Source organism: Porcisia hertigi, chromosome 23 (genome assembly GCF_017918235.1).
Source record: "Porcisia hertigi strain C119 chromosome 23, whole genome shotgun sequence".
Lineage (NCBI taxonomy): Eukaryota > Euglenozoa > Kinetoplastea > Trypanosomatida > Trypanosomatidae > Porcisia > Porcisia hertigi.
In genome coordinates, this window is record NC_090582.1 from 429,779 (window position 1) to 552,143 (window position 122,365).

The 122,365-nt window shown below is 55.8% G+C and overlaps 33 protein-coding genes across 33 annotated transcripts; 14 read left to right on the plus strand and 19 right to left on the minus strand.

The window, feature by feature from the left end:
* Positions 1-1,698: 1,698 nt before the first annotated feature.
* JKF63_04875 (uncharacterized protein) lies at positions 1,699-3,951 on the minus strand (the record flags this gene model as incomplete). Its single annotated transcript, XM_067900846.1, has 1 exon — positions 1,699-3,951. One exon carries the CDS (start codon positions 3,949-3,951, stop codon positions 1,699-1,701), a length of 2,253 nt encoding a protein of 750 aa, XP_067757046.1.
* A 1,252-nt stretch (positions 3,952-5,203) lies between these two features.
* JKF63_04876 (uncharacterized protein) lies at positions 5,204-6,994 on the minus strand (the record flags this gene model as incomplete). The annotated part of the gene is made up of 1 exon (XM_067900847.1): positions 5,204-6,994. One exon carries the CDS (start codon positions 6,992-6,994, stop codon positions 5,204-5,206), a length of 1,791 nt encoding a protein of 596 aa, XP_067757047.1.
* A 6,064-nt stretch (positions 6,995-13,058) lies between these two features.
* On the minus strand, positions 13,059-13,232 carry JKF63_04877 (uncharacterized protein; the record flags this gene model as incomplete). The annotated part of the gene is made up of 1 exon (XM_067900848.1): positions 13,059-13,232. One exon carries the CDS (start codon positions 13,230-13,232, stop codon positions 13,059-13,061), a length of 174 nt encoding a protein of 57 aa, XP_067757048.1.
* Positions 13,233-14,894: 1,662 nt separating this feature from the next.
* JKF63_04878 (uncharacterized protein) lies at positions 14,895-15,068 on the minus strand (the record flags this gene model as incomplete). Its single annotated transcript, XM_067900849.1, has 1 exon — positions 14,895-15,068. One exon carries the CDS (start codon positions 15,066-15,068, stop codon positions 14,895-14,897), a length of 174 nt encoding a protein of 57 aa, XP_067757049.1.
* A 3,719-nt stretch (positions 15,069-18,787) lies between these two features.
* Positions 18,788-20,056, minus strand: JKF63_04879 (uncharacterized protein; the record flags this gene model as incomplete). Its single annotated transcript, XM_067900850.1, has 1 exon — positions 18,788-20,056. One exon carries the CDS (start codon positions 20,054-20,056, stop codon positions 18,788-18,790), a length of 1,269 nt encoding a protein of 422 aa, XP_067757050.1.
* Positions 20,057-20,845: 789 nt separating this feature from the next.
* Positions 20,846-22,219, minus strand: JKF63_04880 (uncharacterized protein; the record flags this gene model as incomplete). The annotated part of the gene is made up of 1 exon (XM_067900851.1): positions 20,846-22,219. The coding sequence occupies one exon, from the start codon at positions 22,217-22,219 to the stop codon at positions 20,846-20,848; it is 1,374 nt and encodes a 457-aa protein (XP_067757051.1).
* A 1,051-nt stretch (positions 22,220-23,270) lies between these two features.
* JKF63_04881 (uncharacterized protein) lies at positions 23,271-24,542 on the minus strand (the record flags this gene model as incomplete). Its single annotated transcript, XM_067900852.1, has 1 exon — positions 23,271-24,542. One exon carries the CDS (start codon positions 24,540-24,542, stop codon positions 23,271-23,273), a length of 1,272 nt encoding a protein of 423 aa, XP_067757052.1.
* Positions 24,543-25,032: 490 nt separating this feature from the next.
* JKF63_04882 (uncharacterized protein) lies at positions 25,033-26,421 on the minus strand (the record flags this gene model as incomplete). Its single annotated transcript, XM_067900853.1, has 1 exon — positions 25,033-26,421. The coding sequence occupies one exon, from the start codon at positions 26,419-26,421 to the stop codon at positions 25,033-25,035; it is 1,389 nt and encodes a 462-aa protein (XP_067757053.1).
* A 2,065-nt stretch (positions 26,422-28,486) lies between these two features.
* JKF63_04883 (uncharacterized protein) lies at positions 28,487-30,535 on the minus strand (the record flags this gene model as incomplete). Its single annotated transcript, XM_067900854.1, has 3 exons — positions 28,487-29,728; positions 29,759-30,015; positions 30,067-30,535. The coding sequence occupies 3 exons, from the start codon at positions 30,533-30,535 to the stop codon at positions 28,487-28,489; spliced, it is 1,968 nt and encodes a 655-aa protein (XP_067757054.1).
* Positions 30,536-31,851: 1,316 nt separating this feature from the next.
* JKF63_04884 (uncharacterized protein) lies at positions 31,852-33,315 on the minus strand (the record flags this gene model as incomplete). The annotated part of the gene is made up of 1 exon (XM_067900855.1): positions 31,852-33,315. The coding sequence occupies one exon, from the start codon at positions 33,313-33,315 to the stop codon at positions 31,852-31,854; it is 1,464 nt and encodes a 487-aa protein (XP_067757055.1).
* A 3,165-nt stretch (positions 33,316-36,480) lies between these two features.
* Positions 36,481-37,659, minus strand: JKF63_04885 (uncharacterized protein; the record flags this gene model as incomplete). The annotated part of the gene is made up of 1 exon (XM_067900856.1): positions 36,481-37,659. The coding sequence occupies one exon, from the start codon at positions 37,657-37,659 to the stop codon at positions 36,481-36,483; it is 1,179 nt and encodes a 392-aa protein (XP_067757056.1).
* A 1,270-nt stretch (positions 37,660-38,929) lies between these two features.
* On the minus strand, positions 38,930-41,182 carry JKF63_04886 (uncharacterized protein; the record flags this gene model as incomplete). Its single annotated transcript, XM_067900857.1, has 1 exon — positions 38,930-41,182. The coding sequence occupies one exon, from the start codon at positions 41,180-41,182 to the stop codon at positions 38,930-38,932; it is 2,253 nt and encodes a 750-aa protein (XP_067757057.1).
* Positions 41,183-42,454: 1,272 nt separating this feature from the next.
* JKF63_04887 (uncharacterized protein) lies at positions 42,455-44,707 on the minus strand (the record flags this gene model as incomplete). Its single annotated transcript, XM_067900858.1, has 1 exon — positions 42,455-44,707. The coding sequence occupies one exon, from the start codon at positions 44,705-44,707 to the stop codon at positions 42,455-42,457; it is 2,253 nt and encodes a 750-aa protein (XP_067757058.1).
* A 1,272-nt stretch (positions 44,708-45,979) lies between these two features.
* Positions 45,980-48,232, minus strand: JKF63_04888 (uncharacterized protein; the record flags this gene model as incomplete). Its single annotated transcript, XM_067900859.1, has 1 exon — positions 45,980-48,232. The coding sequence occupies one exon, from the start codon at positions 48,230-48,232 to the stop codon at positions 45,980-45,982; it is 2,253 nt and encodes a 750-aa protein (XP_067757059.1).
* Positions 48,233-49,485: 1,253 nt separating this feature from the next.
* On the minus strand, positions 49,486-51,489 carry JKF63_04889 (uncharacterized protein; the record flags this gene model as incomplete). Its single annotated transcript, XM_067900860.1, has 1 exon — positions 49,486-51,489. One exon carries the CDS (start codon positions 51,487-51,489, stop codon positions 49,486-49,488), a length of 2,004 nt encoding a protein of 667 aa, XP_067757060.1.
* Positions 51,490-57,060: 5,571 nt separating this feature from the next.
* Positions 57,061-58,392, minus strand: JKF63_04890 (uncharacterized protein; the record flags this gene model as incomplete). The annotated part of the gene is made up of 1 exon (XM_067900861.1): positions 57,061-58,392. The coding sequence occupies one exon, from the start codon at positions 58,390-58,392 to the stop codon at positions 57,061-57,063; it is 1,332 nt and encodes a 443-aa protein (XP_067757061.1).
* A 1,277-nt stretch (positions 58,393-59,669) lies between these two features.
* JKF63_04891 (uncharacterized protein) lies at positions 59,670-63,857 on the minus strand (the record flags this gene model as incomplete). The annotated part of the gene is made up of 1 exon (XM_067900862.1): positions 59,670-63,857. One exon carries the CDS (start codon positions 63,855-63,857, stop codon positions 59,670-59,672), a length of 4,188 nt encoding a protein of 1,395 aa, XP_067757062.1.
* Positions 63,858-66,347: 2,490 nt separating this feature from the next.
* On the minus strand, positions 66,348-68,198 carry JKF63_04892 (uncharacterized protein; the record flags this gene model as incomplete). Its single annotated transcript, XM_067900863.1, has 1 exon — positions 66,348-68,198. The coding sequence occupies one exon, from the start codon at positions 68,196-68,198 to the stop codon at positions 66,348-66,350; it is 1,851 nt and encodes a 616-aa protein (XP_067757063.1).
* Positions 68,199-68,653: 455 nt separating this feature from the next.
* On the minus strand, positions 68,654-70,051 carry JKF63_04893 (uncharacterized protein; the record flags this gene model as incomplete). The annotated part of the gene is made up of 1 exon (XM_067900864.1): positions 68,654-70,051. One exon carries the CDS (start codon positions 70,049-70,051, stop codon positions 68,654-68,656), a length of 1,398 nt encoding a protein of 465 aa, XP_067757064.1.
* A 5,671-nt stretch (positions 70,052-75,722) lies between these two features.
* JKF63_04894 (uncharacterized protein) lies at positions 75,723-76,094 on the plus strand (the record flags this gene model as incomplete). Its single annotated transcript, XM_067900865.1, has 1 exon — positions 75,723-76,094. One exon carries the CDS (start codon positions 75,723-75,725, stop codon positions 76,092-76,094), a length of 372 nt encoding a protein of 123 aa, XP_067757065.1.
* Positions 76,095-76,142: 48 nt separating this feature from the next.
* JKF63_04895 (uncharacterized protein) lies at positions 76,143-77,903 on the plus strand (the record flags this gene model as incomplete). The annotated part of the gene is made up of 1 exon (XM_067900866.1): positions 76,143-77,903. The coding sequence occupies one exon, from the start codon at positions 76,143-76,145 to the stop codon at positions 77,901-77,903; it is 1,761 nt and encodes a 586-aa protein (XP_067757066.1).
* A 924-nt stretch (positions 77,904-78,827) lies between these two features.
* Positions 78,828-80,153, plus strand: JKF63_04896 (uncharacterized protein; the record flags this gene model as incomplete). Its single annotated transcript, XM_067900867.1, has 1 exon — positions 78,828-80,153. The coding sequence occupies one exon, from the start codon at positions 78,828-78,830 to the stop codon at positions 80,151-80,153; it is 1,326 nt and encodes a 441-aa protein (XP_067757067.1).
* A 429-nt stretch (positions 80,154-80,582) lies between these two features.
* JKF63_04897 (uncharacterized protein) lies at positions 80,583-80,948 on the plus strand (the record flags this gene model as incomplete). The annotated part of the gene is made up of 1 exon (XM_067900868.1): positions 80,583-80,948. The coding sequence occupies one exon, from the start codon at positions 80,583-80,585 to the stop codon at positions 80,946-80,948; it is 366 nt and encodes a 121-aa protein (XP_067757068.1).
* A 1,463-nt stretch (positions 80,949-82,411) lies between these two features.
* JKF63_04898 (uncharacterized protein) lies at positions 82,412-82,576 on the plus strand (the record flags this gene model as incomplete). The annotated part of the gene is made up of 1 exon (XM_067900869.1): positions 82,412-82,576. One exon carries the CDS (start codon positions 82,412-82,414, stop codon positions 82,574-82,576), a length of 165 nt encoding a protein of 54 aa, XP_067757069.1.
* A 2,219-nt stretch (positions 82,577-84,795) lies between these two features.
* Positions 84,796-86,271, plus strand: JKF63_04899 (uncharacterized protein; the record flags this gene model as incomplete). Its single annotated transcript, XM_067900870.1, has 1 exon — positions 84,796-86,271. The coding sequence occupies one exon, from the start codon at positions 84,796-84,798 to the stop codon at positions 86,269-86,271; it is 1,476 nt and encodes a 491-aa protein (XP_067757070.1).
* A 1,078-nt stretch (positions 86,272-87,349) lies between these two features.
* JKF63_04900 (uncharacterized protein) lies at positions 87,350-88,330 on the plus strand (the record flags this gene model as incomplete). The annotated part of the gene is made up of 1 exon (XM_067900871.1): positions 87,350-88,330. One exon carries the CDS (start codon positions 87,350-87,352, stop codon positions 88,328-88,330), a length of 981 nt encoding a protein of 326 aa, XP_067757071.1.
* A 1,109-nt stretch (positions 88,331-89,439) lies between these two features.
* JKF63_04901 (uncharacterized protein) lies at positions 89,440-91,095 on the plus strand (the record flags this gene model as incomplete). The annotated part of the gene is made up of 1 exon (XM_067900872.1): positions 89,440-91,095. One exon carries the CDS (start codon positions 89,440-89,442, stop codon positions 91,093-91,095), a length of 1,656 nt encoding a protein of 551 aa, XP_067757072.1.
* Positions 91,096-93,388: 2,293 nt separating this feature from the next.
* On the plus strand, positions 93,389-93,967 carry JKF63_04902 (uncharacterized protein; the record flags this gene model as incomplete). The annotated part of the gene is made up of 1 exon (XM_067900873.1): positions 93,389-93,967. The coding sequence occupies one exon, from the start codon at positions 93,389-93,391 to the stop codon at positions 93,965-93,967; it is 579 nt and encodes a 192-aa protein (XP_067757073.1).
* Positions 93,968-94,869: 902 nt separating this feature from the next.
* On the plus strand, positions 94,870-97,293 carry JKF63_04903 (uncharacterized protein; the record flags this gene model as incomplete). Its single annotated transcript, XM_067900874.1, has 1 exon — positions 94,870-97,293. One exon carries the CDS (start codon positions 94,870-94,872, stop codon positions 97,291-97,293), a length of 2,424 nt encoding a protein of 807 aa, XP_067757074.1.
* Positions 97,294-98,601: 1,308 nt separating this feature from the next.
* On the plus strand, positions 98,602-102,654 carry JKF63_04904 (uncharacterized protein; the record flags this gene model as incomplete). Its single annotated transcript, XM_067900875.1, has 1 exon — positions 98,602-102,654. The coding sequence occupies one exon, from the start codon at positions 98,602-98,604 to the stop codon at positions 102,652-102,654; it is 4,053 nt and encodes a 1,350-aa protein (XP_067757075.1).
* Positions 102,655-103,729: 1,075 nt separating this feature from the next.
* On the plus strand, positions 103,730-104,779 carry JKF63_04905 (uncharacterized protein; the record flags this gene model as incomplete). Its single annotated transcript, XM_067900876.1, has 1 exon — positions 103,730-104,779. One exon carries the CDS (start codon positions 103,730-103,732, stop codon positions 104,777-104,779), a length of 1,050 nt encoding a protein of 349 aa, XP_067757076.1.
* Positions 104,780-105,902: 1,123 nt separating this feature from the next.
* JKF63_04906 (uncharacterized protein) lies at positions 105,903-110,522 on the plus strand (the record flags this gene model as incomplete). Its single annotated transcript, XM_067900877.1, has 1 exon — positions 105,903-110,522. The coding sequence occupies one exon, from the start codon at positions 105,903-105,905 to the stop codon at positions 110,520-110,522; it is 4,620 nt and encodes a 1,539-aa protein (XP_067757077.1).
* A 977-nt stretch (positions 110,523-111,499) lies between these two features.
* Positions 111,500-112,297, plus strand: JKF63_04907 (uncharacterized protein; the record flags this gene model as incomplete). The annotated part of the gene is made up of 1 exon (XM_067900878.1): positions 111,500-112,297. The coding sequence occupies one exon, from the start codon at positions 111,500-111,502 to the stop codon at positions 112,295-112,297; it is 798 nt and encodes a 265-aa protein (XP_067757078.1).
* Positions 112,298-122,365: the final 10,068 nt, after the last annotated feature.

Here is a 122,365-nt window from a genome sequence, read left to right on the forward strand (position 1 = left end):
ATAGTAGCAACAGAGGGGAAAGAAAGAGGGAAGGAGGGAAATAGAAAACGCACTGAGTACTATGCTACAGGTAATCCCGTGTATGTGCTATTTCCATCCGGGGGGGGAAGGGAGGGAGGGAGGTGGCACGAGGTGGGGAGGGAGGGGGAGGGGGGGAGCATCAGCACCGTGCTGTCCACCGGCGTCTGAGCAAAGCCGCTGTTCACGCTGCCGGGGGCGGTCTGAAGAGCGCATATCCTATCCGGTATAGATGGAAGCTCCTGAGTAAGGAGGTCGGGTGAGATATACACGAGGAAGAAGGTGAGGCTCGCTAGCACAATGAGTAAACATATTCGCCGCAGCCACGATCCACAACGTTTGTGTGAAAAAGAAGACTGGAGAAACCCTCTCCGCTCCTCACCACTCTTCTTTGTTAGACGAACAGTCATCACGGTGTCCTGTTATTGCCGTGCCGGCCGTAATCTCATCGTAGCCTATACGGCAAATGTTCGCCCCCTTCTCTCTTCGTTTCTCTCCCCACCACACTTCCAGTATGTATATGTGGCACTGCTCGTGAGAATGAATGCTCCAGAACCGTTACTCTGCAAGTACTCTCATGTGCTTTTATTCCGGGAGATGATGATGAGACACGTCGATGGCAAAAGGAGGCCCAAAAAGAGAGGGAAGTGGAAAGACTATCGAAGTGACACTGAAATACATCTTTGGTACAGGAGTCGGGTACGCGCGAGATAAAAAATAGCGCACAGAATAAATTGTCAAACTGTTGCGGACGGCCATGCAAGGAGAGCTCTGCGACTGGTCAGCATCAACCATCCGCCCCTTTACCTGCTCGTTCGCGTCTCGGACTCGACATGTACCCGGCACAACGATGAAGTTCAAACAAGCCGAATATCCCGTCCCGCCCCCGAAAGGTACGAGATCTCCCCTTCAGCATGTGCATCTCACCCCATACACCACAGCAGTTCAGCTCCACACACACACTTAAGCCCACGAGCCGTCACAAGCCCACAGCGCGGCGCGCCAAAAATCAGCAAACAAGCAGCACAGCAATCACAACCCCCTCGTCAGACAACGGCCTCTGCCCCCTAGCCCTGCCTGCACGCCTCGTGAGTCGCCCCAGCCCTCCCAACCACCACCAGCCGAGCAGGACACACCCGCGTCATGCCGACACCCTCTCCCCACCCCGTCTGGGTGGTACAGACGCCCTCGGTATGCCCCCACGTCGCTCCGACGCAGCGCCGTCCAGGACGTGGCCGCTGACACCAGTAGCGATACAGTGCATCGACACACACACACACCTTCCGTCGTGGGCGCGCGAGCCTGCCACCATAAGAAGTGGTTTGGCGTTGGCTGGGAGAAAGGGGCGACGCGGCCTCACCACAGAGTGGGGTAGTGGAGACCCCGACTCCATGCTGAAGCAAGCCATCTCCCTCCGTCATCGGGGAGAGAAATGCGGACGAAGGGTAATTAGGAGAGAAAGATGTAGCAGTCACAGACGAAACCGGAAACACCGGGACGGTGATGATTATCACCACCACCGCGAAATACATACATGAGAAGAGTCCTCGTTCGTCGTTACCATTTGTCTGGGACTGCAGCTCACAGGTAGTGTTGATGTGTTATCCCCTCCCCTCCGCCCGCCACGCTCACCAGACCCGCGCTCGCATCAGATCCCTGCCCCTCACAGCACCCGCCACCTCAAGTCTCGTATCTTTCCCATGGGGCTGACGGTGCCTCTTGGATCGCTATGTTCATAAGCCTGTGAAACAGCACTTGGTACTCTGTATAATTTCCATTTATTGGAAGATTGTCGTTGAACCCCATGAAGAGCGGTCGCTTCAGCCACTCGTGCTGCAAGCGTGACGAAACCAGAACCGCCTTCATGTCGCTGTCGATCATCTCGAACAAGAAGGTATTGTCGGGCCGCGTGTGATGGAACATGTCGTGTAGCAGGCTGTAGTAGTGTTCGTCGCTCCTCGCTGTCCACACCGGCGAGTTGCTGCTGCACGTGTCGCCAGCCCCAACCTCGGGGATCGCATACAGCGACTTTAGAGCTTCCAGCTCCCGGGCCGGCCGCGCCGGCTCCACAGCACCGCGCACCCACCAGTACCCAAGCTCCAGAGAGAGGTCTGGCCGCTGGAGCTGCGCCCCCCAGGTATTGCCGTACAACGCGCCAAACATCGATATGTCCGCGTGGAAGCCAGACAGTCGTGACGACAGGCGCCGCGCCACGCCCGTTGGGTCTCTCAGGACGTTCGTAGCCCACCACGACTTGAGCGTCCCGCGCACGTCCGCGAACGTGTCGGCCGGCGCGGCGGGCCACATAGAACCCCACAGGTGGCGTTCCATCCCGCGCATCATTGCCACCGCGAATACCGCATACTCGTCGATGGAGGAGTACGGGTACATCTCGCGCTCGTACGCGGAGCGGGTGGTGTTGGTGAAGTCGAAGAACTCCACCTCATTCAGCCGCCGGTACACCTCACGGTCCACCAGCTGCGGGGTGTGGGCATACCCAAATGGGGGTGCGATGCCATGGAGGCGCATCGACGACAAATAGTAGTAGTAGTCGCGACTCACGCCTGCTCCACGCGGCGTCAGGCCATATCGCGGGTTGTGCAACCTAAACGCCGTCGTCGTCGCCCATGAGGCAAAGATGACCGTCTCTTGTGACCACCCGTCGCTGCGCCCCTTCGCCTCCAGAGTGGTGCGCGCCTTCTGAAACAGGCAGCTGCCGACCTCCTTGCGAGCACGCATAGCCTGCACTCGCTCCGACTGTTCCATATACTCGCTAAAATTCGCTTTTGTGGAGCTGTGAAGAACTGGCTCAAACAGCAAGGCGGCACGCCCGGTCTCACTCGACGTGTGGAGAGTATTCGCCGAGCCCTCGCTGCCCCGACTTAGACTGTACAGGTGCAAGCGCTGGCGAAGCGGCGACAGAGGTCGAAACAGGTCAAAGAACGACAGCTGACGACCCAGCATCATGTCGTTTGCCGAGTAGAGAAAGAAACGCGAGATGCCCGGGATGTGATGCAGCCCCGACTCGATCACGTTCGAGTTCAGCGTCGGCAGCACCCACGCCGCATCCTCAGGGCTGAACATATCTGCGTGCGTCACCACACGAAGCTCCGGGAACTTCTCTGTGTCCAGCCACGCAGGCACGTGGTCCACGTCAGACAGCACAAGGTACACGCGCTGCACCAGCGACACAACGCCATCCACAGTGCCAGCGCCGCTCATGTTCACCTGGTACCCAAGCTCACCCAGCCGCTGCACGTCGGCAGCGTGGCGCCGGTGGTACTGCGCAAGCGCACCACTCGAAAGCACGAACTCGCGCAGCGACCGCAGTGCGTACCGCAGCTCTTCCCAGTCGCGGTACCGCCACGGCTCGAACGACAGACCTCGCGCCTTAAGGTTGCGCTCGAACGACGGCGCCTTCGGGTTCACGTATGTGTACACAACGTCCAGCCGCATCGGCGTTGCGACGCGCGTCGCGCTGTCCACAGTCCATAGCGTCGCATCATGCGCAGCGAAAAAGTCGTAGTACGGGCTCCTCGGCCCTTCGTGAGGCGACGCCACGTACGACGCCGCCACGCGCAGGAACGCCTCCTCCACGCTGCCGCCCTCGCTCGCCGAATCGCTGTAGCAGAACCGCGCAGTCGCACTGCTAGGCGAGTACAGCATCAGCACCGTGCTGTCCACCGGCGTCTGAGCAAAGCCGCTGTTCACGCTGCCGGGGGCGGTCTGAAGAGCGCATATCCTATCCGGTATAGATGGAAGCTCCTGAGTAAGGAGGTCGGGTGAGATATACACGAGGAAGAAGGTGAGGCTCGCTAGCACAATGAGTAAACATATTCGCCGCAGCCACGATCCACGACGTTTGTGTGAAAAAGAAGACTGGAGAAACCCTCTCCGCTCTTCACCACTCTTCTTTGTTAGACGAACAGTCATCACGGTGTCCTGTTATTGCCGTGCCGGCCGTAATCTCATCGTGCCTATACGGCAAATGTTCGCCCCCTTCTCTCTTCGTTTCTCTCCCCACCACACTTCCAGTATGTATATGTGGCACTGCTCGTGAGAATGAATGCTCCAGAACCGTTACTCTGCAAGTACTCTCATGTGCTTTTATTCCGGGAGATGATGATGAGACACGTCGATGGCAAAAGGAGGCCCAAAAAGAGAGGGAAGTGGAAAGACTATCGAAGTGACACTGAAATACATCTTTGGTACAGGAGTCGGGTACGCGCGAGATAAAAAATAGCGCACAGAATAAATTGTCAAACTGTTGCGGACGGCCATGCAAGGAGAGCTCTGCGACTGGTCAGCATCAACCATCCGCCCCTTTACCTGCTCGTTCGCGTCTCGGACTCGACATGTACCCGGCACAACGATGAAGTTCAAACAAGCCGAATATCCCGTCCCGCCCCCGAAAGGTACGAGATCTCCCCTTCAGCATGTGCATCTCACCCCATACACCACAGCAGTTCAGCTCCACACACACACTTAAGCCCACGAGCCGTCACAAGCCCACAGCGCGGCGCGCCAAAAATCAGCAAACAAGCAGCACAGCAATCACAACCCCCTCGTCAGACAACGGCCTCTGCCCCCTAGCCCTGCCTGCACGCCTCGTGAGTCGCCCCAGCCCTCCCAACCACCACCAGCCGAGCAGGACACACCCGCGTCATGCCGACACCCTCTCCCCACCCCGTCTGGGTGGTACAGACGCCCTCGGTATGCCCCCACGTCGCTCCGACGCAGCGCCGTCCAGGACGTGGCCGCTGACACCAGTAGCGATACAGTGCATCGACACACACACACACCTTCCGTCGTGGGCGCGCGAGCCTGCCACCATAAGAAGTGGTTTGGCGTTGGCTGGGAGAAAGGGGCGACGCGGCCTCACCACAGAGTGGGGTAGTGGAGACCCCGACTCCATGCTGAAGCAAGCCATCTCCCTCCGTCATCGGGGAGAGAAATGCGGACGAAGGGTAATTAGGAGAGAAAGATGTAGCAGTCACAGACGAAACCGGAAACACCGGGACGGTGATGATTATCACCACCACCGCGAAATACATACATGAGAAGAGTCCTCGTTCGTCGTTACCATTTGTCTGGGACTGCAGCTCACAGGTAGTGTTGATGTGTTATCCCCTCCCCTCCGCCCGCCACGCTCACCAGACCCGCGCTCGCATCAGATCCCTGCCCCTCACAGCACCCGCCACCTCAAGTCTCGTATCTTTCCCATGGGGCTGACGGTGCCTCTTGGATCGCTATGCTCATAAGCCTGTGAAACAGCACTTGGTACTCTGTATAATTTCCATTTATTGGAAGATTGTCGTTGAACCCCATGAAGAGCGGTCGCTTCAGCCACTCGTGCTGCAAGCGTGACGAAACCAGAACCGCCTTCATGTCGCTGTCGATCATCTCGAACAAGAAGGTATTGTCGCGCCGCGTGTGATGGAACATGTCGTGTAGCAGGCTGTAGTAGTGTTCGTCGCTCCTCGCTGTCCACACCGGCGAGTTGCTGCTGCACGTGTCGCCAGCCCCAACCTCGGGGATCGCATACAGCGACTTTAGAGCTTCCAGCTCCCGGGCCGGCCGCGCCGGCTCCACAGCACCGCGCACCCACCAGTACCCAAGCTCCAGAGAGGTCTGGCCGCTGGAGCTGCGCCCCCCAGGTATTGCCGTACAACGCGCCAAACATCGATATGTCCGCGTGGAAGCCAGACAGTCGTGACGACAGGCGCCGCGCCACGCCCGTTGGGTCTCTCAGGACGTTCGTAGCCCACCACGACTTGAGCGTCCCGCGCACGTCCGCGAACGTGTCGGCCGGCGCGGCGGGCCACATAGAACCCCACAGGTGGCGTTCCATCCCGCGCATCATTGCCACCGCGAATACCGCATACTCGTCGATGGAGGAGTACGGGTACATCTCGCGCTCGTACGCGGAGCGGGTGGTGTTGGTGAAGTCGAAGAACTCCACCTCATTCAGCCGCCGGTACACCTCACGGTCCACCAGCTGCGGGGTGTGGGCATACCCAAATGGGGGTGCGATGCCATGGAGGCGCATCGACGACAAATAGTAGTAGTAGTCGCGACTCACGCCTGCTCCACGCGGCGTCAGGCCATATCGCGGGTTGTGCAACCTAAACGCCGTCGTCGTCGCCCATGAGGCAAAGATGACCGTCTCTTGTGACCACCCGTCGCTGCGCCCCTTCGCCTCCAGAGTGGTGCGCGCCTTCTGAAACAGGCAGCTGCCGACCTCCTTGCGAGCACGCATAGCCTCCACACGCTCCGACCGTTCCATATACCCGCTAACCCTCTCCTGTGTGTCGCTGTGAAGAACTGGCTCAAACAGCAAGGCGGCACGCCCGGTCTCACTCGACGTGTGGAGAGTATTCGCCGAGCCCTCGCTGCCCCGACTTAGACTGTACAGGTGCAAGCGCTGGCGAAGCGGCGACAGAGGTCGAAACAGGTCAAAGAACGACAGCTGACGACCCAGCATCATGTCGTTTGCCGAGTAGAGAAAGAAACGCGAGATGCCCGGGATGTGATGCAGCCCCGACTCGATCACGTTCGAGTTCAGCGTCGGCAGCACCCACGCCGCATCCTCAGGGCTGAACATATCTGCGTGCGTCACCACACGAAGCTCCGGGAACTTCTCTGTGTCCAGCCACGCAGGCACGTGGTCCACGTCAGACAGCACAAGGTACACGCGCTGCACCAGCGACACAACGCCATCCACAGTGCCAGCGCCGCTCATGTTCACCTGGTACCCAAGCTCACCCAGCCGCTGCACGTCGGCAGCGTGGCGCCGGTGGTACTGCGCAAGCGCACCACTCGAAAGCACGAACTCGCGCAGCGACCGCAGTGCGTACCGCAGCTCTTCCCAGTCGCGGTACCGCCACGGCTCGAACGACAGACCTCGCGCCTTAAGGTTGCGCTCGAACGACGGCGCCTTCGGGTTCACGTATGTGTACACAACGTCCAGCCGCATCGGCGTTGCGACGCGCGTCGCGCTGTCCACAGTCCATAGCGTCGCATCATGCGCAGCGAAAAGTCGTAGTACGGGCTCCTCGGCCCTTCGTGAGGCGACGCCACGTACGACGCCGCCACGCGCAGGAACGCCTCCTCCACGCTGCCGCCCTCGCTCGCCGAATCGCTGTAGCAGAACCGCGCAGTCGCACTGCTAGGCGAGTAAAGGATAGAGAGAAGGGGGAAAACTTCGACAAAACACGAGCAGGAAAACAAATGTGTAGGTATCAGCAGAGGTGAATGGAGTAAGTAGTGAAGGGGAGAAAGAGACGGAGGAAAGGGTGTGAAGAATGATCGGGGGGGCGAGGCAAGAAGGAGCGGCGGGATACAGTGATGCTTTTGAAGGTCACCTCAATGCTGAAGGGGGGGGCCTTAAAGGTGGTAACACAGCATCTAGGCTGCGACTCTTGAGGATTGTGTGAGGCAGTGCCCACTGAGTCACGCATCATCATTGAAACCGGCTGGGAGGAAAAAAAACAGGTCGAGAAAGCAAGAAAGGAGGAGAGGAGCACGACAGCGAAAAAAGGAGCACACAAGATCGATGGCGTACACGCATACGCATGTAGAAAGACCCCTGGTCGTGTATCGAGGCGTTTGATAATACACCCAGAAGAGACTCTGCGCTCGATTCCCACTCTGGCAGGGGAACTCTTGCACCACTTCAAACGCCTCTTGCGAGCCCTCATCCACACACTCACCAGCCCTCTTTTTTTTTTTTTACTTCCCATGTTCCATTTCCATGAAGTGACACCTTTTTTTCTTTCTTTGTGTGCGTGTGTCTGTATTTCCCTTTTTTTAATTTTTTTCCGTCTAAATTTCCTCCCCTCTCTCGTCCTTCGGGGGTCAATGAAGAGAAGGAACTCGGAGAGGGTCTGTGTGTGCCATGTGTATGTGTGTGTGTGTGTGTGTCACCGCCGCGTGGGTTTTCTTCAAAACATTTTCTCACTTCATCTTTTCTTGTATACTGTTGTATCTTCGGCACTTGTCAAAGCATATCATGATGCTTCTCCGCTCCTCTCTCTGCGGGTCCTCCTCTTATTACAAGACGAGCACCCCTCCCACGAGATCCACCGCAGTGCGCGCACACACACACACGAAACCCTTCACTCCTCCCCCATAGCTCGGGGGAGCAGTGGAAGGGGAGAAAAACGCGCACGGGTTTGGTGTACCCCACAAAGGAACCCCATGTGGGGCAAGAAAATGAAGAGGTGTGCGCACAGACCCCGTCACTTCTTTGACATCGTGTGTTCATTCAGATATAAAAAACAGGAGTTCAGCTCCACACACACACACACACACACCTCCCGTCGTGGGCGCGCGAGCCTGCCACCATAAGAAGGGGTTTGGCGTTGGCTGGGAGAAAGGGGCGACGCGGCCTCACCACAGAGTGGGGTAGTGGAGACCCCGACTCCATGCTGAAGCAAGCCACACCTTCCCCGCCATTAGGGCAGACACAGGGGGAGAGATGGAACACGAAAAGGCAATTGTAGAGATGGAGATGCCCCCGCGTGTGTGTGTGTGTGTGTGTGTGGGGGGGGATGAGATCAGGAGGAGATCAGTGCGCATGGAGAATGGCTCGAGGATCTGCGGTCAGGGGTACGGGGAAATTTCAGGGCAGGCAACCAGACGCGAAACGGAAAAAAAAGGGGGCAAGTGGAGGCTTGATAACGGCGCGAGCAGCAAGAAACAGCAACAATACCACGAAAAATAGGGGGCGACTCTGCCATCTCCCACAAAGTGCTGTCGGAAAAAAAAGATTTCTCGAAGAACACACGTGGTTACACACACACACACACACAAGCACAGACTGACACGACGAACAGTGAAGAGAGGGCAGGGTCTACATGTGTCGAGCAAAGGAGGTACTTCATATGCAGAAAAGCATAAACGTGGGGCAACCTGCAAGTGAAACGACAAGCTCATTCTTCGCGTAAGTTCCTGATCGAACATACAAAAAAAAACTTAAAGAAAAAAAACATCAAGACTGGCAGGGGAGGGAGGAACCCCTCCAAAAATACACACGAAGACACAAAAAAAAAAGGAGCCAAACTGCTGGCACCTGTCCTCACCCATCACGAACATCATCTCCCGCACCACGGAAAAACCCATATTATAGGGGGTCTACTCCGAGTGTGTAAATAATGTGTAAAGAAAACTAAAGGAGTCCGGAAAAAAAAGGAAGCAAAGGGGGAAAAAAAAAAGAGGAGGCGGCTTTCTCTCGCCTCGCCGACTCGTGTCATCCTTTTATGCCACTCTAAACACCATGATCCACATCCACAGCGCATTGGGCGTGACGCCCCAGATTTTGAAAAAAAAGGGGGGGTAGGTGTGGTGCAGGGAGTGAAGTGATGAGGTGAGAGGAGGAGGAAGAGGAGAAAACCATCGAGAAGCCACAAAAATAAACATCGCATATTCGTGAAAGCATGCTACTGACCATGTCGATCTGTATGTGTATAGCTGCAAAAGAAAAAGACTAGGGTGATGAGTAAGAACACTTTCAGATATACCTACCGTAATATAATGCGCGCATGCTGATGGTTGGGGGAGGGAGAGGGGGGGGGGGGCCTGCAGGACTTTGCCCTTCATGTCTTTTGGCTTCGCCCCCCTTTTTTGCTCCCTCTCTCTTCTCCCACTTCATTGTTTGGGGTGTGACAGAGCTTCACGCAGAGATGTACGTGCAAAGATGCACGTCTAAGCACTTGAAAAAGATACTCCTGAGAAAAAAAAAACACCAAGAGGTGATTTAGTAAAACTAAATACAAGAAAGAGCGACATGAAATAATTGGAGATGGAGGAGGGAGAGGGGAGGGGGGAGGGGGGGGGCGTTCGAGAAATGGCAGTAGACGTTGGGTAGGAGGTATGTTTGGGGGGAAGTGGAGGAAGATACAATGGTGTTATGTTCTTCTGCCATTGTTCTCATGCTTCTACTCTCTCCCCCCCCTCCTCCCAAAAAAAAAATGACAATGCGTGTTTGCGTGTGTGTGTGTGTATATATAGGTAGATGGAGGGGGACGCTGTGCGATGTAGGCGTAGTCCGAGGATACGAGAATGGAGTCCGACGAGGTCAAGCAGATACCGTGTACTCTCCCCCGTCAAGGCACACACAGAAAGATGCATAGAGAGAGCCACACGTATTGGGTCAGAAATAGAGGAAAACAGAAGCGTTTATACACACACACACACACACACAATAGGAGATTCAAAAACAGACGCTCAAATATATACAAAAAGGAGGAGTGTAGTGGGGAGAGCGAAGTAGGAGGGAATGTCTTTCCGGCGTGCATACATTTGAAGAAAGGCATCCGGTGAACACCAAAAAAAAAAACAGAAAGAGGCCAGGAAAATGGAGAGATGAAAAGGGAAGAGAGGAAAGGGGTGGTGGTGGTGGTGGTGGTGGTGGTGGTAGTGGTGGTGAGGGGAAAAAACGCACGGGCGTAGCGCACCAAAATATAAAGAAGGAAGGAGACACAGACACACACACACACACACACACACACATCCGCTAACACTCGAAAAATGACAAAAACATTTGGCCGCTGGAAGAAGAAGAAGAGGGGGAGGAAACACCCTTGTAGGCAAGGAAGAAGGGGAGAAAAGTGTATTTGTGTGTTGGGGATGAACGGGGAAAAAGTGAAAATGACATCTCCTCAGCAAACAAGAAAAAAAAAATCGTGGTGCTCTGACAATGGATGAATGACACGCGTGCTCCACTGGGGGTGATGACTCGGGGGGGTGGAATACATGGGGAAGAAGACAAGCGCGTGCTTCAGCCGCTGCAAAGCCCACCTGAAAACAAAGACAAGAGTGAGCACAAGAAAAAAAAATGAATGCGCTGAGAATTCTGCACTCAAAACGATCAACACTCTTCTGTGTCACTAGTGAAAATTTAGATCAGAGCGCACATTGAGCAATCAAAAAACACCAGGACGGGGGAGAGGAGTGTGGCGTGTTTGGTGCTCAGCTGCTGACGTCGGTGGCGTCTTTGGCATCGCCCTCCTCGTGCGCCTCATCGGCATTCGCTGGGGCATCCTCCTTTTCGATTTCCTCCTCAGCTTCCGGTGAGGCGCCATCCTTTGCCATCTCCTCCTTGACCTCATCCGAGGAGTCGTGGTGGTGGTGGTGGTTCTCGGGCACCTGCTCGGCTTTCTCCAAATCGGCACCATTGCACTGGTCTTCCTGATTCTGGCACCTAGAATCTGCCTCTGCGCTCGACCCTTGGACCGCCTCAGCGACAGGCTTAGGGGTGTGCACCCGGTCTTCTTGCGTCACCGCCTTGGGGACGGTCTGTGCCTTGCCGCAAATGGTGCCCATTGTGGTGATAAGGGTGGTGGTGGTGGTGGTGGTGGTGAAGGGCAATCGGGTAACTTCACGTTTTCCTGCGTGTGTGCGCGTACAGCTGTGCGTAAAGGAGGGGGGGAGGGGAACTAAGAGAGAGAGGAAGCTAGAATCGACTCAGCTATGCAGTATGAATAGCATACACACACACACAATAGAATGACCAAGAAAAAAAAAGACATGGGAGAAAGGCAGGTGTACAAAACAGAAGCAACGGCGGTGTACTCAGGCTGTGAGAGAGTTGAGATGCCACATATTATCAGAGGGGGGGAACACGCAAAGCAGCGCGTGACAACGCACCACCAGGTGGTGGGCAGCGTCCCCCGAGAGCCCAGCGCAATGCACATCAGTCGCACGGCCCCCGCACACATCCCAGCACGCACGCGGGTGGGGAGAACACAATACACGTGAGCGAACACACCTGCTCCCCGTCGTTGTCTAGACGCGACAGCCGCCAAGTCGCACCATTCAGTGCGCTCGCGAATGTGTATTTGTGTGTGTGTGTGCGGGTGTGTGTGCGGGTGTGCGCGCACGCTCCTGCGTCGGCGCTCTTCGTGTGATTTCCTTGCTTCTTTAGATCTACGCATCAGCACAGCGCCGGTGCCCCGACAGACGCGTGCGCAGGGACGAGGGCCAGCAGTGGGGGTGGACCGCCACAGGGAGACAGACAGATGTGCGCGCAGAAGCACGCAGCACCTCAGCTCAGCGTACCGCAGCCGCTGCACGTCACCACCGTCACAGAGAGCGACGAAGGGTCTGGGGGGGGGAAGGCACAGGCGAGACTCAAGCACAAAGAAAAGACACACAGACAGATTAACGGGCAGGAGAATAAAGCGATCTCGCAGGAAAAGGGAACGCAGAAGGGGGGGAACAGAAAATGAGATCAGCACAACGGCGGCCAGGGCATGGCGACACATCACCACGCCGGTTGGCAGCACGGAACGGGGGGAGGGGGAAAGGGGGATATTCCCACGAACACACGCTCACGGAACCGCGCGCATATACAGGCAGACACAAAGACCGAGATATGCGCCCCACCGCTGCGCCTTAAAAGAGAGCAAAAAAAAAGGGCACCTGCAGCACTGCTCGACGAACGGATACGAGGCACCAACCGCGTGCGTCCAACGAGCGTGTGAAGGGAAAGGGGAGAATGGAGAGGGTGCCCAAGAATGTATAGTGAAACAACAGAAGAGAGTAGAAGCACGAAGAGAGAAGAGAGAAGAGAGAAGCCCGTCCATTCGAGAGAACAGTAAGGCAGCTGTTTTGAATGCCCCCCCTCTCCCCCGTCAACGCATACAGACACAGACATGCGCTTGAAGTAGCGGGTGGGGAGGGGGTGCGTATAGGCAGTGGCGCGGGGTGGACAACGTCAGTGCCGGCATCCATCACGCACCGCCCACCCCTCCTCTAGCCCTCCCCAGAGCGCGCGCCCAGGGGGTGCAAGGAAGGAGACATCCCACAAGGCATGCGGCATCGACAAACGCGCACACACACACAGAGGAGGGGGGAGACAGGCAGCGACCACTGCAGAAGGCACCGCAACAAATAAGCCCGCCACAGAGGCAGAGGAGGAGCTCACGGCGCGAGGGTGTATGCGCGCATGCAGTGGCGGCCCGCACACAGCCCCTGCAACATGAGCTACGAGAGAAATGCAGGAGGGAAATAAAAAAAGAGGCACACACGCAGATGGGTTACCCGCCGCCGTTGATTTTGTCCTTGATGCTTTGCATCGCGTCGCTCACTGCGCCACCCATCTCCGCAGCCTTGTTGCTTATCGCGTCCTTCATGTCGGAGATCCCGTTGCGCGCGTGGTCCGTCGCCTCCGCAGCGGCGTTGTTCACATTGTCCTTCGTTTCCTGATCCATCTTGGCGTGGGAGGGGTCGTGTGGACTGGGTTTGATTTGTGCGCGTACGGCTGTGCGCTGAAGAGGGGGGGAGGGGGAGGAGAGGGCTGAGAGGCGCAGTGGGCTGAAGAGCGGTACGCGTGTGCGTTTGTCGAGCCGGAGTCTGTCGTCAGTGTTCCAATCGAGATGCGTGTAAGGAGGAGGTTAGGTAAGAAGCAGAGGAAGGTGAAACCGCCGTGCGGCATATGTAAAGCGCAACGAGACGGGGAGCACGCAAAGCAGCGCGTGACAACGCACCACCAGGTGGTGGGCAGCGTCCCCCGAGAGCCCAGCGCAATGCACATCAGTCGCACGGCCCCCGCACACATCCCAGCACGCACGCGGGTGGGGAGAACACAATACACGTGAGCGAACACACCTGCTCCCCGTCGTTGTCTAGACGCGACAGCCGCCAAGTCGCACCATTCAGTGCGCTCGCGAATGTGTATTTGTGTGTGTGTGTGTGCGGGTGTGCGGGTGTGCGCGCACGCTCCTGCGTCGGCGCTCTTCGTGTGATTTCCTTGCTTCTTTAGATCTACGCATCAGCACAGCGCCGGTGCCCCGACAGACGCGTGCGCAGGGACGAGGGCCAGCAGTGGGGGTGGACCGCCACAGGGAGACAGACAGATGTGCGCGCAGAAGCACGCAGCACCTCAGCTCAGCTCAGCGTACCGCAGCCGCTGCACGTCACCACCGTCACAGAGAGCGACGAAGGGTCTGGGGGGGGAAGGCACAGGCGAGACTCAAGCACAAAGAAAAGACACACAGACAGATTAACGGGCAGGAGAATAAAGCGATCTCGCAGGAAAAGGGAACGCAGAAGGGGGGGAACAGAAAATGAGATCAGCACAACGGCGGCCAGGGCATGGCGACACATCACCACGCCGGTTGGCAGCACGGAACGGGGGGAGGGGGAAAGGGGAATATTCCCACGAACACACGCTCACGGAACCGCGCGCATATACAGGCAGACACAAAGACCGAGATATGCGCCCCACCGCTGCGCCTTAAAAGAGAGCAAAAAAAAAGGGCACCTGCAGCACTGCTCGACGAACGGATACGAGGCACCAACCGCGTGCGTCCAACGAGCGTGTGAAGGGAAAGGGGAGAATGGAGAGGGTGCCCAAGAATGTATAGTGAAACAACAGAAGAGAGTAGAAGCACGAAGAGAGAAGAGAGAAGCCCGTCCATTCGAGAGAACAGTAAGGCAGCTGTTTTGAATGCCCCCCCCCTCCCCCGTCAACGCATACAGACACAGACATGCGCTTGAAGTAGCGGGTGGGGAGGGGGTGCGTATAGGCAGTGGCGCGGGGTGGACAACGTCAGTGCTGGCATCCATCACGCACCGCCCACCCCTCCTCTAGCCCTCCCCAGAGCGCGCGCCCAGGGGGTGCAAGGAAGGAGACATCCCACAAGGCATGCGGCATCGACAAACGCGCACACACACATAGAGGAGGGGGGAGACAGGCAGCGACCACTGCAGAAGGCACCGCAACAAATAAGCCCGCCACAGAGGCAGAGGAGGAGCTCACGGCGCGTGGGTGTATGCGCGCATGCAATGGCGGCCCGCACACAGCCCCTGCAACATGAGCTACGAGAGAAATGCAGGAGGGAAATAAAAAAAGAGGCACACACCCAGATGGGTTACCCGCCGCCGTTGATTTTGTCCTTGATGCTTTGCATCGCGTCGCTCACTGCGCCACCCATCTCCGCAGCCTTGTTGCTTATCGCGTCCTTCATGTCGGAGATCCCGTTGCGCGCGTGGTCCGTCGCCTCCGCAGCGGCGTTGTTCACATTGTCCTTCGTTTCCTGATCCATCTTGGCGTGGGAGGGGTCGTGTGGACTGGGTTTGATTTGTGCGCGTACGGCTGTGCGCTGAAGAGGGGGGGAGGGGGAGTAGAGGGCTGAGAGGCGCAGTGGGCTGAAGAGCGGTACGCGTGTGCGTTTGTCGAGCCGGAGTCTGTCGTCAGTGTTCCAATCGAGATGCGTGTAAGGAGGAGGTTAGGTAAGAAGCAGAGGAAGGTGAAACCGCCGTGCGGCATATGTAAAGCGCAACGAGACGGGGAGCACGCAAAGCAGCGCGTGACAACGCACCACCAGGTGGTGGGGAGCGTCCCCCGAGAGCCCAGCGCAATGCACATCAGTCGCACGGCCCCCGCACACATCCCAGCACGCACGCGGGTGGGGAGAACACAATACACGTGAGCGAACACACCTGCTCCCCGTCGTTGTCTAGACGCGACAGCCGCCAAGTCGCACCATTCAGTGCACTCGCGAATGTGTATTTGTGTGTGTGTGTGTGCGGGTGTGCGGGTGTGCGCGCACGCTCCTGCGTCGGCGCTCTTCGTGTGATTTCCTTGCTTCTTTAGATCTACGCATCAGCACAGCGCCGGTGCCCCGACAGACGCGTGCGCAGGGACGAGGGCCAGCAGTGGGGGTGGACCGCCACAGGGAGACAGACAGATGTGCGCGCAGAAGCACGCAGCACCTCAGCTCAGCTCAGCGTACCGCAGCAGCTGCACATTTGCACGAAAATATTCGAGGGGGAAAAGATACGAGAGAGTAGCACAATGAACTCGAAAAAAAGACGGGGTACTCTAGAAGAGGATTTATACTCACGTTATCGATGAGAGACGGTTCCGGATCGCAAGCCAAGGAAGGGGAGGATGGTGGCCATCAAGTGTTTCGTGTAAGGGATAGGGGAGAAGAGGATACAAAAAAGGAGGAAGAGAGGGAGGAGGCGGAGTGTAGCGGCGTAGGGAGAAGTGCGCATAGTATCGTGAGGCAGCGCACGGCCAAGTCGCACGCACACACACGCACTCACACAACGATTTGATCCGAGGAAACCCTGCAACCTCCTTGTCGATCCAAAACAGGTGTACGAGCGCGGGGAGATACTGGATTGGGTATAGATCCAGCGAATACAGGCGACAGGTGGGGAAAAAAAGGAAAAGAGAGCTAAAACGATCGGAGAGGAGATAAAAGTAGTTAATACATGGGGAGGGAGGTACGGGAAAAGGTGATCGAGGGCAGCGTCATCGGTGAAACACGGGTGACGGGAGAGGTGCTTGCTGTGTTGGACCTCCGGTTTGATAAGGGGAAAAAAAAAAGAGCAAGGGGGGGGAGAAAAAGCAAGGGTGTATGTACGGGGAACTAAGCAACAAAAAGAGGGTTGACGTACGGACGGCCCTAGGGTGGGATGGGATGGGGGCCTGTTAGCACTGGCGAACGCGGCACACTTACACACACACACACACACACACAGAGTCAGCGTTCTCGCATATGCGTAGCTGCAGTGCGGTCGAGAAACTGCCTGCGGTCGTCGTGCACGCACCGATGACCTCTATTTAGCACCCAGAGCTGCTCCTCTTCCGCGTGCAAGCATCGGTTACTGCGTGCATGGAGAGAGAGAGAGAGACGAAGCGAGAGTGCTATTCGCAATGCATGTGCGCGGAAGCGTGACACGCCAGATCCTGAAGACTGCTCGCACATATTAGCGAGGATGCAGCGCATCAGTTTTCAGGGGCCTTATCCTCCTCATTATTAGCGGCCACGTTCTCTGGCCTCACTGACTGATCAGCGCCTTCGTCCTGCCCCTTGGGCTCCTTCGCGCTATCTTTCGTGCAGTGATTTCCCATTGCTTATAGGCGGGGAGGGAGGGAAGGAGGAGGAGGAAGAGGAAGAGATGAGTGAAGGTGCAGGAAACACAAAATGTGAAAATGTGGCTAAAGGTCCGTGGGAGGGCGAGTATGGAGATAAGCGAGTCCAGTGAAGTGTTGTTTTTTTTTGTGTGTTTGCAGAGGAGGGGATCAGCAAGGGAGAGGGGAGGGGTATAAAAGAAAATTCGAAAGAGCTGCGGACTAGTAACAGGGTCGCGTTGGTGAGGCAGTAAAAGAAATCGTCTGCGGTGGCGTGCCGCCGGAAGGATGTGCGTTGAGGAAGGAGGAAGGAGGGGGACAAGAAGCCGTAGTGAAAGTGAAGGAACATTTGGAGTTTCCTGAACGTAGTGATGAAGAGCTGAGAAGCGAAGGGCGACGGGCCAGACAAACGCGGATACCGGCAGTGCAGTGGCCTAGCGAGAATGGGAGTTTGTAAGAAGCGAGAGGCACATCCGGAGATGAACGGCACTGGGGGGTACAAAGATGGGCATCCGAGTAGGGACAACGATTTACAGAAAGAGAGGAGCGTGTGCGTGCAGTTTTGCGCATAGTGAACATCAAAAAAAAATAGGAGGGATTGTATGCAACGGAAGCCGAGCTCCCAAAACACACGCACGCACACAGAGAACGTGGCAGCTCGAAAAAAAGGTGAAGGTGTTTCCAAAAAAAGGGGGAGAAGCCCCCCATAGAGACGGCAGAATCTCAAAGATACGAGAAGCGAAGATATACGCGTAGATGCACAATCAACACAAACATATATAGACAAATACACGTGTTTTTGTGATATACAAAGTGCAGTGGGTAGAGTGAAGGACATTGTATCTGTGTGTGTGTGTGTGTGTGTGTTGGAAGGGGGGAAGTGGTGGTGAAAGGGTTGGATGCTGGTCATGTATCTTTGTCTGGTCAAACAAATCGGTGGCGCTGTTGGTTACAGTATCAGGTGTGGGTCTTTGCATGCCTGTCGAGCTCGACAAAAAACTCGAGGAGGGTTTAAATGGAGGGAGGGAGGGGGGGGGCGCTCCAGAGACGCAGGGTCAGTGATAGGGAAAAGGGGGAGGCACCTGAGATCGAAATGAAAACAGGAGGGGAGCGCGGAAGGATTAATTGGATCTAAAAAAAAAGGCTGTAAAAGGCGTAGGGGAGGGAGGGGGAGAGCACATGATAGCACATAGGGCACAGAGAGAAACGAACACACCCTGTCATTCACGCGCTACACGGAGCTAAAAGAAAAAAAAACACAGAAACCCAGAAGAAATAGGAAGGCACAAGCACAAGCACAAGCACACACACACACACACAAGTACACACACACACACACACACACACACAACTCACTCTCTCCTAGTCCTCTGGAAGGAGGAGGAGGAGATAAGCGGGGAGGACGCACTGTGCTGATAACCGACAGAGAGAGAGAGAGAGAAGGCCGCGAATCAACGAAAACGTGAAACAGAGCAGGCTTTTCCAGAGCTGATCTCTCCCGCGGCCGTCTCGAATAGGCAGGTATACATGTCTAGTCACCTCACGAGACGGCACCACGGCATCCACCGGTTCTCACTCCGTTAGTCAGTCGGCTTTGTGGGGGCTAGTGAAGCGCGCCGTTGACACCAGCGCAGTCCCTTTAACACGGTTTCTGGCGAAGCGCTACCTGAAGATCTGAATGAAATGCGATGACAGCCGATGTTAGACCGCGCGGGTGGGGGCGACGGGAACCAGCCCACCTCCAGGTGGGACTGCTGGAGCTGCACAGGGGGCTTGAAGCAGCGAAGCTAGTGCTGGAAATTCTGCGAGAGGCTGGCGCGGCAGCAAAATGCCGTCATGTCCTTTCAAGTCACCGTACCTAGACGCCTCGGTTTGTGACTGCGGCGTATGTGTGAAGAACTACAGCGGTGGCGATGGATATTGGTCGGCAGCAGTGATGTAGGATACGCTCCGTTCACGGGGCCGCTGCAGTGCTTGGCGCCACAACTGTGTTACCCCACCCTCTTCGCTTGGCGCGACGCGGCGCACCGTAGATGATGCCATGGTCATGGAGTGCTGCTGGCTCGAACTGTTCGACTGGGTGTGAGCACCGTGCACCAGGCGTTCAACTTCACCTCCCAGTACAGGGGTGGACAACATGCGAGCACCTCCTCCTCCCCTCACGCGTGTCGAGGTGCCGCCACCACCATCGCGGCGCAGTTGCAGGTCAGCTGCATAGTGTAGCAAAGGAATATCCGTTGCGGAAATGGGCTGCCAGTCGGGGCGAGCCGTGCCTCGCGGCCGCTGCAAGGGATGGTGCGAGGCAGCGTCGTGCCCCAGTGATGTAGCCTCGCCGCTACCTGCTTTGTCATCCTTGCTCGTAGAAACCCCCATTGCAAGCGGCACACCACCGTAGGACGTGGTGCGAACGGCCGGCAACAGCGACGATGGGGCAGTGCGCGCCGCCTCGGCGACAGAGAGCGGCGGATAAGGGTGGCCACGCAAGAGCGGAGGGGCTGCAGAAAGCTCCAAGGGTCTCGGGTACAGCGGCGCTGCAGCAGCTCTGTAGGAACAGGTCGAGGCAGCCGCCTCCAGCACTCGTGCCCCGGCAAAGGGCTCAGTTGGTTTGAATCGGGAGATCTGCTGCACGCGCTTCTTGTGCACAGTGTACCACTTGTCTAGCTCCTTGGCTGTACGCACGCTTGGCCGCACAGAAACAAGGTGGCCCAGAAACTTCTGATTTTCCTGTACAAGTATCTGCTGCTGAACCTGGCGATTGTACACGCGGTGCGACGTCTGGGCATTTATGTTGTCGAATCGGGAGACTTGCGCGGTGGTGGGGACGAGATTCATGTTTCGCAACCTGCGCGCCTTTTCATTGCTGGCCAAAAGAAGATGCTGGAGTATCTTTGCGTTCTGGGTTCGGATTTGAGCCTCGTCGTGCCGCAGTTGCTGTGAGTGGCGATCCTTGAAGAGCTGCCTGTGGTGATCCAACACGGGGTTATGTCGCTGGTGAAAGTCCACGTCGGGTGCATCCTGAATCGTGTGGGAGGGACTGAGACGAATCGCTGCAAGTCGCTGCATGTGCCACAAGTGCGCCAGGCCAGTTTCTTGGTCTGAATTGGCGTAGTAGTACTGGCGTCGGTGCTGACGCTCCTCGGCCGAGGTGTGGGCAACGTGCTCAGGCATCTTTCTTTTTTTGTTTGTTTGATTGTTTGTTTGTTTGTTTCAAAGTTGAAAACTAAAGATCGTGTCGGTTAAGGTGACAGGAAACCTTCTGTGACAGATGAGTCGAGGAGGAGGAGGAGGAAGAGAGAGAAAGAGAGGAGGCGGTTAGTACACCAAACAAAAAATACGCGCCCATGTATGATCGACTACGTCGACTTTTTCGTCTGTGCCGCGTGGACTTGAGTCCAACGCGTCACGGCTTCAAGTGAAAAACAAGAAGTGAAGCCCACCAAACCCACACACACATTACCACCAGGCTCCACGCAAGTCGACAACTACAGGCAACAGTTTGGTTACGCGATGCCCAAACTCCAGAGAGCCGGCGATGAGGGAATTACGTGGGATGGCCTTCGCGTGCAATAGTGCAGATATCTGAAAGATGCACTGCGATAAACGCAAATGGAGTGAGGGTTCATCGTGAGTACGCGCCAAAGTATGAGCGAGTAGGGGATGTGGTGAGCATCGGGGAAGGGGGGGGGGGGGGGGGTCGGGCATGAGAATGCACAGAAGAGACACAAGTAAAGGCAAAGAGGCAAGCAAGACTTATCGCTGTATGGAAAAGTCCGTAATTGACGGCACCCAAAACGATAAAATAGCAGCAACGGGCGTCACACACACACACACACACACACACACACATGTTTTCTCGCCGACTGTTCACTCAGAATGTTTCGTTGCCTTGGTGGCGATGACGACCCCCCCCTGTTTTAAACATCTCCGATGCAGATCAACGTGTAACCGTTGAAAATCTCAATGCGCCTCTGCCCATTTGCCCTGCCACGCCTTCTCCACACCACCACTTGGAGAGACGATGAAGTGCATGGGCTGATCGTGCGTGTCGGTAGGAATGCGTGATGGCGTGAGGCTATCAGAAGGACTGCCGATCAGTTCGGGCTCACCTGCCGTAGAGAGATGCAGAACCTGGTCGTCGAAAGCGATACCCATGACCTCCCACTGTGGAACAGTGGCGCCGAGCGCGAAAGGGGGAGACACACACACAACGGCTTCGGCAGTGGCTGCGGCCTCCCCCTTTTCAGGAGCGCCGACACGGGGTGGGGGAGAGTCAGTGGAGCACCTGCGGCGACGCGCACTGCTGTGGTAGTGTAGGAAACGGTCGTAGAAGCCCCCGCCTTTGCCGAGGCGGCTGCCGGTCACCACGTCAAAGAGCACACCAGGCGTGAGCACGAGCATAGACACGTCGTCAAGAGTGCGTGAGTTGCACGTGGGCTCCCCAGGGCCAGCAGGACCAAGACAAATTCTTGAACCTTGACCGGTATCACCGTACTCGAGAAGACCCGATGGCCGATACCCAGCCGCGTGGGGCTCGGGGAATAAGCGTGCGTATGTATCACAGAGAACCATGCGGCGCTGGCGGCCTTGGCAACATGCGCGCCCGACGTGGACATCCCGTGCATCGTCAACGTCTCCCTCCACCGTCGACGGCGAATGTAAAGGCGCTGGTGTGCCGATAGCGGATGTGAGAGCGGGCCCGAATAACCAGGGCTCCAAGACAGAGGTGCTCAACTCACAAATGTTGTACGCACCTTGCGGGGAAAAAGCTGTTGTCAAGTCATGCTCATCAAACACCTCGACGAAGACCATAGCGCTCTTGAGAGCATGCGGATTGGTGTATTGGTCTACCAAGGCGTCCATCGGAGCCGATGGTGACACCCGTAGGGATGCCGGCCCCGCAGCGAACGCAACTGGAACCTCAGCACTGGATGTCGATAAAGGCACCATCGCTTCTGGTAGCACGACAGGGGTCAAGATGTGGATGTGCTGCTCACGAGCAATCTGCCACAAACGCCGCATCAGCGGCACAAGATCCACTTCGAAATACAAAGGAAGATACGCCAGGACAAATAAGGGCGGTGGAGAACGTCCGACGTGGTGCGATGCATCCGGGACATCTGACACGCCGGACTGAAGCGACACCGCTGTGCCGCGAGCCTCGGTAATCGCGTCTGGTCTATAGCGCGCAAGGATGTACTTGTAAACATGATCACATACCCTTTCTGAGTCCAACAGGACCTGCTTCGGTTCCGACTTAGCCCACTTTCGCAGGCGCAGCAGCCACTTCTTACGGAGTAGACTTTTGCTTTGCGCCGTGGAGAGGGACTGCATCACGGGCTGTGATCGAGACACCCAAGAAAAAAATTATAAAAGAGAGAGGAGGAGAGACGGCGCGCACCGCACCCGGCGCCAGCGGCAGATAAAAAATATATAATCATAATCATGTATATATATATAAACCACACGGGGGGAAAAAAGAGGGGGGGGTGAGGCAATAGAGACTCTGAGAAAGAGCGCCCGCACGTGCCACTCCTCCTGTCCCCTCCCTGGCTCAGAGCTGCTGAACGGGAAAGTGTACCGATTCAAACCCCTCCCCCTCCCCCTCCCCCGCCCCCCCCCACCACCACCAGCAGCCTTTGCTGGTACACCAGTAAATATATAAATATATATATACTGGTGTAATAGTTACAAGAGGGATATGAGCAAGGCGCACGCACACGCGCACACACACACACACACACACTCAGAAAGGTAAACGTACACCCACAGACGTCGGTGTGAGTGTCGCTCATGCCGAAAAGACGGGAGCAAAGAGGACACACGCGCAGTGGGTAACAAAAGATGAGATTTGTACGACACAATGCGCTAGCAAAGGGGGCCGGTGTTGACACACACATACACACATGTATAAATATATATATATATATATATATAAATATATATATGAACATGTATATGTCACGTTCAGAGCAGAGTGCCCGAGGATGAACCAAGTGTAGAAGAGCAAGGGATCAAAGGCTTTCAACTACAGGTTGTCATCCCCAGGCGGAATATCTCGATCAGTGATGGAGTGCGGAAAGGAAGGAGCGAATACAAAACATGAATGTTCCGAGCCTCTGGCAACCTGACCCATCCCCGCGCCCGCACACACACACAAGCCTGCGGGGTTAGACTTGCCTGGACGCCCCCCTGTCGACAAAAAAAAAAGCGAGTGCATTCAGCGAGAGTACCCTTGCTGTTGTTTGTGGCCCTCGTTTTTCCATCTGTGTATAACCCCTGTCTGCCATCTGCTGCGCAAAAAAAAAATTGCAGCGAGGGTTAGAGGAGATATTCAGTGAGGCACTAACGACGCGTCCGAGAAAGACGTACCTCGGGTTTTTTTTTATAAGAAGGTTTGAGCCGACGACGCGTCGGCTGCGATGTACTGGGCAAACAAGGGACGAAGCGTGTCCGTCTCGGCCTTCATGGCAGCCGGTGTACGAGGCGGCTGAGACCGCTGCTCCGCCTCGTTCGCCTCAGGCTCCCCGGCGAGCTTCCCTTTGGGGTCGAAAGGAATAACATGCACGTGAAGATGCTCAACCGTTTGCCCTGCTAGTGCGCCTTGCTGCACAGCAACGCTGTAGTTTCCGTCGGACGGTGCGGAGGTGGCAACGGAGGTAGCAGCACCGCCTTGGCCGTGGCGCTGGCGACGCAGATGCTCGAGGACTTTAATGGTGCACCACATAACGCGGCCCCAGTCATCCACCTCCTCCTCTGAGAGTCCATGTACTGTGCCCACGCACCGAATGGGAACCACCATGAGATGGTTCGGCACGATGGGCCTGAGGTTCACGAGGACACAAAAGTGCTGAGAACAATACGGGATGCCCACAGAGGCTGCAATGGCGAAGGGGTGAAAATGGAAGCGATGTTCGCCGTCCATATGCGAAATGGCGGGCAGCGGTGGCGCGTGCGTGCGGCAGGCGGCTGCGTAGGAGCGCATCTGGCGGAGGTTCTCCGCAGTATGCGCCTGTGCATCGGGCCTCGACATCAGTGGGTCGCGCTGCAACTTCTCCGCTGCCGTGGCAGAAGCCAGCATTGTGCCTTCAGCGGTTAACAGCTCTGCCCATGCTTCAGTCGGCGACTGCACGGATTGCTGTTGAATCTCCCTCACCTGCGCAGTGAAGGCAGCGAGCACCGCTGCTCTCTCGCCCGTCTCCGCAGCAGTGCTCGACGGTGCGACAACAAGGCGGTACTGCTGCAAATGATGATAGATCATGTTATTTGGGGTAAAGTCGCCGGGTGTCCGCTCCACAATGTGCAGGTACGCGTGGTTGATATTAGCGTCGGCGACTGTAGTGGGCGTATCGGCTGTGGCGCACGTGTTCGCCGTCGAGAAACTCTCTGCCGTGTCCCCAGGAGAAGAGAAACTGAAGCTGGCGCCTGGGTGGGTGAGGCGACGGCACATCCGCAAGAGAGCGGACCAGTCTGCAGGCAGCAGCGAGGCTAGGCGAAAGACAGGCGTGGATGCCAAATGAGAGGAAGGGGCCTGCACCGCATGTAAGTGATGCCGACGATATGCGTCATAGCTGATAGAACTGTTCACAGCGGACACGACGTAGTGCGCACCCCCCTTCGTCACCGCAATGTCGCGGGAAACTTTTACCGAGCGCATCGGTCTCCCCTACCGTTGATACCTCCCGGGGGAGGTGGAAGGGGGGAAGGAATACTTTTGTATTGGTATGAGTGAGCGAGCGACCTTTACGGAAGGGAGGTGGGGAGGAGGAAAAGGAGGGGGGAGGGGGACATGAAGAATAAGAGCAGCCGATATTACACAAATGATCCAAAAAAAAAACTGACCGGACGCAGAGCCCGGTGCAAAGAAAAAAAACGTACTCGTTGTTTACCGCAAAAGTGGCCTTGGGTGGCACCATCGCCTCCCCTCCCCCAACCCCACCGCACATGGAACACGCATGCATCGATGTGTTGCGAGTGATGTAATCACGTGCATGTGTGTCTACCTAACCGCACTTGTCTGTGTGTGCGCGCGCGCGCTCATCTCTATCTCTGTGAAACAAAGCCACTAATTCGTAAGCGACCCTCGGCAACGCTCAGCCTCTTATGAAGTGAAACGCCGCCTGTACGCCCCCCCCCCCAAGGCACACCTATGCCACTGCCGCCTTCCCAGCCCGACGCTGTTCCTCCTCCAGCGTGCGCAACAGGGCCAACAGCTGCTCCCCGCTCAGCATGTGTGAGCTGCGGCCAGACAAGGCAGAGGGCAAGAGGACCATGATAAACACAAATGGGGGAGGAATGGTAAAGTTGATCGAACTGCGCAAAGCACGTTTGTTGTAGGCCCTTGTCCTTTTGGGATGCGACACAGAACCAGATGTACTGGAGCAGGCCGAGCTCCCTGTCTCCCTCGTTATCGGCCGCCCGCCCTCACTTTGGTCCCTGCTTTTACAATCGCCCTTGGTGTTGTAAAAATGCACGGTCCCCTCAACCCAATGCTGCGCCTGTCGCTCAGCTTGGCGGAGCGCTGCTGCCGCTGCTGCCGTGCTCGCCCCCAAGGAAGTGTTGGTCGGGGAATGAGAGTAAAACAGGACATGCTGATCGACTGGGTAGCACGCATCGCGAAGCAGCGAATACGGGCTGGCAAGCAAAGATGCGGCTAGCGTCTTGAAGTTTGCGTTGTTTCCGTCTGTCTCTTTGGGAGTGGGCCCTTTGCGGTCGGCGCACGATACAACCGTTGGCTGCGGAACGTGCAAGACTGATGAAGGGGGAGGTACCGCTCCGCGGACATCACATCCAGGTGATGCCGCTTGATCGCCGCCTGCGACGTCAAACGTCACAACACCGACCCGATCTGTCTTCAAATCAACACTGCAGCCACTGACAGCATCGTTGGGCTTGTCATTCACGTCGGGGTACAACATCTTCTCGAGCACCCGCATCCCCTCCAGCAACTTAGCGCCCTGTTCAGCGCGGTCCTCGTAGTAGAAGATGCGTGCCGGTTGATGGAATTGAGCCAAGGAAAAGAAGTGGTTCAGCTTGTGCTTGACGGTGCCGGCCACCTCATTCGGCTTCAGCAGGATGTCCTCAATCTCCTTGTCTAGACCAACCTGCTGCATCAGTGTCCAGATTCGGTCACGGTATTTCCCATCACGGCCAGTGAGCACGTAGATGAGCGGAAGGTCAGCCGCCTCTGGTGGGCTGGACTCTTTGCCGGTGGTGGGGCCACGCTTCTTCAACAAGGCATTGCGGACCTCGACAATGGCGCGTATATGTGCAAGAATCGGCTGCACAAACCACGTCGCCTCATCTGGTCTATCCGGCACAGCCGGTGGTGACATCGTCGAAAGACTCTGATACCACCCCAGGCCACCGGAGAAGACCGGACTGCGCAATTTGCCGTGCAGCTTCTTTGCGGCGACAGCTGCATCGCAAGCGCTGAGGTCCCCCGCTGCAGCGAGGGCGGCAGCGAGTGCATCCGGGTCGACTGCCGGAGAAAAAAAAATTGTGCCATCGAAGTCGAAAATGTGTAACTCCACCATTTGAATCTCTAGCAGCAGTAAGGTAGAACAATCAATTTCTTTAAAAAAGGAAGTATCAAGTGATGATGATGGGGGGAGAGGTGGGGGAGAGGGCGGGGGAATACGCGCACACACACACACACACACACACTCGTGTAGAGAGAGATCTGGTAGAACTCAAATGCCAACGACAACGAAACACACACCACCCTCAACCGCTGCCAATGACCCTCAAGTACTCTCTGCCAATGATGTGCCGGTGGTGTAGGGGAATAACGAGAAATAAATGAGGGAGAGAATGGAACAGGAGTGACGCGAAAGGGAAACAGCTGATGATGAGAGGGGGGAGAGAGAGGGAAAGGGGTGTGCATGAGAAAGAGAGACACAAGGAAAGAGATGAATGTTTAGGCAGCCCTGGTGGTGGTGGCGGCGGCGAAGACGATGCCCGGATACAGAATCTCTGGGGGTGGTGGCTGTAAAAAAAAAAATTGACACCTACCCCCCGTTAGCCTGGCAAGTGCTGCGGACGATCCCCCCCCCGTCCCTCAGGCCTTGGTCCTACAGCGTCGCATTGATGAGCTTCTCTCTTGACTGGCGTTGCAGCGAAATACACTGTCTCTTTGAAAGGGGGGAAGCAGGTAAAGAAAAAGAGTGGCGGCCATCCCCGAAAACTGTATTGCTTTTATCGACACCTTCGTAGTTAGTACAAAAAGCACGACAGCGTTGTTCAGCTGCGCAGCACTTCGCTCCATCGCCAGGGGGGGGAGCAGGGGAAACAGGAAAGGGGGGCTGATCACAGGTTCTCCGTGAGTGGCGGTGTCAGCCGACTACTTTGCAGCTTAGCTACAGGCATCGCCCCAAATCACAGACTCGATTAACTTGTCTGCCCCCGCCCGACCCCTGCTAAACAGAAGTCTCCTCGCAGCCATGCCCTCGCTCCCAAACGTAACAGATGATAAATGAGTAGTGTTGGTGCTGGTATGCGTTGTGGTCGGCGGTGACGGACTCGGCGCAGGAGGCAGCTGTGAGCGCCACACCACCCGCCGCATCTGGAGAAGCGAAAGCGGCACTAAGCGAAGAGACTAAAATGATCAGCTATGATCCCTCTCCCCCTTGACAGACGCAGCTGTGGCTGGCAGGGACCCCCTGCACAGATGGCGGTATCCGTCACACCTAGCGTGCAGGCGCAGGGGTGCATCACGGTGTCGTTGCACGCTCCTGAGCCAGAGCTTTGTGCACCACTGCATCTTTGGCACCCACACAGTGGGAGGAGGCTATGAAATATTTCACATGTCTCTCTCTCCCAACCCTCCCATACACACACACACCCTCTTTTTGTCGGAGATACAGCCAGCGGTGCTGCGAACTTCTGAGATGTGGCAGAGCAGCTTAAGTCGCTATGCAGTACTGAGCGCCGTACATAGCCTTCACTTGCAGAGGCGGAGAACACTTCAGACAGTGCGCTGCAGGCGGTGGCGATTCATGGCACTCAACACCTGCACAGGTGAGCCATACGCCGTGACAGCCATTGTAGTGCGAACCGAGAAGCTTCTCCTTCGTCGATGAAGAGATACACACGATGGCACGGGCGGCGTCGGCGGCGAGGGAGAATTCACTCTGATCAGCCCTATACCCTTAACTCAGTACTCCACACACACACACACATACACATACACACATACACGCACTCCACGCTCTGGTGTTTCCACAGATCTTCGCTTTTCTCGTGTTGAAGATGCCTGCTGTGGCGCAGTGCATCTGTGATGGCCACGCGCACGCCCACACAAGGAGCAAGAGAGAATGAACCAACACCAAAGGCGCGCGTGTGCGTGTGCGTGTGTGTTATGTTTGTATGTGTTTGTGAATAGGTGATCCAGCCATTGCACTCACGAAAAAAGGGGGAGGGGGGCGGGGGAGAAGAAAAAACAGAGCATTGCCGGTGCCTACCGGTGCGCGTGGGAGCTCGCTTGTCAGCAAGTACGAGGAGATGCGCTACCAGCATTGTTATCTGCCAGGGCGTGGGAAACGCACAAGGCGAAGAGATTAAAATACGATGGCACTTGCCCTCCGTTGCAGCCTGCTCCCCTCATAATACACCTCGGCTCTTCGCGTCGTCGGCGGTGATCCGAAGGCCCTCCAGTGCCACCGAAGACGTCATGAGGGACTCGATCCAGGCAGCACGCCCCTCTGCTGTTGCCCAGCTCTGCCGCACCTCCGCAGAGCGCGATACTTTCGCAAAGGAAATACCAACGATCTTCTCCTGAATGCTCTGCTGGACGCGTTGAAACCCGATCGAGGCCAAACACGCCGACCACTCATCCATCCATTTGCGGCGCCGCGGCCCCTGCGTCCGCGTGCTCACAATCACAAGCAGCCCGCCCTCCTTGAGCGCCAGGAAGGCATGGACGCATGCCAAGAAGCGCAAGCGGGGGGTAGGAATGTAGGAAAGAAGAAGACAGAAGAAAATAACGTCGTAGCTCTCCAGCCGCACTGCGGTGGCTGTGAGGGGGTTGTGTGCCGCGTCGCCCCGACCGCTATCGCGTGCGTTGCACAGATGCGACCCGAAGCTCTCTTCTATGTCCGTAGAATTGCGGACAGAACTCTGGGACTGATAGCGGATGCGACCCTCCTCTGCCGTGCCGACTGCGATGGCCGTTTCGTTCACGCGGGCCGCCTTGCCTGCCCCTGACTCGTCACCGAAAAATTCCATACGCAGCCAATCTGCCTGCCATACACGCGGCGCAGGAACACCGTCAGCACCACTGCTGTACCCTGCGGCTCCCTGATACGGTACCAGATCCATGGACGTCACACGGAGGGGTACAGGCGAGAGAGAGAACGCACGAGTCAACACCTTTCCAAAAAGGGGGCCATAGCATGATCCCACGTCCAGCACCCACAGCGGCGCAGGCAGTGACCCCGGCGAGTGGTGAAAGATATCGCTAGTGTAGCGCAGCGCAGTCGCCCATGCCGTTTGCTCCCCTCGACGCCACGTCGACTCCTCCACAACGGCGCGGGCGTCCACATCAGCGTCGATGAGCTCCCGCGCTGCACGCACCTCCTTCGACGAGCCAGCACCTGCGCTGGTGCTCGAGGAGAGGCAAGAGGTGTCGGCCACAGCCGTCTCGGTTGGTACAGCATCGCAGCCGCCCTCTGGAGATGGGGTGCAGATGCTGATCAGCTCCCCAACCTCCATCCCTGTTGCCATGCGACCATTTCTCTGGAAGAAGAGCCTGCGAAGCGGCTTCACAGCTCGTGCGAAGACGCCAGGTAGCTGGCGAAAACGCCTCTGCCCGACGCATACGGTGGAGGAAGCGGGTGGGGAGGACTGCGCCGCCGCCGCCGCCCCCGCCCCCGCCGCCGCCGGAAGTTGGCCCTCAGCGACGTCGAGTGCCCCGTCTGCAGTGCACCCCTCAAAGGGCCCTTCCGTCTCTGCTTCACCGAGGTAGTAGGAAGCCATACTCTGGAGACAGTAGTTGAGGCGGTCACAGTAGTGGCGTGGGTTGTCGACTGGCATCAGCCCATTTTCTGTTGCTGCTATTACCCTTTCGGCCAGTCTAGAGGAGAACTCTTGAAGGCTCCTCGATGTGTCGCTACATCGCTGGCGCTTCTCGCCAATAGGTGGAACAGCGGGATCGACCGTCCATGCGTTGGCCGTGCTGCTCCCCTCCGTTGCAGGTGTGCGGTGTGTATCATTAGAATCGACAACTGGGCCCGACTTCTTCAAAGGCATCACCGATGGCTCCCAGTAGAGCGTTGCGAGACTATGCATTGCCTCAGCGTAGGCGGAAAGACGCTCCGCCGCCGCCTCGCCTGTCAGGCTACTCCGCCAAGCCTTCAACTCCTCCCGATACGATGGCGGCGCAGAAGCCGTAGAACAACACAATGAATCGTTCATGGCGGTTACCGCAGTACCGCTGTCACGCACACTACACTGTACGGCTGCCTGTAGATGGCGATGGTGCTTCTTTATGAGAGATGCCCAGGCGAGATGCCTTGTCGAGAGCACCTCGCTCTGTGACGTTGAAGTCGCTCCAGAGACTTGAGCAGGTGGCTCGGAAAGGGGTACTGGTGAAACCGATTCATTACGCTCAAAGTCGACAAGCTTCGCAAGGTGCGGATTCTCCGACGACATTTTCTTGGTAGAGGCACTCCAAGAAAAAAAGGAAAGGCACGACAGATGACTCATGCAACACAGCTAGGCTGTCTCTCTTGGCCTGGCTGGTCAGCGTTTCGCAGATATGTGTGTGGGTGTAGGGAGTGGGGCAAAGGGGGGGGGGGCGAGTGTGAGCTGAGGTGAGCAAGCGGAAGGGAATGAGAGAATGTAGCACGCAGAAAATGATAAAGAATTGGAAAGCTCGATTGCCAGTGTATGAACTCCTTCCGTGTGCTCTCTCTTATCAACCCTAACCCCTTCTTATCTCTTTATCTCTTCCTTACGCGTGCTTGATAAGTGTGTGTGTGTGTACAAACATTGCGTTTGTGAGAAGTGAAAGAGGAAGCGATCCAGTGATAATGGGTGAGTTCAGTGTGCGCTTGTTCCACGAAAGCGTGTGCCCGTACAGGACAAGGGCCCGCCCAGCGCTCGCGTTGCCTCACCCCTGTGCATGAGAAACTCCTGGTAGTAACGTAAGAGGCGGTGGGTGAGGAGAAACGCCCAAGGCCTCTGTACTGCTGACTCAATAGGCAGAGAGAGGGAGGGGTGCCGGTCGCGAGGAGTATTGACGGTGAGTATCCCACCTCCCCCTTTTTATAAAGGCGAAGAGGGAATAAGATCGTAATAAAAGTACCGTCGTAGCCGTATGGCCGGCTGGGGGGGGGGGGAGGGGGGAGAGAGACAGCACTCCCTCCCTGCCCTCCCCCCCTCCCTGCTCCCCCCCCTTCCCCCTTTTTTACATTGTCCTCACCTTTGTTCTTGTTCTTCTGTCTCCCCCCCCCCTCGGCACTTCCCCTCAAACTAAGCAGATCTCCACTGGGGGGTCTTCGGTGGGAGATTCAATGATAAAACAAAGATGCGCAGTCTAAGCACAACACACACACACATACATACACATACACACACACATATATCACCGTGTAAATTGTACAAGACGCAGAACACGCAACACTCCAACAACACACGTTTTCTCTCACAAAACACGTGGACTGGACGTGGAAGTAAAACATTATTAGTGGGGGGTAAACCAAAAAAACAAAAACGGAGGGGAAGGGGGAGGGGAAGGGGAGGGGAGGGAAGGGGGATCACAGCTACGATGATGTGGGAGGAAACAGCTAGACAACGCCTTTGCAAATCGGTGGAAGAAAACAAAACGAGCGTTGATTTGCATGCGTGTTTACTTCCACAACGCTCTGCGGCATATTATATGAGAGAAGAGAGGAGAGCGGCGATGTGGACAGCGGAATTCGGCGGGGGCCCACACCCCCTCTCCAGCGCGCACACACAGACATACACTAGGGATCCGTCAAGTCCACCTCCTCAAAGGAGTCGCAGATGACCTCCAAAGACGGCTTATCCAGCAGTCGCTGTATTGCGTCCTGGGCCATGATGGACCCGCAGACATTAATCACCTTGAGAGACGGGCAGTCAGCGAGACAATTCACATCCGTCACCCCTGTCATCTTAAGGTCGAGCTCCTCCAGTAAGGCGCAGTCCGTCAACATCTCCAGGCCCTCATCGGTGACGCCCGTTCGCCCGCAGAGGATGCGCCGTATTTTCGGGCATTGATGGAATGCGTTGATGCTGGAGATGTATTGACACCCGGTGAGCACCACTGTCTCCAACTCTGGTGATTCCTCAAGGTGCATCAAGGCGTAGTCTGTGAGCGAAGTGTTGGGCACGTCGAGAACGCGCAAGTGCACCATATTTTTGAGAAAAACAACGCTATTGAGCTCGGTAGAGGCGCAGCGAAAAATTTCAAGCTGTGTGCACTGCGCCACGCACTCGATGTCCTGTAGTACGCTCAGCCGCGACACGTCAAGGGATCGAAGCTTGGACAGGCTTCCAAGCGCAGATAGGTCGTCGATCGCCTCGCAACCACTCAGTGACAAGTGCTCCAATCTATTAGCTAACGACGACTTTAGTGCGTTCAACGTCGTCGAGTGGAGAGGCGTCGCAGGCATGAGCAACGAAGTCAGCGACTCCAGAGCCGCTTTAGGGATTTGCATGAGAGCGGCGTCAATAGAGGTGCCGGTGAGATCGAGAGACCGCAAATTAGAGCTGAGATCCCTAAAGAAGGAAGAGGAAGTGTCATCGTACACGCTACAGCCTTCAACGCACACGTTCTCCAACGAGGCGCACGTTTCGGTGCGAATTGCGTTCAGGTTGGAAAGTTTGCTGCAAGCCCGCAGTGTCAACTTCTTGAGGTGCGAAAGATGGAGCCCTGAAAGTCCGTCTGGCTCCACAGGACAGAAGACAATCGTGAGGGACTCGAGATTTTTAATGCGACTTGCCTCCGAAACGGATGTGAGGCCGCGGCACGAGACCAGCTCGAGCTCCTTCAAGTTTGTCAGCGCGCCAAGGGGCTCGAAAAAAGAGTTGTCTACCGGAGCGTGATGAAGCACGAGGCGCGATAGCCCATTGGCGACGAGGGCATGATATCGGCCCAACACCTTGGCGCTGTTGGCACGAAACTTTCGTCCAATAGAGGAAATGGAGTACAGCGAGAAGTTGCTACGGCCCTGCTCGTCCTCTTGTGCATTGAAGAGAACGCACTGGCCGTAGCGAGAGACGATGATTTCCCGGTGTGGAGCCCATGGGCTGAGTTGGCTCTGCACAGCGCTGCGGAACCGTCGCGACACACACCGCATAGCGGTCAAGGTGCGCCGATTGTAGGGCATGTAGCGCATCACATCATGAAGGGTGCCCCTGTCCGGAATCTCACCCGTGAGGGGTGCCACCGGGCTTTGCGAGAGCATCGGCCCCCCGTCCCTGAAAAAAAAGTGAGCGGGAGGGCGAAGAGGAAAAGGGAGTGAGAAAAATAGTGTGTGTGTGTGTGTGTGCAGTGAGAATAAAACACGAAACAAACAAAAAAAGAACGAGAGTGACACAAATAAAACGACGATTTGTCAATCCCACCACTTGACCAGGGCCCGCTCTAAAAGAAATGCAAGCGCAGAGGAAAACACAAGAAAGAATCAGCGGCTTCGCTGATATGCTTGGAGTGCAGTGTGTACAACTCTCTGCAGTCAATACAAGCGATGGCGAACCAGCACGCAACGACGACAAAAAGCTGATGGGTGCAATGGGGACTCTTCCCCTACCACACAGACCCGCCCCTCAGCGAACGCCTATGTGAGCCTTTGCGCGTCAAACGCAGAGAAAACGTAGCAGACACGAAAAGCTGCAGTATTTGAAACACAAATAGAAAAAGGGGGAGAGGGAAAGAATATAACTCAAGAGCAAAGATGGTGGCGTATGGGGGGAAAGAGGATGACTCCAGCAGCACTGTGCGCACTCTCTCTCCCCCACCCCACCCACCCTGCCCACCCGAAACATATATAGAGAGAGAAGCCCGCCGTCACCTTCTTTTTACCAGCCATTGCCTAGGACTCTATACCCTCACCCGAGAGAGGTTTCCCAGCCATGGAGAGTCGAAGAGAGCCGCGCACCAAATGACGGAGTAGACCACAAGTAGAGGAAAGAGATCCCAAGAGGTGCAGGAAGAAAAGGGATTTAAAATTTGGACTGCATGTCGGCTCTCACCACTAAAGAAAAAGGGGGGATAGCCCCGCGTCCTGCGAACGCCACAATCTGATGGGGCGCTGTCTCTTCCATTATTTTCTTTTTTTTTGCGTGTGTGTGTGTGAAAGTGAGGAACACTAGAAGAGAAGCCACGGTATGTGTATGGTGTGCCGGTGCATTACCGCCACACCAGCCGATAAAGATGGGGGGGGGGCTATTCAACCCTCTGAACCACATGTAAAAGAAAATAAAAAATAGAGAACGACGATGAATCGCGGTGAGAGCAGAATGAAAATGTTGACATCTCGCCGCACATCGGGGGAGGGGGGGAGAAGGGAGAAGACCGATACGCCTGTGCAACTGGAAAAAAAAAACAAAGGCGCCAGAGAAGTCGCTGAAAGTCGCCGGCATGATCCTCCACCGTATCATTTTTGTCATAAACACGCCCGCAAATGTACGCAGCAGCGAACACCAGCCCACGAGCGCCACGCCATCATCACCCCCACCCCCCTCCCTCCTATGCCTCCCACACCACGGCAAACTGCCGGTCGTCTAGGACGAGGTCGTCCCTGTCGTCGAAATCGAGCCCCTGAGACTCACAAAATGGTATGGAGAGTCTGGGGGACTCCACAGTGCCACTTGGGGTGGCCCTGTCCCGCGTCCAGCATCAGCACCGCACCAGTCCATTCAGTCGCATACAGGGGGTACCGTGCAGCCCGCAGACACACACACACACACCCTTCGGGGGCCACATCGGCACGGACTCCTCACTCTCCCGCTCTTCTGTCTGCCCTTGCCGCGCTGACCTCCGCACGCCTTGCTTGACTCCAATACACGATGCCGGCCACTGCGTGGCAGTGGGGTGTGTACACGGTGCTCGCATGTGTGGGCCCTTTGCAGGGCCACGGTGTTGTGTGATGGAGGGGAGGGGGACGATCAGCAACGGGAAAAAAGAAAAGACCAGTCCAACATGTCCGAAGACGAACATATGCTGCAAAAATACTACAGCCGGTCAAGATTAAGCTCATTGAGCCATCCATCCAACAATCTCCGCATCATCGACGCCTCCATAAACACGTCACGTTCTTTTAAGAATGCGAGGTGACAGCAAGGGGAGGGGGAACAACACAGACGCTACCCGCCGCCCCCCCCCGAGCATGATACACTAGCAGAGTGCAACATAAAAAGAACGCCAACAACCTATGCAGAGAGGATCTACACACTAACTAGCTAGCGCTCCCATGGGACTGGAGGAGTCATGTTAGAATAGATCCACAGCAGGCAATGAAAAAGCTGCCTGGGTAAGATGAGACTCAATCTATCCTAATAGGTCGCTCGTGTACAGCTGTGCCTTTCCATCACGTCCCCCTTCAAATGTCATCGTTTACGGTCACGAACAGCGGCCAAGGCAACGCGCGCTGATCCGTCGACGCAGAACCTGCTGCCCTTCTGCTAGCGAGGTGCTCCATCCGAGAAAGAGAGATCGCAAGGCGCTGCGAATTCTCCACTATAAAAAAGAACGTCCAGTGAGCCGTCAAAACGTGGTGATGCACATCCAAAACCAGAGAATGCAGCCGTGACACCTCTACAGTGCTGTGAGTCGCACAACCGCTGATCATTTCGTAGCTCACGTTGTGCTGTGCGCTGGCGGCTCTCTCTGGTACGAGCGTGCGCACCACCTCGGACAGCACGCAGTTCCGAATAAGCGCTGACGCCGACACGGAAGAGGCTCTGCTCTGTGCACTAACGTTTTGGTCATAGAGGCTGCTACGCACAGTGGCCCCCAGTCTCCGACTCAGCGAAGCTCCCCTCAACCATTTTTCATCGTACGTGTGCTAACGCGCAAGCAATTCACTGTGCTGCAGGCGTACTGTCTGACTGCCTCCATCGAGATGGGTGAACACTATCGCAGGTTCAACTCCTTCGCCGCCGCCATTTACGCATCGTGAGAGGATGCATGAAGCGGAGAAAGGCAGCACATCACCACTCGCTCGAACACCAAAGCGCCGCCGGGCGCGCACGGCGAATCGCCAAGGCGAAGGTTTCAAATATGTGAACAGGAAAAATCTGTTCTTGCTGCGTCGATACACCTTCGGCATCTCCTTTGCAGTTGCAGAAAACCTATTTATAGCATTCTCAAAGAGCGTCCTCAGCACTTCACGGTCGATCATGCGCTACATACGACCAAACTCTACAGACAGATCGAACCCAGCTAACACCTCCTGAATCCCACACCGTGCAAAGCTCAGGACAGTCCCCTGCTACACATCAGATTTGAACTACTTCTTCGATGTACATGTAAAACGCGACATATGGTCTACTGGCCTTCCTGTAGGTTGTGTGTCCTCTATCTGAGCGCGCCACAGCAGAGGTCCAAGCCTGACCCCTATGCACTCCTGTCACGATCTCGGTGAGAACAGCACAAATCCATCACGATTAGAGATCGTTTCGAATGAAATGGACGGTGTATATCCCTTTTTGTCAGAAGGAGGTGCTTTGCCGACATCCACTACCGCATCCATTTCATTGACCTCTGCAATCTCCGAAAACTGGCGAAGCGGCGACAGAGGTCGAAACAGGTCAAAGAACGACAGCTGACGACCCAGCATCATGTCGTTTGCCGAGTAGAGAAAGAAACGCGAGATGCCCGGGATGTGATGCAGCCCCGACTCGATCACGTTCGAGTTCAGCGTCGGCAGCACCCACGCCGCATCCTCAGGGCTGAACATATCTGCGTGCGTCACCACACGAAGCTCCGGGAACTTCTCTGTGTCCAGCCACGCAGGCACGTGGTCCACGTCAGACAGCACAAGGTACACGCGCTGCACCAGCGACACAACGCCATCCACAGTGCCAGCGCCGCTCATGTTCACCTGGTACCCAAGCTCACCCAGCCGCTGCACGTCGGCAGCGTGGCGCCTGTGGTACTGCGCAAGCGCACCACTCGAAAGCGCGAACTCGCGCAGCGACCGCAGTGCGTACCGCAGCTCTTCCCAGTCGCGGTACCGCCGCGGCTCGAACGGCAGACCTCGCGCCTTAAGGTTGCGCTCGAACGACGGCGCCTTCGGGTTCACGTATGTGTACACAACGTCCAGCCGCATCGGCGTTGCGACGCGCGTCGCGCTGTCCACAGTCCATAGCGTCGCATCATGCGCAGCGAAAAAGTCGTAGTACGGGCTCCTCGGCCCTTCGTGAGGCGACGCCACGTACGACGCCGCCACGCGCAGGAACGCCTCCTCCACGCTGCCGCCCTCGCTCGCCGAATCGCTGTAGCAGAACCGCGCAGTCGCACTGCTAGGCGAGTACAGCATCAGCACCGTGCTGTCCACCGGCGTCTGAGCAAAGCCGCTGTTCACGCTGCCGGGGGCGGTCTGAAGAGCGCATATCCTATCCGGTATAGATGGAAGCTTCTTAGTAAGGAGGTCGGGTGAGATATACACGAGGAAGAAGGTGAGGCTCGCTAGCACAATGAGTAAACATATTCGCCGCAGCCACGATCCACAACGTTTGTGTGAAAAAGAAGACTGGAGAAACCCTCTCCGCTCTTCACCACTCTTCTTTGTTAGACGAACAGTCATCACGGTGTCCTGTTATTGCCGTGCCGGCCGTAATCTCATCGTGCCTATACGGCAAATGTTCGCCCCCTTCTCTCTTCGTTTCTCTCCCCACCACACTTCCAGTATGTATATGTGGCACTGCTCGTGAGAATGAATGCTCCAGAACCGTTACTCTGCAAGTACTCTCATGTGCTTTTATTCCGGGAGATGATGATGAGACACGTCGATGGCAAAAGGAGGCCCAAAAAGAGAGGGAAGTGGAAAGATTATCGAAGTGACACTGAAATACATCTTTGGTACAGGAGTCGGGTACGCGCGAGATAAAAAATAGCGCACAGAATAAATTGTCAAACTGTTGCGGACGGCCATGCAAGGAGAGCTCTGCGACTGGTCAGCATCAACCATCCGCCTCTTTACCTGCTCGTTCGCGTCTCGGACTCGACATGTACCCGGCACAACGATGAAGTTCAAACAAGCCGAATATCCCGTCCCGCCCCCGAAAGGTACGAGATCTCCCCTTCAGCATGTGCATCTCACCCCATACACCACAGCAGTTCAGCTCCACACACACACTTAAGCCCACGAGCCGTCACAAGCCCACAGCGCGGCGCGCCAAAAATCAGCAAACAAGCAGCACAGCAATCACAACCCCCTCGTCAGACAACGGCCTCTGCCCCCTAGCCCTGCCTGCACGCCTCGTGAGTCGCCCCAGCCCTCCCAACCACCACCAGCCGAGCAGGACACACCCGCGTCATGCCGACACCCTCTCCCCACCCCGTCTGGGTGGTACAGACGCCCTCGGTATGCCCCCACGTCGCTCCGACGCAGCGCCGTCCAGGACGTGGCCGCTGACACCAGTAGCGATACAGTGCATCGACACACACACACACCTTCCGTCGTGGGCGCGCGAGCCTGCCACCATAAGAAGTGGTTTGGCGTTGGCTGGGAGAAAGGGGCGACGCGGCCTCACCACAGAGTGGGGTAGTGGAGACCCCGACTCCATGCTGAAGCAAGCCATCTCCCTCCGTCATCGGGAAGAGAAATGCGGACGAAGGGTAATTAGGAGAGAAAGATGTAGCAGTCACAGACGAAACCGGAAACACCGGGACGGTGATGATTATCACCACCACCGCGAAATACATACATGAGAAGAGTCCTCGTTCGTCGTTACCATTTGTCTGGGCCTGCAGCTCGCAGGTAGTGTTGATGTGTTATCCCCCTCCCCTCCGCCCGCCACGCTCACCAGACCCGCGCTCGCATCAGATCCCTGCCCCTCACAGCACCCGCCACCTCAAGTCTCGTATCTTTCCCATGGGGCTGACGGTGCCTCTTGGATCGCTATGCTCAGAAGCCTGTGAAACAGCACTTGGCACTCTGTATAATTTGCATTTCTCGGAAGATTGTCGTTGAACCCCATGAAGAGCGGTCGCTTCAGCCACTCGTACTGCAAGCGTGACGAAACCAGAACCGCCTTCATGTCGCTGTCGATCATCTCGAACAAGAAGGTATTGTCGCGCCGCGTGTGGTGGAACATGTCGTGTAGCAGGCTGTAGTAGTGTTCGTCGCTCCTCGCTGTCCACACCGGCGAGTTGCTGCTGCACGTGTCGCCAGCCCCAACCTCGGGGATCGCATACAGCGACTTTAGAGCTTCCAGCTCCCGGGCCGGCCGCGCCGGCTCCACAGCACCGCGCACCCACCAGTACCCAAGCTCCAGAGAGAGGTCTGGCCGCTGGAGCTGCGCCCCCCAGGTATTGCCGTACAACGCGCCAAACATCGATATGTCCGCGTGGAAGCCAGACAGTCGTGACGACAGGCGCCGCGCCACGCCCGTTGGGTCTCTCAGGACGTTCGTAGCCCACCACGACTTGAGCGTCCCGCGCACGTCCGCGAACGTGTCGGCCGGCGCGGCGGGCCACATAGAACCCCACAGGTGGCGTTCCATCCCGCGCATCATTGCCACCGCGAATACCGCATACTCGTCGATGGAGGAGTACGGGTACATCTCGCGCTCGTACGCGGAGCGGGTGGTGTTGGTGAAGTCGAAGAACTCCACCTCATTCAGCCGCCGGTACACCTCACGGTCCACCAGCTGCGGGGTGTGGGCATACCCAAATGGGGGTGCGATGCCATGGAGGCGCATCGACGACAAATAGTAGTAGTAGTCGCTCCTCACGCCTGATCCACGCGGCGTCAGGCCATATCGCGGGTTGTGCAACCTAAACGCCGTCGTCGTCGCCCATGAGGCAAAGATGACCGTCTCTTGTGACCACCCGTCGCTGCGCCCCTTCGCCTCCAGAGTGGTGCGCGCCTTCTGAAACAGGCAGCTGCCGACCTCCTTGCGAGCACGCATAGCCTCCACACGCTCCGACCGTTCCATATACCCGCTAACCCTCTCCTGTGTGTCGCTGTGAAGAACTGGCTCAAACAGCAAGGCGGCACGCCCGGTCTCACTCGACGTGTGGAGAGTATTCGCCGAGCCCTCGCTGCCCCGACTTAGACTGTACAGGTGCAAGCGCTGGCGAAGCGGCGACAGAGGTCGAAACAGGTCAAAGAACGACAGCTGACGACCCAGCATCATGTCGTTTGCCGAGTAGAGAAAGAAACGCGAGATGCCCGGGATGTGATGCAGCCCCGACTCGATCACGTTCGAGTTCAGCGTCGGCAGCACCCACGCCGCATCCTCAGGGCTGAACATATCTGCGTGCGTCACCACACGAAGCTCCGGGAACTTCTCTGTGTCCAGCCACGCAGGCACGTGGTCCACGTCAGACAGCACAAGGTACACGCGCTGCACCAGCGACACAACGCCATCCACAGTGCCAGCGCCGCTCATGTTCACCTGGTACCCAAGCTCACCCAGCCGCTGCACGTCGGCAGCGTGGCGCCGGTGGTACTGCGCAAGCGCACCACTCGAAAGCGCGAACTCGCGCAGCGACCGCAGTGCGTACCGCAGCTCTTCCCAGTCGCGGTACCGCCGCGGCTCGAACGGCAGACCCCGCATATAAAGGTTATAACGGAACGACGACGCCTTCGGGTTCACGTATGTGTACACAACGTCCAGCCGCATCGGCGTTGCGACGCGCGTCGCGCTGTCCACAGTCCATAGCGTCGCATCATGCGCAGCGAAAAAGTCGTAGTACGGGCTCCTCGGCCCTTCGTGAGGCGACGCCACGTACGACGCCGCCACGCGCAGGAACGCCTCCTCCACGCTGCCGCCCTCGCTCGCCGAATCGCTGTAGCAGAACCGCGCAGTCGCACTGCTAGGCGAGTACAGCATCAGCACCGTGCTGTCCACCGGCGTCTGAGCAAAGCCGCTGTTCACGCTGCCGGGGGCGGTCTGAAGAGCGCATATCCTATCCGGTATAGATGGAAGCTCCTGAGTAAGGAGGTCGGGTGAGATATACACGAGGAAGAAGGTGAGGCTCGCTAGCACAATGAGTAAACATATTCGCCGCAGCCACGATCCACAACGTTTGTGTGAAAAAGAAGACTGGAGAAACCCTCTCCGCTCCTCACCACTCTTCTTTGTTAGACGAACAGTCATCACGGTGTCCTGTTATTGCCGTGCCGGCCGTAATCTCATCGTAGCTATACGGCAAATGTTCGCCCCCTTCTCTCTTCGTTTCTCTCCCCACCACACTTCCAGTATGTATATGTGGCACTGCTCGTGAGAATGAATGCTCCAGAACCGTTACTCTGCAAGTACTCTCATGTGCTTTTATTCCGGGAGATGATGATGAGACACGTCGATGGCAAAAGGAGGCCCAAAAAGAGAGGGAAGTGGAAAGACTATCGAAGTGACACTGAAATACATCTTTGGTACAGGAGTCGGGTACGCGCGAGATAAAAAATAGCGCACAGAATAAATTGTCAAACTGTTGCGAACGGCCATGCAAGGAGAGCTCTGCGACTGGTCAGCATCAACCATCCGCCCCTTTACCTGCTCGTTCGCGTCTCGGACTCGACATGTACCCGGCACAACGATGAAGTTCAAACAAGCCGAATATCCCGTCCCGCCCCCGAAAGGTACGAGATCTCCCCTTCAGCATGTGCATCTCACCCCATACACCACAGCAGTTCAGCTCCACACACACACTTAAGCCCACGAGCCGTCACAAGCCCACAGCGCGGCGCGCCAAAAATCAGCAAACAAGCAGCACAGCAATCACAACCCCCTCGTCAGACAACGGCCTCTGCCCCCTAGCCCTGCCTGCACGCCTCGTGAGTCGCCCCAGCCCTCCCAACCACCACCAGCCGAGCAGGACACACCCGCGTCATGCCGACACCCTCTCCCCACCCCGTCTGGGTGGTACAGACGCCCTCGGTATGCCCCCACGTCGCTCCGACGCAGCGCCGTCCAGGACGTGGCCGCTGACACCAGTAGCGATACAGTGCATCGACACACACACACACACCTTCCGTCGTGGGCGCGCGAGCCTGCCACCATAAGAAGTGGTTTGGCGTTGGCTGGGAGAAAGGGGCGACGCGGCCTCACCACAGAGTGGGGTAGTGGAGACCCCGACTCCATGCTGAAGCAAGCCATCTCCCTCCGTCATCGGGGAGAGAAATGCGGACGAAGGGTAATTAGGAGAGAAAGATGTAGCAGTCACAGACGAAACCGGAAACACCGGGACGGTGATGATTATCACCACCACCGCGAAATACATACATGAGAAGAGTCCTCGTTCGTCGTTACCATTTGTCTGGGACTGCAGCTCACAGGTAGTGTTGATGTGTTATCCCCCTCCCCTCCGCCCGCCACGCTCACCAGACCCGCGCTCGCATCAGATCCCTGCCCCTCACAGCACCCGCCACCTCAAGTCTCGTATCTTTCCCATGGGGCTGACGGTGCCTCTTGGATCGCTATGTTCATAAGCCTGTGAAACAGCACTTGGTACTCTGTATAATTTCCATTTATTGGAAGATTGTCGTTGAACCCCATGAAGAGCGGTCGCTTCAGCCACTCGTGCTGCAAGCGTGACGAAACCAGAACCGCCTTCATGTCGCTGGTAATCATCTCGAACAAGAAGGTATTGTCGCGCCGCGTGTGATGGAACATGTCGTGTAGCAGGCTGTAGTAGTGTTCGTCGCTCCTCGCTGTCCACACCGGCGAGTTGCTGCTGCACGTGTCGCCAGCCCCAACCTCGGGGATCGCATACAGCGACTTTAGAGCTTCCAGCTCCCGGGCCGGCCGCGCCGGCTCCACAGCACCGCGCACCCACCAGTACCCAAGCTCCAGAGAGAGGTCTGGCCGCTGGAGCTGCGCCCCCCAGGTATTGCCGTACAACGCGCCAAACATCGATATGTCCGCGTGGAAGCCAGACAGTCGTGACGACAGGCGCCGCGCCACGCCCGTTGGGTCTCTCAGAACGTTCGTAGCCCACCACGACTTGAGCGTCCCGCGCACGTCCGCGAACGTGTCGGCCGGCGCGGCGGGCCACATAGAACCCCACAGGTGGCGTTCCATCCCGCGCATCATTGCCACCGCGAATACCGCATACTCGTCGATGGAGGAGTACGGGTACATCTCGCGCTCGTACGCGGAGCGGGTGGTGTTGGTGAAGTCGAAGAACTCCACCTCATTCAGCCGCCGGTACACCTCACGGTCCACCAGCTGCGGGGTGTGGGCATACCCAAATGGGGGTGCGATGCCATGGAGGCGCATCGACGACAAATAGTAGTAGTAGTCGCGACTCACGCCTGCTCCACGCGGCGTCAGGCCATATCGCGGGTTGTGCAACCTAAACGCCGTCGTCGTCGCCCATGAGGCAAAGATGACCGTCTCTTGTGACCACCCGTCGCTGCGCCCCTTCGCCTCCAGAGTGGTGCGCGCCTTCTGAAACAGGCAGCTGCTGACCACCTTGCGAGCACGCATAGCCTCCACTCGCTCCGACCGTTCCATATACTCGCTAAAATTCGCTTTTGTGGAGCTGTGAAGAACTGGCTCAAACAGCAAGGCGGCACGCCCGGTCTCACTCGACGTGTGGAGAGTATTCGCCGAGCCCTCGCTGCCCCGACTTAGACTGTACAGGTGCAAGCGCTGGCGAAGCGGCGACAGAGGTCGAAACAGGTCAAAGAACGACAGCTGACGACCCAGCATCATGTCGTTTGCCGAGTAGAGAAAGAAACGCGAGATGCCCGGGATGTGATGCAGCCCCGACTCGATCACGTTCGAGTTCAGCGTCGGCAGCACCCACGCCGCATCCTCAGGGCTGAACATATCTGCGTGCGTCACCACACGAAGCTCCGGGAACTTCTCTGTGTCCAGCCACGCAGGCACGTGGTCCACGTCAGACAGCACAAGGTACACGCGCTGCACCAGCGACACAACGCCATCCACAGTGCCAGCGCCGCTCATGTTCACCTGGTACCCAAGCTCACCCAGCCGCTGCACGTCGGCAGCGTGGCGCCGGTGGTACTGCGCAAGCGCACCACTCGAAAGCACGAACTCGCGCAGCGACCGCAGTGCGTACCGCAGCTCTTCCCAGTCGCGGTACCGCCACGGCTCGAACGACAGACCTCGCGCCTTAAGGTTGCGCTCGAACGACGGCGCCTTCGGGTTCACGTATGTGTACACAACGTCCAGCCGCATCGGCGTTGCGACGCGCGTCGCGCTGTCCACAGTCCATAGCGTCGCATCATGCGCAGCGAAAAAGTCGTAGTACGGGCTCCTCGGCCCTTCGTGAGGCGACGCCACGTACGACGCCGCCACGCGCAGGAACGCCTCCTCCACGCTGCCGCCCTCGCTCGGCGAATCGCTGTAGCAGAACCGCGCAGTCGCACTGCTAGGCGAGTACAGCATCAGCACCGTGCTGTCCACCGGCGTCTGAGCAAAGCCGCTGTTCACGCTGCCGGGGGCAGTCTGAAGAGCGCATATCCTATCCGGTACAGATGGAAGCTCCTGAGTAAGGAGGTCGGGTGAGATATACACGAGGAAGAAGGTGAGGCTCGCTAGCAGAATGAGTAAACATATTCGCCGCAGCCACGATCCACGACGTTTGTGTGAAAAAGAAGACTGGAGAAACCCTCTCCGCTCTTCACCACTCTTCTTTGTTAGACGAACAGTCATCACGGTGTCCTGTTATTGCCGTGCCGGCCGTAATCTCATCGTGCCTATACGGCAAATGTTCGCCCCCTTCTCTCTTCGTTTCTCTCCTCACCACACTTCCAGTATGTATATGTGGCACTGCTCGTGAGAATGAATGCTCCAGAACCGTTACTCTGCAAGTACTCTCATGTGCTTTTATTCCGGGAGATGATGATGAGACACGTCGATGGCAAAAGGAGGCCCAAAAAGAGAAGGAAGTGGAAAGACTATCGAAGTGACACTGAAATACATCTTTGGTACAGGAGTCGGGTACGCGCGAGATAAAAAATAGCGCACAGAATAAATTGTCAAACTGTTGCGGACGGCCATGCAAGGAGAGCTCTGCGACTGGTCAGCATCAACCATCCGCCCCTTTACCTGCTCGTTCGCGTCTCGGACTCGACATGTACCCGGCACAACGATGAAGTTCAAACAAGCCGAATATCCCGTCCCGCCCCCGAAAGGTACGAGATCTCCCCTTCAGCATGTGCATCTCACCCCATACACCACAGCAGTTCAGCTCCACACACACACTTAAGCCCACGAGCCGTCACAAGCCCACAGCGCGGCGCGCCAAAAATCAGCAAACAAGCAGCACAGCAATCACAACCCCCTCGTCAGACAACGGCCTCTGCCCCCTAGCCCTGCCTGCACGCCTCGTGAGTCGCCCCAGCCCTCCCAACCACCACCAGCCGAGCAGGACACACCCGCGTCATGCCGACACCCTCTCCCCACCCCGTCTGGGTGGTACAGACGCCCTCGGTATGCCCCCACGTCGCTCCGACGCAGCGCCGTCCAGGACGTGGCCGCTGACACCAGTAGCGATACAGTGCATCGACACACACACACACACCTTCCGTCGTGGGCGCGCGAGCCTGCCACCATAAGAAGTGGTTTGGCGTTGGCTGGGAGAAAGGGGCGACGCGGCCTCACCACAGAGTGGGGTAGTGGAGACCCCGACTCCATGCTGAAGCAAGCCATCTCCCTCCGTCATCGGGGAGAGAAATGCGGACGAAGGGTAATTAGGAGAGAAAGATGTAGCAGTCACAGACGAAACCGGAAACACCGGGACGGTGATGATTATCACCACCACCGCGAAATACATACATGAGAAGAGTCCTCGTTCGTCGTTACCATTTGTCTGGGACTGCAGCTCACAGGTAGTGTTGATGTGTTATCCCCCTCCCCTCCGCCCGCCACGCTCACCAGACCCGCGCTCGCATCAGATCCCTGCCCCTCACAGCACCCGCCACCTCAAGTCTCGTATCTTTCCCATGGGGCTGACGGTGCCTCTTGGATCGCTATGCTCAGAAGCCTGTGAAACAGCACTTGGTACTCTGTATAATTTCCATTTATTGGAAGATTGTCGTTGAACCCCATGAAGAGCGGTCGCTTCAGCCACTCGTACTGCAAGCGTGACGAAACCAGAACCGCCTTCATGTCGCTGTCGATCATCTCGAACAAGAAGGTATTGTCGCGCCGCGTGTGATGGAACATGTCGTGTAGCAGGCTGTAGTAGTGTTCGTCGCTCCTCGCTGTCCACACCGGCGAGTTGCTGCTGCACGTGTCGCCAGCCCCAACCTCGGGGATCGCATACAGCGACTTTAGAGCTTCCAGCTCCCGGGCCGGCCGCGCCGGCTCCACAGCACCGCGCACCCACCAGTACCCAAGCTCCAGAGAGAGGTCTGGCCGCTGGAGCTGCGCCCCCCAGGTATTGCCGTACAACGCGCCAAACATCGATATGTCCGCGTGGAAGCCAGACAGTCGTGACGACAGGCGCCGCGCCACGCCCGTTGGGTCTCTCAGAACGTTCGTAGCCCACCACGACTTGAGCGTCCCGCGCACGTCCGCGAACGTGTCGGCCGGCGCGGCGGGCCACATAGAACCCCACAGGTGGCGTTCCATCCCGCGCATCATTGCCACCGCGAATACCGCATACTCATCGATGGAGGAGTACGGGTACATCTCGCGCTCGTACGCGGAGCGGGTGGTGTTGGTGAAGTCGAAGAACTCCACCTCATTCAGCCGCCGGTACACCTCACGGTCCACCAGCTGCGGGGTGTGGGCATACCCAAATGGGGGTGCGATGCCATGGAGGCGCATCGACGACAAATAGTAGTAGTAGTCGCTATTCACGCCTGCTCCACGCGGCGTCAGGCCATATCGCGGGTTGTGCAACCTAAACGCCTTCGTCGTCGCCCATGGGGCAAAGATGACTGTCTCTTGTGACCACCCGTCGCTGCGCCCCTTCGCCTCCAGAGTGGTGCGCGCCTTCTGAAACAGGCAGCTGCCGACCTCCTTGCGAGCACGCATAGCCTCCACACGCTCCGACCGTTCCATATACCCGCTAACCCTCTCCTGTGTGTCGCTGTGAAGAACTGGCTCAAACAGCAAGGCGGCACGCCCGGTCTCACTCGACGTGTGGAGAGTATTCGCCGAGCCCTCGCTGCCCCGACTTAGACTGTACAGGTGCAAGCGCTGGCGAAGCGGCGACAGAGGTCGAAACAGGTCAAAGAACGACAGCTGACGACCCAGCATCATGTCGTTTGCCGAGTAGAGAAAGAAACGCGAGATGCCCGGGATGTGATGCAGCCCCGACTCGATCACGTTCGAGTTCAGCGTCGGCAGCACCCACGCCGCATCCTCAGGGCTGAACATATCTGCGTGCGTCACCACACGAAGCTCCGGGAACTTCTCTGTGTCCAGCCACGCAGGCACGTGGTCCACGTCAGACAGCACAAGGTACACGCGCTGCACCAGCGACACAACGCCATCCACAGTGCCAGCGCCGCTCATGTTCACCTGGTACCCAAGCTCACCCAGCCGCTGCACGTCGGCAGCGTGGCGCCGGTGGTACTGCGCAAGCGCACCACTCGAAAGCACGAACTCGCGCAGCGACCGCAGTGCGTACCGCAGCTCTTCCCAGTCGCGGTACCGCCACGGCTCGAACGACAGACCTCGCGCCTTAAGGTTGCGCTCGAACGACGGCGCCTTCGGGTTCACGTATGTGTACACAACGTCCAGCCGCATCGGCGTTGCGACGCGCGTCGCGCTGTCCACAGTCCATAGCGTCGCATCATGCGCAGCGAAAAAGTCGTAGTACGGGCTCCTCGGCCCTTCGTGAGGCGACGCCACGTACGACGCCGCCACGCGCAGGAACGCCTCCTCCACGCTGCCGCCCTCGCTCGCCGAATCGCTGTAGCAGAACCGCGCAGTCGCACTGCTAGGCGAGTACAGCATCAGCACCGTGCTGTCCACCGGCGTCTGAGCAAAGCCGCTGTTCACGCTGCCGGGGGCGGTCTGAAGAGCGCATATCCTATCCGGTATAGATGGAAGCTTCTTAGTAAGGAGGTCGGGTGAGATATACACGAGGAAGAAGGTGAGGCTCGCTAGCACAATGAGTAAACATATTCGCCGCAGCCACGATCCACGACGTTTGTGTGAAAAAGAAGACTGGAGAAACCCTCTCCGCTCTTCCCCACTCTTCTTTGTGACATGAACAGTCATCACGGTGTCCTGTTATTGCCGTGCCGGCCGTAATCTCATCGTACCTATACGGCAAATGTTCGCCCCCTTCTCTCTTCGTTTCTCTCCCCACCACACTTCCAGTATGTATATGTGGCACTGCTCGTGAGAATGAATGCTCCAGAACCGTTACTCTGCAAGTACTCTCATGTGCTTTTATTCCGGGAGATGATGATGAGACACGTCGATGGCAAAAGGAGGCCCAAAAAGAGAGGGAAGTGGAAAGACTATCGAAGTGACACTGAAATACATCTTTGGTACAGGAGTCGGGTACGCGCGAGATAAAAAATAGCGCACAGAATAAATTGTCAAACTGTTGCGGACGGCCATGCAAGGAGAGCTCTGCGACTGGTCAGCATCAACCATCCGCCCCTTTACCTGCTCGTTCGCGTCTCGGACTCGACATGTACCCGGCACAACGATGAAGTTCAAACAAGCCGAATATCCCGTCCCGCCCCCGAAAGGTACGAGATCTCCCCTTCAGCATGTGCATCTCACCCCATACACCACAGCAGTTCAGCTCCACACACACACTTAAGCCCACGAGCCGTCACAAGCCCACAGCGCGGCGCGCCAAAAATCAGCAAACAAGCAGCACAGCAATCACAACCCCCTCGTCAGACAACGGCCTCTGCCCCCTAGCCCTGCCTGCACGCCTCGTGAGTCGCCCCAGCCCTCCCAACCACCACCAGCCGAGCAGGACACACCCGCGTCATGCCGACACCCTCTCCCCACCCCGTCTGGGTGGTACAGACGCCCTCGGTATGCCCCCACGTCGCTCCGACGCAGCGCCGTCCAGGACGTGGCCGCTGACACCAGTAGCGATACAGTGCATCGACACACACACACACCTTCCGTCGTGGGCGCGCGAGCCTGCCACCATAAGAAGTGGTTTGGCGTTGGCTGGGAGAAAGGGGCGACGCGGCCTCACCACAGAGTGGGGTAGTGGAGACCCCGACTCCATGCTGAAGCAAGCCATCTCCCTCCGTCATCGGGGAGAGAAATGCGGACGAAGGGTAATTAGGAGAGAAAGATGTAGCAGTCACAGACGAAACCGGAAACACCGGGACGGTGATGATTATCACCACCACCGCGAAATACATACATGAGAAGAGTCCTCGTTCGTCGTTACCATTTGTCTGGGACTGCAGCTCACAGGTAGTGTTGATGTGTTATCCCCCTCCCCTCCGCCCGCCACGCTCACCAGACCCGCGCTCGCATCAGATCCCTGCCCCTCACAGCACCCGCCACCTCAAGTCTCGTATCTTTCCCATGGGGCTGACGGTGCCTCTTGGATCGCTATGTTCATAAGCCTGTGAAACAGCACTTGGTACTCTGTATAATTTCCATTTATTGGAAGATTGTCGTTGAACCCCATGAAGAGCGGTCGCTTCAGCCACTCGTGCTGCAAGCGTGACGAAACCAGAACCGCCTTCATGTCGCTGTCGATCATCTCGAACAAGAAGGTATTGTCGGGCCGCGTGTGATGGAACATGTCGTGTAGCAGGCTGTAGTAGTGTTCGTCGCTCCTCGCTGTCCACACCGGCGAGTTGCTGCTGCACGTGTCGCCAGCCCCAACCTCGGGGATCGCATACAGCGACTTTAGAGCTTCCAGCTCCCGGGCCGGCCGCGCCGGCTCCACAGCACCGCGCACCCACCAGTACCCAAGCTCCAGAGAGAGGTCTGGCCGCTGGAGCTGCGCCCCCCCAGGTATTGCCGTACAACGCGCCAAACATCGATATGTCCGCGTGGAAGCCAGACAGTCGTGACGACAGGCGCCGCGCCACGCCCGTTGGGTCTCTCAGGACGTTCGTAGCCCACCACGACTTGAGCGTCCCGCGCACGTCCGCGAACGTGTCGGCCGGCGCGGCGGGCCACATAGAACCCCACAGGTGGCGTTCCATCCCGCGCATCATTGCCACCGCGAATACCGCATACTCGTCGATGGAGGAGTACGGGTACATCTCGCGCTCGTACGCGGAGCGGGTGGTGTTGGTGAAGTCGAAGAACTCCACCTCATTCAGCCGCCGGTACACCTCACGGTCCACCAGCTGCGGGGTGTGGGCATACCCAAATGGGGGTGCGATGCCATGGAGGCGCATCGACGACAAATAGTAGTAGTAGTCGCTCCTCACGCCTGATCCACGCGGCGTCAGGCCATATCGCGGGTTGTGCAACCTAAACGCCGTCGTCGTCGCCCATGAGGCAAAGATGACCGTCTCTTGTGACCACCCGTCGCTGCGCCCCTTCGCCTCCAGAGTGGTGCGCGCCTTCTGAAACAGGCAGCTGCCGACCTCCTTGCGAGCACGCATAGCCTGCACTCGCTCCGACTGTTCCATATACTCGCTAAAATTCGCTTTTGTGGAGCTGTGAAGAACTGGCTCAAACAGCAAGGCGGCACGCCCGGTCTCACTCGACGTGTGGAGAGTATTCGCCGAGCCCTCGCTGCCCCGACTTAGACTGTACAGGTGCAAGCGCTGGCGAAGCGGCGACAGAGGTCGAAACAGGTCAAAGAACGACAGCTGACGACCCAGCATCATGTCGTTTGCCGAGTAGAGAAAGAAACGCGAGATGCCCGGGATGTGATGCAGCCCCGACTCGATCACGTTCGAGTTCAGCGTCGGCAGCACCCACGCCGCATCCTCAGGGCTGAACATATCTGCGTGCGTCACCACACGAAGCTCCGGGAACTTCTCTGTGTCCAGCCACGCAGGCACGTGGTCCACGTCAGACAGCACAAGGTACACGCGCTGCACCAGCGACACAACGCCATCCACAGTGCCAGCGCCGCTCATGTTCACCTGGTACCCAAGCTCACCCAGCCGCTGCACGTCGGCAACGTGGCGCCGGTGGTACTGCGCAAGCGCACCACTCGAAAGCACGAACTCGCGCAGCGACCGCAGTGCGTACCGCAGCTCTTCCCAGTCGCGGTACCGCCACGGCTCGAACGACAGACCTCGCGCCTTAAGGTTGCGCTCGAACGACGGCGCCTTCGGGTTCACGTATGTGTACACAACGTCCAGCCGCATCGGCGTTGCGACGCGCGTCGCGCTGTCCACAGTCCATAGCGTCGCATCATGCGCAGCGAAAAAGTCGTAGTACGGGCTCCTCGGCCCTTCGTGAGGCGACGCCACGTACGACGCCGCCACGCGCAGGAACGCCTCCTCCACGCTGCCGCCCTCGCTCGGCGAATCGCTGTAGCAGAACCGCGCAGTCGCACTGCTAGGCGAGTACAGCATCAGCACCGTGCTGTCCACCGGCGTCTGAGCAAAGCCGCTGTTCACGCTGCTGGGGGCGGTCTGAAGAGCGCATATCCTATCCGGTATAGATGGAAGCTCCTGAGTAAGGAGGTCGGGTGAGATATACACGAGGAAGAAGGTGAGGCTCGCTAGCACAATGAGTAAACATATTCGCCGCAGCCACGATCCACGACGTTTGTGTGAAAAAGAAGACTGGAGAAACCCTCTCCGCTCCTCACCACTCTTCTTGGTGACATGAACAGTCATCACGGTGTCCTGTTATTGCCGTGCCGGCCGTAATCTCATCGTGCCTATACGGCAAATGTTCGCCCCCTTCTCTCTTCGTTTCTCTCCCCACCACACTTCCAGTATGTATATGTGGCACTGCTCGTGAGAATGAATGCTCCAGAATCGTTACTCTGCAAGTACTCTCATGTGCTTTTATTCCGGGAGATGATGATGAGACACGTCGATGGCAAAAGGAGGCCCAAAAAGAGAGGGAAGTGGAAAGACTATCGAAGTGACACTGAAATACATCTTTGGTACAGGAGTCGGGTACGCGCGAGATAAAAAATAGCGCACAGAATAAATTGTCAAACTGTTGCGGACGGCCATGCAAGGAGAGCTCTGCGACTGGTCAGCATCAACCATCCGCCCCTTTACCTGCTCGTTCGCGTCTCGGACTCGACATGTACCCGGCACAACGATGAAGTTCAAACAAGCCGAATATCCCGTCCCGCCCCCGAAAGGTACGAGATCTCCCCTTCAGCATGTGCATCTCACCCCATACACCACAGCAGTTCAGCTCCACACACACACTTAAGCCCACGAGCCGTCACAAGCCCACAGCGCGGCGCGCCAAAAATCAGCAAACAAGCAGCACAGCAATCACAACCCCCTCGTCAGACAACGGCCTCTGCCCCCTAGCCCTGCCTGCACGCCTCGTGAGTCGCCCCAGCCCTCCCAACCACCACCAGCCGAGCAGGACACACCCGCGTCATGCCGACACCCTCTCCCCACCCCGTCTGGGTGGTACAGACGCCCTCGGTATGCCCCCACGTCGCTCCGACGCAGCGCCGTCCAGGACGTGGCCGCTGACACCAGTAGCGATACAGTGCATCGACACACACACACACCTTCCGTCGTGGGCGCGCGAGCCTGCCACCATAAGAAGTGGTTTGGCGTTGGCTGGGAGAAAGGGGCGACGCGGCCTCACCACAGAGTGGGGTAGTGGGGACCCCGACTCCATGCTGAAGCAAGCCATCTCCCTCCGTCATCGGGGAGAGAAATGCGGACGAAGGGTAATTAGGAGAGAAAGATGTAGCAGTCACAGACGAAACCGGAAACACCGGGACGGTGATGATTATCACCACCACCGCGAAATACATACATGAGAAGAGTCCTCGTTCGTCGTTACCATTTGTCTGGGACTGCAGCTCACAGGTAGTGTTGATGTGTTATCCCCCTCCCCTCCGCCCGCCACGCTCACCAGACCCGCGCTCGCATCAGATCCCTGCCCCTCACAGCACCCGCCACCTCAAGTCTCGTATCTTTCCCATGGGGCTGACGGTGCCTCTTGGATCGCTATGTTCATAAGCCTGTGAAACAGCACTTGGTACTCTGTATAATTTCCATTTATTGGAAGATTGTCGTTGAACCCCATGAAGAGCGGTCGCTTCAGCCACTCGTGCTGCAAGCGTGACGAAACCAGAACCGCCTTCATGTCGCTGTCGATCATCTCGAACAAGAAGGTATTGTCGGGCCGCGTGTGATGGAACATGTCGTGTAGCAGGCTGTAGTAGTGTTCGTCGCTCCTCGCTGTCCACACCGGCGAGTTGCTGCTGCACGTGTCGCCAGCCCCAACCTCGGGGATCGCATACAGCGACTTTAGAGCTTCCAGCTCCCGGGCCGGCCGCGCCGGCTCCACAGCACCGCGCACCCACCAGTACCCAAGCTCCAGAGGAGGTCTGGCCGCTGGAGCTGCGCCCCCCAGGTATTGCCGTACAACGCGCCAAACATCGATATGTCCGCGTGGAAGCCAGACAGTCGTGACGACAGGCGCCGCGCCACGCCCGTTGGGTCTCTCAGGACGTTCGTAGCCCACCACGACTTGAGCGTCCCGCGCACGTCCGCGAACGTGTCGGCCGGCGCGGCGGGCCACATAGAACCCCACAGGTGGCGTTCCATCCCGCGCATCATTGCCACCGCGAATACCGCATACTCGTCGATGGAGGAGTACGGGTACATCTCGCGCTCGTACGCGGAGCGGGTGGTGTTGGTGAAGTCGAAGAACTCCACCTCATTCAGCCGCCGGTACACCTCACGGTCCACCAGCTGCGGGGTGTGGGCATACCCAAATGGGGGTGCGATGCCATGGAGGCGCATCGACGACAAATAGTAGTAGTAGTCGCGACTCACGCCTGCTCCACGCGGCGTCAGGCCATATCGCGGGTTGTGCAACCTAAACGCCGTCGTCGTCGCCCATGAGGCAAAGATGACCGTCTCTTGTGACCACCCGTCGCTGCGCCCCTTCGCCTCCAGAGTGGTGCGCGCCTTCTGAAACAGGCAGCTGCCGACCTCCTTGCGAGCACGCATAGCCTCCACACGCTCCGACCGTTCCATATACCCGCTAACCCTCTCCTGTGTGTCGCTGTGAAGAACTGGCTCAAACAGCAAGGCGGCACGCCCGGTCTCACTCGACGTGTGGAGAGTATTCGCCGAGCCCTCGCTGCCCCGACTTAGACTGTACAGGTGCAAGCGCTGGCGAAGCGGCGACAGAGGTCGAAACAGGTCAAAGAACGACAGCTGACGACCCAGCATCATGTCGTTTGCCGAGTAGAGAAAGAAACGCGAGATGCCCGGGATGTGATGCAGCCCCGACTCGATCACGTTCGAGTTCAGCGTCGGCAGCACCCACGCCGCATCCTCAGGGCTGAACATATCTGCGTGCGTCACCACACGAAGCTCCGGGAACTTCTCTGTGTCCAGCCACGCAGGCACGTGGTCCACGTCAGACAGCACAAGGTACACGCGCTGCACCAGCGACACAACGCCATCCACAGTGCCAGCGCCGCTCATGTTCACCTGGTACCCAAGCTCACCCAGCCGCTGCACGTCGGCAACGTGGCGCCGGTGGTACTGCGCAAGCGCACCACTCGAAAGCACGAACTCGCGCAGCGACCGCAGTGCGTACCGCAGCTCTTCCCAGTCGCGGTACCGCCACGGCTCGAACGACAGACCTCGCGCCTTAAGGTTGCGCTCGAACGACGGCGCCTTCGGGTTCACGTATGTGTACACAACGTCCAGCCGCATCGGCGTTGCGACGCGCGTCGCGCTGTCCACAGTCCATAGCGTCGCATCATGCGCAGCGAAAAAGTCGTAGTACGGGCTCCTCGGCCCTTCGTGAGGCGACGCCACGTACGACGCCGCCACGCGCAGGAACGCCTCCTCCACGCTGCCGCCCTCGCTCGCCGAATCGCTGTAGCAGAACCGCGCAGTCGCACTGCTAGGCGAGTACGGCATCAGCACCCTGCTGATCGCAAGAGTCCCAGCACAACCTTTGTGGTCTTAGTGGGAGGGTGTGGCGTGCATGCTTGCGTTAGTAATATGTGATCATGAAAGGTAACGGAGTAAGTTGTGATGACCACGATGTCGACTTCTCTTGGTGGAGTAGGCCTTACAAGAAAACGTAGGCATCAGAACAGCACAGAAAATGGAGAGACAGCGCTGATGAGGATGTGGAGCTATACCTTGAAGCAAGGTCTAGTTAGCTCATGTCTATCGCCTCGTCTATCATGGCCGCCAAAGAAAGTAATCAACGTATAGACGGGCGAGAATGGCGGACGGTTTCCGTCAAACAGAACGCATAACGTAGGGCATCAAGAATAAGACGAAAAAAAAAATTTTACAATCACTAGGCGGGTGCTGAATTCAGGAAAAAAGTGTCGAATTCCCACTTCAATGGGAAACGAAAGAAAGTAGCAGGGGGGGATCTCTTAAAGAGAACGGCAAAGAGGGTCAAAAGTGTGTTATAAAGCGGAGCAAAGCAGCACCAGGTGCATCAAGGCTCATTTTACACATAATCGTCATGCTTTGGACGCATGTAATCAAAGAAGCAGAAAGAACTAAATGAGAAAATGGGAGAGGGGGGAAATGGGAGTGCAAAAAGAAAATAATAATAATATAAACAATATATATATATATATATTGTTTGTGTGTGTGTGTTTCCCCTTTGGCGGGAAGGGAGGGGTGGGAGTGGGCAGCAACCTCCTTGTTCAACAGCGAGTCCCGTTGAAGCGGCGCACCAGGTGAGACACGGCGTAAAAAAAAAAAGAGTAAAGAGCCATTTTGTCCAACGACTCAGGGTGGATGTGCAAGCCGCATTCAATCTGCCACTGTGAAGTGGTGAAACTTTTCTGCAGGAGATATGCAATGGGTTGTCCTCGAATAACAACAAACAAAAAAAAACGTACTGTGGACCCGATAAAACACCAAAGGGGGATGCCTGGGTGTGTGGAGCGCTTATCGTGTGTACATCAAAATGGGAAGCAGCCCAACGAGAAGGCGACAAAAGCAAATATATATATATATATATATGCATACCAATATATATACGCACAGTCTCAGTGAAGATAACTAAGTGTGTGCTAAATCATTTCGCGCAGCTCTTGTTCTGCCCAAAGAAACAAAGTAGCTCGAGACCATGAGAGGAAGGTGGAGCAAGAAGGGGAAGTCAACAGTTCGTGATCGGTACGATGGCGTTGAAAGACAAGTATCGGTGCGTATTTCCTGCTGTTCTTGTGTTGGGGAGGTGTCGGCTTAGCTCGTTCGGTTCGTATGTTTGGAAAAGAGTCGGTGAGCAGTGGATGGCGTTCTTCTTCGAAGAGATTACAAAGGGAAATACCAATGAGGAGAGTACAGAAGAGCTCGTGGAGAAAACATGTAAGCGTAAATGGATCGAATTTGCATGGCAGGAGAGCACACATGAGTGTTGCCCCCTCCCCCCTCCATTTTCCTTCGAAGAGGAGGATTGAGTAACACTTTCCAGCCCCCGATGGGTCTTGGCCGCCATTCTGTTTTAGTTTTCCTCCCACGCCAAAAAAAAAGGCTGCGTGTGTCGCCGACCTGAAACGGGAAACGCGATGATGAATGCACTGCAACATGGCTTTCACCTTCGCTTTGTGCCCTCAGACATAAACGATGTACTCAGGGGGACAAAGTACGTTCTTTGTTGCGAGCGACGTACATCCTCGTATATGGTTTTCAAGGCAGATCTATTTCGTCCAAAAGTGCGGAGTTCTGTTTTGTTTTTTTTTGGGGGGAGCACAACATAAGCGCTGGGATCATCAATCCAACATCAACTCCCACGCCACAAGGAACGAATAAGAAATGCGTTAACGCGACGAAGCACGTGTATGTCAAAGGAAAACGGGGAGGAGGGCTGTTTTAGAGAAAGGTAGCAGAACGTAGCGAAGTGCATGATGATCTATCATACGCGCGTACACCTCACGGGGAAAAAAGGGGGAGGTCTGACAACAAAGCAGGATGCTTCCTCTCCACCTTCCGTTGCTCTCAAGTGGGATGAATCAGCTCCAAGAGGTCACGAAGAAGCGCAGACATTTGTTTGCTATCGATCCTGGCTGATTGAAGCGCTCGCGTCACAACAGCGTCAACGGCTGCGTACTGCTGTGCCAAACGATCTCGCTCCTCCAGCTGCTCCCCTAGCTCCTCCAGAGAGAGTGTTTCGCGACCCCTGTGGCAAAGCCTCGTATCCTGACCGTACTTGGCTGCCGCAAGACTGAGAACACGGTCGGCCTCCTCCTCACTTGTCCGGTGGGTGAGGTAATAATTATGGCACTCTTGCGCATAAAGGACCTGCTTCTCGAGCTCCTCCACTTCACTTCGCAAGCTCACCAGAGTAGTGCAGAAAAAATCAGGAACAGCCATGGTGCCGCGCGTGTAGTGTGCATGAACGGTCCTTTCATGAAGACCCTCCTTGGCAGACGCAGACACCTGACCTTTCGATAGATCAGTTTCCGGTGTTGGACGGTGCAAGGGTGGGCTCGTCACGATATCCGTCTCGGGCAAGCCACCTCTGGGCGAGGCATGCGCTGGCGTGGGGCCGCTGTTGGACCTGACAAGTGTACGAAATGGCGAATTACTGTTCCGCGCCGAAGCAACGCGATCGCGGCGTGCATTTTCTCGCAGAGATGTTCGAGACGGACTCCTGTCTGCATGCAGGAGGCGAGGGGTACCACTACTTTCCCCACCCATGAGATCGATCGTGCTGTCGCGCGGGTGGGCTGACCCCCGAGCTTCTTGACGAGCACTCCCGAGAGCCTGGCGACTGCGCAGCCGCGCTGTGCGGTTCAGTTTGACACCCTCTACGCTGCCGGCCACAACTCCTGCTTTCTTCTCCAGCGCTTTTTTCGAGTACTGTGCCAGAATCTTTGACATGAACGAGAAAAGCCACCGCATCAACACCACGTGGTCCTGCAGTTTCCCGGAGGCAAGCCGCTTTGTGTCCACCGTATTACGATGCTCAGTGGGCACGCACTCCTGCAGTATGCTCTGTAGCAGTCTCATGTTGTGAAAGCACACTTCACGTAAAGAGACAGAATCAAATGAGGGGTCAGCGTTCTCGCAGACAGCAGGCGTGGCAGACCAGTCCAACTTTTCCAAGTACCTGCGCGCCTGGTCTGCACGGCTCTTTGAAGCAGGAGCCTCGGACGACTGCGTTGCTGCGCAATTTTGGGCTATGCGATTCACTGCTGCCTCGACAATAGTGCAATACGCGGCCCCATCACGGAGCGACTCCACCGCAGGATATTCTGCATTGCACAATCCGTTCAGCCACTGAAGTAGCTCCTTACGGCCACTGAGAGCTGCAGATTTGACTGGCATGCTCCGTTGGGGTACACGGTCTATGTGATAGTCCTTCGTTAATCCCTTTGGTTGCGTCTAATGATTAAGATGCATGCCGATCTACGAGGTAGGGGAGTTTTGTGCGCGTACGTGTATATACGTGTGTGTGTTAGCTGTGACGCTGCCAAGCGGATAGGAGACTATGCCGCTGAAGAGATGAACACCACAGAACATAATGGCAGAAGAATGAAAGTACAACAAAACGCGCGCGTCACGTGTGGTAGGTGCCGCTTGGTTAGAGAAAGAGTGGTCGGCAGTGCGAAGGCGCTGCCGCCTGCTGCTGCGTGCATGTGCACCGGTTGAAAATACACAGCGCCAAAAGACGCGCCTTTCCCCCCCTCCCGAATCTTCTCGGAAAATTGTATCAGATAGAATGTGAGGAGAGAAAGGGAAACATACGTGGCTTAGGTATGCGTGTGTGTGTGTGTGTGTGTGTGCGTGTGCGTGTGTTCCCCAACCACCACCACCCGTTAATCCACAACGGAGAGGTCGCGCTCAACAAGGAATTTCTCAACAAAGGATTTTACGCCGCAAGCTCCCTTTAACCGGGGTTACAGCATCAAATAAGAAAGCAGGGCAATATATATATATATATATATATATAAGAAAAAGTGTCTCAGCAAGCGATAAACGATTTGTTTGTTCAGTTGAAGAGGGATGGACGGGGTGAACGGAAGAAATACAGGTGCGTCACGAAACAAAAACAGGACTTCAACGGCAGAAACGCGAGATTTTTTTTCAAATAAAACAACCAGTAACATGCGACAAACGATAGAGCCAAGCGCATGGAAAAATGAAAAAAGCTCATCGACGTCGGCAGTACGTGTTCCGCAACTTAAGAGCCTGCAACATGCGAGCATCTTCGCAAGGGGCAGCAGCATTCCCTCACCACCACCACCACCACCTGTTCTTCTTTCCAATTTCGACTCTTCACTCCTCTCTCCCTCGTTTTTTACCTACGATACAGAGGGCAGATAAATACACACAGGAGAAAGAACCCAAGCCGGTGGCTGTGTGGGGAGGGGGGCACCAGCTTTGAGGTGCTCAGCGCCACGAGAAGAGAGCGAGGGGCACACGTCAGGGGGAGCAACTAGAGCAATTAGAGCAGTGGAAAAAAAAAACACTCCAAAGGGTAAATATTCGCCACCACCACAATCGCCCACGCACGCGCCATCACCATCATGGTGGAAGGCGGGTCACTGATGTGATACACTCAACGTCGCGTCTTCCCCGCTTCTTGGAGACGCACGCTCACTTTACGCAAAAGGATCAAAATCAGCCTCGAAGTCATCGTCAGGGGAGGAAGAGTCGTGAGAATAAACGTTCTTGGGGTCGCTTGAGGGCTGCAAATGCTGTCCTCCAGGGGGAGACGACGAGATGTACGGAGGCAATGATACTTGTTGCGGGCGAGGCTCGAAGAGAGCATTTGGGGACGTGGCCAACCCCATCACAGCGCCAACATCGGATACGTTGAGCGTGGTGTAAGGATCGGAGAAAGAAGGTAAGGGTCTCGGTGTGGGTGAAACGCCGAATGGCGGGCCGTCACTCCTGTGCACTGAGGATGAATAAGCGACATCTCCAGAGGGCCCGAAAAGTTCATCCAAAGAGGTCGGTGGAAGGGACGGCGGTGCTCCTCCTACGACAGGAACAGGGTGCTTCGGTACGGTGTGATCACACGCAGCAACACGGTCAAAGTGGCCGCTGTCTCCCGAGGGCGATCTAGCAGCACTCGGAGTTGAAGACAAGGATAACGAAGTGCTTGTGCGGGATGTTGAAGGCCGCTGCACTGACACATCGTTGCTGAGCGGCGCCGGTGAAGAGGCTACACCAGATTTGCCAGACCGTCTGTCAGGCGACTCCATCGGCGGAGTCGTAGATTCGTCCAGTTTGTCTTGGAGGACGGCAAAGTCCAAATCCTCGTCTTGAGAGCCATCACCTATACCTTTTTGTCGCCGTGCGCCACTGCGAGAAGAGAACAGCGACACATTCTCCACGGAGGGGACCTCCGCTGGAGTGGCGCCGGTTTCTGAACGCTGATGTTCGCTGCATCGCGGGTCTCGATCCTCTCCGCTGACATGGTCGACAACAAGGTCGTCTGGTGAAGCAGCCGTCCCATCTTCAGCATCCCTCAGCCCTGCTACCTTTTCTAGCTCACCCCCCGCCATCTCTCTATTCAGCTGTTCGAGAAACTGTGCCTCTTCGCCCTCGGTGATGACCAACTGTGAGGCGGATTTCAGCGTACTCTCATAGGACGCGACCGAGCTCTCATCCCCAGCATCGCCGGCGCCCGAGTCCTCTGCCGTAGAATCGCTTTGTTTAAGATCTGCACTCCCCGCAAATGACGATTGAGCTGGGAGCGGCTTTGCTGCTAAGGAGTTCAGACCAGTGCTCGAAATAGTCTCCCGCTCCGCTTCCGCCTTCACTTTTGCCGATGTGGAGTGGCCCTCGAGAAGAGTCCCAGGACTGCCCTTCCCAGACAATGACGAAGAACTCCTTGAGTAAACACTGCCCGCTCCGCCCTTGCAGCTTGTTGCAGTAGAGCCGTGGCAACGCGGCCTATCAAGAGAGTCTTGGTGGAATGTTGCATCTGTGACAGCCTCTTCTGTGCTCAGAGACAGTGGAACTGCTTCGTCACCCGGGGCTTCAATGACCACTCCGACCGTCTGCGCATCGACCTTTTGAAATGATGCGACTACCAACCCGCTGTCCCCATCACTCCTCTCTTCCTGTGCCTCGCACGTTGTGCCGCGAAGGGTGCTCCGCACACTTCGCTCTGAAGTCTGCTCATGCAAGACCATTTCAGGTGAGGCAAACATGACCTCCATATGTTTCACATCGTCGACCACTCCGTGTAGAATCCCTTCCTTACTGTTTGCACTGTTCGTGTGAGCTGAAAGAGATGCGATCGGCGCTTGTGTAAATGGGGAAACAGTCTGCGGTGAGAGCCGGTACGGGACAGTATGGTCAGCGATGCTGGCGCCCTGTACCTCGGCCTCACGGGAGTTTGTGTCGGCTTGACTAGCTGCGAGGCGCTCATCCACTCTCTTCTGCCCAGATGACTCGGCACAAAGATGAGGCGCTGCTTCTTGAGTCAAGAACAGCTGCGACTGCAGCGGACACCGAACTGCGCCAAGCACCACCCGTACCTCCTCCAAATCCCGTGCAATATCAGCATCGATGCAGCAGTCTTCTGCTAGTGTCACTTTCTCGACGCTGGAGTTGCTCACGCGCAAGCTCTCGATAAACTGTGCGTGATACTCCAGAACAGTCGTGTATGCCTCCAGTGCCATAAACACCATGAGTAACGCTTTGTCCTCCCACAGAGATGAAGCAATATGTAGCACATTCATCTCCGTTGAGTTCGTGTCGGAAACACCAGTCGTTGCCCTGGCCCCCGACTCCTTCACGTTACATACAAACACGTTTTCTGCCTCTACTGAGCCCCCCAGCTGAGCTGCGAGTTCGACAACGCGCGTCTGCAAAGCGTCCACATCGCTTACCGAGCCAGCAGTCTTGCGAAGTAGCTCAGACTCGCGCGCTTTCAGCTCGCTGGCAGAGAGCCGGACCGTGGAAGTGTGCATGTCAAGAAAGAGTTGCAGCTCCTCCTCGACAGCCTCAATACAGATATGCGAGCGTTTGTACTCTTCACGCCACATAAGCTCATCGAGAGGGCCGAAAGTGACCGATGGAAACGCAGAGCCAATCTGCTGTCGATGACGATCATGTGAAACGGCATTCTCTCCCTCAAGAGTCCACGCTGGAGCAGTGTCATCCCCACCGTCTAAGCCGTCCACAGAATCCACGATGCGCAGCGACTGCGAACTTGTCGGCACTGCCGTGAGGCAGTGCTCTACAGGGGATCCTGACACGCAGTGACGCGAGCTGCCCCCCTCAGCCTCCTCTTCTCGGTTTCTTGAGGACGTAACGGAATAGTTGCGTGATGGGCGCGCCGTCATAGAGGACTTGGGTGATGTCTCCTCGTACAGCTTGCGCAGTCTGTGGATCTCTTTTCGTTGCTTTTCGATGTGATTGTTCATTGAAACAAAGAGCTCGGCTCGGTTTCGCTCCATGTCATCGAAACTGCGTTGCCGATCCGACTCAAACGCCTCCATCTGGGCAAACTGCTCTTCGTATAAACGAATTCGGTCTAGGAGCTCCCTCTCGTGCGCATCGGGGTTTCGCACGCGCATCGGCCGAAGCGATCGGAAAGCAAAGCGCGAGTGCGACTGCGCTGTTTTCATAGTCGCGACTGTTTGTGCGGAATGGGGTACAAGCCCATTCATTCTCTGCCGTTCGTCTCCCGCAAGTGGCGACACACGGGACGCGGTGCCAGGCGAGGGATGGGAAGCAGAGCGATCAGACTGCTGCACGTAGGCATCAACGCTCGGTGTTGGAACTGTCAGCAGATCTCCTAAAAGGCCCTGTGGATGCTCAGAGGCGGCGCGTACTTGCGGCACCTCTTCCCCGAGCGCGAGCGCCTGGTCCAGCGAAGCAGAGGGCCGAACGGATGTCGCTGCCACCGCTACCAGCGACTTCCTCGCTCGTGCGTATTCGCGAGCGACCTCCACCATCTCTGCCTCCAGGAGGACGGACTCCCTCCGAAGAACCTCGTTCTCCTCCCTCAGTGTTGCCTTCTCAGCCTCTACCGCCTTGATGGTTCGCTGGAGTTTTTCGCTCTGGTTGCACATGTTAGAGATGCGTAGTTGTAACCGTTCCACCTCCTGGCGAAAGTCCGCTACGTCATAGTCAGGGTGTCCACTGCAACGTGCTAGCACCTGACTCATGCGCACCTTTTCCTCCTGGTCGTGCTGAGATACAATGGCAGAGTAGAAGGCATTCACCTCCATCAGCTCCTGCACCTTGTTTTTCAAGGCAAGTATCTCCTCCATCTTGTTGCCCATTGGCGATGCACTCTGAGACCTCGATTGGTCCAACGCACTATCCATACCTTCTTTGTGAAGCGAGGGTGCGCAAGAGGGTTGATGGCCCACGTCGCTGTTTCCAATCTTGTCAAGCGAGTGGTGCGTCTCAGGCGCGTACTCGCCAGTTGCCGTATCCGCAGAGGGGTGCGACTTTCCTTTTCCATGTTCAGCCCTTCTTTTGAGCGGAACTACAGCGGTACCATTGATTGCTAGTACGCTGGGCGAAGGCGCTAGCCCAGAGCACATGTCCTCCATCTGCTTGATTAATGTGCTGATGGTTTCCTCATCGCTGGCGGACTTCTCTGCTAGCCGCTCGCTCTGTTGGCGGAGCTCACGAATCTCGGCGTTCTTTTCGTAGATGAAAGCTTGAAGGCCACTAACCTGCGACTCCAACTCGCGCGCTCGCTCCTGCTCACGCTGCAGCAAAGGATGCATGCGACGAATGAAATCGACGAGCTGCTCCTTCGACGCCGCTTCAACGTTAATCTGCTTCATTGCTGTGTTCACCGTAATTCCAGCCATGACGGCGTTCGCTTCTTTCCTTCGCATACACTATCTGATTCCCTACTCGCAAAAGTAATATATTTGTTTTCCATTCGTTTTTCCTCGAGGTGCGGGAAGGGGGGGAGGGGGTAGAGGGGGTAGAGGGAGGAGGAGGGAAGGTAGACTAAAAAACGACTCTTATCAGTGGACACAGAGGCCTCAGGCCACCGACCATACAGCTGATGGCAAAAGAAGTGAAAAAAGAGAGTTGGGGGAGGGGGGGGGGTAATTTTCAGCGATAGCCTCTGTTCCCTGTGAAGATGACCCAGGGGTGTCTGCACCCATAAGATAAACACACTTGTGTGACAGTAGCCCACAACATCGCGCTACAACACACCATAGGGTCCTCATATTTACTTTACTTCTCTCTTTCAGAGAGTCGCTTGCATCACAAAGGTGGAAGATGTGAAACGAGGAAGCGAGGCAGTGAAACAGTAAGTTTTAGAATGGCGCACATCATGAAGAGATGTGGATGTTTCTGGGAAAATGCTCCCTGGGGGGTCTTGCGCAAGAAACAAAATGAAGACAAGAGTAAGAGATGCACAGAACCAGTAACAAAAAAAACAGGCTTGAATTCTTCGCTTTCCTGTAAAACAAAAGCGTTCATCGTTCGCGCTCCCGATCGAATAAAAAAGGAATCCACATGTGAGCATGAATTTCTTCATGAGGGCGTGCATCTCACCCCATACACCACAGCAGTTCAGCTCCACACACACACACACACACACCTTCCGTCGTGGGCGCGCGAGCCTGCCACCATAAGAAGGGGTTTGGCGTTGGCTGGGAGAAAGGGGCGACGCGGCCTCACCACAGAGTGGGGTAGTGGAGACCCCGACTCCATGCTGAAGCGGGCCATCCCTTCCGTGCCATTAGCGGTAATTTGAAGAAGGAATGCTGAAGAGCAGTGATTGGCCACCATTGCGTTTGCGAAAAAAAGGTGTGAGCTAGCAGTAAATATAACGGAGGTTGTGTAGTGTCCATCACTAGATTCCTCGAGCCTGAGAGCACACCTTGCCCCACCTCAGACCTACTCCTGGTAAGGATCGCCTCCGCAGGCGGCGCGAGAATTGGGGTCCATGGTTCACCCGAATTCCTGCTCGCGTTCACAAAGGAACAGCATGGAACCGGTCCTCGGTCTATCGCGACTCCACAAGAACATCGAAGGATACAGTAATACCACCTGGGCTGGCAGTTGTGCCTGTGACCAACAAACTCCACAGCGGGAGATGTCGCCTGGTGTTCCTGAGGTAAGTCGCGGCCGTTTAAACTTAATAGAAATGCCACTGATGCATCTTAACCACCACCGATGCATTCACACTGAGTACAATGGGCACCGCAAATGCGAAAGGAGGCATCCAAAGCCTATCGGTTCTTTACTGATCACTGGACGCCGGGCCTCACCCCGGGCACGTGATTCCTGTTCACGTTTTGGGACGTACCTGTATTACTGTACAGTTCCGAGAAGAAGTACTCCCCCACTGTTCATTGATGCCACATGCCTGTGCGACGTGCTGGTAGCCCAGAAACTCGATAGCGCACTTCTTCACTCGCCATTGACTAGGCACGTGCGAGTTTGAACGTCGCAAAAACTCGTTGAAGCTTCATCGGCTCTAACCGGTGAAGGTCCTCATCACCTGCCGGGGTGCCGTTGATTGTTCCTCGCTGTCAGCGTGGGCGGCATGAAGTATGGCCAGTCCAAGTGATGAAAGCTCCCAAGGGGACGATGGTAGGACCGCGAAGAGGGAGACGGCCGAGAGCCCCCCTTCAGCAGCAGTCGGTAAGCAGAGTCAAAGCGCGGTGACGAGCGCCTCCGTCCAGTTTCCCATCTCGCTGATGTCACGCCGCTTGAATTTGCGGCAATCTTTCTGGATGTTTCCCACCTGACGGAAACGGCACTCATACATCCTGAGACGATTCAGCAACTTCTTTGGCTCCACTGTTTTCTGAGCCGGCGAATGTAGGGATCAAAAGAATCGATCTTCGCGCACCCCCATCAACAAAAGTCAGTGTTGCTAGAGACAAGAAAAGCATCATGTAAAAAGGACTACATCTCTAAAGGCAATGAGGTGGTGAAATCCCAGAAGGGAAAAAAACAAAAATATGAATTCGGTAATGAAAACGGGAGGGAAAAAACAGGAAGAGGCGAGCGTGGTCAATGCAAGGGATATTTCAGGAGAGACGGGAAGAAAAGCTCGTCCACTACCAGTGCTCTGCAATAGACTCAACCCAAGAAATGAGAGGCAGAAAAACCGTTCTGAGCAAGGTCGAGTGGTTTGAGTTTCGACTGACTAAAAAAAAAGCGCGAGGCCTCTGCACAGCCTCATTCTATGCTTTCTGCCAGAAAGCAGACTCATTCTCTCTTCAGTGCTCTTGCATCACGTAGTACCCCTACAAAGAGTCGCAAACGGGAAAAAAGAAATGAATCTAAACAGTGTCAAAAAAAAACAGGATTAACTCCACAATGCATCACTAGGTAGCTTGTAGAACAGATAAAGCTGCCAGCAACTCGTCTAGCTGTATCTGAAAGCGCTTGATTTGTGTATTTTTCTGTTCGAGCAGCAAATCAGTCTTCTCCCTCTGGATCCTCTTCTCCAGTTCAGCTACACGCTTCATTTCCAGAAGCTCATGCATCTTTTCTTCCTCCTTTTGAGAATATCGCCTCTCCAAATAGCAGAGCCTCTCTCCGATGGCGACCAAAGAAGCATCGTACCCCTTTTCGTCGACAATTTGAGAAAGCCTGGAAGCCAAGTTCGCTCCGTCATCTGATTTGTGAAACTTGGTGAGCTCCAGTAGCTGTGATTGATGAGCGGCCTCGAGGCGACTCAGCTCCTCGTTATGAGCAGCGCGCAGGGCCTGTACCTGATGAGAAAAACTGGCTTTTATCTCAGCCACTCTATCACCCCATTCGGCGCGGATGCTGTCGAGTTTACTCTGAAGCGTGGTGCTGCGCTCCTTGTACTCGAAGACCTCCGTGCGGAGTTGCTCCACTACTGATTGCAAGCGTGCAACCTCAAGGTTGTGAGGAGCAGGTGTCTTGGTGTCCTTCTCGTCCGGTTTCTCGAGGTCGTCAGTCGTGCCTGTCTGGTGGCTAAGATTCAGGGTGCCCTTCTTCGCTGGCTCAGCTTTTTCTGCCACTGATGAGACAGTGGCATTTCCGATGGTACGGCGAAGTTCAAGATTCTCCCTTTCGAGAATGCTGATGCGCCTTCGCAGCTCAGGATCATCCTTTGGGACTTCCAAACGCTGTTGCAACTCCACGATTGTTTTTTTATAGCGCTCGCACACTTCTTTCGTCTCCGCACGCAGTTGTTCCATCGCTTTTCTGGCAAACTCGTCCTTCTCCCGTGAGGCGGCTTCTAAGAGATGAATTCGACGCTCCTGTTTCCTCAAGCGCTCCATGTTGACACTGCTTGCCTGGCAGGTGCTGATAAGTTCGCTGATACTCCCTTTGCTCTGCTGGAGTGTGGACTCTAAATCCCGCACTTGCGTTCGCAGGCTGTCCACCTCGGCCAGTAAGTTTTTCTCACGGCTATATAACACGCTCCTCTCGGACTCTAAGCGGGCAACCTCGGAGTGCAACGCATCAATCGTGCTTTTGTTAATGCTATGAATACGCTGAAAATCGCGCAGCTCTGCCTCCGTATCTCCGCCGCTGCTTCGTTGCTCTCTTACAACAGCCACATCAGCGATTTCAGTGATGTCAACAGGAGTACGAGTACCACTCCTAGACTGCCCCATTTCGCTTCTCTCTTGCAGCAATAGAGAACACCGTCTTTTTTCCATCTCCAATACGGATTGAAGCTCTTCGACTTGTGCCTGAAGCTTCGTAATCTTCGCAGAGTCATTGGCTGTATGTAAGTTTGATCTCGTCGCAAAGTCTTGTTGTGCACTGAGAAGCAAGCTATGCTTTGCCTCTAGGTGCTCGAATTTACTTTCTAATTGCTTGTATTGACTAGCAATCTCCTTCTTCTCCCTCAGGAGTCCCTCGTTGTCACGCTGTAGTGCGACGATTATCCTTTCCTGTGTGTTCATTTCTCTTCGCAGAGCGTCAAAGTTGTTGCAAACCGTTTCTCTGCTAGTATGGAAATTTTCTATGGGCCCTGTAGGGCCTTTCGCTATTAATTCTCCTGGTGGGCTCGCCCTCTCTGCAGCGGCTGTCAGTGGGGAAGCTACGCCCGATGAGTCCCGACATTGTGAAGCGGATGAAATCACACTTTCAGCGGGAGAGGCTGAAATATTTCTCCCCCTAACGTCCATCATATCCAGTAGTTCGTTTGCAGCATCTAAGGCTGCGGTACTGGAAAGGTTTGATACAGACATCAGAATTCGGATCTTTCGCCTAAGTGCAATGAACGTGGAAAACAAAAGAGGAGATGAGAAGGCTATTTTTTCCTGTTTCCGGAGAGTAAGCACAACATTTTTAATACGCGCCATAATCAGAAAAGTGGCGGAAAGCGTGGCGCGAGGCAGGCCACTCAGCCTTCAAAGGCAACCCTGGGACGAAGGAGATTTTATCGGGTGTGAAGCAAATCATTACTCAGGGGCCTTAGCAATTTGACGAATGGGTCTATTTTTTTTTTTTTGTTGTTGTTGTTAATCAATAAGTTTGATTTTTGGAGGGATTCTACACCCGGCTTTTAATGGGAACTGGGACACAGAAGATGCCATGTATACCGTAAATAGATGCGCAAGGATAGCCAGTGTAGAAGTCACAGTCGTACTGCCTCGTGGATGAATCCAGCTCAAACAAAAAAAATGCTAACTACTCGAACCCACTAGTGGAAAGTACGTCTTTCAATACGAGCCTTCTGTATAAATCGGATATAATTGTCAACTGCAATTGGCTTAGGTTCGACATTGCACCTCTCAGTTGCCTGGACCAGGACTCGCTGGGCCACAGAGGGGTTCGAGAAGAGTCTTGACAAGTACTGCACTTCGCCCACAATGCGTTGTCTATCTGCCAAAGCACCGCGTATTTCACTCTCAATGCGTGCTATCGACCGCCTTAGGGAAGTAAGTTTTTCTCGTTGACTTCCCCCCTTGGTCATCAAAAAATGATACGCTTGCCCAGCTGCCACAATACGCTCAGCCTTGAATTTCTCATTTTCTGACTGTTCCATCAGCAAAGCAGAAAGTCTCTCGTGTTTTTCCAGAGCGTTCTCAAGACGCCCCTGCTTCGATGTGCATTCTTGTGTCTTTTGATTAAGCTCCCTCAGGGCATTTGCTTGCGCATTTGTCAGACTGTTCACGCCATCTGTAACCTCTCCAGTTGTCTGCAAAATAGCCTCTGTGGACAACTTACACGCAACTGTTTGTAAGCGAAGGTTTCTCGACTTTTCTGCTAGTGTCGCAGTACGCAAATCAACAGCGACTCGTTCCTTTCTCAGACGCTCCGTCGATCGCTGGAGGTCATAGAGTGCCTTTCTCATATGCGAACCAAAATGCTCGTCTTTTTCAGCTACAATCGGTCGAGTAGCCTTGTCCTGAAACCGCATAGATGCCGTGCATTCAGCTATGGTATGCACTGCCTCTGCCTCAGTGTTGAGGTCCCCCAATCGCTTCTGAATGGCAGCAACCATTTTTTGCACGTCGGTGATAGTATTCCTCAACACTGACTCCCGCGCAAAATACCTCTCCTCCTCGGCTCTGATGCACTGAAGTTCGTTTCGGGGTCCACCCAAATGACCTCTAATCAATGGACCTAGTACCAAATCATGAATGTGCAGAACTGTGCGCCAAAGGCGGAGCAAGCGTTGAGCCTCAGAATCACTTTGATTCTCCTCTACCTCAGGAAGTAGGTCATCGCTGGTGAACTCCTCCATTTTTCCGCTGGTCACCAAAGCCCTGGAAACTTCCTTCAATAAAGTGCTCATCTTTACCTCCAGAAAAGTGAAACAGGTGCTTCTCGCCTCCACAAACCGTTGGTAGCGTTGGATACACTCTATTTCCACCTGCTCCTCCTCACCGGCACTTCTGAGTGCTCTCACCACTTCATCGTTAGTGGTGGGATGCGCCGAGAAAAAGCGATTTAGAGACTTTGCACCCGCTACCGTCGATATCAGATTCTGCTCTTGACTACCTCTCTTGGCAGAGTTTTTTTCTATTTTAGACAGAGCGCTTTGGATACTCCTCTGAATAGAAGCTAGCTCGCCGGGTATTGTACTGGCAAACATGTTACTAGAGAACGCCGCGCGGCTCTCGAAATGGTCCTCAAGAAAAAAAGAGGTGAGCACAATAATAATGAGGATAAACATCCCGAGATGATAAGCACAGGCTCATCGTGGCAAGGATTTCGCATGCATCTCATCGTGTCCCCCGGAAGATAAACGTGGCGTTGAGGAAAGCGGTTTAGATTCTTCCTGTGTATTTTTTCATCTCACATGAATAGTCAAAGACCCGCTTCACAGACGAACCCTGAACCTTTGCATATTCGCCCCCTAGCGCTTCGCGCATCCCCCCCACCCCCAAAAAAAACGAGAATTCTGAGTTTCAAAGCCTTTCGAAACAAGAATGACCCTCAGAGCTGTCCCAGACCCTGTTTGAGAGTGCCCAGTTGAACAGCGTGACAGGAATCTAAGGATAGCGGTGGTTCAATGAACCCGAGCCGATACTATCTCCCCTTAAAACAAAATATGAACAGATCGGGGGGCGCCACCCGAAATCTCTCCACGAACCCTCGAGTTGTGGAGAACTCTCTCTCTTGCCATCTGAGTGGTTTAAGAAAAGTTTGCTGTCAAGCTAGTTACATCCATCTTCACTAATCGCTTATTTTCTCTGCCCGCAGATTGCCTCAGCAAGAAACTTTGTGACATCCTGGATGCGCCTCGCCTCAAACCTAAAATCCCGAACACTCTCAACAGCATAAACTATCAACAAAAAGAGACGTCACACGGTTTTCCTGGGGCTCTCCCTTCTGACAGAAAGGGGTGCATGGAAGAGCCCTCGGGCGCCAGACATCCAAGCGCATCAACCCAGCATATTGCAGTGGGCTGGCGCTTTCGAACCTGTGCTCATTCTTCCGCCCCCCCCCCTCATTCACCAATTGGTCCCTGAAGAGTCTCCTCAATCCCAAAACGCACTTCATTTCAGTTGGCACATGTGCCAAAGCGACCCCCCGGTTCCATGCACGAACAAAGAACGAAACCCGGCCGAAGGCTCGACGACCCCCCCCCCATTGACGACAGCCCCTGCGGCGTCTTAGGCCGTAGCCTTTCTCGATATTGGGCCAAAAAAAAACTCCAAGCGTCATCGCCCTCGACACAAAATTCGAGATTCGGTCTATTGCTGCACAATGCCGCCTCCATCCCTCAGACCGCTGGGATGCGTTTTCTGAAGACAGCATTTTCTACTTTCGAAAACCAGAAATTGCCTCATCTTTCCGCAAGCACTGTGGCTATAAAAACCACATCGCAGCCAACCCAGCGCTACAATATGACAGTCTCCCAGTAGGATGGCGTATAGAACCTTTCTTCATTCCGTTTCCTCTGCGCATTGTATTCGAAATTGGGGGTCTTCCGGATTTTTGGTATCGGGGGGAATGGCGATAAGGATGGGCAAGATCAAGTGACCCAACCAACCGGCCAACCACAGATGCCGAGATCGAGGCCCCTGTTTCCACAGAATTTGCACAAAAAACGTGAATGAAAGAAGAAATATGGCACTAGTAGAAGCCTGTAGCCCTTACGGACACACAAAACACCACTTGGTCCTCCAATGCCCCAATTCCTAAGCGATTCAAAGGTGAAATATCATATTTTAAAGTATTCCCGGATGGTGCGCGACATACCAAAGGCATGCCCTTCGCCGCGAAACTTCACCACGCCCTTCTTATCGTATTCGTAAATATCCGTTCTAGATAGCCACTCCTCTTTGTCAAGGCCACCCCGTAAGTTTTTTTTTGAAGTGATAGTTCGGAAAGTCACCAGGCCAGTGGGGTAATTCTGCGTATATTCCTTGTTTTTCGGTTATCCTTTGGGATGACGGGGTGGGGAAAAATATGTTTACACCGCCTAAATGTAATTGAAAATCACCGAGTTCCAGCTGAAGAGGAGGGTTCCTAAGTGTTATTCCAGTTGGGGTGAATACAATGTTGTGTTCTGTGTTTTCTGACGGATAGAACCCCATTAAGTAAAAGAAAGCCCCCCTATGCAACAGCAAAAGCGTACAGAAAAGCCCCTTGAACACCCGGCGGGTGAAATGTGAGTCTGAAGCGCTTCTACTTAATGTTTTTTCAGATAGCGCCCAACAGCCCGAACATTAAGCGTCAGCCTTTCACTAACAGGCGATAGTTAGCTCCCACCGCTTTTCTTTTGTGTGGGCCTGGCGGCGCCACGTGCCCGCACTTGCGGGTGAGGAAAAGACTGATAGACCCCCCCCCCCCAATCCTCATGCCCAGCACGGGGCCTTTTTCTGGCTATCTTAACGTGGCTCTCTTATTTCTGTCCCAAAAAGCAGGATTACGCCATCTTTCCCGCCAATCGAGCTGGGCATGGTTTACGCAAGGGGGGCGGGCGATGCGTTAGCGAGTTTACTACGAGGGCTAGGTTTGGCTTGGGTTTTCTATTTTCGATTCGGGCACCAATCCGTGGTGATTTTCACATTTTTCGAAGACGACCCAGAGCTACATGTCCCAGTTGGCCACAAAATCCGCCAAGCCAAAAATCCTTTTTTGTACTGTTTGCAGTGGGCACCCGCTGCGAAAAAAAACTGTGTATGGTGCGTGGCGGGCTAAGTGGGCGGGGGCCGGGGTCCTAAAAGGACCCGCCGGGGCGCATAAGAGGCCATCACGCCGCGAACAACCCCCCAAAACGCCCTGGCGGCTACAATCGGCATGCGCGATTAACCATTTTAAAGGAAGACAAAGCCTCAGGCGCACAGGGCTGGCAACAATTTCAGGAATGACGTGATTTGCTGTGATTCAGCCACCCTTTAAAGCTCAGTGTTTTCTTGGAAAAGCCGCGGGCCTCGTATGGGAACAACTGTCCATGTTTTTTGTCCTTTGTAGGCTTTCTGGGCGTTGTTCTGAACTGAGGGGCTTGGACTTCTGTCGTTTTGGCCCGGGGTGGTCTTTGATTTTCCGGCGCCCCGGGGGGGCCCCCGCCCAAAAGGCCCCCCCCCCCGCTTGCAGGCGCCCGCCCGTTCTTCCGGGCACCGGCGGTTTTCCGAAAAGCGTTGTGACGCACGCAGCTGATGCACCCGTTGAGCTGTATCCATCACGGGAAACGCCTTGAGGCTGGCGCTTTTCCCTGTAGGGTCGTGCTTCGAAGAGTCCGCGTCTAAAATTGAATGGGCGTTATCGAGCAAAAAAAGGCCAGGTGTGCCGTTTTTTTTTTCGGGGCTTTGGGGCCAGAATATCCGGGGTGTCATGGTGTGGGGTTGGGTTGCCGCGTGGTGTCGCGTGGCGCCCATCATCGGGAAAACCCCTGGCCCAGAGTAACGCAAAGATACCGACTGACATAGACCTGCGGGAATAACTAGGTGATGTCGTTTTTAGATAAACTTATGCGCCCAGTTCCGTTAAAAACTGAGAGAATGCCGTCTCCTTCTTGGGTCGTTTGGCCCCCCCTTGGGGGGATGGGGGCATCGGCGTTTGATATTGACGAATCTGTGGAGCAAACACGAACAGTTTTGGGGGGTGCGTGTTCCAAAGCCTATGTTTGCAGTCGAAAATCACAGCGAAGTCCAATATTCGTGATTCTTTTCAAAGTCCAAACTGCCTTTGGCAGGAACTTTTCACACTGGCTGAGCATCGGGGGTGAGGGGCGCGAAAAAGGGGGGGTCACGGATCGCTGACAAAACGCTTGTTTCTAACCCCACGCCCATTTCATTGGTTCATGACCCCTCTCTACTTTCCGAAAAGCAGAACGGTAGAACCGGAGCTCAATTTTCCACGAACGTGCACGAATATGTTCACAGTGAGTGTGTTGAAACCATGTTGGCGCATTTCGGTCAAAACTCTAACGGCCATCCCCTGTTCACTCCTCAGGCTGACAACGGAACGGCTTCTGCACGCATATCGGTGGTAGAAAGGTGCTATGTGTGAAGTGTGCAGCTTCTTTTTGATTTGCAGTTCAGATAAACCGGTGGGCTCCCCCCCGAAAAATGGCCAGTGCGTTTTTTCCTCTCTAAGGCCACCCGCCCATTCTCCTAAAATCACCATTTGACCCCTCCCAACGGGATCCCCCTGCTTCCCGCCACCCCGGGAAAGTACTAGTGACGTTGAAAGTCCTAATGAAGAAGATAGAGTTCTTTATGTCCACCCTTTTCACGAAAAATTAGACGTATTTTCTCTATAGACCACATATTATTTCGGTCTCATCTTGCTTTTCCTCTGCGCACCGCATTCATTTAGAAAGGTCAGAGCAACCAACCTGCCTTCTTTCGCCGCTTTCCCCATGTGGTAATCCTTGCATCAATTATAGAAACGTACGGAAAACTTCAGATTTTTCTGCTTTTCGTCGAATCCTTGACTAAATCGAAGGGCTTTCATACACCCGAGGTCTCCACTACCCCGCTCTGTGGTGAGGCCGCGTCGCCCCTTTCTCCCAGCCAACGCCAAACCACTTCTTATGGTGGCAGGCTCGCGCGCCCACGACGGAAGGTGTGTGTGTGTGTGTGTGTGTCGATGCACTGTATCGCTACTGGTGTCAGCTGCCGCGTCCTGGACGGCGCTGCGTCGGAGCGAAGTGGGGGCATACCGAGGGCGTCTGTACCACCCAGACGGGGTGGGGAGAGGGTGTCGGCATGACGCGGGTGTGTCCTGCCCGGCTGGTGGTGGTTGGGAGGGCTGGGGCGACTCACGAGGCGTGCAGGCAGGGCTGGGGGCAGAGGCCGTTGTCTGACGAGGGGGTTGTGATTGCTGTGCTGCTTGTTTGCTGGTTTTTGGCGCGCCGCGCTGTGGGCTTGTGGCGGCTCGTGGGCTTCTTGGTGGGTGGGATTGGGCCGGTGTTGTTTGGGGGGGGCGGGCGGGGGGGGTACGGAAAATAGGGGGGGCCAGGGTATAGTGGGAAAGGCGCTGGTTGAGGGGTGGTGTGCGTTGGGGAAGTGGAGCCGTTTTTCTAGTGTGTGCGCGCGGTGGGCGGGGCAGTGGTACGACGGTGCGGATTTTGGTCTTTTTTCTAAAGGGGGGCTGGGGGTATTGCTCGTGTCAAAGTTGCAGTGGTAGAATGCCGATGGTGTGATTCGTGAATGGAAGGTTCATGAACTCTGAATCCGGTTTCAAGGAGTCGAACCTGGTGAGCAAGTAGACAGAAAGTTTATTGCTGTTGGTTTGGAGTGGGTGGATGGTGATTCTGGGGTTCTCTGCTCGATAGCAGGTTCTCGGTGAGCGTGCGTTTTTTGCTGCAGCCGAGTCGAGGACATCCGAGGACAGCAGTGGGGGGTCTTGGAATCGAGCTGCAGCCAAAACGAGGTTGAGACGAACTGGAGGTGGATTGAGGTTTCTACAAAGCACGCGCGTATTCTTTGTGCATTGTTGGATAGGTGTTTCTTCATCAAAGGGGGGTTTGTTTTTCCCTATGCAATTCGTATAACTGAAGTGGCGGTCTTTGCCGTTCCTGGTGTGCACCCCGCGCAGATTCTCTGGTGCCGATTCACACACCTCAAAAATTTAAGGTGAAAGGCCTACCTATGGTACCACGAGGCTTTCACACAGTAATGCCGGCTAGCACAGGTAGTATCAGAGCAGGTACAATTAAAGTGTCACGTTGATACCCGGGAAAGTGCCTTTCTCGCCGAGCTTCAGGGTCCAGCACTGATGCCGAATCGTCTTCTACAGGTCACTACTTTTGCTTTCTGCTCCCCTTTTTTTTCTTTTTGTTTTTACGCAGAAGCCTCGAAGGGAAAATGGGAAGTCCTTACGAGTACCAGCCGGAGGTGAAGTGGTACAACATTCTCTGGGATATGCGGAACAAAGAGTTCCGGCAATGGTATCTCAAGAAAAAGTACCGTGACATGCGGATCGCTTACAAGTACGAGAGCCACATTTTCTACCAAAAGGCAGGAATGGGGCTTCTGATGGCGGCTGTGTTTATGTCGATTTGTAGCTCGGATATCGCAGTCGCGATTTTTCGATGGCCCACGGAGGATCCAAACGAACTTCTGAAGACCCAGGTATGGCAGAAGTATCAAAATCAAGTGAACGAGCGCAAGGAGTATGCGAATAAGCTTCTCCAAGACTCCAACTATATTCACAAGAAAAACAGTCCTGGGGAATAGCTTAATTACACACTCTCCAAACATTTGATCTCACCCAGATTTAGCACGATGTGCGCTTCATCTCTTAAAAACTACATGCCTCCCCCAACAAAACAAATAGATAAAGGTATTGCGTACTCGGCCCTTTCCGAAAGGCCCGGTGGCTCTGAGCGCCACCTCACAGCTGCTATGGATGCCCTAGGGTCCGTAGAAGGGTTGATATCAAATGCTGCGGAGCACATTTCGCTACTTCTATTTCTCCTTCTTTGTTTAGATTTCGTTGTGCTTCGCATTCCAGAAACAATGTCTGTCTCACGATTTCGACACTCCACTGGGCACGTGGCAAAGCCCCAGCGTCAGCTTCTGAAGGTCTCGTCGTCAGGCTCGTTATCTGATGGTAGCAACACTATTGCATGCAGCGACAAATTTGTTGCCGTGCCATGGGTCACGTTTGGTGGAACTGCGGTTTTCACGCACGATGCCGCTGGAAGACTTCCACCAGCCCCACCCCTTGTACTTGGTCAAGAGGGTCCAATTAAAGATGTCAAGTTCGACCCTTTTGACAGCCAAAAACTGTATACCGCCAGCGAAGATGGCAGTATCTTTGGCTGGGACATCCCAATAGATGGCCTGCAATCCAATATTTCCACGCCACTCGTGAAGCTGAGGGGACACAAAAAATGTGGTATCATCTCATTCCACCCCAGTGCAAATGGTATTCTGGCTTCGGCGGGCGCTGATCGTGTCATCAATGTCTGGGATGTGGAGAAAGGAGCTGCCGTTACTACCATCGACTATTTATCTGAATACGCTACTGGACTGGAGTGGAATCTAAACGGCTCTATTTTCTGCGTAACCACCCGAGACAACAAGCTTCAAACGATCGACCCTCGTAACTGTACTATGTTGTCGTCGGTGAGCAGCCACGTCAGTGCTCGCCAACAGCGGTGCGTCTGGTGCAAGCGAAAGGACATTATACTAACACTCGGCTGGAACCGAAGCCAGCAGCGTGAAATCAAGCTGTGGGACACACGAAAGATGCAAAATCCGTACTCCGTAGTTGAGCTTGACCAATCGAGCGCCGCAATGATGCCAGTGTACGACGAGGACACAAATCTTCTATTTCTGGGCAGCAAGGGCGAGAGCAACCTGAGGTGTTTAGAATTGATGGAAGAATGCCTCACTATGAGCTACGAGGTGAGCTTGCCCGATACGTTGAAGGGTCTGTGCATGATGCCGAAGTGGTCCCTAGATGTGAGAAGATGCGAATTCGACCGTCTGTACCAGCTGACATACCACAGTCTTTTGACAGTCGAGATGCTACTTCCTAGAAAACAAGCTGGCACAAAGTTCCAAGATGACGTCTTCCCTCCGACGTTTGCGGATCACTCGGCAATCTCTGCTAGTGAGTTCTTCAACGGGGCTAACGCGTGTCCGCGTGAGTATGACCTGTCTGGCTTGTTTGATGGCCACGCGCCGCTCCTGATCCAAAGCAACAATACATTGGAAAAGATACACGTTGCGTCAGAAACTGCAAAGGATTTGAAAGAGGTGCCAACGACCAAGACAATCACGAGACGCACGTCTCCCAGCAGCCCTGCGGTGATGTCGCTCGAGCGTACTGTGACAGAAAGCGGTGACCGCATAGCAAAACACGTGGATCCCAATTCTGACATGACGCACCAAGAGCTTGTTGACAAAAAAACCCACTTCCAACAGCTAGCGGAAAAAATGCGCACATATCACCAAGAGATTACACTCCTCCGCAAAGCACTTCACGAAAAAGAAGTCGAGATGCTGCAACTGCTGGAGGACATGCAGTCAATATAATTTTCTGCACACCTTCTGCACTAGATGAGGCCAGAAATCATTTCCAATTTTTTTTCTATCGTGTTTCTCAGTCAATATCTTGTGAATTTAGTAAAGAATGCGAAACATCTATTTCAAAATGCCAATATAGTTGTTTTTAATTTCTCCTCGTCTTGTACGCTCCCCGATGACGGAGGGAGATGGCTTGCTTCAGCATGGAGTCGGGGTCTCCACTACCACACTCTGTGGTGAGGCCGCGTCGCCCCTTTCTCCCAGCCAACGCCAAACCCCTTCTTATGGTGGCAGGCTCGCGCGCCCACGACGGAATGTGTGTGTGTGTGTGTGTGTCGATGCACTGTATCGCTACTGGTGTCAGCGGCCACGTCCTGGACGGCGCTGCGTCGGAGCGAAGTGGGGGCATACCGAGGGCGTCTGTACCACCCAGACGGGGTGGGGGGAGGGTGTCGGCATGACGCGGGTGTGTCCTGCCCGGCTGCTGGTGGTTGGGAGGGCTGGGGCGACTCACGAGGCGTGCAGGCAGGGCTGGGGGCAGAGGCCGTTGTCTGACGAGGGGGTTGTGATTGCTGTGCTGCTTATTTGCTGATTTTTGGCGCGCCGCGCTGTGGGCTTGCGACGGCTCGTGGGCTTAGGTGTGTGTGTGTGTGGAGCTGAACTCCTGTGGTGTATGGGGTGAGATGCACGCGAAAAAAAGAAAATTTGCTTGTTTTGCGTTCACTGAGCCTGCGAAGCAGAAACTCAGAAGAGTCCTACCGCGTAACTGCAGCGGTGCTTGATTCTGTGCACTGTGGAAAGTTTCTTTAAAATCTCCTTTTCGCCCCCAATCTTTCGTTCCCTTTTACCGTGCAACGTGTGCGTCATATTTTTTCTAGGCGCTTTTTTTCTGTTATCCACACGGCAAAACAGTCGCCAGTTGTTGTAGACAGAATGAAGCAACTTTTGTGTCCCAAGACAGCCCGACATGCACGTCTTTTTCGACTTACTAACAGCCTAGGGGCTCAGAAAGGGGTTCCTCAAAGCGATGGTGAGAAACTGGCTTGGGTAAACTCGCATATAAAGCGAACGCAGGATATGGAGCTTTCGAGAGAGGAGGAAACGCTGCGCGAACGGATGATGCCTTTAGACGTGGGTGATAATGCAGTCATAACGAACAACCAGGCAACACACGGTAATCTTTTCCATTTCCGCGACTACCCCATGTATCCTGGAGAGTATGTTCCTGCTGGTCACAACACTTTGTCGTCCCTGAGAGACGATCTGCGAAGCGACCTCACGGCGCAATCTCTCAAGGAGGCATGGATGCGCATTAGCGGAGGAATGTACTTCAAATCGATTGATGACTACTACGCCTCTGTGGACGGATTAGATCAGGAGCAGCTGGGTGAGATTGTGTCAGCTTTACTCCCAGATTTGCGCAAGTATGAGGCACAGGCGCTAGTCACCAAAGTTCTGGAGTCACTAAGTAAGCCAGCTGACTCACCCTCGCGTCAGCTCAGCAGGACGATTACTGCGGATGCAGTCGGCTTAGATAACTCTCCTGGTCACTACACAAACTTCCTGGAGTGGATGGGCCGCATGACAGAAACAAAGGCGTTTAAAACGGAGCACGCTCTTTTCGAGTTTAGCAGGAGGAAATTCAATCGAGAAGATGTGCGCGTGATGTTTGAAAACTACAGTCTGATGAGCAAGGCCACCCTCGAGGCAGACAGCGCCGATAGCTACAGTCACTTCTACACTGTACTTCACGACTTCTCGCGCAAGGTCGCCGGCGAAGATACACGACATCAGATAGGTGTGCGTATAGACCCCGCTGAAGTCGATCCTGAAACGGGCATTGCCGTTGGCCACGGTCGTGCAGATGGAGAGAAGTACATGTTCACGGCACTGATCCGGGAAAACCGTGATCACAACGGTTGTGTGACTCTTCTGGGGAAGCCACTCTCTGTCGCCTTCGATGATAAGTCCTGGCTGATGGAAATGGTGCTGATGCCATTTGATGAGGCAAAGTTAGACTTTCGCGACTTCGACGTAAATATCGTTTCTGAGGGCAAGGCGATGCCCTCTTTTGCAAATGAGATTGCCGCCTTTGCTTGCAGGATGGCCGTCGCGAATGCCATCACCAAGCTCCTTCCGCTAACCCGCATTCCATTGAAAAAGTCTGGTTTGCTTTCTGTAGATCGGCGAAGGGAGCCCGGTCAGTTCCCAGGTTTTGTGGACGGTAAGAAAAACAAGAGAAGGTTTGCGAAGCGTTAGTATTGTACGTGTCTTGCTAGTTGTGTAACCTCCATACAGAAAAGTACTCCCCAAAAAGCGGACAAAATTTATAGGGCACCGGTGCTTTACGTCACACTCCGCAGCCGCTCGTTCTGCCGCAAGGAAAGACGTATATTTGTGAGCGTCGAATCCACGGTATTTCAGATTCTCAGCGCCACAGGATGCTTTTTGCCACAGTGCAGGTGCCCTGGCACGTTTTTGTCGGGCCATGGTGCACCTCCTTTGCCATCGCCTCGTCTCACACCTGATTCATCGTCGTCGTCTTCTTTCCCTCCCTCCCCCTTGGGCGCGTCACCACCACCACATCTTCTCTGAGGGCATAGAAGCGGTTGGGGCAGCTGGGGCTACGCTGAAAATCAGTTCTCACAACCCGTGTTTGTCTCTCTCTGCGGACATCGGAGCGCTACCATGATTTTACTCATGCTCCTGGCTGCACTTTTGTGGGGTGTGACGAACCCACTGCTGAAGCACTACAGCCGCGGGATGGCCAGCAGTGGGTCTGCAAAAGATGACGCGCTGTTTCTTGTGCGACGACCCAAGTACCTGGTGACGCAGATTGTGAATCTGTCTGGCTCCGTTGTGTTTTTTTACTCTTTGCGCGAGGTGGACGTGTCGGTTGGATCGATTGTGGTGAACTCTCTTGCATTCGTGATCACTGTTCTGATAAGTGTGTTTGTCTTGCGCGAAGGTCTGTTATGTGCGCGCACCGCAACGGGGTGTTTTCTGGTGATGGTGGGAACTGCACTGTGTACCTACTCGTCGAGCACGAGCTGAGGGTGCCCCTTCGCGGCTTTTGGTCCACTGTGCTCAGGTATTGGAACCATTGGCGGCACTGCATGCGCATTCGAGTGTGTGCAGTTCGCGAATGTGCGCGTGGGTGGTGTAGCGCAAGCCACCGGATAGCGGTGCCGATGTCAGGATGTGGGTGTGTTCCTGCGTAGAGAAGCATATGTGTCCACGTGATCTTGAAACACACATCTTTGGTTACATCCCTCTGAGGGGCACCTGACGTTGCACGCTTGTTTTTTGTTGGAGGCCGCTGCTTTCTCTCTCTCTTGGGGTTCGGGTTTGCACCCTACGCAGCAAGGCAGCCTGTGAGCGGTGCCCGCATACTGTTTCTCTCAGTTGGCTTCCCGTTGTCTGTGGTGAGGGGCGGGATGTAATGACACATGCCTCTCCCCGAAGCTCATGCATATGTTTCCCTTCACTTCTGCTTTTTCGCCCTCTTCACTATTTCCTGGAGTTGTCCGTGGCCGCGCCCTATTCTTTCTTCCTATGTATTTGCGCCTGCTCTCTGTCCGACGTGTACTCCCTGAGGGGTGGGGAAGCACGCAAGATAACCTTCCCTATTCTTCCCCCAGGCTGTTTTTCCCCTTTGCCGCAGTTGGTGTCAGCCCTCGCAACCCTTTCAGCACATTACACGATACAGTATGTATCCATCTTGCTGCTGCCACTGCGTGCAGGCGCTTGTAGCTTCTGGGCCGAACATGACGCTCGTGATGATTTAGGTGCTGCACCGACGCCCTGCTCGCTTGGCTGAGCTGAACACCAAAAAGGGCCAAAATCTACAGCGACATTTCGTGCAGATACTTCATGTGGCCCTGGGGTGAGGATGTTTGGCAACACGAGCGCGCTCCTGCGGAGCTGCTACTCCACGAATATCCTCGATGTTTCCGTGCTCGTGTTTTCGTCAGTGGGATGTAGCTTGGTTATAGCGTACAGCTGGTCCACCCCGCCGTGCTGCGGACGCCGCAGCGTGCCGACTCGTTCCTGCGTGACTTCTTCTGTAGTTTGAGCTCCCTGTACCCTGCAATCCACAGCGCCAGAGGAGTGAAGTACCTTCTGAACAAGAAGAGCCTACCGCACTACCAGCTATTTATCGAACCCTGGGTAGGGCGGGTGTGTGCGCACTGTTTGCAACACGGTCATGGATCGAACTTCCACTGACTTCAGGATGCTGGTGCCCATTGCTGAAGAAGTGTACAGTGAGGGGTGCTGCAGTCTTCTACAGGGCGCACTGAGTATTCCTTTGCGTTGCTTGATATGGCTGCCCCCCCCTCCGATCTAGCAACTCACTGGAGAGCTGGTCGATTATCCGATGTTGAAGGCCAACCTGGGCACGTTCGGTGAGATGGCCCCTCAAACACCGTGTGTGTGTCTTGGGTACGTGTGTAGCCGCAGGGACACTCGCTGCATTCACTAAGGGAAGCTCTAGGACGTCGATTCTGCAGGGGCTCATGATGAGGATCGGCGCAGTGGTGGATGGGGCCAGCAGATATAAGCTGTACTACTACAGCGCGCACAACACAACGCTAACTCAGATTTCACTCTCGCTTCAGGTCGCGGCTGGCGACGGGATGTTGCCACCCTTTGCACAGACTCTTGTTGTGGAGCTGATATAGTGGTTGTCGGATTTGTCGTATCACGTGCGCGTCCTGCGCGGGCACCACGGGTGTAGATTCTTGCACTTGACTCCAAGTTGTGGCAGCTGGACTGGCAGCTGACGGAAGTGATCTCGTTTTGAAAGCTCCACAGCGCGACCGAAAACAGAAGCACCATGGCTGACTTCTTGCGGTTTGAGATGTGGAGTGCTCCTCAAGCGACGTCGATGGGGTACTCTCACCTGGACGAGAGGTACCTGCCGCTGTGCAACTGTCCGGTGAGTGGGCTTGGCGCCAGTAAAGCGTGTGTATCATTCGCTCGACAGCGTCTGCGAGTTATGCCGTGAGCGGTGCATATCGTACTCTTGAGGTGTTGGCTACAAGGGGAACATCGTGGCCGTTGCTGTACGTCCGTGTTGCCCTCTCGTGCCGTTAGGGGTTAAGCACCAACTACTGAGGCAGTGTATCTGGATGACGGTACAAACCATACGGTGAACAGCGCACCCTTCCATGGCCACTGGACTGGGAATCGGTGCCTCAGCAGTCAGGATGATCAAAACATATTGCTTCAGGTTTTCTCTGGTCCCTCTTTCGTCACCGCGTATCTCGTTTCTGAAGAGCACACATTGCAGGTGCACATCTACTGCCAGTGTATCGGAGGTTGAGTGAGGGCGCTCCACGGCAGGCTGCTTTCCGGCTCGGTGCATTTTGCGCGCGCTGCCTTCAGCCTTATTTTACCATTGTATGCGTTATGAGTAGTCATCGGCAAATAGGTTCATTAGCCGGCAAGCGGCATATTCTCGGGAGGTATAGGCGATTGTTTAATGACATGTGCGATCTCATCACTCCCTCGATTTTTTGTCCGTCCCCCTCCTTCCCCCGGCTGGACGTTGGACGATTTTCATTTTCTATACTCTTTTTTATCGTTCTGAGTGGGATGCATGAGCACACATCACAAAGAGCAGCCAAAGGAAACATTTGTGTTATACCTGTGAGATAAACTTAGCTTTCTTGAAACTCAAATAAAGAACGTGAAGGTTATACTTGTTTCTGCTTCGAAATGGCTCTCTTTATTTTTTATTTGTGTCTGTGTGCTGCCGCTGTATGCGAGTACCTTTTTGGTTTTCTGCTCTGTTTTTATGACAAACACACAGTGGTGGCTCCGCACTAAACATTGGCCACGTTGTAGCTTCGCAGGGCGTGGACTAACGCGCAGCGAGGCCTACTCTCTCATTTTCGGTTTTCTTCCTCCCCCCCTTCCCCTTACACACACAACAGGTTGAGAGGTGGCCACAAAGTTTCCATGGCCCTTCTCTATTTTGAAAAGTTTTTTCTCATCTCTGTTTCCACCCGTGCTGGTGCCACTCTGGGGCGTCTTCCTGTCGTCATTGAGGGTGTGTGGGGGTAGGAGGAAATGAAAAGATAGCGTCTGCATCTATGGGGGACCTTTAGAAAGCCCAAGAGAAGGCTTGGGGTGGGGGGTAGTGGCACCCACCCAGCCCATGACTTGGACATATTCCCTCTCTTGGGGTCTTTGCGATTCTTGCGCTTTCCGCCCCCCCCCCCCTCTCACGTCATTTTTGTAAGGCGTTTTCCGGATATATATATATATATGCATATATACACAAAAAGAGTGAAAGGTACAAATGTGACCCCTGTCTATCGATTCGTTTATTTGTGTGTACTATATCGATGTTACACGTCCCCTGGTACTCTTCGCATCCTTCTTTTACATTTACACTATACAGTCTCGAAGGGTATGACGCTTCATTCGAGGTGTACCTGTGAGGGTGTGTGTGTGTGTGTCATAGCGAGTAGACCAAAAAGTTATAAAGAGGCCCCAAAAGGTGGACAGTCGAGCGGAAGGAAATAAAATTGATTCAGGTGTGATTCCCTATGAAAAGATGATATATTGATGCTGTTGTAAATTGTCTGGGCTCCCCCTTCTACGCTGCATTTGGTGGCTTTTTCTATTGTTTTTCCGTATCGTACTCCTTGCATCTTCATATGTATATATATATATATATATATATATAAACAATCTCCTCTGGCACCTGCGCTGAAGCAACGGGAAAGAAAGGCTAACGACTTGGGAGGCAGGCACACCCGCTCTATTTGTTTCAAAAAATAAAAATCTCTAATAAAGGGATATTCTCATACCGTGTGTGTTCCACAGTCCTTTTCTTCCCCCCCCTGACATCAGCCGTCATTCCGTTGCGCCGCAGCTGCGAGTTGGGGGAATGAAACGCATCGTTGCACCAAAGCGATGGTCGGCCGTTAACCGTGTGGAGCAGCCCCCGCTTATGCCGAAGCGGCTCTTGCAAGCCGTATGCGGCGGCCTTCGGTGGCTTGAGTCAAAGAACCTTGCGGAGTTCTTGGCAAGACGCGCCATCCAAGACGGGTTCCCCTCGACGAAACAGCAACAGAAGGCTCTTGATGCACGACCGCCATCACCATCGCGTCCAGCGGGCCGCAAGAGCCGACTACACAAAAAAGGGGTGCTGCACTCTCCTGGTGGGGCTCCGAGACAGTCTGGTAGTGGTCTGGACGTACTGCGCACGAAAGGTGCCAGTGATGCCCTCGTTTCTACTGGCGCAGCACTTGCGTTGAGTTCTTCATCTGCCTTGGATGCTCTAGTCCCACTGGAGAAGAAGAAGAGGCTTGTTACATATGACGTTCTTGATTGTACATTCGGCACCGGCTTTCATACTGGTGTGGTCCTAGAGAACGGTAGGCCATACACCCGCGTTGTGGCGATGGATTGCGACTTGGAGACGACAGCAAATGCGCGCGAGATTGCGGATGAGTTCGGCGCCAATCGATTTCGATTCTACGCGCGTCCGATGTCTGAGGCCAAGGCCATGTTCGGTGAGCGTTCCTTCGACGCCGTTATGATTGACCCTGGCCCCTCACTTACTCAGCTTGAGAACCCGGAGCGGGGTTTTCTTCTGGATGATGAGAGTGACCATGCACTTGACATGCGCTACGGTCCGACTCAGGGTCTTGGGGCACTGGAATACCTCAACACGGTGCCGCAGCATGCCCTTTCCGCCGCTCTTGCATCCTACCAACTTTTGACACCTCAGCAGTCCATGAAACTAGCTCGGGCTATTAGGCAAAGAAGACCTTTCACTGGGGCGCAGGGGGTACTAGAGGTTGTGGAGGAGGCGGGTGACGAGCTTCCCCAGGATGGATGGATGACTCAGGCTAGCGAGCGGAAGGCGTCGATGTCATGGAAGTTTATGACGTCGTTGAGATGCATCGTGAATAGCGAGCGCCACGAGCTGAACGAGGCCCTCCAGAATGCGTTGCTGCTCCTGCGCACCGACGGCCGACTTGTCGTCTTCTCTCGTCTACCCTGGGAGGAGAATCTGATCTCCTCCACCATCAGCCAGCACCCACACGCTCTGTTAAGCTACTCGGAGTCCATTCCCATCGACGACGTGCAAGAGCACGGTCACTCACGCCACACGAAAATGTGGGTTGCTACTCGCGCCCAAAGCTCGTCGTATGTGCTCAAGAACACTCAGTTGCTCACGGAGGAGATGATGCAGGAGAGTTCAATGAGGTGGATGGGTGGCCTCTTCGCTGGTCAAACGTTCGGGTTTCCGGCGAATAATTTCACTTTCGAGAACAGGGATCGGAAGGACTGGGCAGCAGTGCGCAGCAACAAGAGCCCCCCGCCCTTCGACAACGATGATGATCCACGATGCTAGGGCCGGCGAGGCTGAGGGGAACTTGGAGGGAGGTGCATGAATAGGAGGTGGAGTTGCTGGTGCGGAGTTGAAGAAGGCAAGGACGCGGTCTTTGCTCTCAGGGATGAACTCCCGTGCTTCGTGCGTGATCGACTCCCTAAACCGATCACACAGCTTCACTCCCCCAAAGGCCCTTTTTTTTTGTTAGTCTACATCTCTCCCCCTTCCTATTCACGTTGTACGCCGAGGAGGATGAGGGCGTACATCCCCCCTTTTTTGTGATAATTTAATTCTGCTATTTTGCTTTTGTCTAAGCTGGTGTATCATACACATGACAAGGAATAACTTGACACACACGGAAATGTTTCGACACACCGTGCTTTCCTCCCCTCCCCTCCTCTTCCATCTCCACTGGTGGGTTGATGTCGTTTTTGTGGGGAGCAAAAAATTTTCTTTTTTCCCACGAAGCCGAACGTTCATGGTACAAACGCTGGGCACGTGTATGCGTCCAGTGGCAAGAACTATGTCGATAATTCAGAGAATGGCACTGGGGTCAGGGTGAGGCTGTTTTAACTCACGGGCCAAACGACAGAATTTTCTCCTTCGAGGCGTTCTGGGCGACGGCGACACTTCCCCACGCACACGTTCCTTTATCGCCATTTTTGTCACCCGTCTTCTCACTTCATCAATTGTCCTCCCGTTTTCCCTCGTTGATACATCCACTCGCACTTCCCCTTCCCCCCCCCCCCGTAAGTGTATACACGCAAACACTGACATGTTCACCCATGATCGTTGTGTTTCGCACCAGCGATGAACACTTGTATGTGCTCACATTGGCTTATCTCGTGAAGCGTATTCCTTTTTTTTTCTGTTTTTGTGTGCGGGGGTGCGTAAGAGGGGGCGACTCAACGCGATATTTTAATAACTTGAAAATCCCCCCCCTCCTCACTCCAGCTGCTTCTGCGTGAAGACGCAACGCACAGCCCAGCACCAAATTTCGTGCCCTTTGCTTTTCTGTTGATCCCATGTTCAGTGTGGTTATTGCTGGTGAAGGAAGAATTAGGCTGCTCTTAAATATCAGCGATTGTCTTCTTGATGAATGATGAAGCCGGCGGGGTGTCTTGCGTCGTTCATAGAGCGCAGCAGCGCCAGTAGTGGGCCTGGTCGTGCCTGCGTGGTCCTCACCGGAGCCGGTTGCAGTACGGAGAGTGGCATCCCCGATTATCGAGGGCCCAACGGTCAGTATCGCCGAGCAGATTTCGTACCAATGACCTTCCAGAACTTTATGCGCAACGACGACGAAAAGCGACGCTACTGGGCACGCAGCATGCTCGGGTACTCAACCATGGCCACTGCTTCCTGCAATGCCGCTCACATGGCGCTTCAAGCCTTGACCAACTCCGGCGTTGTGTCGCACATCTTCACTCAGAACGTCGATGGGTTGCACCATCTTGCCACATACGGCGGAGTTAGTGATGTGGAAGAAGAGCACTACTACAAGTGCACCTCCAGTGATGCACCACTGGTAGAGGTACACGGCAACATACACAGAGTGATTTGCATGTCATGTGGCTTTGTCATGCCGCGCGCACGTCTGCAGCGGAAACTGAAGGAGGAGAATCCAACTCTCTATGAGGAATATGGAGCGAATTTATCGCGTTTGCGGCCAGATGGGGACTACAGTGTACCAATGGAGGCCGTGAATTCGATGCGGCTCATCATGTGTCCTCGCTGCAGTGGCTTCTTTAAGCCCCACGTCGTTCTTTTCGGTGAAAACGTGCCGAAGCCAGTTGTAGTGACAACGATGAATTTGGTACGCGACACGGCTTCCTGTTTATTATGCCTTGGCACCTCACTACAGGTGTACAGCGCGTATCGATACGTCCTAGAGGCAAAGCAGTCTCGAATTCCGGTGGCGGTTGTCAACGATGGTGCAACGCGGGCTGACAACATCGCTGACCTCAAGCTGGTCGTAAAGAGTGTGGGAGGTGTACTAGCAGAAACCGCACATGAGATACTTGGCGTGCCGGTCGCCATGTTGTGCCCCTCACAAGACAAATTAGATTTAAACGCCCCATAATACCCTGCCAGGAAGGGTGTAATGGTTCATATCTTTGTTGTATCTACATCTCTCCGAAATCTCTTTATTCCTCTTACCTTGTCTGCTGCTCCGTCTATTGCTTCCCCCTTCCACTGAGTGTCCACCTCTACTTTGTCTCTCTCTTCCCCCCCCCCCTGTGCTGCAGCATGTTTTGCATCTTACATGCTGCTCGTTGCTTTGGGTTCATCTCTCAGTGCGCCGTCTAGTTCGACATACCCCCTCCCCCCACACACAACCCTTCATGTTATTGACGAGAGTGACCATCCCAACCAGGCTACTGCATCTACGACGGCAAGGGGGGGGGACCCGGAGAAAGAAGGAAAGAGAGGGGTTTGCGTCTATGTGCGTGTGCGCTTGCCCTGCTCTACTCTCCGCAGGTCTCGTGTCTGTGTGTCTGTGTGTGTGTGTGTGTGTGTGTGTGTGGGAGGCCTCACCATTGCTGTGAATTTCTCCTCTCTCGCGTTTCGCTCCCACTCTCTGTGATTTGGTGGGTATTCTAGATGAGATCTATCCATGAAAGGAGGGTGAGGAGGGTTCCTTGCGCGTACACCAGATATAGCAGGAGCCCAGATTCTTTCTTCACTCTACCGATTCTTGGCTTCATGTTTACATGACAAATGGCCCCCGCACGCGCACTCTCCCTCCCTCCCTCCCTTCCCTGTACACATCCTGTAATGCGTACGTACTCACTGTGTATTCGAGGGCTTTCATATTCTCAATCTTCTACCGCCTTTCTCTGTTTTTCATCATGACACATTCACATGTATACACATACATGCACTCAAAAAAAAAACAACAACCCCCTAACATCTCTCTCTCTCTATATATATATACATATAGCTTCGCATTGTTAACTACTTTTAGTTTGCTTCACCACCTTGGGTCGTCACATTACGCACTAGAGTCTGTCATCTGACGTCTTAGCCACTTCCCTTTCTTTGCCGGTGTCAGTGCCACTGAAGGTGTAACATCACCGGAGTACACACAAACGCGCACACGTATTTCGTCGTTTTTTTTCCCATCCTCGTTTTCCCCATACCTGAAAAACACACACACACACACACACACAAAAGAGAAAGCACTACACAATGAACGGGCAGCAGCCGGTGATTGTGGTGAACCAGCGCGTGGAGCGCGAGTCTGGTCGCAAGGCGCAGATGAACAACATCGAGGCAGCCAAGACGGTCGCCAGCCTAATCAGCAGCACGCTCGGTCCGTGCGCGATGCTGAAGATGATCATAGATCCCATGGGTGGGACGGTGCTGACGAATGACGGCAATTGTATCCTACGTGAGATTGACGTAGTGCACCCAGCAGCGAAGCACATGCTGGAGCTGGCCCGCGCTCAGGATGAGGAGGTGGGTGACGGAACGACCTCAGTGATTGTCCTGACAGGCGAGATTCTCAGCCTGGCCCAGCCGCTGCTCGAGCGCAACATCCATCCCCTCAAGATTGTGAGGGGCTTCACCCAAGCACTCTCCGACGCGCTGGCGGCGGTGGAGAAGATTGCAACCTCGATCGACCCTGACGACAAGAAGCAGCTCGAGGATGTGGTGCGCGCCTGCCTTGGCACCAAGTTCAACTCCCGCGAGGAAGAGTTGATGTGCCGCATGGCCGTTGAGGCGACTTTGCGTGTGGTGCAGGTGAACCCTGTCACCGGCGTCAAGGACATTGACATCAAGCGCTACGCCAAGGTGGAGAAGATCCCTGGTGGATCTGTCACGGACAGCGTTGTGCTGGATGGCGTCATGTTCAACAAGGATCATATTCACTCGAAGATGCGCCGCTTCATCGAGAACCCGCGCATCCTCCTGCTGGATTGTCCCCTCGAGTACAAAAAGCCGGAAACCGCCATCAACGTGGAGGTGACCAAGGACACCGACTGGGAGGCCTTGCTGAAGCAGGAGGAGGACTACGTCCGCACCATTTGCAACGTCATCATCTCCTTCAAACCAGATGTAGTGATCACTGAGAAAGGCGCCTCTGACTTGGCGGCGCACTTCCTGTACAAGGCTGGCATCACCTGCATCCGCCGCTTGCGCAAGACAGACAACAACCGCATAGCCCGTGCCACCGGCGCCACCATTGTTAGCCGCGTGGAGGAGCTAACGGAGGAGCACCTCGGCAAGGCGGGCCTCTTTGAAATCAAGAAGATCGGTGATGACTACTTTACCTTTATTACTCGCTGCCCGGGAGGTTCTGCGTGCAGTATCCTGCTTCGTGGCGCCAGCAAGGACACGCTGAATGAGATGGAGCGCAACCTGCACGATGCCATGTGTGTGGCGCGCAGCATCATCCTCGAGCCGCGCATCGTCTACGGCGCGGCGTCGTGCGAGATGTCTGTCTCTTCTATCCTCATGACAAAGGCGAAATCCATTTGCGGCGTCGAACAGGCAGCGTACCAGGCGGTGGCGATGGCGCTGGAAGTGGTGCCACGCATCCTGACGAGCAACTGCGGCGCCAACGTCATTCGTGTTGTCACGGATCTTCGAGCACGCCACGCGAGCCCGGAGGGGTGGTACTGGGGCATCGACGGACACAGCGGGCATATTGTCGATGTGCGCACCATCAATATTATTGAGCCGGCGGCGGTAAAGATACAGGCGCTTAAGACCGCGATCGAGGCGGCATCCATGATTCTGCGTGTCGATGATGTTGTCTCCGGTACCAAACTCCGTGAGGAGAAGCCAGCCGCGAAGCCGCAGCAGCAAGCTGAGGAACCCGAGGATGCCGCAGAGTCGTAGGACAGGGCTCTCTAGGAATAGAGAAAGCGACAGCGCCGAAAAAGCCAGGCGTGTGGGGATATGTGCGTGGGACTCTGAGTAGAACGTTGATCGGTCTTGCCTCCCTCTCTGGCTTTTCTTCTGTCGGTGCGCACGCCACGCAGCGGTGTGAATGTTTCTTAAATGGAAAATGAGCGCAAGGGGCGGGGCAAGGCCTAGCGGATTGTGTGTTGTGGCGTTGCTGACACTTGTTCGTGATGGAGAGTCGTGATGGATAGTAAGCGAGAGAAGAACAGAAAGAGAAACAAGAAAAAAGGGGAGGGGGTAGCGCTGTCAAATGAGCAGCGGAGGCCAGAAAGAATCTGGACTGAGACGATGCGGTGGAAAGAAAGGGGCGAGGACTGCACTGCACAGATGGTGTGCGGGTCGCCTTGCATCCGCTTCATTTTGAATGTCTCGTTCTGCCGCCCAAGCGTTCCCCCCTCCTCCACCCCACGCAAGCAAGCCAAAAGGAAAAAAAAAGAAAAAAGAAACATGAAGCAGATGACAAAAAGTTTATCACCCGGGTGCCACACACTCATCTATTACCTTCCCCCCCCTCCCGTATATAACACACACACAGACAGACAGACAGACACACGGAAAAGTACCCTCGATTGTGAATGCCCTCGGGAGAGAGAGAGGGGGGAGGGGGAAGTAGGATATGAAGGCTACACTTGTATTTCTGTGGAGTTCCTTTCGTCTGTGTGTTCCCCCCCCCTTTTTCCCCCCACACATTCCCACACGCGGAACCAAATTATGTGTGAACACGCATAGAGATGGGCGTGTACGATAGCCATGCATCTGACTATGCATGACTTTTGTAGGCCGTGTGGTGGGACTGCTTGGATGCGAGCGCTTCTCCTTTTATGGCTTCATCGCTATTCCAAGAGCAGAGTAGCGGCGTTGCCTATTCGGCGTGGTACAGCGGTAAGGGCAGGGGTAAGGGGGGGGGTAGGGAGAGGAGGAGGTTTAAGGACATGCGGCAGTGGATCGCGGGGGTGAAGAAATCTTACTTGTGTTCTACACCCCTCCGTTTTAGCTTTTCCAAAGCACCCGTGTGTCTTTGTGCAAGCGTGCTTGTCTATGTAAACGAGGAGGATTCACATCAGCAGCCACATCGGTGGGGAGAGGTGAAATAGAGAAGCAAGGTGTTGGCGGGGGGTATGGCTGTGGAGTTGTGGTGGTGGTGGTGGTGTGGGGGAGTAGGAGGTGGGTGAAAGGGGAGCGAGATGTTTGCGCTACGATGTTTTCCACCCGGAATAGCATCTCTCCGTTCTTCACCATGGCCATAATCCCTCCCCCCCTCCCCAAGTCTTTCTTGGATGGTGCTGTTGTGGTTTGGGTTTTGTCTTTACCCCTTTTTATGTTCCTTTTTCCCGTGTGTATTTGTTTGTGTGTAAATTAAAAGAACATGAAAAAAATTTCAAATCAAAAAACGTTCAACCCCCCCCCTCCTCCTCCTGTTCCACCACTCAACGCCCCCCCAGCGCACACACAAAAAGGAGGAGGTGCAAGAGGTGAAGTTTTTGTTTGTTCTCCCTCTTACCAAACCCAGGAGGGTCCTCGCTTCCTCCCCCTGAAGCAGAAGAAAACAGAGGGGGATAGGAGAGACACATACACACACACACACACGCAATCAGACAGCGGTACAAACGAAAAAAAAGATCTGCAACATTGGACGTAACGTATCCGGTGGAAAACGTGCGCGCAGGCCAGCGGGGTTTAAGGCAGCTTACACACAGGCCACTTGCGTTTGTTCACTGCATCGTTCGGCTGCAATACGCCTGCAGCACTTTTGGTACTCGCGGAGAAGGGGCCCAGTATCCGAGTATAGTTGTTGCCCATCGCTTTCTTTCCGTTCTGTGGAGGTGGGAACGAGCAAATTAGCCAAAGATGAGGATTGGGACTGGGGGAGGGGGGGGGCGCACTGTTGGAGGATGGAGTGACGTTTGGGTGTTTCAGTGCACCGTTTCCCCGTACAGGTTGTCCTCCCACCCCCTTCCTGCTTTGGAACGCTCAAATTTCTGCGAAGCAACTTAACGCTCTCTCTCTTTTTTGTCCTTTGCCTCATTCTCTTTCCCTCCCCCTCTTCTTGTGTTTTTGACGTTTGCTTGGAGAGGTGCCCGCACTCTTCCCTTTCAACCCTGTGCGCCATTTGCCCACCAATTGAAGCGTAGAGGAAGGCCAGGCCAGCACATCTCACCGGGGCCCTTTGGAGCGACACACACTGTGTGTGTGTGTGTACTTGTGTGCGGCTTTGCACTTACAAGCCATGTTTCGTCTGACTAGTTGGCGACTGGGAGGCGCCGTGTCTCGCTCCGCCGCCGCCGCGGTAACCACCGAACGGGGGGGCAAGGGGATGCGGGCCAATTCGACCCAGGGTCGCTCGCCCTCTACGTCAAGAAGGAGAGCCGTTAAAAGAAACGCGACACCGAAGGCAGCGCATGCGCGGTCTAGTTCCCAAGGCCGTAGCCGTGGTCGCCCTTTTCGCGCTTCTTCCCCAAATCAATCGGTCAAGGCTTCAACGAAACCCGCATCGCCAGTGAAGGCAAAAGCCGCCGCTTCTACACATGACCAGGAAGAAGACACCAAGTGCGTGTCGGCGCGCCCCGCTTATATGTCAGAAGAGCGTGAGCGGCAGGTTCTCCAGATGGCAGAGCGCATGCAAGCGAAGGACACGACAACCGAGGTGCCTGTGGCGTCCTTCGCGTACGAAATTCTCAAGGCGCACCCGTCTGTGAGGGACATGGGCTTACGTGAGCGCATGGACTTTTTGCTCAAGCGCTGGAATCGGCTGAGCAAATCTCAGAAGCTCGACTATGTGAATGACCCATTGCGAGGGCTACTTTGAGAAGGCGTCTTCGCCCGGTGTGCGTGAGGCAGAGGTCACGCTTGCTGTTCCTGTAGTAACACAGCGGGTTGTTCTCTTTGCTGTTTATCGCCCCCACCTCATTCCGCCCTTCTCGCCTTCCTTTTGTGTTGGTTTCCCGCTTTTCTTGTCCTTGTGCCTTTAGTCGCCCTCTTACAGGTATTCCTCCATAGAGTTGTGGTGAACACATCTGCGTGTATATATATATATATGTGTGTGTTTCTGTTGAATGTCTGTCATGTCTCCCTCTCCCTCTCCCCCCCCCCTGGACGACCTGCACATTCGTCTAACAAGCACAGAGGAGTAAGGAAACCAACGGACCTGATCGTCAAGCTTTGCCGAGCCAAGAGGGATTAAACAACCGGATGCCGCTCCTTTCCTCTTTCTCCCCGTACTCGGTGTAGAGGGAGAAGTTGGGGATGGGGGGGGGTAACAAAAAGATAAAATGGCGTCAAATGGCACAGTGCGAGCCATGGTTCTTCGCTGCGGTGCGACAACACCCCCCCCCTTCGTGTATCTCAACGAGTGTGTTTCTGTGTTCTTTCAACTCAATGTTAGTGTGCCGCCTGTGGTGCACGCCTAGGCGTGCTTTGCTTGGGAGTACACAAGCTGCGCGCCCCCCCTCCCTCCCTCCCTCCTCGTTTCTCGTGCGAAGAGGAGGCCAGCATCAGCGCTCATGCCTCTTTTCGCACGCCTCTCCACACGACGACTTCTCCCTCCCCGTTTTTTTTTTTGCTTGAAAAATGTACTGCGTCACTTCTTCACATCGGTGTGTGTATTCATAAGATTCATTGGAAATAAAAAAAAGGAGTCGCGTGGGCACCTACCGGTCATCTAAATCGTTTGTGTCTGTGCTTCTGCATTTGTCGAGTGCGGCGCGCACAATGGTGGGTAGTTTGCCTGCGCACCTGAGCGCGACACGTCTTGGACTCTGGCGGACACAAGCGTCCATCACCCTCTGCGTGCTGCACCGTCGTGCGCGTGTCGACGGGTGCGGTTTGCTGCTCTGCAGGCGGAGAATTGATGTGCACCGCATTTTTGACACCACCTCTGTGGCCCGGCGGCACGTCAACGAGCGACCCTTTCAGGAGCTCCCCGAGGATGTCTCCCAGGGCGAGGCGTACTCCATGGCGCGGGACGCTCTGCTGCAGTTGAACATTATGCTCCGCCGCGGCATCGAACCGGATGTGCTCATGTACACGTCACTCATCTCCACCATGGGTCGGGCTGGTCTTGAGTGGCAAGCATACAAGCTCTTTTCTCGCATGGTCGAGCAGAACATCCAGCCACTGCCCGAGACATATGTGGCGTTGCGCGACGCGACTTCCAGGCAGCGGGGAGCTCTGCGGGAGAAAATTCAGACGAAAATAGAGGAGGCGATGGAGGTTTTCCCGGAGGAGCTGGCCGAAAGGGAGCGGGAGCGGCAGAGGGAAGAGGACCGACGCTGTATCGCCAAGTTCAATGAGTACATACGAGGGGTGCTTCCCGCCACAACTTCAAGCGAGCCAGTGTCAGCGTCGTCACTGGCCGTCGCGAGGGATACTGCTGCGGATGACAAGACAGCGCCTGGGGATCGCACTGGTGCACATGCGAGTACCTGTGAAGGAGGTACAGCCCTATCAGGCGACACAATCGCCACCATGCATGTCCGCAACCCCACCGATGCGTGGAACACGACGCAGTTAGCGCAGGGTGTGCGCAGCCGTGCGCAGTCCACAGCGAAGGGTAACACTGCCGTTGAGCTGCGTACTTCGCTTGAGCGCATGGATGAGGAGGAGCTGCGCATCTACTTGGCCGCACAGCGCCAGTTCCGCCACGGCACGAAGGCAGACCTTATCGATCGTGTCCTGAAAACGCTGAGTGCCGCCTCCATTCGTGCCATGCTCGACCGCCGCTCCCACTATTTCCGCTCTGTGGAGCAAATCCTGGCCGCTGACCTGCGGCAGCTCAACATGTCGTCCCCCGCAGATCACCAACCGGTGTCCGCTAAAGAGGTCAGTGCCCAAGTAGATGTTGCGCAGGACCGAACTCTGGGTAACGCGGCGGATGCGATGACGCCAGAGGTGCTCTACGCGCCGTGGGGTATTTTACGAAAGCCGCAGCGGCGCCGCTGCGAGGCGGCAGCGCCTCGCAACGCGGAGCGGCTGGAGCGTGTTCGCTTGTCGGGGCCCGAGTGGTCTCTCATTTGCAGCAAGGCCGAGACGAATGATCTGGACGAGCTTCCCGAGTCTTTACTGCGGCGCTATGCATACCAGTTTCAGTTGCGCTGGCGCCGCAAAGAAGGTGCAGCCTCATTACTAGAAGCGGTCCAGTGGCACGTGACGACGTATACGGGAGGTGCGCTGCAGAAGGCAGGCGAGGGACCGGGTTCAGACGAGCTGCTTGTGTCTCCCGCACCCACACCACCGATTCGGCTCCAGAAAGAGGCAGAGGGAATGAAGAAGACACTCGACAACTATGAGGTTTTCCGCGTGATAGCACAGCGCACGAACAATCTGCAAGTAGTGGACAGCAAAGAAATCAACCGCCACCTGCAGCACGTTCGCCGGGAAGCGATGCGACGCGAGCGCAAGACGGAGGGCATGCTCCGGCGAGAGCGTCACGTAATGGCTGCGGCTGGTCTCGCTGCCTCCGCCAAGTCTTTCACCCCCTCTCCGACGGGGGATAGCGGAGAGTTGCAGGTGCTCGGCCTCTCGGCGGGGTCACCTCCTGATGGCGCCACCCAAAACGCGATGGTTGAATCTACCTCATTGCTCTCGCCAGGACTGGTGGAATCAAAGAGCCGCGGCAATGGTGGTGAGGCAGCTGCTGACGCAGAGGATGGGGCTGCTGCAAGTGAGCTTCCGCCATGGGCCCTGTTCGAAGAGGAGGATGAGTTCAACTTGTCCTCCGGTCACTTCGGTGATCCGGAAGTGGGTCGATTCCAGGAGCTTAGCGACTCGAGGATCCAGGTGCTGCCGTCCCGAACTGCGCAGGCGCAATGGTCTGTGGACCGTCAATTGCTCCCCACTTCGCTGAAGGATATTGTGCAGGAGGCTGAACTGGAGCAGCAGCGGAGGCACGAGGCGATCGAAAAGGAGTACGAGCGTCGCCTCCAGTATACTAAGTACCGCAGATGGGACAACATGATCTCTCGAGCGCAGCAGAAGAGGCGAAGACAGACGCATGACGAAATCGGAGAGGGGGAGGGGCCTGGTGTGGCGAAGCCACTGCCAGCCAAGCGCCGCCTCGCACAATTGCTGCGCAAAGGCCGGGATAGGCAGAGGGTACCTGCAGAGATGCAGGCCAAATACAACCGCAGTTTGTAATTCGATGCGACATCGCCCCACCGCACTCAAAAGAGACACTCTCTTGTTTTCTCTCTCGCTCTCTGTTGCCATCGTCGTCACAACTTTGGTGCGTGGTGGTGGTGGTGGTGGTGGGGAGGGGCGTAGTTCGGGCATGCGGTGGTCGCCCTACGCTGTGTTCTTTTTGGTGGCTACACAGTTTTTTTCACTCGTTTCTTCTTCAGACTCACTGAAGGAGGCCGATAACAGTTACAGGGGAGGGGAGAGGGGGGGGTTAACGGGATACGTGGATGGGTGGTGGTGGTGGTGCGCGGAATGGCGGGTTTGTCTTGTCGACCGCGGTTGGTAGTGGTGGTGACCTGCTGCTCCATCAGAAAAGGACAGCCTGTCGTCCTCCCTATTCCCATATGTGAGCTTTGTAGTTAATGCATTGTCTGTTGTGCGTCTCTGTGCTGTTGGGAGGGATCGCAGTCTGGATGACGGCACCGGATGGTGCATTACTGCTGACTCATTTTCGCATGGATGATCCTTAGGGTACAGTGCTGCTCGCGTGCTTTTTTCTTTTTTACGCTGCACTCACCCCACTCCCCTTCGCGCACGCATTCCCCTCTCCCTCTCCCCCACATCTCATTCTTCCTTTTATGAGTAGCTGATCTCCGTAAGCCGTGGGAGGTCACCGTCAAACGCTTCACTGTTGTTGTCACATATAAATATGTCTACCAAGGGAGTCAGTGAGCCGGGCTCCAATGCTTCCCCCGTTTTCCTTTCGGTTGAGGAGGTGAGGGCTGGGGTGAAGGGTAGTTGGTTGCACCATTGCCAGTCCGACTCGACGGGGCCGTGCTCTCTCATTCACCTTTTTGAATAGCAGGTCAAATCTTTTCTCTCCCTTTCTCGTGTGCACATCTTCCTTGTCGGTTTATTTCCGCCTTTTTTTTATATCGCACATCTCAACACATCATGACAGGGCCTTTTCCTTCCGTTCACTCTTCTGGCGCCGCGTGCGTGTCTGCCCTGCGTGCCGGAAGCACGCCTGGCTGGGGAGTCTTTATCACCGCAGCATCATCGTTATCTGCGGCTCTCTCTTTTTTTTTTGTATAGCATCAGGCGGTCTCACGCAGGGGCACGGGCTCACTGTGTCAGTGGTTATCCTGCCGCTTTCCTCCATTCCACACAGACCCACAGAGACAAACGTGGTTGACTCATTTCCGCTGCACGAGAAGCGCTTTTATATGTGCAGCACCGGTTTTCCCCCTCTTTTTCTCCAGGGACTAGAAGCAGGTGCGCCTCCTCTTTACGACCACAAGGACACTAGATTTGAATTGATATGTAATGGCCTCCAAGGCCCCGGCCGCAAGATCCGCACGGCCACCTGGCACGGACTGGCAGGATTCCTACTTCACGCTTGAGGAGCGCTATCGGCGGCTGCAGAGGCGGTACAATGATCAGGAGCAGGAGCTAAAGTTGATGAAAGTGGCACGAAGAAAGGAAGAATCCCCATCTGCTGGCCCATCCTTGTCTTCTGTGTCCGCGCGGCTTCCGTCAAAGTCTGCGCTTCACACGGAGTCCCGTTACGCGAGGGATCCGCAGCGCCATATAGGTGTCCCTAGGCCGCGTTCTTCAGCCTCGCGGAGTGGCTACAACGGCGGTGCAGCTCCTCGTGGCTCGCCTGGATTTGCGGCACTGTCAAATCAATGGGTGGACTATCGTGTCAGCCACAGCGATTCAATCATTGATGACCCACAATCGCCACCGCCGCCGTTGCACGCTGCTCAATACGCCGAGGCTTCGCCGTCGCCCAATCAGCAGCTTACTCAGCAACAGCTGCATGGCCCAGAGGAGTACATTGCGGTGCCCTCTGCGGCTTCTCCACAGGCAGCTCGGATGGCCGCCGTCACCGAAGCAAGCGCGTGGGGTGAGGCAGGCACACTGCCGGATCCAGCCATGGTGTGGGGCATCGATGGCCATCATAACATGCAGAATTACGTGGTAGCTAGCGCTCTCTACTACGCCAATGAAGAGCTTCGCCGCAAGCTTAACGAGTCATCAACGGTGCTGCAGACCCTTCAGCAAGAACTCGCAACCGGCCGTGAGCGGCACGTGGCAACGCAGACCCGACTAGAGAACGTTTCTGCGCAACTTCACCAGCTCGTGCGTGAGCGCGACTTGTCGACTCAGAAGTACACCAACGCGAGTCGCACGATAGAAGGCCTCGAGCGCACCCTGCGTGACCGCATCGATGCGGAGGAGAAGGTGCGGTTTTCATTAGAGAGCCAAATAACAGAGTTGCGCAGTCGTCTTGTTGTGGGGGCGGACAGCAACGACTTGTTGCAAAAGGATGTCCGAAGCTTGCTTTCCGAAACACGGGACCGAACGGCAGAAGTGATGAAGCTGCGCTCCAACCTGGCGCTCGCCGAGTCTGCCCTGTCGTCGCAGAAGCACGTGAATGAGAACATGTTGGTAGAGCTCAAAAGTCTTAATAGCCAGCTTGTAGAAGAGCGCAAGAGGCTCATTACAGTGACTCGCGAAGCACAGCTTGCTTCTCTCACCGGGACGCGTGTAGAGGACCTCGAACGGCAGCTGAAGTGTGTGCAGGATGAGCGCAGTGCCATCGAGCGAGAGCACGTATCACTCATGTCCGAGTTTGTGCACGTTACCGAGGACGCCCTACGCCACGCTCGCCAAGAGGTGGAGAAAGACGTAGCAGACTGGAAGGTGGCCGCCTCGCACTGGGAGCAGGTGTCTCAACTTCTCTACAAGGACATTGCGGAGCGTACACAACACCACCTGCAGTGTCGTTTCGAGTGCGAGGAGGCACAGGCGCAGCGGGACGCGGCAGAGCTGCATGTGCGTTCACTGAAGGGGGAGGTGGCCCTGCTTACAGCCAAGCTTGATGTGGTGTGGCCTAGTCACGCGACGGACGCGAAGGACTTATCAGCGGAAGAGATCCTCAACGTCTTCGGCCGAAAAGATCGTACTGGCATTTTCTTATTCGACGACCGCCGCCGCCGCCGGCGATCAGTTGCGCGTCACTGCAACGGCGACACCGACGACAAAACGATTGGTGTGTCTGCAGCCGGGATGACCACCGCAGCCGCTGAAGAGGGTGATGCGAGCGGCAAGGAAGATGATGGTTTTGACCTGATGGCGGCAGCGCTGAGTGACCTCCCGGCTGATCCGACGACTGTTACCTGTCAACTACAGGAGCTGCACGAGGCGAACGCGACGCTAATATCGGAGGTGCACCAGCTGCGGATTACAAACGACCTGCTGCAGGACCGACTTGATGGGCTGGCGGGTAGACAGAGGGAGGAGCAAGCCCGCGTGACCGCTGCAGAGGTGTCACTACAGCAACGGGAGAGAGCCGGGCACCAGTTGCTGGAGAAACAGATGGACCGTGTGGCTTTTCTTGAGTCTCAGGTGAAGTCATTGCGCGGCTATCACGTCCCCGCAGACGCCCCCATCAGCGACGTCGGCGAGAACGAGAACATCTTTGAGCTGTTCCTGGGTCAACTTGTGGCTGCCGAGGTGCCGGAGGGGATGGAGGTGCCTGATATGTTCGCCACCATGTTTTGTTCTGCTGACTTCCTGGTGCATGAGACTATTACCACAGGTTCTGTGCGTGGCTTCAATGGTTTCTTCGACGTCACCGCGTCGTTTTGCGTCTCGATGGACGCGCTACTATTGTACTACCTCCACACGCGTCAACTCCTGATCCAGCTACACCGCGTTCGTGATGTAGACGAGGCGGCCTCCATGACGGTCGCCGCGGCAACCAGGGCGGGTGCTGATGAGAAGCGGGTTTCAGAGGACCGAGCGGTGGAGACGGGTACGGCGAGCAGTACACACAGAGGTAGTTCCAGCGGCAGCATCCACCCAAGCCTCCGTGTGGCTGAGCACATGTTCGAGACAATCGCAGAAGGTCAAGCAAGTCTGGCGGATATTGTGCTGCAGGAGGGCTGTCGCCACGCCGCCCGCCCGACGCTGAAGGGCCACGTACGCCTGATGACTCCTTCGGGGCGACACCTGGCCTCAGTAGAGTTCCGCCTTACAGCGCGGCGTCCGTACTCAGACGACTTTGTGCGGCTCGTGGAGAAGTCGGCACTGAACGCCAGCGATGCGGGTGCCGCTGCTGCCACCGGTGACATAGAAGGAGTTGGCCAGCATGATGCATCGTCACACCTACTGGACTGGATGCGGACCACCGCCGACACTTTACGAGACTCAGCGGCAAATCGGCGGCAAGACTCGGGCCAGAACTCGACCCCGACCCCGCGTCGCAGGCGTGGGGCCGCAATGACCATGCCCACTCACTCACAGCTCCGCACTCGTCACAACCAGCTGCAGCTAGTACCGGTTACATCTGCTGACAGGGACACGTCGTCGACCACCTCGTCGTTTCTTGCCCAACAGAGGTTGCGCACGGGGGGCACTCCGGGAGCACTGGCTGTACACCTTCCCGCACCTTCGCCGCCGCCGCGTCGGCGGAGTACAACTCCTTGGGATGGGAAAGCACAAAAGGACTTGCCGGCTTCTCGTCACGGTGGCGGCGGCGGCTCCCCGTTCAGCAGCCGGGCCGACTGTGACTCCATTATAGAGCGGAGCCCCGTTTCCACCTCTTTCATGCACGTCGATCGCTCACTGCTATCGGCGCGGCCGGTGTTGAGCGGGAGCGGCGGCGAAGCAGCGGGCTTAGCAGGAGCAGCCATCCAGTGCCTCTGGGTAGACGTGGAGCGATTGGAGCTACCGGCGGACCTGCCACCGCCGATTCCGCGCTTGTCCTGCTACTTTCGCATTGAGGCTGCTGACCGTGAGGTGTGGCTCGCGGCCCCAACAACACCTCGCTATACATGGGCGTACACGCTTGACGTGCGAGGCAGCGGAGCCGGTGACTACGGTGCGTCGCTGCCGCTACGTTCCGTTATGCAGCTCGCCTCGATTGTGCGCGAGCCGCTTGTTGTGTTTTTGCTGGATGCCGACGCTATGGCGTCCACGAGAGCTCCTGCTGCCACCGATCACTGCGTGTGGGCGATGGTGGTGTGTGAGTGGGTGCAGGCTGTGCAGCATCCTAACGAGCCGCAGTCCTTTGCTCTGCCGCTTCTGCGGCGCGATCAGTCCGTCGTGCAGGGGGCGGTGCTGCGGCTCTCCCTGACCGCCACCACCGCGGTAGTGAATTCGAGTCCACAAGATGGAGCGTCACCGCCTTCGCAGCCCCGCGCCACGGGTGTGAACACCAGCAGCTCTCTTTTTATGCCGCCACCGCCAATGCTCTCTCCACCGTCTCCGCTACTAGAGGAGCCCTCGTTGATACAGAGGGACCGATCCATGGAGGAAGAGCTGCTAAGGCTTGAATATGATCATCACACGGGGCACACGCTTGTGTGAGGAAGGAGGGGGGGGGCGCTCACAGCCCTATTTCCCCCCTCAACGGATTCCATTGTTGAATTATCATCATCTCTGTGCTAAAATGCCGGCTCCTTTTTTTTTTCGTTTCTCCGTCTTCCTTCTCTCTCTCGCCCCTTCCCCCATGTGTCTGCGCATCCACTGCTTTTCCTTCAAAGACATGATTTGCGGGGGAGGGGGGGGGGGCGGGGTTGAGAAGAAAAAAAAGGGAGGTGAGAAGCGGCAGCGACGAACGATGACAGCAACAGCAAAAATAAAATGGACGAGGTCACCACATGTACCCCAGCCGCAACAGAGACAAGGGAGGGGAATCCCACTCAGCAGCGAATGGTCCCGTCGAATGTCACGAGGGAAATCTGCGGTTGTTCATCACATCTTTGGTTCCCCCCCCCCCCCGGATCGTGTGCGCATCTCTCTTTTTTTTCTTTGTACGCTCGTCTGCCTACGCATGTATTTCCTTTGCCTCTGTCTCGCCTCCCTCTTGCGTTCTCATATTTACTTGCTACGTTTCGGTTGTTTTTTCCTCACGCATGTACGCGCACACTTTTGTACCCCCTCCCTCCCCCCCCCACCCAAAGAAAAAAAACGCGCCGTGAACACTGCAGTGGGCTCCGTCTCCCGAGGGGATACACATACGCACGGTTTCCGTGTTTTGACTATATACTACCGCTGCTGCTGTTCGCTGGAGTCTCCTTCCCCCCCTTTTTTTCTGCACTTATTTTTTTTCACGCCGCCTCCTCCTCCTGCCCCTCAGTGCAGTGGCCACAGCTGCGGAGCGCATATTGGCTGGGGAACACACAAGGGGTGTATGGGGAAGACCACGACACCCGTAACAAACACGGCGACACACCCGTGTACGAGCACACACTCACTTACACACACGCACACACACACACAGATGCCCATCACTTTTCTTTTTGTTAGGAGCGAACTGTTTTGAACCGGATACTCGACGGTATTGCATGTAATATAGTCGCTCTTTGCTCTCTTTTCTTTGTTGTTGTTGTATCTGCGTGCAGCTCTCTCGGTGTTTCCCGAGCCGACCTCCGTAGGAGAGATGAAACCCCTCCACATTAAGAAGCAAGAGAGCGCCGACGTATCTGCTGAGGACGATACACCATCTGGTCTGACTTTCTCTACTTCTCCTCTGGCAGCTGGAAGCCCTCTTACTTCTCTCGAACCGTCACGTCCCCCTGTGATGAAGGGACCGGGTCTGTCGCCGGACCAGAGACAAGACACCCACGATTTGCCCACCTCTGCGATTTGTGAGCCCAGCGCACTACTCTCTGCAGCGGCACCCGCTACCGACAAGGTGAAATTTACATCGGAGCTCGACAATGCGGCCACGGAGGCGTACTTGGAATACTTGACCCGCCCGCACACAAGTTGGGTGAGTGCTTCGCGTCATATGTCGCACCGCCGAGAGGTTATCGAGGAGCACCGCGGCTCCGTGTACGCGCGCTCCCTCGCTCGCATGCGCCGCGCATCGTTCGCCTCCACAGTCCAGAGCGAAGGCAGCTGCCTCGATGTGCTGGAGACGAGCATGAACACCTCCGTCGCTTCCGCACCGGCTGGATTTCCGCGCACCGCACCAAATGGGAGTAAGACGTCAACAGGGACACTGCGTAAAGGCCGGCTTGGGGTTGTAAGACCATCTCCACCCTCCTCTGAGGCGATGGAGCCACTGTCGATTGTGACGCGCTCTTCGTCTGTGGCGAGAAGTAGCCACGAGTCAAACGCCACAAGTCGCAGTTCTACAGGCACCATGCAGCGATCCCTGTCGATCAAGGGACGCTTGTCACGTGGTGCAGCGTTGGCAGGGCCAGTGCGACCACGCAACACGTCATCGTCTACGAAGGCATCAGCTGCACTGGATAAGGGCGGGCTCACCGTTGGCGGCACGCAGCTGCAGGTTGGCAGCACCCATCTGTTTGTGGTGAACGGTCACGGTTCGGCCGTGACCAGCCGCTCAGCGGAGCGCCTTGGTGGCAACATATTGCACTCGGTAGCACCCCAAGAGGGTGGTAAGAGTGTCTCAGACTCCAAGAGGACTATGGATCTTCGTGCGGTCGTTGGGCCTCCTCATCCGAAGCAACGACGGATGTAGGATGATGGAGGCTCTGAAGGGGTTATTCAGTGTCCCTGAGGGATTTTCTTGCGATACAGCGCTGAGTCTCCAGAGCACTTTGGGCTTCTCCCTCTTTTTCAAACCTTTCTCACACTTGTTTCTCTCTCTGAGGATGGCGTGGATGAGGACAGTCAATGCCCGTTCGTTCCTTTGAGAGTCCCACGGATGTAATCGTCTTTCATTACATTAGGCGGCTCTTTTTCTCTCTCTGTCTCCCCCCCCCCTCTTTCCCCCACCCCCCTCCCCATCTCCCTCCCCATCCCCCTCTTCAAAGTACTTCTGCAACTCTCATTTTAGAACGCAGGGAGCACTACCAACAAAGAAGGAACAAATTGTTGCGACTGTGTGTGTGTGTGTGTGTGTGTGTGTGTGTGTGTGGAGGCGGGAGGGGGAGGGGGAGGGGACACACACACATGCGTACACACACCCAGGGGAGGGGGAGAGGGTGTGGCTAGGGTGAGGCAGTGCCATCCGTTCTCTTAGCTCTCTGTGGTCGGAGAGAACATCGGCTACTGGTCACCTTCCCTCCTACCCCCGATTTTCGGCTGATGCCCGCGGTCGTAGGCAAAGATGTGCGTTCCTTTTATACTCTTCAAAACTGAGGTCACCGCCACAAACACGAACATATAAACAGCGTCCTTCACCGTTGTGGCGAGACACACACACACACACGCAGAAGGAAAAAGCGCAGACCAACAGCAGATGGTGGTGGTGAAGTGTTGACAAGGGAGAGATGAGCCTTATGCGCGAATGTGCTCAAGTACGCCTCTCCCCCTTTTCCACACATGTACGCAGATGAACTCTGGGTCTGCGGGGGAAAGGTGGGTACCGCACGACTTGCCCTTCTCTTTTCCCTTCGTTGCTCTTTCCTCTTTCAGCCTGTTTTTCATCCTGGATGTGTGTCTGCCCCTCCCCCGCTTCCCCCCCTCTTTTTCTCACTCGAACTTGTCTCACCGTTACTGGACTCTACCAGTGTCGGACTGGGCGACACGCAACGCGCTGATACACATCTGTGGCGTGCATACTCACAGTTCTCGTTGTTACCAGATATACTCTTCGCTCCCCCTTTACCCACATACACCCAAACGCTGTGCACAGCAACATGGCGACAGCGAACGTGTCCAAAGAGGCAATGGAGGTGCTTCAGCAGTACGGGATCGATCTCAAAGACTTCACAAAGGCTCGTGCACGCTACATCACCGTCGTGGAGGAAGAGCTCGTCCCAGCGCCCCAGGAGGATGGCACGGTTGACGTTGCCGAGGCCACGAGGACTGCACAGGAACAGCTGCGCGCAGCCTGGCAGGAGTACATCTTTTCTGTGCAGCAGTACTTCACTCGCATTACCCGGTCTATCCTCGGCAGACCGACGGATGCCGGCAGCCCCCTTGCCATAATCTCGGGTGCCAACACCACCACCACCACCAGCGACGTCCTGGTGGCGCCAGCCTCAAAAGATTGCTCGGATGCGGACACCGGCCCCCTTCCCACTACCCAGAGGACTTGCAGCTCTGATTCCGTGTGCCCGTCGCGGAACGCCAATGCAGTGAGCACCCATGTTGGGAGTAGTGGGGGCGGCCTCGGCAACGATGCCCTGGCCCAGCTCAGTAGCGGCGCCGAGCGCATGAGCGACTTTTGTATATTGTGTGAGAAGTGGTACGTGAACAACGAGTCGGTGCTCGAGCTACCCGAACCGGAGGCTCTGGTTGCCCTTACAGCCTCTGCCATAGCGTCCGTGAGTCGCCTTCTTCGGTTGCTGGGAATGCGAATGGCGTACGTGTGCGCCGGCAACAGCTTCTTCTTGCGCAGGCTCATTGAGGATGGTGAAGCAGTGCGCTATGCCGCATTGTGCGGTGATCGTGGTCAGAACGCGGAGGTGGATGCGCTGCTATTACTCACTGATCGCCTGGTGCAGCTCAACATTGCCGACCCCAATGCCTACCCGGAGGTGCCGTTTGGCTGGCTCTATCGACTCAGCTCCTTCTTGGAGTATCCAGACGCAGTTGCTAGCCCCTCACCAAAACGTCGCAGCATTGCGGTCCGTATCGCTCTTCAGCTTCTCCGCCACCGTCCGAACCGGGCAACAGCGGTGGGGCTTCACAATGTTTTGCTCAGCGCCTGCATTGAGCCGACCGGCTGCGTCACCTCGGAAGAGGCGCAGCAAGTGATGCACACTTTTCTCACTTTATTCGACGCCCCTAGCACGCGCCAGTACCTGAAGATAACGGATCTGCGTGCGATCTTCGCTCCTCTTCTGTCCACCGCCGAGTCCGGTGGCGCAGCCCTCTTGACCAAACAGAACAACGCCAAGGAGCTCATCGTGACCGTCTTTTCTACCTGGGTTGGGAGCTTGTGGATCAGCTCCGAAGTGACGGGGCTGCGCTCTATAGTTGATGTCTTGCACCTGCCGGGGTCACTCGACACGAAGATGGTGATTATCACCCTCTTCAACAAGTTGCTTACGCGACTCGCTCCGCACCGAGGGATCGTCCCCATGGACACTTGGAAAGGCTTCGAGGAGGACCGCCTGCGCAAGGCTGCCCGTGATGCTGAAAAGGTGCAAGTCATGGAGGCGGACGGCAAGGGGAGCCCCCCCACCGATGCACAAAACGTGAGCGACAATAGCTTCATGTGTGACGTTATGCTCACTAACGTTAACGGCGACGCGGTGCTGTTCGATGACTTTATCCCAACCACCAAGGCTCTTGGCTACCACCTTATGGATCCCTTGCTAGGCCGTATCCTCGTTTGCCTCAACTACCACGGCCTACCTTATGCCCTCACTAAGCTCATGCAGGTGGGACACAAAAACAGAGTCCTCACATCAGCCGCATCGAGTCTCTTGCAAGACATCTTTGTGCTGATGGACACAGTGGTGCCTCAGGTGATCGTTTTCAAGCTACACGAGGCTTTTAACAAAGCGGTCGGCTGCCTCGCCAAGGACGGCAGCCTGTTTGTTGGTGGTCTCACCTCGCAGCTCTTCCGGAGTTACAAGAAGAACAGCTACGCTAGTGGCGGTGGTGGCATGGTACCGTCCAGCACTACGCAGATGCCAAGTGCTTTCATGAACACCCCTGGCACACTGGACGTTGACGACCCGACCTTCGCGACAATGCTGTTTGAATGCAAGGTCGATCGTACGAAAGACTGCCGTTCCTGGAACTTCGACATCCTAGTGGCACTGGTCCAGGGCCCTCTGCATCTGCCACGCCGGTTCCGCTCTGCACAAGAGTTGGTGGAGACTCTCGTGCTCTTTTTTACACCTTCGTCACGGTCCAACAGGCCACAGGTTTGTTCCACTTTTAGCACGCTGCCACCAGACGCAGTCTCCCCAGAGGTGTGCATGGTGGGAGTGGAGCTTATCGATCTAATACTGAGCTCCCCCGATGGCGCGGCGCTGCTGGAACGCATGGGCTTTGTCGCCGCTGTCGCGGCGATGCTGAAGGAGGTGCGCGTTGGCAAGCCTGTTGTACTGCGGCGTGCTGTGGTCAACACACGCATCGGTCAGTCACTGCTACGCATAACTGGTCGTCTGTCTGCGCATGCCAATGGGTTGTTGCTTATGCGAGACCATGGCATTTTCTCATTGGTGGACAGCATGTTTTCGAAGTTGAAGGGCCCTCGGCTGGAGAGTGCAACCGAGGAGGACACCCTTCACGACGTGTGTCATCAGCTTCTGCAGTACTTGTACCTGGGCGCTGTGCCGAACTACGGTGTTTGTAAGGATATCCGACACACTTTCCGCGCGGCACTGGCCAACCCCAGCAACGCGATCCGCCTTTGCGCGGCGCAGCAGCTGAAGAAGGCTGTCTGGCGTGACCTCTCCACCTCCATGAAGTGGGGCATCGAAACGCTGTTGCAGGCACTACACGACGATTTCTTCAGCGTCATAGAAAGTGCTTTCAAGTTGGTGCTGAGTATCTGCCTTTCCTCAGACGAGGGCTTGGATTACTTGATCGAGTGCTTTCCTACAGTGCTGATGGAGAGTGAGGTGATCCTCAGCCACGCAGAGCAGCTGCGGCTTAATGTGCTGCTCTACCGAATCGCCAGTCGTCCGTCGGGCTTCCGCTTTCTTCAATGCTACGGTTGGGTGGAGAAGGAGCTGCACCGGTGGGAGGAGTCCGAGTCGGTTCAATACACCATCACGGTTGAGCGCCTGCAGGGCAGCTACGGCAGTACTGAGGAGGCAGCGGTGGCCGGGGCTGGTGTGGGAGCTGCCAATCCGGGATGGCAGGGCGGCGCAAGCAGTGCGTTCATATCCTCCACCAGTGACCCGTCTTGCCAGCACACCCCGTCGTATGCGGACACCCTCGGAGGCATTTGCAGCCGTAAGACGGACAGCACTTCCTGTTTACCTTTGCTGACTGCCGAGGCAGTTTCTAGTGCAAAATTCTTTCCTGTGCACTTTGCCTCTGTTTTGTGTAGTTCTGCTGAGGGGTGTGCGATGTTCAAGCATAGTCGGCTGTGGACCCGCTCGGTGCAACGCTTGTTGGAGCAGCCACTCCCGCCGGATATCGTCTACGACGACTCCGTCAGCGACGAGGACGACTCGTCATCTAATGGAAGCAGCGACGGCGAGCTAGGTGCGACGACCGATGCAGCACGGTACACACATCAGCAACAACTATTCCATCAGCAGGAGCAGCAGGTGTGCCCAGGGACAAGCACGACTCACGGCACCGGGGCCATTGGCGTAGAGGGCACATCCGCTTCAGCCCTCGGCCCCCTTGCCAACTCCGTTACTGCAATGCGCTGCAGTGCACCAGGCGACTGTCTCGGCTATTCTTTCGGCGCTGCCCGCATGCGCGATGGCCTGTACGGTGCGCTAGACGCTTCCATCGCCGACAGGAATGCCGGGGATGGCATGGACGGCAGCGCCAGCACGGCCGGTGGGAATTTTATCTGCGGCTTCGGCGGCGTTGACCAGTCGCGCATTGCCACGGCGAAGCAGATTCGGATGCTGAAAAAAGGTTATCTGTCCCCTCCGTCGTCGAGAATTATTTCGGCCTCGCGCTTCTGCAAGTCCTTCGGTAAATCGTTCTCCTTGGACTGCGTGGGGGACATACTGGCTCTGAAGGACGCCATTTTATGTATCGCTGAGGCTGGCTCGACCGAGGTGGGCTACGGCATGATGCTCTCCGTCCCAGGCCTGCAGCGCCGTTTCATTGCCCTCTCTCGCTTTGCTTCTACAATCTCTGTGCGCTGCGTGGGACTTCTTGGAAGCACGATTCTGGCTCGCTCGCGGCGTGGCGGCGATGATCTCATGAAAAAGGGGCACTTGGTCTTGCTCAACCCGAACGCGTACGTCAGCGCTGAGGGAATCCCATACTCGGTGTCGTTCGCACAAATGAAGCCGTCCAAGTGGGTGTCAATTGCGCGCAATATTTCACTGAAGAATACGGCCTCCCGCCAGGCTCACGCAGACTCCACCGCCCTCGTCAGCACTCAGGGGATACCTCAGCGCATCCTCAGCAACTTGTACGCCTTGTCGAACCCGGTAAGCTGCGAGAATGCCAAGAAGATGCTCTACAGGGTGATGAAGAGGAGGCCGCAGCTTTTCCTCCAACCGCAGATGCGCCTCCTCTGCCTCGACATCGCTTTCGCTTACCGCATGCACTACAAGGAGCGCCGTTTTCTCGCCGAATTGCTGGATAATGCGCAGCTCACCGCTGCTAATCCAACTAATTCAAAGCCACTGCCAGTGCGATCCTCAAGGCCCTCGTGACGACGAAGGCAGGGGTGGGGGAAGAGGTTGGTCAGTGTGTGTGTGTGTGCGTGTGAATGGGGTCGGTGGGGCGAGGAGGGGTAAAGGAAGTGGGCGTCCGCCTCCACATCCTCGCACATGTGCCCCTCTGAGCTCTCAATCAGTACCTGTAATTCCCTCTGTGTAGATTTGTGCTCGGCCTACCTGACATCCTCGTGTTCGTGGTGTCGAATCGCTATTGAGCAAAAAAGGGGCTGGCTCTAACCGGTGCGCGCTTTGTTGTGTGTACGCCTGAGAGTGAGGCAGCAGGGTGGGGGGGGGAGAGGGTCGATGGGCTGGGCACGTACAAGGAAAAAACAAACAAACACACAGAAACAAATTTCAAAGTCAACGAATGTCTCCCCCCCACACAAAAAAAGTATATTTTCTGTGTTTTTTGTTTTCCGCTTTGACTTTTTTTTTGGTATCGCCGCGTTTGTTTTTCCCCCTCTTCCCTCCCCCTCTCTCCTCCTCCCCTTTTTTCTTTTGCCCCACTGTGTGCTTGACGAGGGGGGTATAGTAGATGTCTGAGCACACAAGTTTTTCGCTCTCTCGCTCTGTCGTGTGTGTGTGTGTGTGTGTGTGTGTGCAGAGTGGTCTCAAAGCAGCGCTCTCATGATTCTCTTCCCGCTCCGCCCCCCCCCCCTCAAAAGTAACAAACGGAATCTATGGCTTCTCTTCCACTGTGTGCATGTAGGCAGACGCTACCCATCATCTAAGTTCACCATGGCTGTTGGTGGCGACGTACTGCTACACTCCAAGCGAAAGCATACACGATTGCGCAGTCCCAAAGGCATTTCCGGACTACGTGCTGAGACAATGGAGGGAAGAAAACAACGTTGGCATCGTGTCCCCTCCTCCCCTCCTCCCCCCTCACCTCACCTCTCGTCGTCACTTTAGTCCTCACCCTTTTTTCTTCCCGCAGAATTTATACCCCCTGCGTATAAATATAAATACACATGCGACACGTAGCTTTCCAGACACATGCTTCTAGAGGCGAGAGCATCTCGTCTGCGCAGCCGACATCCAGCGATGTCGACGACCCTCAGTCTAGGAGAGAGCGTTCACCTGCTGCCTCTTCTAGCTCAGCCGATAAGGCAGTCGAGCAGCCGCCGGAGTCATCTGTGACGACTAGCGTCAGAAAAATGACGGTCGATGGCCCCGAAGGGACGGCGGCATCCATGACGCATCCGACCTCTCAAGGCACCTTCACGGATTCTGAAAAGCGCCGCCAGAAGACACTCTTCTTGGGCGACTCGGAGCAGTTCGCCTTCGACTTTGGCGGGGCTGTAACGGAGATGGCTGCAACGGTCGCTGAGAGCGAAGCAGCGCAGCGGGAGGCTCAGCGAGCGGAGGAGCTGGAGGTTGCAACGGCTCGTCTCCAGGTTTTATCTACTCCGCACGCCGCGGCTACGCGGCCGCTAACGCTTGAGGAGGTGAGTGCGTGCGCGGCAGATGCTATGCAACAGGGTCTGCGGCGTTTCCTGACTTTGACCAAGCCAGGGTCACGCAAGCGGGCCGCCACCACCACCATATCTTCGGCCGATGCGACACAGGACGTGTCGGCGTCCGTCAACTCCGCGTCGTTAGTCTGCAAGCAAACCGGCGATGAAGACGGCATCACTCTGGCGGAGGCTGTTCCACAGTTCCAGGCAGCTTTGCGCCGCTATGAGGCGGACCTCTGGCGTGCAGATAAACATCGCCGTGAGGAGGAAGCACGGCAGCGCAGCAAGAGCAAACATAGCCAACGTGTATAGTTGCATCTACCCGGCCGATCTGAGAGAAGTGCTACGCTATAAAGCTTAGGGTTGGCTCGGGTGGTGGTGTGGGTGTTCCCCTCTCGTGTTTTCGTCTTCCTTCGAGTGAGGTGTAAAGAGGGTGAAGAAAAATAGAGCGACTCCGTACACACATGTCGCCATGTCGCCATGCTGCCCGCCGCATCTCTCCCTCCCCAAGAAATACCTTAAAAAAACACGAATAAAAAGCCAATGTGCGACATTGATACAAGCCCCCCCCCCCCCTTCCCCTCTCTCCCTTCCCCCCCTTTCATACACACACACACACACACACAGTGCAACGGCGAAGAAAAAGAACTCTACCGATCATAGCTGTGGGGACGAGAGCAGGTAAGAGAAATAGTCTCCACGGGTGTTTCATGTTTGGGGTGACTCCCACCACAGCAGTGATCCTATGCACTCTCACACCGTAGTTCACATTCTATTTTTCTTCTTCCCCTGTCCTAGTTTAACCCACTTCACGATCTCCTCTTTCCTCTTGCTTTTGTCATCTCCGCTCAACTTCTGGGGAAGCTGCGGGTGCGGGGGAGGGCAGGGGATGATGACGGTGGTGGTGGTGCGGCGCAGCCATTACAGCCACAAAGGCACATGCGAAAAAAAAGGGGACACACCATTCACAGCTGATATACAGGGTATGCTGTGATGTCTCTCTCTCCCCCTCTGTGTGTGTGTGTGTGTGTGTGTGCGGTCTGCACCGTTTTCACGTCATTGGCTGCGAAACAATGCTCTCTCATTTGTTTAATGCTCCTCCTTTTCTTCCCTCCTTTTTGTGTGCCCTTCTCCCCCCCCCCCCCCCACCTACACACACACACACACACTGCCACACATCGATATATATATATATATATTGCCGCAGTTCTTCCTCTTTCCCCTCCCGCCCTACTCCCCCCATAGCCACTCCTGTTAGATTGAAGCAGAGGATTCGGCTCCTCTGCCCCTTTCTCCTCCTTGTTGAAGGTTGTCTATTGGGCACAGGCAGTCGACTGCAGCCTCCACCCAAACGCTTGCTTTCTTCCACCTCCGTCTTCCCGCTCTCTGCCACTATCACCACATACAGATATTCTCTCTTGTTCTTCTCATTCTCTGCATTGACTATCTTCGATTCCACAACAGAGACATTGAGATGGGTCTATACCTCAAGGCGATCAGCGCTTTGCGCGAGTATCGAGACGAAGCCATTGGTGTGGGGCTTCTGGCGTTGGTGCTGTGTGTGTGTGTGCCACTACTGGTTTGGGTCCCCGAGTCACGTCCGTGTGGAGCCACCTTGATTGCATGGACGCTGGCGTTTGCTTTACGCGTGTGGCGGTTCCTGCCCCGCGAGGTGGCTCACGTGAACCGTGCTGCGCATTTTCTGGCTGATTCAAAGATGCGGGAGCGCGGCGTAGGTAAGGTACTGACGCCCTCCAGTGGGCCTGGCTCGCTGCCCAGCGGGAGTTCCAGCAGCGGCAATCGACTGCCGGAGGGCTTTTCGAAACAGAACACACCCGGGTGTCGCGGGTCTCTTTCGATGGGAGGCCCCACGTCAGCTGTTTCTCAGGGTGGGGGGGCGAGTATGGAGAGAAACGGCGTCGCTGATAGTACCAGTGGCACGATGGGTGGCGCCATGGCGGCGGCTGGTCTGTCGTTTGATCCCTATATGTCTTCTGCACTGGAGTCGTCAGCCCAGTTTCTTGCCCTGGCACGGGGGGATCCCCGCCTGCAGCCCTATGGGCGGCTTGCGAACTTCCACACCGCTCCCACAGCAGTATCAGGCAGCCCAGGCGCTGACAGCAGGTGCGCGTTGCAGCGCTCGCGCGAGCCGTTCGCCGACAGTCCCTACGCCGGTACTCATGCCTCATTAGGTCTCAACGCTGCCACAACGCAGCGGTGAGACTCCTTCCACGGAGCCCTCCGCGTCGTCCCGGTTTTCGCCATCGCTCAGCCCCCTCTTTTCGCACGCACACAGGTACATCGGCATCACAGTGACCCCCAGCGTTTGCGGCTACAATGCCAGTTGGTGGGCGGTGGCGTGGAGCTCCTGGGGGAGTGGGGGTGGCCACATGTGGAGTTGAGGTGCACCTCTTTCTGCTCGGAGATGCCACGCTCGGTTTGTTTTTGTCTGCCGAAGCTGGGGCGATCTCCTTTGCCGAGGGACATTCTGCTACAAGGCGACGTACGAGGACGGCGCTACCGTCCTCCTCGTGCAGCTCGTCCTCGTCGTGGATCACACAGTGCTGGGTTTGAAGGTGTTGCGCTGCTGCGCCCTTGCAGCCGTGTCATGTGGTCCCGCACCACTGTTCTCTGGGAGGGTACTCGTGGTTGCTTTTTCGTGTATTTGAATCTTTTTTTTGTTTGTATTGAGCCCATTTCTATTTTGTACCTTTTCCGTTATTCCCTTCCCCCTCCCCTGTCACTCTTTCCCCCCTCCCCCTCCCCGTCACCCCTCCCCTTGCTGCTCGAAACGCCCACCCTGTAGCCCGCACGGGAGTCCATCTGGCGGCGCTCACCACCGCCAGCCGCTCACACGCCCTTTTTATGTGTGTGTGTGTGTGTATAAAGGGAGTGTGGGGGTCCCTACCATCATCACTAACTCCCCCCTCTTTTCTCCCCTCACTCGCTAAGGCCCCTCGTCTTTGGTGTTTCGCTGCCTTCGCGCTCCGCTTCCCCTCGTATGTATGCGTCTTCTCCCATCCATCCGAGGCTTTGGTGTGTGGTGCAGAGGAACGTGAGGAACAAAAGGCACTGCCAGGAGTTCTGAAGAGACCTCGAACCGGACGCACTTTTCCCTCTTCAGTTTGTGTGACACACACACCGACACACACACCGACACACACACCACACACACACACACACACACACGAAGGATGAGCCCAGGAGCCACGCGCGTGCATGCACGTATCGCGAAATGAGCGGAGGCGATGGACGGAGACCCACGATGTGGTGCAACTTCAACGTCTCTGGCTGCTCGTTTTTTTCTGTCTAGCTTTTTTTTTCTCCTCGTTTTTTTTTTCCGCTCTTTTTTTGTTCTCCTCTTTTTTCTTCTCCCCCCCCCCCCTCAACCTCTCGAAGCTTGTAAAGGCCGGCCGGACGTGTCGTCTCGGTCTGTGTGCAAAGCAGTCTCAACTAGGTGTCACTAGAAGGGCATGTATGGCGTGCGATTCTTTGATGCTGATGATGTTGCAGCGTGTGTACGTTGGAAAGGGAGAGAAACATGGAGGGGAGTATGACCATCTTCAGCCCCGCCCCCACCTACACACACACACACACTGCCACACATCGATATATATATATATATATATATTGCCGCAGTTCTTCCTCTTTCCACTCCCGCCCTACTCCCCCCATAGCCACTCCTGTTAGATTGAAGCAGAGGATTCGGCTCCTCCGCCCCTTTCTCCTCCTTGTTGAAGGTTGTCTATTGGGCACAGGCAGTCGACTGCAGCCTCCACCCAAACGCTTGCTTTCTTCCACCTCCGTCTTCCCGCTCTCTGCCACTATCACCACATACAGATATTCTCTCTTGTTCTTCTCATTCTCTGCATTGACTATCTTCGATTCCACAACAGAGACATTGAGATGAGTCTATACCTCAAGGCGATCAGCGCTTTGCGCGAGTATCGAGACGAAGCCATTGGTGTGGGGCTTCTGGCGTTGGTGCTGTGTGTGTGTGTGCCGCTACTGGTTTGGGTCCCCGAGTCACGTCCGTGTGGAGCCACCTTGATTGCATGGACGCTGGCGTTTGCTTTACGCGTGTGGCGGTTCCTGCCCCGCGAGGTGGCTCACGTGAACCGTGCTGCGCATTTTCTGGCTGATTCAAAGATGCGGGAGCGCGGCGTAGGTAAGGTACTGACGCCCTCCAGTGGGCCTGGCTCGCTGCCCAGCGGGAGTTCCAGCAGCGGCAATCGACTGCCGGAGGGCTTTTCGAAACAGAACACACCCGGGTGTCGCGGGTCTCTTTCGATGGGAGGCCCCACGTCAGCTGTTTCTCAGGGTGGAGGGGCGAGTATGGAGAGAAACGGCGTCGCTGATAGTACCAGTGGCACGATGGGTGGCGCCATGGCGGCGGCTGGTCTGTCGTTTGATCCCTATATGTCTTCTGCACTGGAGTCGTCAGCCCAGTTTCTTGCCCTGGCACGGGGGGATCCCCGCCTGCAGCCCTATGGGCGGCTTGCGAACTTCCACACCGCTCCCACAGCAGTATCAGGCAGCCCAGGCGCTGACAGCAGGTGCGCGTTGCAGCGCTCGCGCGAGCCGTTCGCCGACAGTCCCTACGCCGGTACTCATGCCTCATTAGGTCTCAACGCTGCCACAACGCAGCGGTGAGACTCCTTCCACGGAGCCCTCCGCGTCGTCCCGGTTTTCGCCATCGCTCAGCCCCCTCTTTTCGCACGCACACAGGTACATCGGCATCACAGTGACCCCCAGCGTTTGCGGCTACAATGCCAGTTGGTGGGCGGTGGCGTGGAGCTCCTGGGGGAGTGGGGGTGGCCACATGTGGAGTTGAGGTGCACCTCTTTCTGCTCGGAGATGCCACGCTCGGTTTGTTTTTGTCTGCCGAAGCTGGGGCGATCTCCTTTGCCGAGGGACATTCTGCTACAAGGCGACGTACGAGGACGGCGCTACCGTCCTCCTCGTGCAGCTCGTCCTCGTCGTGGATCACACAGTGCTGGGTTTGAAGGTGTTGCGCTGCTGCGCCCTTGCAGCCGTGTCATGTGGTCCCGCACCACTGTTCTCTGGGAGGGTACTCGTGGTTGCTTTTTCGTGTATTTGAATCTTTTTTTTTGTTTGTATTGAGCCCATTTCTATTTTGTACCTTTTCCGTTATTCCCTTCCCCCTCCCCTGTCACTCTTCCCCCTCCCCCCTCCCCGTCACCCCTCCCCTTGCTGCTCGAAACGCCCACCCTGTAGCCCGCACGGGAGTCCATCTGGCGGCGCTCACCACCGCCAGCCGCTCACACGCCCTTTTTATGTGTGTGTGTGTGTGTATAAAGGGAGTGTGGGGGTCCCTACCATCATCACTAACTCCCCCCTCTTTTCTCCCCTCACTCGCTAAGGCCCCTCGTCCTTGGTGTTTCGCTGCCTTCGCGCTCCGCTTCCCCTCGTATGTATGCGTCTTCTCCCATCCATCCGAGGCTTTGGTGTGTGGTGCAGAGGAACGTGAGGAACAAAAGGCACTGCCAGGAGTTCTGAAGAGACCTCGAACCGGACGCACTTTCCCCTCTTCAGTTTGTGTGACACACACACCGACACACACACCGACACACACACCACACACACACACACACACACACACGAAGGATGAGCCCAGGAGCCACGCGCGTGCATGCACGTATCGCGAAATGAGCGGAGGCGATGGACGGAGACCCACGATGTGGTGCAACTTCAACGTCTCTGGCTGCTCGTTTTTTTCTGTCCAGCTTTTTTTTTCTCCTCGTTTTTTTTTTCCGCTCTTTTTTTGTTCTCCTCTTTTTTCTTCTTCCCCCCCCCCCTCAACCTCTCGAAGCTTGTAAAGGCCGGCCGGACGTGTCGTCTCGGTCTGTGTGCAAAGCAGTCTCAACTAGGTGTCACTAGAAGGGCATGTATGGCGTGCGATTCTTTGATGCTGATGATGTTGCAGCGTGTGTACGTTGGAAAGGGAGAGAAACATGGAGGGGAGTATGACCATCTTCAGCCCCCCCACCTACACACACACACACACACTGCCACACATCGATATATATATATATATATATATTGCCGCAGTTCTTCCTCTTTCCACTCCCGCCCTACTCCCCCCATAGCCACTCCTGTTAGATTGAAGCAGAGGATTCGGCTCCTCCGCCCCTTTCTCCTCCTTGTTGAAGGTTGTCTATTGGGCACAGGCAGTCGACTGCAGCCTCCACCCAAACGCTTGCTTTCTTCCACCTCCGTCTTCCCGCTCTCTGCCACTATCACCACATACAGATATTCTCTCTTGTTCTTCTCATTCTCTGCATTGACTATCTTCGATTCCACAACAGAGACATTGAGATGAGTCTATACCTCAAGGCGATCAGCGCTTTGCGCGAGTATCGAGACGAAGCCATTGGTGTGGGGCTTCTGGCGTTGGTGCTGTGTGTGTGTGTGCCGCTACTGGTTTGGGTCCCCGAGTCACGTCCGTGTGGAGCCACCTTGATTGCATGGACGCTGGCGTTTGCTTTACGCGTGTGGCGGTTCCTGCCCCGCGAGGTGGCTCACGTGAACCGTGCTGCGCATTTTCTGGCTGATTCAAAGATGCGGGAGCGCGGCGTAGGTAAGGTACTGACGCCCTCCAGTGGGCCTGGCTCGCTGCCCAGCGGGAGTTCCAGCAGCGGCAATCGACTGCCGGAGGGCTTTTCGAAACAGAACACACCCGGGTGTCGCGGGTCTCTTTCGATGGGAGGCCCCACGTCAGCTGTTTCTCAGGGTGGAGGGGCGAGTATGGAGAGAAACGGCGTCGCTGATAGTACCAGTGGCACGATGGGTGGCGCCATGGCGGCGGCTGGTCTGTCGTTTGATCCCTATATGTCTTCTGCACTGGAGTCGTCAGCCCAGTTTCTTGCCCTGGCACGGGGGGATCCCCGCCTGCAGCCCTATGGGCGGCTTGCGAACTTCCACACCGCTCCCACAGCAGTATCAGGCAGCCCAGGCGCTGACAGCAGGTGCGCGTTGCAGCGCTCGCGCGAGCCGTTCGCCGACAGTCCCTACGCCGGTACTCATGCCTCATTAGGTCTCAACGCTGCCACAACGCAGCGGTGAGACTCCTTCCACGGAGCCCTCCGCGTCGTCCCGGTTTTCGCCATCGCTCAGCCCCCTCTTTTCGCACGCACACAGGTACATCGGCATCACAGTGACCCCCAGCGTTTGCGGCTACAATGCCAGTTGGTGGGCGGTGGCGTGGAGCTCCTGGGGGAGTGGGGGTGGCCACATGTGGAGTTGAGGTGCACCTCTTTCTGCTCGGAGATGCCACGCTCGGTTTGTTTTTGTCTGCCGAAGCTGGGGCGATCTCCTTTGCCGAGGGACATTCTGCTACAAGGCGACGTACGAGGACGGCGCTACCGTCCTCCTCGTGCAGCTCGTCCTCGTCGTGGATCACACAGTGCTGGGTTTGAAAGTGTTGCGCTGCTGCGCCCTTGCAGCCGTGTCATGTGGTCCCGCACCACTGTTCTCTGGGAGGGTACTCGTGGTTGCTTTTTCGTGTATTTGAATCTTTTTTTTTTGTTTGTATTGAGCCCATTTCTATTTTGTACCTTTTCCGTTATTCCCTTCCCCCTCCCCTGTCACTCTTCCCCCTCCCCCCTCCCCGTCACCCCTCCCCTTGCTGCTCGAAACGCCCACCCTGTAGCCCGCACGGGAGTCCATCTGGCGGCGCTCACCACCGCCAGCCGCTCACCACCGCCAGCCGCTCACACGCCCTTTTTATGTGTGTGTGTGTGTGTGTGTATAAAGGGAGTGTGGGTGTGCCTACCATCATCACTAACTCCCCCCTCTTTTCTCCCCTCACTCGCTAAGGCCCCTCGTCTTTGGTGTTTCGCTGCCTTCGCGCTCCGCTTCCCCTCGTATGTATGCGCCTTCTCCCATCCATCCGAGGCTTTGGTGTGTGGTGCAGAGGAACGTGAGGAACAAAAGGCACTGCCAGGAGTTCTGAAGAGACCTCGAACCGGACGCACTTTTCCCTCTTCAGTTTGTGTGACACACACACCGACACACACACCACACACACACACGAAGGATGAGCCCAGGAGCCACGCGCGTGCATGCACGTATCGCGAAATGAGCGGAGGCGATGGACGGGGACCCACGATGTGGTGCAACTTCAACGTCTCTGGCTGCTCGTTTTTTTCTGTCCAGCTTTTTTTTTCTCCTCGTTTTTTTTTTCCGCTCTTTTTTTGTTCTCCTCTTTTTTCTTCTTCCCCCCTCAACCTCTCGAAGCTTGTAAAGGCCGGCCGGACGTGTCGTCTCGGTCTGTGTGCAAAGCAGTCTCAACTAGGTGTCACTAGAAGGGCATGTATGGCGTGCGATTCTTTGATGCTGATGATGTTGCAGCGTGTGTACGTTGGAAAGGGAGAGAAACATGGAGGGGAGTATGACCATCTTCAGCCCCCCCACCTACACACACACACACACACTGCCACACATCGATATATATATATATATTGCCGCAGTTCTTCCTCTTTCCACTCCCGCCCTACTCCCCCCATAGCCACTCCTGTTAGATTGAAGCAGAGGATTCGGCTCCTCCGCCCCTTTCTCCTCCTTGTTGAAGGTTGTCTATTGGGCACAGGCAGTCGACTGCAGCCTCCACCCAAACGCTTGCTTTCTTCCACCTCCGTCTTCCCGCTCTCTGCCACTATCACCACATACAGATATTCTCTCTTGTTCTTCTCATTCTCTGCATTGACTATCTTCGATTCCACAACAGAGACATTGAGATGAGTCTATACCTCAAGGCGATCAGCGCTTTGCGCGAGTATCGAGACGAAGCCATTGGTGTGGGGCTTCTGGCGTTGGTGCTGTGTGTGTGTGTGCCGCTACTGGTTTGGGTCCCCGAGTCACGTCCGTGTGGAGCCACCTTGATTGCATGGACGCTGGCGTTTGCTTTACGCGTGTGGCGGTTCCTGCCCCGCGAGGTGGCTCACGTGAACCGTGCTGCGCATTTTCTGGCTGATTCAAAGATGCGGGAGCGCGGCGTAGGTAAGGTACTGACGCCCTCCAGTGGGCCTGGCTCGCTGCCCAGCGGGAGTTCCAGCAGCGGCAATCGACTGCCGGAGGGCTTTTCGAAACAGAACACACCCGGGTGTCGCGGGTCTCTTTCGATGGGAGGCCCCACGTCAGCTGTTTCTCAGGGTGGAGGGGCGAGTATGGAGAGAAACGGCGTCGCTGATAGTACCAGTGGCACGATGGGTGGCGCCATGGCGGCGGCTGGTCTGTCGTTTGATCCCTATATGTCTTCTGCACTGGAGTCGTCAGCCCAGTTTCTTGCCCTGGCACGGGGGGATCCCCGCCTGCAGCCCTATGGGCGGCTTGCGAACTTCCACACCGCTCCCACAGCAGTATCAGGCAGCCCAGGCGCTGACAGCAGGTGCGCGTTGCAGCGCTCGCGCGAGCCGTTCGCCGACAGTCCCTACGCCGGTACTCATGCCTCATTAGGTCTCAACGCTGCCACAACGCAGCGGTGAGACTCCTTCCACGGAGCCCTCCGCGTCGTCCCGGTTTTCGCCATCGCTCAGCCCCCTCTTTTCGCACGCACACAGGTACATCGGCATCACAGTGACCCCCAGCGTTTGCGGCTACAATGCCAGTTGGTGGGCGGTGGCGTGGAGCTCCTGGGGGAGTGGGGGTGGCCACATGTGGAGTTGAGGTGCACCTCTTTCTGCTCGGAGATGCCACGCTCGGTTTGTTTTTGTCTGCCGAAGCTGGGGCGATCTCCTTTGCCGAGGGACATTCTGCTACAAGGCGACGTACGAGGACGGCGCTACCGTCCTCCTCGTGCAGCTCGTCCTCGTCGTGGATCACACAGTGCTGGGTTTGAAAGTGTTGCGCTGCTGCGCCCTTGCAGCCGTGTCATGTGGTCCCGCACCACTGTTCTCTGGGAGGGTACTCGTGGTTGCTTTTTCGTGTATTTGAATCTTTTTTTTTTTGTTTGTATTGAGCCCATTTCTATTTTGTACCTTTTCCGTTATTCCCTTCCCCCTCCCCTGTCACTCTTCCCCCTCCCCCCTCCCCGTCACCCCTCCCCTTGCTGCTCGAAACGCCCACCCTGTAGCCCGCACGGGAGTCCATCTGGCGGCGCTCACCACCGCCAGCCGCTCACACGCCCTTTTTATGTGTGTGTGTGTGTGTGTGTATAAAGGGAGTGTGGGGGTCCCTACCATCATCACTAACTCCCCCCTCTTTTCTCCCCTCACTCGCTAAGGCCCCTCGTCTTTGGTGTTTCGCTGCCTTCGCGCTCCGCTTCCCCTCGTATGTATGCGCCTTCTCCCATCCATCCGAGGCTTTGGTGTGTGGTGCAGAGGAACGTGAGGAACAAAAGGCACTGCCAGGAGTTCTGAA